The 141,721-nt window shown below is 44.8% G+C and overlaps 4 protein-coding genes and 1 long non-coding RNA gene across 9 annotated transcripts in view; 4 read left to right on the forward strand and 1 right to left on the reverse strand.

The window, feature by feature from the left end:
- Positions 1-10,705, forward strand: part of WDR44 (WD repeat domain 44) — a 21,085-nt gene extending 10,380 nt beyond the window's left edge. For both annotated transcript variants that reach the window (XM_042825216.1, XM_042825217.1), the window contains 13 exons: positions 290-373; positions 659-765; positions 1,720-1,871; positions 3,278-3,416; positions 3,512-3,576; positions 4,753-4,866; positions 6,100-6,222; positions 6,769-6,960; positions 7,134-7,235; positions 7,889-8,004; positions 8,277-8,404; positions 9,106-9,237; positions 9,629-10,705. In XM_042825216.1, coding sequence (XP_042681150.1) covers positions 290-373; positions 659-765; positions 1,720-1,871; positions 3,278-3,416; positions 3,512-3,576; positions 4,753-4,866; positions 6,100-6,222; positions 6,769-6,960; positions 7,134-7,235; positions 7,889-8,004; positions 8,277-8,404; positions 9,106-9,237; positions 9,629-9,723 — 1,549 coding nt within the window. In that variant the 3' untranslated portion in view covers positions 9,724-10,705. The remainder of the gene's footprint in view (positions 1-289; positions 374-658; positions 766-1,719; positions 1,872-3,277; positions 3,417-3,511; positions 3,577-4,752; positions 4,867-6,099; positions 6,223-6,768; positions 6,961-7,133; positions 7,236-7,888; positions 8,005-8,276; positions 8,405-9,105; positions 9,238-9,628) is intronic.
- Positions 10,706-15,471: 4,766 nt separating this feature from the next.
- Positions 15,472-85,835, forward strand: DOCK11 (dedicator of cytokinesis 11). Of its 4 annotated transcripts, none has more exons than XM_042825475.1 (53): positions 15,472-15,600; positions 30,013-30,129; positions 30,350-30,439; positions 31,105-31,187; positions 31,659-31,728; positions 33,695-33,790; positions 35,559-35,693; positions 36,578-36,755; positions 37,213-37,292; positions 37,569-37,652; positions 39,675-39,815; positions 41,463-41,672; positions 41,952-42,074; positions 42,415-42,497; positions 43,229-43,351; positions 43,515-43,591; positions 44,608-44,792; positions 44,871-44,936; positions 45,114-45,206; positions 45,609-45,732; positions 46,302-46,423; positions 46,747-46,869; positions 47,870-47,959; positions 49,366-49,484; positions 51,460-51,529; positions 51,608-51,733; positions 52,289-52,360; positions 52,450-52,596; positions 53,055-53,138; positions 53,352-53,463; positions 56,266-56,444; positions 58,870-58,986; positions 59,518-59,593; positions 59,725-59,819; positions 62,605-62,716; positions 62,854-62,920; positions 63,261-63,308; positions 64,284-64,426; positions 64,616-64,731; positions 66,130-66,267; positions 70,506-70,688; positions 71,400-71,513; positions 73,197-73,412; positions 73,494-73,551; positions 75,057-75,163; positions 76,115-76,237; positions 76,869-76,982; positions 78,373-78,519; positions 79,103-79,313; positions 79,629-79,819; positions 80,434-80,534; positions 81,933-82,071; positions 84,891-85,835. In XM_042825475.1, the coding sequence occupies exons 1-53, from the start codon at positions 15,499-15,501 to the stop codon at positions 85,011-85,013; spliced, it is 6,243 nt and encodes a 2,080-aa protein (XP_042681409.1). In that variant the 5' UTR covers positions 15,472-15,498; the 3' UTR covers positions 85,014-85,835. The 4 variants fall into 4 exon arrangements, with proteins under 4 accessions (XP_042681409.1, XP_042681410.1, XP_042681411.1 ...); XM_042825476.1 differs by having other exon boundaries at positions 59,728-59,819; XM_042825477.1 differs by having other exon boundaries at positions 46,783-46,869.
- Positions 85,836-86,296: 461 nt separating this feature from the next.
- Positions 86,297-91,265, reverse strand: LOC122163910. Its single transcript, XR_006170072.1, has 2 exons — positions 91,086-91,265; positions 86,297-88,683 (listed from the first exon to the last, which is right to left on the reverse strand). It is a non-coding gene; the product is annotated as an uncharacterized LOC122163910 (long non-coding RNA).
- On the forward strand, positions 91,266-103,546 carry IL13RA1 (interleukin 13 receptor subunit alpha 1; the record flags this gene model as incomplete). The annotated part of the gene is given in 11 exon segments (XM_042825369.1): positions 91,266-91,460; positions 91,462-91,588; positions 94,616-94,773; positions 96,108-96,243; positions 97,146-97,266; positions 98,711-98,895; positions 99,233-99,384; positions 100,750-100,882; positions 101,306-101,402; positions 101,909-101,993; positions 102,250-103,546. Coding segments are annotated over 11 exon segments (1,509 nt in total), but the record flags the coding sequence as incomplete, so codon positions are not given.
- A 22,164-nt stretch (positions 103,547-125,710) lies between these two features.
- Positions 125,711-141,721, forward strand: part of STK26 (serine/threonine kinase 26) — a 27,232-nt gene continuing 11,221 nt past the window's right edge. The window contains exons 1-2 of the mRNA XM_042825063.1: positions 125,711-125,814; positions 140,041-140,271. Coding sequence (XP_042680997.1) covers positions 125,773-125,814; positions 140,041-140,271 — 273 coding nt within the window. The 5' untranslated portion in view covers positions 125,711-125,772. The remainder of the gene's footprint in view (positions 125,815-140,040; positions 140,272-141,721) is intronic.

The following is a 141,721-nucleotide window of genomic DNA, read 5'->3' on the forward strand; positions in this document are numbered from 1 at the left end:
ATCAGGGAATTATGTCAACTTAGAAACTGGACTTATTTCTAAGGCCTAGATTGATGCATATACATAAAAAAATCAGGATTTTTTTTTTTTTTTTTTTGCATTGCTGTTTAAAATAAAATTTCTCTTTCATAGAACTGTTTCTTTGACATCTAGGACATATATGCAGTTTTACTATCGAGATTCCTAAGAAATGAAAGACCTGTTTTATCATTTGGTCCTACTTTACTGGTTTTTCACTGTCTACATACAGTAAGATTTCATACTGAACACCAACTCCTGTATTTCCTAGTAACGACGCAGCACAGTCTGATGATGAAGACAAAATGCAGACACAGCAGACAGATACTGATGGAGGGAGGTTAAAGCAGAAAACGTAAGATGCTGTTCCATGTCTCTACAAATAAACGTCAGGTTTCATTTTAAGCTGAAACTCCCCTTCTTAAATCCAAACAAGTTATTTAATTGGTATCTGAAATTACTTAAGCCTATTTTTCTGCAGTTCAACTGAAGATTACATGACTGCTGGCAAATTAAATGCTTATTTTTAGAAACAGTAGTGGAAAGCAATAATGCTGCATTTCAAATCGAAGCTAGTGATTCGTAATAACAAAAAATAAGAATTTGCCACTGTTGTTGAATAAATGCCTCCCTTCTTAAGCACGCAGCTGAAAAAGTTCCTTGGCAAATCTGTAAAGCGAGCAAAGCACCTTGCTGAAGAGTATGGGGAACGTGCTGTAAATAAAGTCAAGAGTGTTCGAGATGAAGGTCAGTGACATGATTTCTGTGCGTTACTCCCCCACCCACCAAATAAATCTGTTTATCCTTGGGCTTCTCAAATTCAAAGCTGGCTGAGGGGACACATACTGGTGTGTGCTACCTGAGTGCAGTTGGCTTCTTCAAGTCTGTAGCTTGGTAGGTATTCTGAGGTTACAAGGCTGGTTTCTTTTGCAGCAAATGTTGAGTTAACTTTTAGTAAAGCCAGTTGAATAGTATGATTTCTACTTTCATATCTAGACAGCTTTCTAACAGTATAACAATCTTTCTTAGAGTTATTCCAACACAGTTAGAAGTTGGGATTTTCTTAATTGCTTTAATAAAGTCACTTGGCCTTCTGACAATCAGTGCTCTATCCTCAGACAGCTGGAACTCCTGGTAGAAGTTTTTCTGAAAACAGCTGAGTTGTCCCTTTGTTTCAGCAGTTTTCCAGACAGGAATCTAGTACTTAACTAGGCCAGTTTAACCACAGGCAGAGACACAAGTGCCACTGAACTGCTGCGCTTCACGATCCTATATTGCCACTGGAATTTTGTGCCAGTTTTTCTGCAGTTCTCCTGCTTCCATGGGCAGCCCACCAGGCCCTTTCTGCATATTGTAAGAAGAAACCAATATGATTAAATCTGTAATTTTCAGCATGTGTTAAATTGGCAGAAATTGCGACGTGCAGGATGTGCTGAATGCAAAACCTGGTGCAAGATATGAAGCAGAGCAAAAATTCATGGCAATTACTTTGGGTGTTGAGTCTTTGGATGTACTGCAAACCAAAAATAGTATAGGTGTGTTCTTAGACCTTGATGCAACGTATTTATCTTTTGCTTTAAGGTCTTACAGCTGTTTATCAAAATTTGCAAATTCAAGACTGATCTGCTACTGAAATGTATTGGCACATATTCTTGTTAGTAGAAAGTGTGCTGCAACATTCTGAATTTGTGTTCCTTTTAGTCTTCCATACAGATCAAGATGATCCTTCTTCCAGTGATGATGAAGGGATGCCGTATACAAGACCAGTTAAGTTCAAAGCAGCACATGGCTTCAAGGGACCTTATGACTTTGAACAAATTAAAGTTGTTCAGGATCTCAGTGGAGAGCATATGGTACGTCTTAGATCTCCATTTTTGTTTTGTTGAATCTGTTCAGCCTAAAATTCAACTTTTAGCCTTTATCTACTTGATGACCTTCATACTTTTTCTTGAAGGGGCAGTTAGTTCCATTCTGTAAAATCAATATTCTGGCAAGAGATGAAAACTTGACTGGTTTGATCAAATTTTTCAGGGAAAAGAAAGGGGTAAACACATAATTGAGCATGAGAGATTCTCTGGAAGTTTTCCTCAAAAGGGTTTGTGTTGCATGGTACTTGTTTTCCTGATTTCTGTACCTAGAAATGTAAGCCACAAATAGGCTATGATCCACTAACAGAAGTGAGCACAGAACAGCAAGTTTGTCCAAGTCAGCAGAAACTGAACTTATGTGCCTGTAAGAAATATAAACATAATTAATGAACTGAAATACTGGATGAGTTCTGCTGGCAAAAGTGGGGAGAGGTTAGTGGGTTGTATGAACTGCGATGATAAGGAGGGAAGAGACTGGAATGTGATGTTTCCAAACAGGCAACTGTGGAGGGTGAGCAGCAAAACCTCCCATCCATCACTGTTTTAGTGCTGCATGTTCACCTGTGGGGTCTGAAACTCATTCATTCTAGTATTTGACTCCCCAGGTACTTTTACTGACAGCAGTTGTGACAACAATTGAAGCTGTCCCTCATCTTAAAGTGTTAGGCTGAGGATAAGGCATATAGCAGTCAGTTTCACTGTTTTGTCCTTCAAAACAAACATTTCCAAGACTGTGCATCTATATTAGTTTCTATCAAGCCAATAGTTGAGTTCTTAAAACCTAGGAAGTTCCCCAAAAGAATTTGAAAAGGGAGCTGGGTTGGTGTGGTCGAATACCTGGTATCTGTTCATTAAACAGAAGATGGAATACTGCTGGTGTGGTACCATGTTCTCATTGGTTGACTCTTTGGACTTTGCACTGGATAAAGAGTTGTCACAAGCTTTGCAAAATCCTCATTTAATGTATATATGTAGTACTTGTTTAGGGTGCTGGAATTGTTGTAAACAAGCATGATTTCTCCAAGGGGAAAAAGTGAAATGGTACCACAGCTTGAACTAACTTCAAGCACAGCTACAAATATTTGCTGCATCTGCATGTCACCTCTGCCTTGCTGTCCATTAATAATCATACCAATTTCATGTAGAACACTGTGGTGGCACTGAGCAATGTTAAATCCTTACTTCTACAGCATTCTACCCTGTATGCTTTCAAACTTTTTGCAAAATGTGTTACACTGTCCACCAGATGCAACCATTACTTTTCAGTGCCCCAATCTACAACTTTTTTTTGTGTATGTCCTGAATCACATCTGTTGACATTATATAAAAGCATTTTTTGTATGGGAAGGGTAGTTTATGTAACTTAAACCACAGTCTCTTTATTTGAACAGGGCGCTGTTTGGACGATGAAATTCTCTCACTGTGGTCGATTACTTGCATCTGCAGGACAGGACAATGTCGTGAGAATATGGGTTTTGAAAAATGCTTTTGACTACTTCAATAACATGCGAATGAAATACAACACAGAAGGTAACTTTCCATATACTGCTAGAGCTCTAAAACGTTAGAAATTCTACTGGTGTAGGAACTTGGTGCTGACTGTGGAGCTTCTGCTTCTGTTCTAGGCCGTGTCTCACCTTCCCCATCTCAAGAGAGTCTCAATTCTTCGAAGTCTGATACTGATGCAGGGGTATGTACACTAGATCTTGAGAAAGGAAGACGTGGTTGCACTGTTCTGTACTGCCAGGTCTTTATTGTTGCTTTATCCAAACACATTTTAAATAGTTCTTGGCCTGAGGCATAGACAAAATGTTTTGTCGATATTCTTCGGCCAAATACTGTTATCCCACATATCTGGGAAGCAAACAAGGAACCAAGTCACTATACTTCATACATTTTGTAGTCTGCCTTGCTTCACTGTGGCCTTCTGCAACTAACTTGTCTCCCAGAGTAGATTTCTGAAAGAGACATTAAAGGGGAAAAAAGTCTATTGAATTTCCTGGCATAGCATTTTGCCTTCATGCATTGCTTACGGTTAACATCTAACTTCATATGCTCTTTTCTGAGGAAGGCCAAGCTGAACAATAGCATACTTAGAAGGCTGGCAAAGGATAATGTTGTTTGCACATCTGGATAGAATAAAACGGGACATCACAGACCAGAAGTGTTAAGACATTGTTACTTGTAGAGCATTCAGATACTTTCCTAATCTTGCCATTGAAATCAATGTGATCAGGATTTTTCTGTTTTCAGTAGTGTAAGAAACAAATGATAAAACCAGGGTTTAACTGGAGCTTTTTAGCAGTAACATTATTTAATGCGTGCTTTTGGTGGGGAGGGGGAATCCGTCCTTACCCTTAAGTAACTGCATGCCATGTACACCAGAGGTGTTGTTTTAAGGCTATTTTTACATGAGCTTTTGTATGGGAAATTCTAGCTTTTGTTTTGCCACCTGTCAATGCTGAAAGGCCCTTTTGTTAGGAAGTTAGCATTCTTGATGTGCATTAGAACACCGAAGCTTTAACTCGCAGTTTATTTTCTGCATTGAAATACACTTCTCCAATTTGGTATACTTGATTCCAAAAGATTATCTTTGAACATTTGCTTAAATTGCTGTCAAGTTTATCCCATTGAATAAAAGCTGTATTGATGGACAGTGTGGAGCTGCTTGGTTTTGGTATTTCAAGAGGATGTTTTTCAGTGGGTTTGTGCTTTAAAGTTACTGTGTTTATTAGTACAATGTTATTTTGTATAATTTAAGAGTCCTTCAAATTGTTACAGGCCCTGTGCTTCATGTAAGCAGTAACTGCTTTCTTTAAGTTTTCCAGCTAACATTTTCTAACATTTCTGTACCTTTATCTGACAGATTTGCAGTGGAGTTGATGAAGACCCAGATGATAAAAATGCTCCATTTCGTCAGCGGCCGTTTTGCAAATACAAAGGGCATACAGCAGATCTCCTTGATCTTTCCTGGTCTAAAGTAAGGCATCTTAAGACAGGCTGCACAGTTCTCCTGTGTTTTCATTGTTATATCAAATACCATTAAAAATATTTCTGAACAATACAAAACAATTTAAGAGAAAGGGTTTGCAGAAACATCACTTCATCTCAAATAGCTGCAATAAAAAGAATTAACTTCTTGGGCTTCTCTAATTAAGGCTTTCTATAAAAACAAGCTAGTAATGCAGTTGTGGTTTTGTATCATTTTTTGATACTGAAGTAAGTTGAAATGTTTAGAGTTGGAGGGAAGGAATTTTCACTGAGCTGTTTTGTAATTTGAGTTATGGTGTTAATGGCTTTTCCTGTCTTCTGTACTCTTTGCTGTTTTTATGCAAAATGCACAGATTCTGAAAAACTACTGAAGAGAAGCATGTATTGAAACTAGAGAACTGCCTTGTGCTTAACTATCAACACTTTTCCCACAAAGCTCAGTTGGGTAATTCTCCTTATTGGAAGACTTGCTATTTTAAGAGTTCACTCTGGTTGAAGGATCTTAAGGGAAGCTCTTGCCCTGTCTCTGGAACTTGTGCTGATTTTTCTTGTAACTACTTTTCCAAGTACTCATTTCCACTGAGATTCTTCCAGAATGAGTTTAATAACTGAGCTTTGGTGTTCTGGGCTTAAGGAAAGCACCACTCAGTAATGGACATTTCTATCTGAAAGAATAAAATGTTGACATTCATGGAAAGGGAGGAATTGATGAGACCTGTTTCCATTAGCATTTAGGATACCACACCAAAAGAAACTTGATTTCTGAAGAGTTGCCTTTCCTGAAACATGCTGTGGATAGATGGGGCTTCTCTTGTATTTGCCCATGAGAGCAGGCAGTCCTGATGGCTTGCTGTGCTCTAAAGAAGCTTCAGAAATCTTCCCTGCAGTCCCACCCAAGTTTCTTCTGTAGCGGGGGCTGGGGAGCCTGTTAACATTTACAGTGTTATGGTGCGTTACAGTTGTAGTCAGTGTCCTGGAAATGTTGTGCTAAGGAAAATTGCAGCATCTCAGCAAGTTACACAATCTAGTGAAACAGTGTTAAATGGCAACTGGTAAAGACATTCATCAGTGATCAAGCACGAGAGCTTTGGGCTGATGCTTTTGCAGTTGCAAGAAAGCTGTAGAAAGCACTGTAATTCAAACAAAAATGCATGGTATCAGCTTCTGTATTTTCTGTTACTTCTGTGCCCATTGCTAACCATGGAATCTTCCTGTTCCACAGAACTACTTCTTGCTTTCTTCTTCTATGGACAAAACTGTCCGTCTGTGGCACATATCAAGAAGAGAATGTCTCTGTTGTTTCCAGCATATAGACTTTGTCACTGCTATAGCCTTCCATCCAAGGGTAAGTGTAATAATCTTGTTTCTTCCAGAGGCAGAATTTGAGACTCTTACCCCTTTATTTGTAACTTTAAAAACACACTGAATAATAGTTTGTGTGGTTTCAAAGTATCCCATTGGATACTATTCCAGAACAGTGTTTTCATTTTCATTAAGCATCACTAAGAGTGTCCATGCTTCACCATTTGTAGGAATAAGGTGGAAAGTCAACTGTCTGTAGGCTAACAACATCACAGCTGGCCTAACTTGGGATAACTCAGGGTTAGTACTTCTGCAGCTTGTGTTTGGAAGAAAAAATGTAGTTGTCCTAACAGTCCTAGATGGAGGTATTTTGTTGTGAAGGCTGCATATGTGTAATATTTTCAGGAATCTCAAGAAATTGAACTTGTCAGTAAGTTTAATACTGTCTTTTTAGTCATCATAAACTTCATAATGAACACATTTATGGGATTCCTCACAGAAGTTTGGAAATCAGTTGGGATGGTTTTAAGGAAATATTTCTGGGCATCCTTATAGCACAAGCAGAGACTAATGCAGTGTGTCCTCTCAGGATGACAGGTACTTCTTAAGTGGTTCATTGGATGGGAAGCTCCGACTCTGGAACATTCCTGACAAAAAAGTGGCATTATGGAATGAAGTGGATGGGCAGACAAAATTGATTACAGCTGCCAACTTCTGTCAGAATGGCAAATATGCAGTAATAGGCACGTATGATGGAAGATGCATCTTCTATGACACAGAGGTAAGAAAGTTTTCCAGATTGTTTTCTCACATTAAGCAATAAAGATTGAAAAGTGATGCTTCTTATTTAAGTATCAAGAGACAAAACCTGTTAGAACCTGAAGCAAAATAGGTTAAAAACTTCAGTTTAAATCAAATTATTTGAAATAAACATAATTTTTAATTTCTTTTCAGCACTTGAAGTACCATACACAAATACATGTACGTTCTACTAGAGGTCGAAATAGAGTTGGAAGGAAAATTACTGGCATTGAACCTTTGCCTGGGGAAAATAAGGTACTGCCTTTCAGTAAAAGCTGGACTTGATATTGGAGTCTTGCATTTATATCTAAAGCTCATTAAGTTTTTGCTTGCTCAGCTAACCTTTGTTTGCCATAATCAACTTAAATCAGGATTCTTTTTACTCTCCTTAGATGAAATTGCTTTTGCCTATTTTGCATCGCAGGATACTGACTAGTGGTAAAATTCAGTATACTCTGGTCTGATTCATGTGAAGCTGAAGAAATGTTAATAGATTAAATGGCTTTCAGTGAAAATTTCTTTGGCATAACTATTGTCTCCAAATTTAATATTCACTTGGAAACATTCTGCATTCTTCACCCTAGAGGTGTCCAAGGCCAGGTTGGATGGGGCCCTGGCCTTCCTGGTCCAGTATTAAATGTGGAAGATGGCCGGGGGGGTTGGAGCTTCGTGATCCTTGTGGATCCTTCCAACCCAAGGCATTTTATGGTTTGTACAGAAGCTGAAAAAATGCTGAAAGCTCAAGGCAGATATTCCAAAAAGTGTACTCTGTTCTTTGGAATCAGTCCTTTTGCTTGGCTTTGCTCTGAACTGAAGCCTTGAGTCGAAAGGTGGAGAATGAACTCTGTTGCTCCTTCTTGTACATGCTAACTGCTTCCACTTCTAATTTTTCTTTCATTTCTTTCTAGATACTAGTGACATCTAATGATTCCAGAATTAGATTGTATGACCTAAGAGATCTGTCTTTATCTATGAAATACAAAGGTTACGTCAACAGCAGCAGCCAAATCAAAGCCAGCTTTAGGTAAGACAGTGTTATGGCAAGGCAGTTGTTGAATTTTGAAGGTAGCATGGGAGAAGTACAGAGGCTTTTGTTTGAATAATCTGTATACATTGGTACAAATCTGAGCCTCTGAGATGGCTTAAAGCTCAGAATACAGAGGTAACTGAAGACTGTAATTCTATGAAAAGATCCTATAGGTTGTGAACTTGGTCTGACTGCAAGTCATCTAAAGAGCCACTGTAACACTTACTTGAGCATCCAATGAAAGTAATGTTTCTCCTTTCTGTCTTAAGCCATGACTTTACATACATTGTAAGCGGTTCAGAAGATAAATATGTTTATATTTGGAGTACCTACCATGACTTGAGCAAATTCACATCTGTAAGAAGAGACCGTAATGACTTCTGGGAAGGCATTAAAGGTAAGAAGTCAATTATTTTATCAAAGACTTGAAAATAAAATTAAAACCTGGAAGACAAATACTTTTCTGAGCACTACTGTTCATTTAGTTTGAACAAATTGTTAACATCATAAAGCAAGGTGCATTGTAATTTTGGGTTTCTTAATAAGTGGACTCAAAAACCTGATCCTCAGGAGACGTGCATGCGATTAGGATGCATGGTTGGGATGGCAAGAGATGATATGGCTTGGAGCTTTTCCAGCTTCAGTCAGATTCTGAATGAATGCCATGTTTCACTGGCAGAGCTGAGCTGTATAAGTATGTAATCAAAACACTTATCAGCCCTTAGATCCCATATGTGACTTCAAAAACGAATGCAAGCATTTATTTACTTTTTGTCATGTAATGAAAGAAAAAGAGCAACTCTTTTGTTTATCCAGCCTCTGAATCACCACTCAATGCACAGGGCTTTTTGGGAGATGCAGGGCAGTGTTTATATCAGATGTGCTCTGGAACTCTTGCTAGTTAGCTTTGGGTGCTTACAGGAGCTTCAGAGGTCCTCAGAGTTGTAAAACAATGATAATTGTTTCTTGAATGATGAATTTACTTAGTGCAGCTAACAGTGGTATTCTTGGATACTTACTAACATGTATGCCTGCTGTTCTTGTAAAATGAACAATCCCTTGGAACAAGGTAATCAAAATTGGTTTGTCTTTCTGAAGCACACAATGCTGTGGTCACCTCTGCGATTTTTGCTCCCAATCCTGGCTTGATGGTGTCACTGGAAACTTCTGATAAGCAAGAAGCTGAAAGTAAAGGAGAAGATTCTGAAACAGCTGATACCATTCCCTCTGGTAGGTGTTAAGATGGCCTCTGTTTGATACCACAATATGAGAAGAATACTTTGATGTGGGAGGGAGGCTTCTTTGGAAGAGAAGTCATTGCAAGGGGTGTGAATGTTCTGGACATCTTGACTGCTATTGCAATGTAAAACTCCCAGACCAGGAAGTGAGGGATGTAGTTGTTGCCCTGTGGATTTTGGCAGTATTCCTGTTAACTTGAGCCGTTAGGAGGTACAGCTTTGGATTGGATAGAATGCAAAAGTCCCTTTCTTAGAAATGCGGGTGTTTCTTGAAGAAATGGTCAGATAATAAGAATGTGCTGGAGGAAGAAAAGTGTCAGCGATTCTGTTAATGAGAGCTTGATTCATTTGTAAGAAATAACAGCTTGTTCTCTTTCCTTAAGGAGCACTGAAGACAGATCACACAGAAGTGCTTTTATCGGCTGACTTCACTGGAGCAATCAAAGTCTTCATTAACAAAAAGAAATGTGTATCTTAATTGTTCTGCAACTGACAGTATAAAACCATGGTACTGTGGGATTAAAATTCCATTAATAACGTGGGCAAAAGCAGAGTATCTAATATAATAATGTTACAGGCTGATTTATTTTTAAAATCTTTATTTTATGGCTACTCAAATACTGGATTCTTGGAAAGCAGTGTCTACCTAATTAACACTTTGGCTTGTAGAATAGAAGGGAACGTGTAAGAATAATGCTGCCAAACATTAGACTCTAAACTTTCTGAAAAGAGGTGTTTTGCAATGTCATTGTGAACCTGCACAGGTTTCTGCACGAGAACATCTTCACATCTGTGTGTGCCTTTTGGTTACATGCACCAAGTTGAAAATCTGTTGGAGGTTTTGGTGGCTCTTGTGGCCACTGGGTGTGGGTGGTGGGGAAGATGGAGGAATGGCTGAAAAAGTGGTGAATGATTCGGTCTGATCGTTGCACAAAATTCCATTTGAGAGAAATGCTGAATTTGTAGTAGCTGTTGTTCAGAGTTTTAAGTTATGCAAGTTTTTTGATGGGTCAGCAACAACGTGTAAATGTTTTTATAAATTTCTCAACTTCAGGACGTGAAACTTTTTGTTGTCTTTTAAGTGTTGTGGACTTTAGATTCCTTTCTTATATGTAATTTTTTGCACACTGGAGCACAATACTTGTGTAAAGAATTCTCTCATTCCTTGTTCATGGGCACCAGGATACATTCACCTTCCAGATAAAATCAAGCTGCATTAGAAAGTTCTTATATTTTACAACTCCGTAAAATAAACTGTTTACATTTTTTTAAGCATTGTAGCTTAAAGTTTTAAGTTCTTGTTTGTTTGTTTAGTGCCGCTGAATTTTGGAAGTCTTTGTAAATATTCATATAAAACACCTATGAAGTAACATTCTGGGCACCCTGACCCATGAAATGTTATTGATGGTCAAGTGTTTCAGAGGAAGAAATGTCATTAAACTTGGTCACACACTTGGAAAGTGTTGCTTCTTTCCCATTTTGATTCCTAAATTTGCCATTTGTCTAAATAGCGTTGGCTGCTTTGTGAGATCATTGGTCTTGTGTGCTCGTTTTTCTTTTCAGTTCTGTTTTGTCCCATCCTGTCACTTTCTTAACAGCTGTGTCATGGGGAATGGAGTACTGGGACTGACTGTGGAGCAGAATGGAGTGCAGTTGTAAAGTAATCTGATGTAAGGAGGAGGTTTCAGAAGCATGTAAAGATTCCTGTTGTTGCCATTAGTGGGAGAATGAAGATATGGGAAGTCAGGGAATTGGTCCCACCGTCTTAATTTTCTTCTCAGGTGTTGATGTATTGGCTTGAACGTGAAAGGGAATTGCAAGGGGTATATTGTCCAACAAAATAAATACAAAAAATGCTGTGTGCTTTAGAAAAGTCACAGTTGACACACTTGCAGTAAGTATGGCTCACGGATCTGAAAATTCCTGTATGCGTGAGGCAGAAGCAAGCTCTTGATTTTGGTTTTGTTCTTGGAGCTCTATTGACTGACAGAGGTGGGAAGATGGCACAAAAACATTTAATCTGTAATTCCAGAAGTGAGTTTTGGTAATAGGTTGTACGTGCAGAAGGCTGTAATTTCTTTTTCCAAGGGGCTGCTTATCCTTTTGTGCTTTAACAAAAGCTGTTGACATCCATGTAATCCAGAATCCACTTACAAAATGCAACTGAGAATTTTCAGGAGATAGAAGTGAGGATATGTATGAATTAACACAGGAATCCATGAACTGAGCTGTCTGTAGTGTCAAAGATGATACAAAGGCTTCCCTTCCAGACCTAATTCCTGGTCAGCTGGTTCCTGTCACAGTTTATTCTGGCAGCAAGCAGCTATGACTGGAAACAGTTGTTTCTCTACTAGCTTTGTCTCTGAATCCATGAGACAATTTGTCTCTGCAAGCTTGTGCATGTGCAGAGAACAGAAACAGCATATCTGAAGCAGCTCTGAGAAAGAAGGGAACAGACTGTAGCAGGTTCTGTTGGGACAGGACATGGGGAAATGGTCTCAAACTGAAACGGGCAAAACTTAGATTGGCTACAAGGGGAAAGTTTGTTACGCTGAGTGTAGTTATGCTCTGGACCAGGTTGCCCAGAGCTGGTGGTGGATGCCCTGTTGCTGGAGGCAGGGCTGGATGGGGCTCTGAGCAATCAGGTCAAGCTGTAGGTCCTGTTCATTGCAGGGGAGTTGGGATGGATTGCCTTTAAAGGTCCCTTCCAACTCAAATTAATTTGTATTTTGGCAATGTCCATCTTCTATATGTATCTTTTTTTCCCCCTCTAATTATAGATAATTATAGATTGTTTGAGATTTTCATACAGGCACGTTGGTTTTGATTCATTCTGTGAATGTGGGAACAAACTGGAAGGCTGTTGGCTGGTTCTTAGTAATGTGGTACTGGAGCTGTGCTTCAGGATTCCTTATGCTAATGGCTACAGCTATTAATTCTGCTTTCCTAGTGTTTTCCTAATAGCAGTGGCTTGCTACTGGAATGCTAAGGTAGCTTTTCAGTTCACATGATTAGAAAATGGTCCTTTTCCTGTGTGTGCTTCAATGGCAATTCTGGCTTCTATGTGGAAATCAGATCAGAATGTAATGCTACGTATATGGAGCACATAAAAGTAGTGAATTTTGCCTGCTTTCCCCTTCATTGTTTGGGGGGGTAGAGAAATCCTGAAGCAGCATATGGGATTTGTTTCTCCTGTCCTTGAGGAGCTGTGGCCGTGCAATCCTGAGTAAGTCAGCAGAGGGCAGCCCTTTAACAGCAAGGAGCTCTGAGCCCAAAGGTAGCATCGATGTGTTGCCATACAGCTGCAACGTGCTCCCAGAAATCGTGAAGTGAGGATGTAATGTTATTCATAACTGTTCCTCCCAGCAAAAAGTCCTGCCTGGGTCTGGGTTACCGAATCATGCTGGCTCAGTGCAGGAACGCAGGCCTCTGTGCAATGAAGTGAAGCAATGGGATTAATCACCTACTTACAGTTAATCACTTAGTTAAGTGTTTTTTCTGGGATAGGCCCGTTTGAAGGTGATAAATAGGCACACAGACAACCAGTGAAGGCAGTGCAAAATAAGATTATTTTCTAATGATATTACCTGTCTTTTACCTTGGATGGCTTGTGAGAAATGAAGCCCTGAGCCTGCCTCTAGCCCTACAGCTTGTCTGAGGGGTTCTCAGTGGTGGCCCAGGAGCCCCGTATGTTCCAGCTTTTATATCAGCGTCAGCTGCAAACTGGTGAGTTAGGCAAAAAATTGGTTGCTTTAGCTCATCCTCTATGTTACAGTGCTACCAATAAGTAGGTAAGGTTTTGCTGTTGGTCTCAATACAGTGTATGTGCAAAACTTGTTTTCCTGTAGTCTGTGCTGTCCTGAAGTCAGCCTGAGCTTGCAGCAGATTGTTCCTTCAGAGAAACATGTTCACTGTGGTTCCTGTACGTGCACAGACCTGGGAAAAGGGCAGCAGTCCATCAGCTGCAGCCCTTCAACTGGAGAGCCTGCAGAAGGCAAAGGGGAGGCTGCAGTTTCTTACATGGCAGAAGGCAGCAGTTTGGGTCTTCGCAAGAAATGCGCTGAAAAAAAACCTATTATTTTACTAAACCATGTTTTGAAAAATGAAAATAGAGGTGATTTCAGTGATGGCTGCTTTTTGTAAGAGAGCCTATGCTTTCTGTCCTTTCCTGGGAACAGAACATTTTCACCTCTTGAGGTCTCCAAGCTCTGTTGATGCTGTGAGTTTCTTATGGCTGAGATCAAGAAAGTTGTTCTCTCTGAGGTGATGCCTTGAGCAGTTCCACAGCACCTCCAGAAGCTTGCTGTGTTCTCACATGTCGTTGTAATGCTGGTAAACTATCCCTGACCTTTTTTCCCCATGCAAAAAGAGACTACAGCCACAAGCCTTGCAGCCTTCTGCATCCTCTTGTAGTAATGCTGTGGCTGCTGCTAGCTGCCTTAGTGCTTGTTGTGCCTGAGACTTTTATTCTGATGTTCAGCCTTCCTGAGATAGAGCTTTCTGCATGTTGTTTTCATGTCATGTGTCCTCACTGCTTCTATTTTCCTTTTGTTTCCGTGCTTAGCTCCACAAAACAGCCTCAGTTTGCTGGCTCTTCCTTGGCTCAGCTGAGTGGGATGGTGACTGGGCGCAGCCCCTTGCTGGCACTGCACTGAGCTCGTAACCTCACTGGGAACTTCTTGCTTCTGACTGCATAAACAAGGGGTGGGTACTCCAGGGATCATTTTATTTCCTGTCAAATGCTCCATCATGGTGCTGTTCTCAGAGCTTTCTCTGATCTAGCAGACCAAAGGCAGAAAATGATACTGCCATGAGTGTAAGTCTCCCATCACTGCTGTTGCACTGGCTCTTGCTCTTCTACAGGGCCCAGGCTGTCCAAGCTCCTTCCTGCAGGCAGGATGAGCAGGGCTGCCCTGTTCTGGGGCCAGCAGCCATGTAGAGACTGGTGAAATCTCTGCAAGAATTCCTATGGGTGTAGAGATAAGGAAGTGAACCTCAGTGCGCTGTAGCTGGAATTGTTTGTCACAAAGCTTTCTGCTTCCTTAGAACTAATTTAGACAGATTTTGAAAAGCCTTAAGGAAGGATATTAGTGAAAATGTTAATGCTCGAGTGATTAAACTTCCTCCTTTTCTCTCCCCCATCTAGATATTTCATAATCAAGTATAAACTTTTGGATTTGTTTTGCCTCCGTTGTAGAAGATAAGAGTGATGTTTAATATGAAATGGTGTCTGCTGCCCCTTCCATGAACTGGTAAAAAGCAGAACAATAACTGGCTTGCATGCTTTAGGAGTCACAAATAACAGTTTCCATGGTTTGGATCATAGTAGCTGTATTCATTACTCCCCTACATGTTGGCTCTTACAATCTAAACAATTCCTCTACATGTTGTGTGACCAGCAGTGTGCTGGCAATTCCAGTGCAGTGCTTGTAAATAAGCTTGCAGATTCCAGAGGGTGTGACTTTCATGGAATCATAGAATGGCCTGGGTTGAAAAGGACCATGATGACCATCCAGTTCCAACCCTCTGCTATGGCCCGGTTGCCCACAGCCACATTCAGTCTGGCCTTGAATGCCTCCAGCGCTGGGGGCATCCACAACCTCCTTGGGCAACCTGTTCCAGTGCTTCTCCACCCTCTGTATGACAATAGGGCAGCTCTATCCAATGCAGTATCTATGTGCGCTATAAAGTGAAGCAATTTAGAGGTAAGGCACTAAGGTATAAAATATCTGCCAAAATGTAGAATAAAATCAAAGGCTCTCTCTGCCTTCAAATCGCCATCCTCGGCACTGCGCACAAAGCTACTGGGCGCAGGAGCAGGCATTAACTCCTTTCCTTTCCTGACTTCTGGCCGAGCAACCAGGTAGCGAGCTGGGATCGTACGCGCTGTGATCAAAGCACTTTCCTACTGCAAATCCCATAGGCTGGAGATGCTCAGTAGCGGGATCTCGTCCTGCTGGATGCTTAGCCTAACAGGAAGGCAGCAGGAACCCGCTTTGGAGAGGGCTGCGTGTGGAGCATGAGCCCTAACGGTACGGAAGCGCCTGTAAGCTCGGCTCTCTGCGGCCGGGAAGCGCCTAACACCTGCTGAAGGGACAAAGCGGGGCCGGACCGGGGCGGGGGCTGAGCTCGGTCCCTCCTCGTCCCCGCCCGCCGCTCAGCGGCTCCGCCCGGCCCGGCCCCGCCCGGCGCTGGGAGGCAGCAGCCCGCGGCGCGGCCCCGCTCGGCTCGGATCCGCTCGGACCATGTCGCCATGTCGGAAGTGAGGAAGTTCACCAAGCGGCTCAGCAAGCCGGGCACGGCCGCCGAGCTGCGGCAGAGCGTTTCGGAGGCGGTGCGAAGCTCTTTCGTGTTGGTGAGTGGCAAGGAGGGGAGCTCCGGTTCGGTACGGCGCGGTGCGGCGGTACCTTGGGCAGCTCCCAGCCCGAGGGAACGGCGGCGAAAGGGGCGGAGATGGGCAGGGGATGCTCAGAGCGGGAGAGAAGGAGGAGGAAAGGGATGAGCAGGGGATGGGGAGCTCTGGGTGAGGCAGAAGGGCCGGGCAGGGCGCGGCTGAGCCGGGCAGGAGATGGGGGAGGGCGGGGCGGGAGCACAATGCCCTCTTCGGGTGCTCCTTCCCACGGGTTGTGCTGTGCCATCCTGCCTTCGGCCCCGCTTGCTGCCTGCCATCGCTGTGCCCATCTGAACGTGCTCCAGAGGTGTGGGGATCGCAGGAACCGATGCTTCTGTCACCTTGGGTTAGTTGGGTGGTACTTGTGTGGAGGGAGCACGGATCGATGAGGATTCATCAGTGCAGGGCAATGAGCAGACAGGTAACGGAGCTCATCCTGGTTGGCTGCAGGCATTGCGAAACTGGTAAACAAAGGGTGTGAGATTGAAGGGAGCTGGCATTGCTGTGAGCATCTCAGGAACTGTGCCCCAACATCTGGGATGGAAGCCACGTGTATTGGATGCGTTTCATCCCTCCATGTGGGATGCTGCAGCAGGTTGTCTTCGTTGTGTGCACAGCTGTGCAAATGTTGGCTGCAGTGCCCCGGGGGGATGCTGGGGTAGTTCAAAGCTTCCCTGAGCTCTGTTGGATGTGTTTCAGCATTGCTCATTGCTCACTCTAGCGTGCAATCACACTTGACCTTGACTTTGATGGAAGGTTAGGAAATGGGACATGCAGAAAGTGCAGCAGGAGTTGAGTGAATATTGAATTGTGCATGAGCTAAATAGATGGAGAGTTTTAAAATTTTCTTAAAAAAATAGAGTTTTCCTGTATATTTCCCAATTCCTAAGGCCAAAAAAAAGTCACATTGGCAATCCAGTCTGGTTTCCTTGTGCCAATGCAATTGTTTCCTATGTCTTTACAGGCTCCTGTGGGGTTTGCTTTCACTCTTTCATCAACAATACATTCAGATAAATGCTTCATAATAACTGGTGGAACCTCTTGTTTAGAACCTCAAGAGCTTTGGTGTCCTACAAGCAAATGGTGGCACAATGCCTGTGCCGTGTGCCCTCTGTCAGAGCCTAGAGGGATGGGTGGGATTGCAGATGAGAATAAATGAAACCCTGACAGCAGCCTATAGGAATGGCAGGGTTCAGCAGCCACTCTTTTTGAGCCTCTCCAGGGTTTCACTGCCTGCACCACCTCTGCCAATTCTCTCTCATTCTCTTTCAGAAAGGCAAATCCCCAGAGCTGCTGCTCTGCTCACTGCGTTTGTAGCCAAGCACTGGAGGAGGATAGGGCAGGTGGCTCTGATTCCTGCTCTTGGCAGAGTTTCCTGCTTTTGACACTTCAGCAGCAAAGGGATAAATCCCAGCACTTCCTCATTCCTGGAAGAGCCATAGGATACTGCAGCATTTGGAGAATGGGAACGGAGGTGGTGTGAGCTTAAAGGACTGTCTTGGTTAGCACTTCAGACACCCTTAGCAATGAGGGATGAGGAGCGTGCTCCTCAGGTTGCTCCAGGTGGTTCCTGGAGCAAGGTGGTTCCTCTCCCTTCACGGTTTATAAGTGGATGGGATTGGTGTCCAAGATCTGGTTGTAGCTGAGTCCATAGGAAACTGTGAGGATAAGCATGAATGAAAGCAAAGTGTGGGGTGCAAAACTAGCACTGTGTGCACCAGGGCACTCATCTTCCTTCCAGGAAAGAGTGGGTACCATGAAGCTTTATTGCTATGTGGTGGATTTCAGCACTTTGGGCATCCAGAGCACTCCCTCAGGAGGAGGAACTGTCTGGAATAAGAAGCCATTTGCAGTCTGTGGATGAAATACTGCTAAATGAAAACATCTCTGTGAGGAGAACCTTTAACGTCATGGAAAAGGTCAGCCTGCATGGAGCTGTAATTTGTGCATTAGAGGAGATGCATCTCCAGGCAGGAACACTGTGATGCTGCAAGGCAGAGAGGCAGCTCCCAAAGCGTGGTCCTGCAGGTGCAGTGCAGCTCATGTCGTGCTCTTTCTGTTCCTGGTTCCCTAGTTATACTGGTTTAGCAGAAGGAGAACATTTATTTCTCTCTTTGGTGTGCAAACCTGGAGTGATGTCAGTCGGGGGGTGGGTGTAACTTCTCTCCTTGCGTCTGTGAAAGGGATGGGATGGAAAGAGCAATGGGATCTGTCCCGTGCTTCACTCCAGTCTCCTCCAGGTGCCCTGGGGTACCTGTGTCCTTCCTTTGCACCAGCTGCTGGGGGGCAGTCAGTGCTGCTCTTGTTACAAGTGGGGCTGTAGTCCTGATCTGTAGCACCCAGCTGTGGCAGGGAGCCCAGGGACGCCTCAGTCCTTCAGTGGATGAAGAAGGATGAAGTACAGCTTTCAGTTGGTGCTTATCTATTCCCCTTCCTGTGCTCTGTTCCCAGTGTCATTCCTGGCTGGCATTCTGGCATTGCATTGTGTTCACAGATGCACTGGAACAGGTTGCCCAAGGGTTGTGGATGTCCAACCCTGGAAGCATTCAAGGCCAGGCTGGATGTGGCTCTGGGCAGCCTGGTCTGCTGGTTGGTGACCCTGCACATAGCAGTGGGTTGAAAATAGGTGATCATTGTGATCCTTTTTAACCCAGGCCATCCTAGGATTCTATGATGCGCTGTGTAGAGGAGCTTTTGGTGAGACAAAAGTCCTCAGTAGGAATCCCTTGAAAGCACACACAGCCCTACAGAGCAGCACCACAGGAACCCTGATTTTTTTTTATGCCCACTCTTCTTTGCAAAGCCGCAGAGCAGATTGTATCAGCTTCAGCTTTGAATGGGCCTTGATGTATGTTACTGGTTATAAATCAACGGGTGGAAGTTTGGCAAAATAACCAACAAAGTCACTGTTTTCAGTAGATGAATTTAGCAACAGCATTAAATTGGCTGGTGAGATAAATGGCGTGCAAAACAATGAAGGAAAGTTTTAAGATTTGGTTAGAGAGAGGATCAGGCCTAAGTGCAGTAATTTAAACCATTCCTAGTCATGAAATTACATGCAGTTTGAACCTTGGGGCAACAGTAGTAAAACACTGCGTTCAAACTACAAATTCATAGCTAAAGTGTTGAAACCCAAGAGAAGGATCCAGGTTGGAGCTCAAGGAGATCAGCCAGAGGACCTTTGGCAGTGAATGGATACTGGCGTTCTTGGCTAAGGCCTTCAGTGAAACCTCCTTCCTCCCATTCTCTCCACACTTGGGATGTTACTGACTATTATGGGATGGGATGAGGAGCCCACAGTGAGCTGCCAACGAACGCGTGACCTGCGCAACCACAGCAGTGCCATGGGATGGAGCTCAGCCCATGCCCTGGGGATGTGGATGTGCACTCTGTGGTCTGGTGGAGGTATCTCTGCACCTCTCCTTTGCCTCATTTTAGCTTTCCCCCAAAACTTATTGGGTGGTGTAGAGTTGAGCAGAATGCACATGAATGAGAGCCGTAATCTTGTGGTGCTGCAGCATAGCAAATGCTCTGCCTTCTGCGTGGGAAGCCGGACCGGCTGCCTGGAGTGGCTTATTTCTTTGGATGAATCATAGAAACATTCAGGTTGGAAAAGATCACTAAGATCTCCATGTCTAACCCCAACCTGCCCTCACCATGCCCATGACCACATCCCTCAGTGCCACATCCCCACGGTTCTGGAGTACCTCCAGCTACAGTCACCCCAACACTCCCTGGGCAGCTGTGCCACTGCAGCACTGCTCTTTTGGAGAAGAAATTCTATCTAATATCCAGCCTGACAACATAGAGTTGGGCCTCTCTTGGACCTCCTCTCCTCACAGGAGCCATGCAGTGAGCAGTGTACCAGTATGAGAGGGTTGTCTCAAGCATGTTGCAAGTTTTCCAAAGGTGTCATTCTCTGAGTTGTGACAGAGAAATAAAATGTGTGGGAGAGGATAAGATCAGAGGAGCAAACGTTTGACAAAACACAGACAGTCCATTTTCCCACCATGCTGCTAAAACAAGTCATCTGGTGGCAATTTTTGATCTCCCACGAGAGCTCTGCTTTTCTTTACATCATTTCTACGCAGATTAACTGAAGATACATTCACAGCTTTACCGAAGGACACGGCCTGGGAGCACCGTATCTGGGCAGCAGGCTTTCCCCACGCTGGGTGTTGGCCAGCTCAGTAGCACTGCTTGGTGATGTGCATGCTGTGCAGTGGGATGTGGCTGCAGGAGTGAGCCCCATGCACGTGGGCACGCTCCCAGCTTCAGCCATATGTCTGCCAGCACATCAGCTCCCAGCAACTGCAGCATGGGAGATCATCTGTGTGCAAACTGCACTGATTCTTGCCATCCAGATGTGAGAGCGCCTTCTCTCCTGTGTTACGCAGTGCTGCTGGCAGCTTTGACATGAGGCTGTGGGCTGCATGCCAGGAGGAGATGGGTTCTGTTTGATCCGGGCTGGGCTGGGCTGGTATGTACCACTAGGTTTCAGGCAGGAACCAAACAGGAGATAAAAAGCTTCCAAAGAGTGATGTTGAGAAGGTTTTGACTGGAAGCAAAAAGGCGCTTTGTTCTCTCAGTGTTTTTCTAACAGCTTAATCTATATTATATGCTACTGAATTTATACTCCTGCAGAGGAGATCAGCTTTCTGCATAGGATCCTCCTTTAATAAGCTAAGTTCGCTTTGATCAGTGTGAAGGCTGTTTATGTGCAGTGCTTGTAGTGATCTCAGTGCTCAAGAGAGACACGGAATATATGCATGTTCCCCTTTGGGTGCAGTCGATGTGCTGTGTTTGCATAACTTCAATAGCAAAAGAGTCGTAGTGGAGACTTGGGAGGAAATTCTGCCTCTGCTTCAGTGGGAGTTTTGCCTCCGGAGTGCCAGCACCGCAAGCTCGGGTGATTTCTGTAGAAGTGTTCACAGTGAGGTTATTACTCATAGAAAACACTTAAACGCGTTCTTAAAATTAATCACTTGTCTTCCTGAGTTGGTGTTCTTGCTGTCAAGGACCTCATTTAGCTCAGTGCTAAATGGCCTCGGGCTGTGTGTGCAGTGCAAGTGGTCAGGGCTGCTCCGTCTGAGTGCACAGCAGATGTGCTCTGGGTGAAGGGCATCACTTTACAGAGGGCAGCAAGGTCTGCACACCATGCAGCCACCTGGGGCTGCTTCCTACAAACCTCAGAGCGTCTGCCACTGACACCCAGTCTGGGACAGAGAACAATGCCTCCTCCTTATGCTGAGAAATGGGCACTGGAGGATGAACCACGCTCAGTGTGGCCACTTCCTGAGGTTTTTGGAGGCTCCAACAGCTTCACGTAGACAATAAGTCTTATCCTTCCCAAAGCATCCTTGAAGTAGGTTTCCATGAGCTCATTATAGGAAGGCTCTGAGGATGTGAGCTCTGTGCACGTACCTCTTGCCACATGTTACAAGCTCTGTGGCTGTGCTTTTTGTGCTTGTTGGGCAAAGCTGAGAGTAGTTGGTTGTGTGCTGGAGGCAATGCCATGGAGATGCAGGCGTCCCTGCATTGACAGCATCTGCCCTGACCTGCTGCCAGCAGTGCCTGGAACAGATGGTTGTCAGCAGTGCCGGCAGCCGACCACCAGCAATGCGGATGGGGATTTGGTGTGCCCAAAATTCAGAAAGGGAATTGCTGTGGGACTTTGTTTCAGCCCTTTCTGGTATATGAAGATATTTGCAGTGTACACCCCGAGGCCCAGGAGCATTTGAAGTTAGGCTGCTAGAGTGCCTATTACAGCATCCTTTTATTTAGGCAGTTTGGTGGCTCTTATGTGATTCCATTTAGCTCTTTGCACACTGATTTATCATCTCTAATGATGCAAAATTACACAAAGCTTTTGACATTTCTACAGCCTGAGAATGCAAATCACAGTCGCACACAGCAGCTGAAGAGCAACCAGTCTTAGGGCTGTGGTTTTAGGTTTCCCTGCTTAATTGGCCTCCTCGCTCCTGTTCTGGCTAAGGAAAAGAAGGATGGGTTTGTGTGCCTTTGTGGGCACTGCTGTCATCTTAGAAATACTGGAGTATGATTCCCTGTCACCATCTTTTCTCTATCTCTTTCATTCCCTTAAAAAGTGCAAATCAAAGCTCTCTCTTGCTGGCTCTTCCCTTCAGTACAGCCCTGTCTCATCTTTACAGCTTTTCTCTGCCTCCTGCTGCTTCTCTAATGGGGTCAGGTCTGCTTGTTCCTAACCTCTTTCTCACCCCTCTCTCCTTTCTTGCTGAAATGCAATTTCTTTCTCTCTCCTATTAATAACTCCTGTCACGGGGCTGTCCTTGGGGAGCGGCTGTGTGGAAGGAGACCACTGCTTGGGTCCAGAGTATCCTTGCTCCTTCCTCCTGCCCTAACTCCATACTGATTGACGTCCCTACTGCAGCACCCTGGCCTCTCCATCCCCTGAGTAGGGACATGGCAAAAGTGCAGCTAAGGGTAAGAATGGCTTCTTTCCTGGACAAAGTTAGGACTTAGTCATATCGTGGTGCAGCAGCTTTTTTTCTGTGACAGCCATACTTCGAGTTGTATTCTGGTGGTGGTCAGGAGACTGGGATGTAGGTTGGAGCTGTGCTGTGCTGGGAGAGCACAGATGGAGGAGGACAGGGCCACAACTTGCATGCTGAGGGCTTGGGGTGGGTGTACCTGAGGGGTAATGATGTCTGAAAGTAAAGCAAAAGCTAGGCTCACCCATTTCTCAGGTGTTTGGTGGAAGTGGTGAATCTGTGAGTGGAGAACTTTTTGTGCAGTTCAACCCCATGCAGCTGCAGAGCCACTGAGTCAGGAGAGGTGAAAGGAGCCTTCCACTCCTGGAGAAAGGTGGTGGAGAGGGCTGAATGCAGCACAAAGCTGGGTTTTAGGGAGGCAAACCCCAGTCCCCCAGGCAGCGGTTTGGAAAGTTGCATTCAACCTTTTCCCCTGCGCTCCCTTGTCCCTTTGCATAATGCTGACATTCGTATGGATGTCTTCATTCTGGGGAAGCTTGGAGGTGCCTCCACCAAGAGCATGATTTTGGCTGGGCTGAAGCACTGCAGATCCTGCCTGGCAGCTATGGAGCATACAGTCACACAGTGCTTACTGAGGAGAGAACCATTTCACTTAGCAGCTACCGCAGGCAAAGCTGAGATGGGGGCTATGCAGACAACTTCCTGAGCTGTTTCAATCACCACCAACATCTCTGGGGCTTGATTTCACTGTTGTGGGTGTTCACCTTATTGCTAAGGCAACCCAAAACCCATCTGTGACTTCCTGCTCCAGTTCTTCTGTAGTGCTGAAGAGACTGGGGTGAGCCTCCAGCCACGGTTTGCCTGCAGGAGTGGCTGCAGGGCTGGCTTGGCCCAGAGCACAAGGTTTCTTGAGTGAAAAACAAGGAGTTTTGGGAGCAGGCAGGAAAGGGAGGAGTTCTGCTTATGTGCAATTAATTGTTTTAAGATGTTCTGTAGTTGGATCTTCTGGAACTGGATGCTAAATATAAAACTCGTACTACATAAATAAATGATGAAATAGCAGTGACATCTGAAAATCACTTTGGGGTGCTCCAGTTAAGAGCTTATATAAATAAGTATTATTGTTGTTGTAATTACTATTTCCCCTTTTTTAGCATTCCTGCACTTACAGAATGTTTTGAGAATTCATGTCTGGCAGGAATTCAGCTGTCCCATGGAAACCCGGAGCTTTTTGCCAATTTCTATTAGCACTATTATTTTCAGAGGAGAAAATCAGAGCAGCCCTGCGTTTCCATCTCTCTCACTCTCTGCAGGAGACGCTCAGCTGGATGCAGGTGCAGCTCTGCTGATGCAGGGATGCACTGAGCCCTGTTCGGTGGGCAGCAGGGCTGGGTTTGAGCCAGGATATACCCTTGCATGCAGGAAGAAGTGGGATTTTGGATGTTTCTGGGGATTGGAGATGCTGTGGCATGTCCCAGCTACAATCTGGTGGTGTGTTTCCTTTTTGATTGGGATGCTGCTTTCAGAGGTGACATGTGCAGGTTGGCTGAAACCCACCACTCTGTTGAACAGCTTTTTCCTTTAGCTCAAATGATTGTGCAAGTTTCTCAGCTTTCAGGAAAAAAACAACAGCATCTCTGGCCCTTGTGGTTGCAGATCTAAGCTTCAAAATGCGATCTCCTAAAGACTGTCAAGCGTGGAGTCCACTGCTAAATAAGTGGAAGGAAATGAAGGTTATCCTGACTTCCTATCATCTCCAAGCCAGTCTGAAGCCAGACCTTGACTCACTTCAATTTGCCACGACTGAGCAGTAATAATGGGTCACCCCTGACATCAATATCTTGACCATTTTGTCAAATTTTCTCCAAGCTTTTATCTTGAATTGATGCTGTCGAAGACAATACTGATAACTACAAGCACTTCCTTTTTCGTTAGAGAATTGAGCATAACATTGAAAAAGGGGACATCCTAGTTCCAATCGATGCATGGTTCTGAGCTGGGTTCACCAGCTTGGATTCAATCCCAAATGAGTGCAAACTGGCAACATGCAGCAGCCCAGAACCCAGCATGTGCTGACCCCAGTGCACACGACAAAAGGGCCAGAGGTAGGGGGGAAAGGAAAGGTTGCAGTGACTTGATCTACCGTGGGTTTTTGTTGTTTTGTTTTTCTTTTTGCAGTAGTCAGTCATCAAAATCTTTCATTTGAATGCCAGGATCTGCCTTAGAGTGCTCAGCTGAGGCTTCTGCCCTGTGTGCCCTGTCCTGCGGGAGCAGGCAGGTGTAGGCAGCGAGACTGCTTTGTGCAGAACTTGAACTGTGTGCTTTAGGATGGAAAACATGAGTAATCTTCACTGCAGATGTTTCCTTGCAGGGTGCCAGAACCGTGCACCCATCCTCCCTTCCCCATCACTTGATTTTTTTATTCCACTGAGCACTCCAGGCAGAGCCAGCCATCTCTGTTCAGTGCAGAGAAGAGGAGAGAGGAATTACAGCAGCCTTGTGTGGGAATGCTTGCTGAGGGTGTGCCGGGGATTGGGGAAGGAAGAATCTGCTGTGCCTGCCTTGACCACAGCTGGCATATGGCTGTTTCCAGGGTATGAGATGAGCAGCGCTGGGCTGCCCTGCTGAAGGTGTCACCTAGCATCTCACCCACACTGCCAGAAGGAGGATCTGTTTGCTTCTGGGACAGGTGCAAACAGATGAGCTGAACCCCTTCCTTCCTTCCTCCCTGCCCAGTGTCTCCTCAGCCCTGCTTTTCTTCAACCCCTGTCTCCAGACTCAACTCAGCCTTCCTCACAACAACCGTTCCCTCTGCCTGTAACTCCTTCATGTCTTTCATACAAACAACTCCCAGGGTTTTGGGTCAGAACTGTGGCCAAGTCCTGTAGACTCTTCCTAGGTCGCAGGGTTTTGTGCCTCCAACACAGCTAGGATTCCTGCCTGGGCATTTGCCTTGTGTTTTTAAACCTCCTTCTCTCTAGACAGCTTAAAAATAGTCTTGGCCTCCTCATACCCAGCCGTATTGACTGTTTTTCCTCCCTGTGGTTTTACCATAGCCCATGTCTGCACAGCTCACCCTGGGCCCCGCACTTCCATCCAGCTGACAGCCGTGTTTGCAGCACTGTCCCATGGGAGCTGCATCTTTGCCTCCCTCCTGGCTTCTCCCTGAACGTGGCTGTGCTGAGAAGCCTGCAAACTACTTGGCAGCAGCAAGGCTGCGTTGTGTTGTGCCTGCTGCCATCTGTGCTGACTAACGCTGCTGCTCTGTTTGCCCTTCCTCCCCTGTTGCTCTGTTCTGACCTCTTTCCTTTCTCCTCTCCTTCTGAAGGCATTGTGCCAAAGACACTGTTTGGCTTTGTACTGGGTTACGATGGTTCCAGATGTTGGATAGGCAAGCAAAGCATTTCTCACTTTTTGCTGTTCTTCCTTCTGCCCAGGCTCCTGGGATGATGAATTATGTGTGAATCTAAGGTTTTTTAAATGAAGCACTCCAGCCTTCCTGCAAGCTGGAGCTAGAGCCTGCAAATGCGATCAGATGGCAGTGCTGGAGCTGGGGGCTGAGAAAGTGAAGAGCCACAGATGTGCTACTTAAATAAAAAAAACCTCTTTAGGACTACATGGTCTGAGAGTGACACGACTGGTGGTCTCTGAACCCCTGCCTTTGGAAAAGCTTTTCTATGGAGTGAAATCCCTCACTTCCATTTGCCCATGCAAGTTGCCAAGTGTGTTTCTTGGTTCCCAGATTTCATATAAACTTTCCCATGACCTTCAGGTTTCATGAGCAATGCCATAACTGGGGAGTTTTCTTCTCTGAGTGATCTCTCTGCATGTGCAGGTTATGTATTATGGTAGGACAGGGTCCCTCCCTGGGCTGATGTTGCTCTCGGAAGCGCTGTGTCTGTGGTTGGTACGGCCAAGGGGTGTGTGCTTCCTCTTTTTTGCCTCTTGAGCTTTGAATCAATTCCCCATTTTGAATTTGTCTCCTATTTTCTGTGTATTTCACCCACTTGGTCCTATGGGATTTGTTTTAATATCTATGCTTTGCTAGGTGTTGCAAGTGTAAGGACCTAAGTATGTTACGAGGTTGCAGGTGAAGTAGTAAATGGGCAGTAAAATGCTTGCTAGATTTTGGGTGCAGTCTAAGACAATACACTGATATGTACATATGGTCCATGCTGTTTCCTGTTCTTTCAGACACTTCAGAGAAGCATCACTTTCAATACACGGATCACTTATGTCTCTAGCTGCTTTGTGAGGGTGGGTTTGTGGCGCTGGGTCAAACTTCACTTCTGAGGATTGCAAAATCACTGTGTGCCAAGTGCTGCTGAGCCGTGGAGTGTTTTGGTGGAGGCAGGGATGGCCATGCATCATACCCACTGGGGACCGTAGGGAAGAAGTGAAAGCTGAGCATGGTGTGTTCGTTATGCTGGGGCTGTGGATTCTTCTGGGGCTGTGAGGAGCTGCCTTCTGCTGAGCAGGGGGAAAAGTGAGCTGTCAGCCCACATGGGGCGGGTGTCAAGGCAATGAGAAAACTGGGTAACGCAGAGCCAAACCAGCTGGGTTTGCCATAAGTTTGCTTTCTTCTCTGGATATTGTTTGTTTTAAATGACGGCCAGCCTGAAATCACTGAGAATACATACGTTTCTGATCATTTTCCCTAGGCTGCTGTTTTAAAATAACCTCAAATTAAACATTTTTCCTTCACTTTCTGTACAGTAGTGTCACTGCTGTTATACCCATAGTAATTCTGAGAGAACGAGAGCTCAGAAAAGCATTATTCACATAATAAAAAAAAATACCACATTTGTACTGTTTAAATGCAGGACAGTAGAAGACAGGTGGCCACTGTGTTCAGAGCTGTAGAAGTAGAAAATAGAAATGCCCTTTCCAGTTGAATGTGGGAACCCTTGTTCATAAAGCAAACGTAAGGATTTTCATGTGCTTTGCAAATGGCTACGGTCAGGAGATGGCTCAGGGCAGCGAGGCTGGAGACATTTCCATGGGGTTTTCCTGGGGCCCGGCTCTCTGTGCTGCCTTGCGCTGGCGTTCGTGGGCATGTTTCTGTTGAAGCAATTCAATTGAATTTCCTGTTAAAATGCCAGCCAGCTTGCTTCTTGGTGGAGAGTCAATAGTGCAATAGACGGGCTGTTGTTTTGCTCGTGCCATTGTCCAAGAGCAGCTTGTGACCTGGCCTCATGCAGGCCCATGCAGCACTGTGCATTTTTTTTCCTGCAGAAACGCGTTGGGTTTGTTGCTAGACTGGCAGCATTTCTTTGCACTTAAAATTGGCTTTCCCTGTGGAGGAATTTGTGGTTTTAAGACTCTAATTGCTTTAGCGTAATAGTTCTTCCTCCGCTTTCATAATGGCTTTGGTGGGTGCCATCTGCTGTTGTGACAGCGCTGGGCAGCAGGGCTGGGTCTGGTTTGGGAGGTGTGCTTGAACACTGCTCATTAGAAGAACTAAGACTTCAAAATCTGCTTTTCAGGGCTTAGCGTTTTATCTCCTGCCCTGCTGGGACCAGAGGGGGAGCGGGGGCTCCCTCCTGCTCTGCTGCTCTGTTTGCAGGGCTCCGACAGACTGACAGAGGTGTCCGTGTTTCCGTGGCAGCAGGCAGAGGCCACACCACATCCTTTTCTCAGCAGTTGCTCTGCTTGCATATGGCTTGACCTACATCCTTTGAGACGTTGCTGTGGTTCCCCTCATGGCTTGTGACAACTAAATCAGTTATGTCACGCAGGGTGCACTGCATGCAGCGTTGTCTTGCAGTCATGCTGCAAAGAGCCATCACACAGCTGAATTTGGAGTACCCAAAGCCACTACTTAACACCACAGCAACGCACAGGGCTCTTAGGAATCTAATTTAGCCTTACTCTAGGGCAGGGTGAGCTGGTGTGAGTTTAAGCAGCTCATGCTGGGGGTGCTGGTGGGATTGCTGCAGGGATGGCACCAGAGCTGTTGAGATTTAGGGACACCAGACCTTATGCCCACAAATGGGAGAACAGTCTGTGAGCATCCCGATGTGTTAATTCACATTAACGTGCCAGGCTTGGCAAATCCGCAGCAGTGTGTAGCACTGTAATGAAATCACACTGGTGCTCCGGATGATTAACCAAATTCAATTAAGCATTTAAGGAGTGTGAGGCTAACCAAGGAAAAACTGGATCCCTTCTCTCCATCTTCCTGCTGGGTTTTAGGGACTCCTGTTTTTTCTGGTAGTCCTTTTCTTTTACATGAGATCCCTGTGCAACTCAGATCCTGGAGCAGAAGCAGTGTTGGGGCTGGCAGCTCTCATACCACAGTGTGGGCTCTCTTCTGGGGCCACGCTGCCCTTCCCCAGCTGTGACCCACCGGGCTGCTCCCTGTTATGCTCCAGTGCTGCTCAATAAGCTCTGGAATTTTCTTTTAGGACTGCATTAGGAGTGAGGCAAAGTTTTCCAAAGCGCGATTAAGAGGGAAACGTTTCAACTGAGCAAATCCTTGCTGGATTCCTGCAAGCATGGAAAATAGGCATTTTGAATGCGAGAATGCCTGGGGCAGGAGGTGTACTTTCCCCAGACAAAAGTAAGACATTCTCTGCGGACAGACAGAAGCAGGGCAAAGCAGCTGCCCCTGAGACATCACTCATGTTGGTAATACAGGTTAGATTGCACACAGGCTCCATGCTGACCTGCCTCAGCATCTCATCCTGCTGCTGGGATGCAGTCCTGAGAAATGCAGTCTGAGAGGTACCCTCCTTGCATTTCTGAAGTGTTTTGGGGAAAATATTTCATCTTGTATTTCATTGCACATATCACAGGCTTGCCAGGTATGCGCCTGGAATGGAGGAACAGCCAAGAACAATTCATCCAAGGGAAAATATTCAGTTAAGTTTGGTGATGATTAAGGAGATTCTGACATTCCATTTCTAAGAGTGGACAGCCCCACCTGCAAGGGCATGCTCTCCCTTGGGTACCTGCCAGCCTGGCATCACGTTAGAACCATCTGTAGCATAGCCAGGCACGAGCAGACTTTTAGCTGGAATTCAGAGATAAAATTGGAAATTCCTTCCTCTTTTATTGTAACTATTCATGTGCATGTCATGTGTTTGCTTTCAGTGTACAGAGTAACCTTCTCAACTGCAGTGCCTGATTTGTACTTACAAATGCTGATGTCTAGGGTTGGAAAGCTGAGATGATGTTTTCCTGCTTTGGAAGTTGCCTCTGTAGGTTTTTTTTAAGCTCTGTTTTCTGGACTTGTAGCATGAACAGAAGTAATACAAGAGAAAACGTGCTGGCATTCTCCTGATAGTTTTTAATGATGACTCCAGGGATTTTGGAGAAGTTCCTCTTGCTGCCCAGAAATGTAAATAAGAGCAAAGCCAAGCTCTAGAGTTTTCCAGCCATAGGTGTGGCTTATGCAGAGGGCTTTCCTGCATTTCCAGAGGGATCTTCCTTCCACAGAGAGGATCCCTGTGCTGGAATTGCAGGCAGCTTGTTCCCATCCTGCCAGCAGCACCTTTCTAAAGGCTCTCATCAGCTCATTTAGTGAAACCAGCTTCATGCTGGTGCAGGAGCCTGTGTTGCTGCTGAGCTCTGCTCATACTGGAGGGAGCTGGAGCTTGCAGCCTGTGGAAGAGGATTTCTTCCTCCATTAAGAAATTAGAGACTATGCCTGGGCAAGAGCAGTGCAGTACTTGCTTTCTTCCTGTAGATTATAACCAAGCCTGAATAATTTAACCCTTTGTTTTCATCACTGCAAAGCATGCATGCCAGTGCTTCCTTGCATCGTGCATGCACCCAATTGTTAATGGGCAATCCACTGGTAACGTGGTTTGAAGACATCTGACTAAATTATGTACAAGACGTTAGTTATTGGTTATTTTATATATATGTATGTAATTGTTACTGTCTTCTATTTTTCCTGCAGGAAAAAACCAAAGTGGTTGAACCCTTGGACTATGAGAACGTGATCCTCCAACGCAAAGTTCAGATCTACAGCGATCCCCTCCGGGACCTGCTGATATTTCCGATTGAAGATGTGTCTGTGAGTTCATGCTGGCTGTTTTTTCTCTTTGAGACTCATTCATCTCCTGCTTACCTTGGAAAATTTCCACTCTTGGCCACATGTTGATTTTGGCTGTGTTACTGACACATAAAAGTGAAAAGACCCCCCGGTGATTTGGGCCCACTGCGTTTACTCAAAACAAGCTTCAAACCGTGGAGACCCAGTTTGCAATGAAACCATTTTTCCCTTTTCCCTGCAGCTCTCAGTCATCAGTCGGCAGAGAAGAACTGTCCAGTCTACAGTGCCAGAAGATGCTCTCAAGAAAGCTCAGAGCCTCTTTGTCAAAGAGGTAGGGGCAAAAGTCCACGCAGTTCCTGCCCACAGCACCTTAGGCAAGATGTTCTCCTGTAGCTGCTGTCTGCAAGTTGCAGATTGTCTTTTCCTGCATAGGAAGAGCTGCTTGCTGGCAGGGTGTTTGCACTAGCTAGTTCCCACCTGTGCATCTTGTGCTTTGCTCCTTCCCATCAGGTTTTGTACTCAGGCAATGTGTGTGGCTTGAGCTGCAAGGTGCAGATGAGCAGCAGGGCTGGGCTGCACAGCTTCCCTCCCTGCATCCTGAGTGCTGCAGGTTTGTTCTGCAAAATGCTGCTCTCTAGGACCATTCCCCTCCAAGGGCAGTGGAAATAAATGCCAAGTGATGGTCAGCATTGAATGAGAGGCACTGCAGTTCTGAGGGCAGGAAATCTTTCTTGGGAAGCAATCCCCTCCCAGATCACTGCTCGTTTTTTAAAGTCTTGGAGCTCTGTAGATTCAAAATCAGTAGCTGTGTCTAGCCAGATGCTGTGTGATTTTTGTCTCCATACTGAGAAGTTTCCTATGAAGTTCTGTGTGGCAGCACAAAATAAGTGAAGCAACCCTGCTTACCTCACCCAGCAGCCTGTAAACTTTTGGACTTGTGCATGGTTTTGTTCTGCTTGCTGTAAATCTCAAAGAGCTCTACTGTTTTCCTTCCAGTGCATTAAAACCTACAGCTCTGACTGGCACGTGGTGAACTACAAATATGAAGAATACTCAGGAGACTTTCGGATGTTGCCATGGTAAGTGTCACACTCCCTTGGAATACTAATGTGTGTTCACAGGGCCATGGTTTGATCAGGCTTAGGAGAAACAGTCAAAGTAGGTCTGTTCTGAAGAGCCTGCAGAGAAGTGAGGCAGCAATGGAGCAACAGCACTGATCAAATCATATTAAAATTTGCGGATAATCTTGCTGCCTGATCTGGCTTCTCTTTCAGTGAGATGGAAGGCAGATGGGCCTCCTGCATCCCTGTGCTGCGTAAATGCAAGTCAGCAAAAGCTCTGCAGAGACAAACAGATAAAACAGAAAGGTAGTTGAGTGGTCTCTGCACTTGGCTCCCACAAGGTGTGCTCAGAAGTTGGCTCTCCCTAGCTCTAAGGGGTGGAAGTCTCCTAGCATCTTCTGCAGAACTTGCTAGTGTAACTGGCATGGCAAAGCTGTAGAGGATCTGTGTTCCCCAGTCATTAACAATTCAAATGTGTTGTGATTTCAGCAAATCCTTCAGGCCAGACAAGATTCCAAGCCACGTGTTTGAAATCGATGAAGACTTTGAAAAAGATGAGGTAAGGAGAAAATGTTTTACATATTCCACTCTAAGATCTGTTAAAAGGTTGATTTCACCAGGCAAAGTCAGAATTCACTTCCCAGCAGTGGTTTTCTGGTGAGGTGCTTCATACTACAGACATGGGGCCAGAACTGAGACATTGATCTAATTGAACATGGGACAAGATAATCTGCCGGAGCCAAGAGTCTCCTAAATTAGATGGAAGATGAGCCATCCAGTTTTTCATGGCTTTTCTACTTGATTCAGTGCAGCAATGAAAGAGAGAAAGAAAAAAAAAAAGAAGCCAACTGACAAACTAAGTAAAATTCTTCATGGCCGTAATTTAAAGCAGTTTGGTTTCCAGCCACATGGTGCACATAGATACAACTACATCAGGGTCCTCTTCTTCAAAAGGTTTGTGCTCTGCCTCATAATCTGCAGTTCTTACTTACTGTGTATATCACATTTTCTGCAGAAGGAGGGTAGTGCTTTCCTATGGGAAGTTTAATTCACACACTTGGCATTAAGAATTCTTGGATTACAGTGTAAGGAGTTTAGTCCAGCTGTTAAAATCTGCATGGCACTGAGATGCTGCTGAGGAGCAGACAGGAACAGGGAAGTTTCTTTCTTGCAGTGCTGTAGTTCTGAAGAGTTACTTCAGCATGCTTTTAGTAATTGTTTTGTATGTCCCAGCACAGTTCTTGTCTGGACTGAGATAGCTTTTTCCTAGAAGGAAATGTATTGTCAAATCTAGCTTTGATTTTTTGGCTGTGTTGGTAGTATGTTGTTCACTTGCTCCGTTACCTCCTTAATAGTATTTGCTTTAGGCTGGAGACAGAGCTGAGTGGTATCTTATCAGCATGCCTCTGAACAAGTAAAGAGACAAGGATATGCTATCCAAACGTGGTGGAGGGCTTGCTTTCTTCTGATCAGTGTCCCAAATACACAAACAAATGCAGTTACCATTGTTGGTAATGGAAGAGTATTCTAAGTACCTTGGCAGATATTTTGGCATTTATGTCTTTTGGCTTGGCCGTATCTAAAGGCTTCTGTTATAGTTTCCTGACAGAACATTTACATGAGGATATGCAATGGAAATTCATGTGAAAGAATTCTCTTGATTCTCTGGATGAAAAAAAGTTGAAACTTTTTGAAGGAGAAACTGTGGGTTGTTTTACCCAGGGAAATAAAGCATTAGAAACTTTTTTGAATTGGAAGTCTGGCAAGAAAAGAGTTGAAAAGCTGCTGTTTTGGATGCAGGAGATGATAAAAAGCAGTGCCTTGATAGCTCATGGGCAAATAGTCCAGGTTCACCTCTGCTGCTGAGTCATTGGAAGGGACAGGGCAAGTTTTCTTCTGTCCCTAGTGGAGGTCATTGCCAGGTATGGGTGGAGGGCTGCTCTCCCTTTCTGGGAGCACAAGGCAGGACCAAAGGTAGAAATCCCAGCCAATGTGCCAAGAACAGTGCAGCTGGGTCACTTGAAACCTTCCGGTTTGATAAGCGTGAAACAAGTCAGTCACATTTCAGCTATTTGGGTTTGATGTTCTGTTGCCTCAATTTAAAATGGTAAGTTCATTTATGCAAAAAAGAAATGATGAAGTGAATCCGAAGTGCTGCATTTTGCAACTGTCCTAAGAGACCATCTAGAAAATGTCCTACTTCCCCAGCTTTTTGAAATACTGCCTAAGAGCCAACATGCATTTCCCCATTGCAAAACCCCTGTGCAGCTCTGTCAGCATAGATGTATTTTTTCCTTTGAAAGGTGACCCAAACCAGCTTGTTCCTTTGGAAAGAGATGACTCTGAATTTTCTTGGGATAACGCTTTACATGTTAAGTGTGCATTCTACACTATGGGGTTAACTATCCTGCTGTGGTTAACAGTATTGCTTTCCAGTGCAGACATACCCTTGTGTCCCAGGGGGATTTTACATGGGAGGCAGTTAAGCTGACCTGCTCTTTTTCTGATCTTTTGCTCTCTTTCAGGATTCCTCATCTCTGTGCTCCCAGAAGGGCGGTGTGATAAAGCAAGGCTGGTTGCACAAAGCAAATGTCAACAGCACAATCACTGTTACTATGAGGGTGAGCCTTATCCTGTGTTAGGTTAATTGTGAACAAGACACAACCTCTGTTCAGATCCTATCTCTAAAGGCAGTGGGAGTGCAGGGATGCTTTCAGGTTTGGGTGCATCCACCTCTCTTACAGGGCATCCCAAGATGGGTTGGAAAATGCAGTCTGGAAACAGCTTTTGGTTCTTCCCTTCCCAGAATTTAAGCCCAGTGCACTTCTAATCACAACAGGCAATCTGAGCAAGAAGGCAAAGTGTTCTCAAGTAAACCAAGATTGTTTTCAAAATGAGCAGCAGAGGCTAGGAAGAGGAAGGCAATTTAAATAACAAATAGCTGCCCTGCAAAGAAGACTCTCTAAATTGATAGTTTCCTTACTGGTGGGAAATATGTACAGAGAGCAGCTTTAAATTGAAATGACAAGCCTTTGCTCTAAAAGCAGGGATGATGTCACTGAGGAGACAGAGCATTACTGACCTCGAAGCAACAGCTGCCTTGTCTCTTGTTTTCCCTTGCACACAATCTGGCCTGACATTGCTTAGGTTTTGCAGTGGAAATTTTTAATAGTTCCACTACAGGTTTTTGCCATGGCAAGAAGCCTGCCCTATGTTCCACCATGCAGCTGCCTTCTTACAGCACAGAGAGAATACTGTGTATTTATCCTCAGCTGTGCAGCTGAGGGATGGCTGCAATGAGGTTCCTTGCTTTGTTGGTAATTACAGTTCCTGCAGCAAGCTACTTATCTAAATGATGCCAGAGGATATCATTGAGTGGGGTTGGGCACAGTTCTGTGCAAGCGAGCAAGTGGTTTTATTGAACATGTGATTGTGTCAGCAGTGATGGAGGCACAGAATTACTGGTAGTCTCCCATCTGGGGTGACAAATGTTTCTTTTGTAGCTATTCCATGTATTCAGAACAGTGGGAACACTTAGAGCTTTGCAATGCTGCTTCACCCTGGGGTGCTTCGTGGTTCTGCTAAGAGTGATATCCAGCCACTGTGAGATGCACCCCGTGCCTCACACACCTGCCAGCATATGGTGCTGTCTTAACTGCTGCCAGAATGCTCTCCTGAATTATAGTCCAATGCCTATGGGCTGACAAGTGTGAAGGAAGGTGTTCTGAGAGAAAGCTGGAGAGTGTGCTGGCTAATGAATTAATTCAGTCTTCATAACCATAACTCAAACATGCAGGTATCTCTCTCAAACTTACTGCATTTGAGGTGGGAACTGAACACACTAAGCCAAAGCCAGTTCATGAAAACAGACGTGTTAGAAAAAAATGGCCACACAAAACCACAGTAAATGAAACCACGAGCACTTGCATGGATTGCAGTATTCTTTGGCTTGCATTTGAGGGCTAGGAATTTCCACGTGTCTATTCTGAAGTCTTCTGGAGGCTTACTTTGTAATTCTGAGGTCTTTATTAAAAAAAACTCTAGAAATACGTGCTGGAGGGCAGGATGAATGTGCTGCACTGATCTAGATTTGCCATGTGCACAAACTGAGGCTTAAGCCAGCTGAGAGATGAGCTAGAAGCCCTGGGGCTTTGCTTTGGATGGACAAACTCATAATAACAACAAAGACATTAAAATTAAAGCAGATGACAAAGTCTCTCATTACAAAACCAAGTCATTCTCAGAGGGGTGCATCTACAACACTCAAGGGTCATCAGTGCTTCTTGTTAACAATATTTTCTCAATAGCAGGAGGGCAGAAACTGAGACTGTTGCTTGGGATATCCAGCAGAGTGAGTACTTCCACGAGTGAGATGTTATACTTTTGCAGGTATTCAAGAGGAGATATTTTTACCTGTCACAACTCACGGATGGCTCCTACATTCTAAATTCCTACAAAGATGAGAAAATTTCAAAAGAATCCAAAGGCTGTATTTTCCTGGATGCTTGTAATGATGTGGTCCAGGTAGGTGTGCCTGTACTTGGGCTGATGCTTTGCAAGCTCAGAGATGGAAATGTTCACTCTGTGACACTGAGAGGTGAAAGAAAGGGCTTACCAACTAACCCAAATGTGCAGCCCTACAGGTGTACCACTCCTAAAGTGCCTGTAAGGTTATAGAAGAAGGTATTTTTATTGGGCTTCAGCTTGGGTTGAGAGCCAAGTGTAGCAGTGCATCACTGCTGTGCCTTCTGCTGTTCCTGTCAGAGCTGAAGCTCCAAGCACCAAGTGTGGCAGAGCCGGCACACGGCAGCTTGAATTACTTTGGCTGTTTGCTTCAGCACAGATGAGTCAGAGCCGTTTCCATCTATCTTTCTGAACACAGCTAACGCAGAAGTGAAGATGTCTTGGTGGTGTACAGGATGTACTGCCCAAGTTGCATCAGATTTGCCTGGGTTTCTCATTGGGAAATGATGTTTAAAGACAGAGATCAGAAAATGATATTGAACCGCTTTCCTCTAAGATAGATTCCTCTAAATGTGCCACATTACTTATTGTGTTGGACAAATCCAACTCCTGGCTTCTCTGGGTAAATATTAAAGGTCTGATGACATAAGAGGGAGCCTGCTGCTGTTCCTCAGTGCAATGTCTGTGGTTCATTCTGGCTTAATTCCACTCTCAGAGTAACTGGCAGCAGTGGAGCTGTATTGCACATGATTGCAACCGTACAGCCCTCACTGATTACTGCAGCAGAGGTACTGAGGAGGGTCCTTGTGTGGTGAGGTGATTCTTCTTCCCTGTCATAGCATTTCAGTTCAGGTCGCTTTTTCAGAGAGGAGCTTTGCAGAAAATGCTGTGCTGATTTATTGAGGGAGGCGTAACACAAAACTTGCCCTTTCTTCTTTGTTCAGTGTCCCAAGATGCGCCGCTATGCATTTGAACTCAAGACGATAGATAAGTACAGCCACTACCTTGCAGCTGAAACAGAGCAGGAGATGGAAGAGTGGCTGGTGACTCTGAGAAAGATCATTCAGAGCAATAGTGAGAGTTCGGTGCAAGAGAAGAAAGATACTGTGGAAGCTGCACAAGGTCAGTTCATAAATCAGCCTTCAACCTTCTCTAGCAGGAAGCAAGCAGGGTGCCTGCAGAAGCATCCATTTTTCTTTCTGGATTAATTGCAAGTGTTGTGGCTGACAAAGGATGCTATGCCAAATGGCTTAGTGTAATGCAGACAATATTCTGAAGGATAAAAGTGGAGAGAAACATGACCCTTCCTCTGGATGGGAAATCCATGGCAGCGTTTCAAGACCCCTGGAAAGTTGGGCTGAAGTTCTGCTTTGGAAAAATCTAGCAGGCTGTTAATAGTACATTCTGCTATTAGTAACGTATGGAAAAATCTTACATCCAAGTGGAAAAGTCTCTATAAATTATCCATAAACTATTTTTGTGCTATTGTAAGCAAATATTGCAGGATGCTTTCTGGCAGAGGAAAATAGAATGGTGCTCCTGCAGTTGTTTTGAACATCTGCTTTTCGTGTCCTTGCAGATGATGAATCAAGCACGCAGGGAAAATCAGAAAACATCCTGGAAAGCCTGGAGAGAAGCATGCATCCAGAGCTGATGAAGGTATTGTGTTTGCAGGGATCGCTCTCTCAGCCCCATCTCTAGCTCTCTCCACCACTTCTATCTCCTGCATGATCCAGAGTGCAGCTGCCTGCTTCTGTCTACTTTCTCAGTTAGCAGAGCTGCATTGCCTTACTCTGAGTGGTGTTGGTGGATGCAGCTGGGAAGCCTTGCACCACCACAGAGGATACCTGAAAAATATTTATTTTATTTTCTCCCATTCTTTCATTGAATGGATGTGAGGCCAGGCAGTAATATCAATGCTTTTCTTTGTCCTAGTATGGAAGAGAAACAGATCAGCTGAACAAACTGAGCAGAAATGATGGAAGACAAAACCTCTTTTCTTTTGACCCAGAAGTCCAGGTAAACGTTCCCCTGTTGGCAAATGTGAGGTTTTGCTCCCTTGGTATCGTGCCTCCCCTATTTCCTTAAACAACCACAGCATTTGCCCGCAGATACAGCATGATTTTTGGCAGGTTGGAGACTAAGAGTTCAGCCTACCTCCCTATCAATGAGGTATGAACAAATCAATGCTCACCTGATAGCTCAAACAAAAGGAGCATTTGCAGTAGCCCCCCATGTGGCCTCCCTCCAGCTTTTCTGGCTTCTGTCATGCATTGTGTTGTTTCTGCATCTCAAACTCATCATTTGGGCCTCTGGGAGGGTCCCACAGTGGGGCAGAAGCAGCAGAAGTGGGATTGCAAAGAGAGCTGCAGTGCTGCATGGCCTCAGCACATCTGGAGGAACGAACAGTAACGCTAGAGGTGAACTGCAGAGTTTTCACATGTGGGGAGGTACAAGCAGAAGAAACTCCACACACTGTTCTAATGCCCAAAGTAGGGGATTGGACACTATTTGGTTTGTTTTCTGCTCAGCTTTAACCTCTCTGCTCAGCTCTCTGCCAAGACCCAGCTGTGGGATTTCAGTGGAATGAGCTGCAATTGTTAACACAATTGCAGAGAATTGTTCCAAGTCCTCTCTTAGTTTCTGGTTCCCTTTCTGGAACGTTTTTTTTTTTACTTGTTCACACCTGTGAAGAAAAACATCCTGGTTTAACAAGGAAGTGTAATTAGGCTTTAAAAAGTTTAATGGTACTAAATGAGCTTTTTTCCTGGCACCTCTTTAAAGTATTTGACAGATAGTCCTGAGGCATCCAGGAGAGATTTTGGTGTGGGTTTTTCTGTTTGTTTGTTTGTTTGTTTTTCTAGAGAAGCTTGAAGAAGTTTCCTATGACTTAATCAAATAATAAAAATGAAAATATCATTTAATGCAGCACACAGAACTTTTTTTTTTTTTTAATTTTGGCTAGATTTTCTGCCCTCCCTAAGCACACAGAGCTCCACATCGTGGTGTGGGTCAGTCAGATCTGCTCTTAGACTGGACATCCAAAATCACCTCCCCAGTCAGTGCAATGTGTACGTGCTTGTGTGCCTGCTGCTAAGGAAACTGGGAGAAGGAACGTGCACCTGCAGTGCATTTTCCTCATAGAATGGAAATGGAGAAAGCAGTCGGAAGAGTTTCTCAGAATCAGATGAACAGTTGCACCCTGTTTTGCACAAATTACTTGATTGTGAGATCTCAACTTTTGCAAGCAGGTTCTGCAGAATTTGAGGGAGAAAAAGCAAATAGAACCATGCCAGATCGTCACTGAGAGATGTGCTGATGTTTAGGGGGGGTTGGTAACTGTGGCCCTGGTGCCCAGGACAGTGGGAGTGGTGAAGGTTATGAGTCTTTCCGTGGCTGATGGTATTTTGGTCACATATGCGCCTGCTCTCTGAGAAGGGTAGGCACTGAGGAAATAACCGGCCATGTGTGTGCTGGGTTAGGAAGGATGTGATGATAACCAAAGCTGTTTGGATTTCCCAACCAGCTCTGCGGGCAGCCCTTGTTGTTGCTAACCATACCACTTACTGCCCTGCATCTAGAAATGCCTTCAGCTCAAGATGTTCATGATCCCAAAAGCACGTGCCTTCTCTCTATTTCAGGCACAGGGACCATGTCTTAAACTAGTCAAATCTTCAAAGTGGAAGATACTTTTCCGAGAGTAATGACAGCTTATACTCCACTTTCTTCCCCAAGCTCTAAATGGTGTTTTGGGAAGATCCCCAGGGTTACAGCAAAGCAGGAAGGAACTGAAATCATTCTGAGGTTTAGTTTTCTGTGCTCTACAAACCAGATAGCTAAAAATTGATACATCCCCATGAATTCATGTCTTGAACACATTTGTGTAACATCACAAAATGGCACTCATCTGTGGACATCTTGTCCTTTTTGCACCACTTAAAAATGGTCAAGGTCGTACTGGCTGTAATGTGACCCCTTAACATTTTTTGGGGGGTATGTTTTCTTTTTTAATGAGACCAGATTTGTTTGTTTGCTGTCTAGAGGCTCGACTTCTCGGGGATGGAGCCGGACGTGAAGCCATTCGAGGAGAAGAGCAGCAGGCGCTTTGTGGTCTGCTGCCAAGATTTGTCCCTCAACCTCCTCGCTCAGCTCAGCGACCAGTCAGAGGGAGGACCCACCAACGTAAGGAGAGCTCTGGCATTTCCTGCTTTGTCTACTGGCAACAAAAACCTATGGCAGGTTGATCTGGATGGATAAAGGAGTCCCATTCTGCCATGAGTTATGGTGGGGCCTGGGCAGGTGCTGTCTGCTGGCCCAGGGTCTTTGCAGGGTTTGCCTGCCTGGGTATTCTGGTGTTCCAGAATATGTCTTGGGATGGAGTTGCCCTAATATACCTTGGCCTGCCAGGAACTGGGAATACTAGGAAGCCAGAGGTTCAGGTGCACAGGGAACAGGGAGTGTGTTTGCAATATTCTGGATCCCTATGAAAGTCCTGTTGGTAAATGATTAAGCTCCATCTCCAAGGCACCCATCGCTGTGTTTTATTTCATTTCCTCTAATGGCAAGGGATTTCCCTGTTCTGAAATCTCCTGTCTCCCAGACCAACAGTATTCACACTCACTTTATTATATGCATTTGTTATTGTGCCAAAGCTGTGCCTTAGCCTAAAAAGCTTTTCCTTGTATCTTAGCCAGCAACTCAGAAAATTGTAGCTAGCAATTACATCTCTCCTCTGGCTTTGGTCTGCCAGACTTGAACAAACGACTCTCTCCCAGTGTTTTCTCCCAAGACATTCTCCCTGTTACCATGTCCTGCATCGGAGTCTGTCCTTGACCCAGGGGTGCCCAGAGCAGCAGATAGCATTGCAGGGCTGGGAGGCAGCAGCATGAGCTGACCAGTCTGTGCTGATGGTATCACAGTCCTGGTGGGATCAACCAGCACGCCAAACTTGTTCTTCAGTCCCTTCCAGCAGATGAATGCATCACTGATAACAGATTGATATTATTTGATTGATATTATCAGCCCAGTGCTGGACTTAATCAGCATGTTTTTAGTACTGAGGTAATTTTAGTACTGAGGCCTCCAACTTATGCTGTAACATCTCGGATGTGCTACAGCCTCTCTTCCAGCCTTCACTTTTATCTTTATGTGGACAACACCTTCTGTGATCATTGAACTAAAAACACATGATATTGTTGCCACTTGCATTGTGCTGTCAAGGTCAATAGCTACAAAACAAGCTGAGCTTGGTGCAAGACAGCTTTCAGCTGTAGAGCAGCTCCCCACATGCAGATTTTGCACATAGAATTCCCAGCCTTGTGCTAGCTCTCCTGGCTGGGAGGTGGTTTGCACCTACTTTGCTTCTGTGCCCCCTGTGTGTAGCAGCAAGGGAATGTTCTGTATCTACAGATGGGCCACCCAGAGCTGATGGGCTTCAGGCAATAAGAGGTATTCTTCAGCAAGTGAACATTAACATTCTTAAGCTGCTTTCTATCCCATTACCCGGGTTAAACAGCTCTAACTGAGTAATTTGGATCATTTTTTTCTCCAAACTTGTAGTTTATCATTTATAGAAAACTCCCTCCCTTTTTTTAATGAAAGCCTTTTTTAAAATTGATTAGATCAAAACAGAAGATAATGAATGGGGAAAAGTGAACTTATGAATTTATAAAGCAAATAAGCATGAATTGTAAGAATCCAGGAAAATTCTGATAGACAAAACTAATGGAACAAACAGATACAGGAGGCCTGGCTGGTGGGGAAGGCAATGCATGTGAATAACCTTGAGTTGGTACCATGCACTTTTTGACACATGGATTCCATTTGCAGGTTGAGCCCTTTTTCCTCAGCTTGGCATTGTTTGACCTGAAAAATAACTGCAAGATTTCTGCAGACTTCCACGTGGACCTGAACCCTCCGTCTGTCCGTGACATGCTGCTGGATACATCGGCTTCCAAGGTGGAGGATGTGAAGGGGCGTTCGCCAGGCGAGAGCCTCGTGCATGGGATCCCTGAGTCCTGCCTGCGCTACATAAAACGGGTGAAGAACTGACTTTGTCCTCTCATTCTGTGTCTCTGTAAGGCTGTGGCTGTTGAGTAGCTTCATTTGTCGGTCAGTCTCAGCCTGATTGCTACTGTGGGCTCACAGGCACCCTAGCTAGAATTCTTTAGGAGCTGACCATTCTCAAGCCTTGATAGCTCCCATGGCCCATCCATGGTAGCTGCCAGAGTAAGGTCTGTGTCCTCTCTGGGAGAGGACAATCAGTGCTACAAGTAGGGTATCCCACTTGCTGACAGTCCCCTGTCTTGTCTGTTGTAGGGTGTTTTCTCTGTGACCGACCCGCATGCGGAGATCTTCCTGGTGGCCCGTGTGGAAAAGGTGCTGCAGGGCAGCATTACACACTGTGCAGAACCATACATGAAAAACTCAGACCCGGGGAAGGTGAGGTGGGGCTGTGGGGGGGTCTGCTTGCTGATACTGCATGCTGCTGTGAGCAGTAGTGTGGTCTGTAATGTGGGATGCTCCTGCTGCTCTTTAGCTGCTTTCTGGCAAAGTCTGCTCTCCATACATTCTGCTGCCTGTGCTGTAATAAATGTGCATGGTGTGAAGTGACAGGGATTTTCTATCAGCTCCTCAGGCCATGCTATGCTGTGTGTATGCAGCACTGTGCATTGTGAAATACAGAGCATCTCCTCCCTGGAGAGTGCAGCCCTCTCTTTTCTTTTCCCAGTGCAGCATGGAAGCAGTGGCACATGCTCACCTTCTCTCTTGTGTTTTTCAGACAGCCCAGAAGGTCCACAAGGTGGCGAAGCAGGTGTGCAGCCGTCTGGGGCAGTACCGGATGCCCTTTGGCTGGGCTGCCAGGTTAGTGGCCTTGGACCGTGCTTTTTCTGGGTTGGGAGCTGCTGCTGTCAGTGATCTGGGACAGCATCAGGCTGATGTGGCTGAATGGGCTGAGGGCCAAGCTGCTGAAGTCAGTGAGGCTGCGTGGAAGCAACAGAGGGCAGGATCTGGCCCTGACTTCTCAGGCAGAACGTGGATTGGCCTGAAATACTCTCTCTAGAATTAGAAACAAAATATTAAATAGTAAACAGTGCTGGGAAGACTGTAACCTTCCTGCTGACCTGCAGCTACTGATTTTGAGGCAGAACATCCCTGTGGGTGGGTCACCCTGTCCTGTGTGAGAACTGGTGCAGAAATTACCCCCTGGCACCATGCATTACCAGGGAGGGGACAAAAGCAGAGGCAATCAGCAGAGTTACACCTCTGTCTCTGGCTCTGCTTTAACTAATGTTCTTGGGAACAACTGGAGATAGTGACTGTATTTCATTGCTGTTATTTCAGTGTTAACTCCCTTAAAACTCATGTCAAAAGAATGCCCTACAGGCAAGTTCAGTTCTCTGCCACTGCCTCCTGTTGCTAAATTGCCATTTGGTGCTGACACAAGGAACAGTAATGACATGGGAATACCAAATGACTGTCATAGTGGCCTGGGATTTGGTGGTGTGCAGCTTGCCATGTGTATTCTGAAGCTTGATTTTCCTATGCCTGCATCTTTACCATCATTTAGGGAACGTGTCTTTTCTTTTCTGCAGACCGGTGTTCAAAGACTCCCAGGGCACTCTTGATGCTGAAGGAAAATTCTCGCCCTTGTACAAGCAAGACAGTGGCAAACTCTCAAACGAAGACATGTTGAAGCTATTAGCAGAGTATAAGAAGTAAGCCTGGTGCAGAGGCCTTCTAACATACATTTTTAAGCACTGGGTGTAAGCATGAGATAGCAATTTCTGAAATAGTCAGGAGGTAACTAAAAGCCCTGCTGATGGGCTCAGCACTTGAATTTTCCAAATTCACCACCTCGCTCCTTTCTTCCTAATGCAGACCAGAGAAGACAAAGCTGCAGATCATTCCAGCCCAGTTAAATATTGTCATCAAGGACATCCCACTGGACTTCACAAGTAAGTAACTTGGATCTGAAAATAAATGCTGATGGTGCTAGCCTTGGGAGTTAGTGCGTGTTTGTGGAGCTTTTCTGTTTCATTAGCAAGAATATATTGGGGTTGAAATAAGAAATCAGTAATTCAACACAACCACTGACTTGTTTTTCTGATGGATTCTGTGGAGAGATGTGGTCTAAGTGCAGAGGTGTGACTTGAGGGTGTCACATTCTGCATGGCTGTCATATCCTAAATCTAAAGGAAGCCACCTGTCTGCTTTTGCCATTATTACATTGAGCTCAGATAACATTTTTGATCCATAACATTGTGTTCAGTTTAATTCTCCACACTTGTGGTGTGTTCAGTGTCACATCACAGGATCATCCCATATCCTGTCATGATTCTGTCATCCGCTTCCCTGTCTAAAAGACTTTTTAGCAGGGTTCCTTTCTTCTCCCTTTCCTCCAACACCATGACTTGAGTTAAAAACTCTCTTGATGGAAGCAGAGGGTGGAAAAGTTCTGACACTGTGGGACTTGTGCACTTTGAGAAGTCAGTCTCAAGCTGTTATTTCAGAAGTCCATCTTCTTTGGTCATGTGGTGTTTGCATGTTTTATAAAGCAGTAACAGGTCAGATTCCTGGAGTCTTAAGATGGAGGTACTGAGCAGGGCAGCCATCCCTGCCCAGACATGGGAAGTCCAAAAGGCCCTTTGACTTTCCCCAGAGCTTCAGCAAAGTGACACTTCTGCAATCCCCTCTGGCAAGAAGAGCAGAGCCCTGTGGTTGCTGGCACCCATCTTTTCTCAGTGTTGCTAGTGCAGCAACAGATGTTACATGATTGAGAGGAGAATTTCCCCCCACATTATTTTTATGGAGTGAGCCATACCTTGCTGCCTGCTCACTTGTGTGGCCCTCCGGTATGGAGAGAACTGAGTTCTGGGGAGCAATGGCAGTTTCAGACCTGCAAATTTCATGACACATGAGCTGTGCTACCCATGTTTGTGCACCACGTGCTCATCCTTTCCTTCTCTTTCAGATTGTGTGACAGCTTCTTATATTCCTATAAAGCCTTTTGAGAAGAGCTGTGAGAACATTGCAGTTGAAGTGGAGGAGCTTGTCCCAGAAGTTGCAAAATACTGTTATCCCTTCACTGTCTACAAAAACCACCTGTATGTGTATCCCTTGCATCTGAAGTATGAGAACCAGAAGGTGTTTGCAAAGGTGAGTGACTTGGTGGGCTCTGCAGTGATGCTGCTGACCTGTGGATGTGGCTCATCCTCCTCTTTTCTTCTAATTCAGGCGAGGAACATTGCTGTCTGCATTGAGTTCAGGGATTCAGATGAAGCTGATGCCAGGCCATTAAAGGTGGGTACCTTTTATTTCTAGTGACCTGGGGCTGACGTTTGTTTGCAGCTTTGTACCATATGCCAGCCAGGCTGAGCAGAACAGTAGGAAAACATTTTCCATGCTCACTGTTTCCATTCGGTCATCTAATTTAGGGTGACAGCAACCCTGAATCAAGCTTCTCATTTGTATTTCCAGTGTATCTATGGCAAACCTGGAGGCCAGCTCCTGACATCCAACGCGTATGCAGCTGTGCTGCATCACAACCAGAGCCCAGAGTTCTATGATGAGGTAAAGCAAAATGGTGGGAAATAAACTTTCCTGGGTGCTACAAAGCCAAGCAGCTTTTCAGGATATGCCTTTTTCCAGGGCTGGGGGAAATACAGGTTAAAAAACAAACATCATCTCTTTGCACCTCAGTAGAAGAACCCAGCAGAGCCAGAGATTTTATCAATTTTTAATGCCAGTTTGTTCTGTGCTGTTTTTACTGTCACGCTTTGTGCACTCCAGTCACACATCACCATTAATAAGTAATGTGCAAATGTGCTGAAAATGGTAGTTGGGAGTTATTTAAGATGGCAGGAGTCTGTCTTGTGTAACTGCATAAAATGTAACATTTGTGAAATGAAATAGAACATAAAGTATTGTTCCGTGATTAAAAACACAGCCTTACCTATCATGATATCATTTTAGATTAAAATTGAGCTTCCAATTCACCTCCATCAAAAGCATCATTTGCTTTTCACCTTCTATCATGTCAGCTGTGAAATTAATACAAAGGCAACATCGAAAAAACAGGACACCATTGAAACTCAAGGTATGTTCACCCCTTACATTACTTCTGCTGGAGCATAATATTTGACTACAACAATTTTCTATCTATGTTTTCTTTTATGGGAGCATCCTAAGAGAAACTGTGGGTTTAAGCTGTGTATAGGAAAGCTCAAATTTTGCTGCTGATACCCAACATTCATGTATGAATGGGGAAATTGTCAGTCAAGTCACTATCAAGCACTTGGCACAAGATCAGGGCCTCAGGGGCCACTCCTGCCAACTCTGGGCATGTGTCAAAGACTGAAGTCCCTCTGGTTGGGATGCTTCTCCTTCCAACTGGTCTTTGGGCAACTAAAGGACCTTTGCCACTTTGCTCAAGGCTTGCACATCATTTCTGCTCCTCAAACCCATTCCTGATCTCCGTTGTGCTGAATTTTGTTCACTGAGTCAGCAGGTAAAATATGTTTTAGCAAGGCTGACATGATTGATCCCTGTCTGGTAGGAGCCACTTGCACAACTGTGAGTTGGATTTTTGTAGGGTGAGATACATTTCTTTTTGGAGCTTGAAGTAACTGTGTGTCTGCTAACTTTGTCCATTGGTTGCCTCTGCAGTGGGATACGCTTGGGTCCCGTTGCTGAAGGATGGACGGATTGTCACCCTGGAACGGCATTTGCCTGTTTCATCCAACCTTCCACCTGGCTACCTGGGTCTTGGGGACACAGAGTCACGAAGGGTACGGAAGACATTAAAAATGGGCTTAAACATTAAGGGAAAAAGAAAGCTGAGCTTTTGCTGCCCCCGCAGGTTCTGGGTTTCTGCTTGTGCGTGGCTGGAAAGATCGTCACACAAGTGTAGCCCTCCCAGCTGGTGCAGTTTGTGATAGGTTGGACTGGGCTGTTGCACGTGGTGCACAGCAGGAGAGTGTTTTGTGAGCATGTTCTCATGTGGTCAACTCTGCCCATGGCTGAGTCGTGTCACTGGGGGTCCCCATTGCTCCACCTCAAACTTACCTTCTGACCCCTTGTCTGCCTGCACACAACCACCTTCTTCCCACAGTCTGAAGCCAAGCGCATGAATGTTGTCTGTTCACAGCAGTCCAGCGTGGATGCAAAGTGGGTGGATGGAGCAAAGCCACTCTTTAAAGTCAGAATCCACTTGGACTCAACCATTTACACCCAGGTAGGTTGAGCATGTTACCTGTGTAGACTTTTAACACGAAAGCAGAGGAAGGATTTGCTGTATCTCTGCTGCTTCTCTGCTGTTTGCAGAGCAGTGCTGTGATACTTCCCTAGCAGCAGGTCTGGGATTCATTGCTGGGGTTTTCTGCTTTGCCTGGGTGTGATGAGACAGCTGTGTGAGTGAATGAGCACTGGGAGGTGCTGGTGTTATCTTGGCCAGTGGCTCTGTAACTGGTAGGACAAGGGAAACATTTGAATAAATGAACTGCTTCACTGCCATGGAAAGGAAAGTAACTGGTGGAGATGGAAGATTTCCCCCAAACATTAGACTGTTCATTGCCATATGAAAAAGAAGTTTTCTGACTATAGCAGACACTTTTCACAAGAAAACCGGATTCCTCATTTCCCTTTGAAACCAGTTTAGGCTGTTTAACCTACTCCTTAAGTGTTCTGCTGACTTTCAGTGGTGATGGACTTCCCTAAGCTTCATGTGATGTGCAGCAAAGATTCCTAGCAGATGCTCCAGGGCACTGCCTGTCTGCACTGCCCATAGGGAAATGCCCTTAGCAGGGCTTGTTGTCCTGTGCTGGATGTGATCAGCTGCATTTACATTCACTGCAACTTGTTGTCAGCATAATCTAAACCTGTTTTACAGTCTTGCTGAGTTTTACAGTCTTGCTGATTTTTACAGCACGTTATCTTCACTTCTCTTCAAAATACATTCCCAGATCCTTTTTGGGATTAAGTAATTAACTTTAGCCTGGGAGGAGGAGGGAGAAGAATGGGGAAGCAATGGCAATCATTAAGAGTTGAAGCAGTGCTGTAGTCCTGATGGGAGTGGCAGCTGGGGAACAAAAAGTACCAGTGATAATGACAGGGAGCTTGCTATGGACGTGATCCTAGCTTGCTGTTGTGGGTCTGGAGTTTCAGGTGTAAGCTAGAAAGCAGGGACTGACAAAGACTGAAGCTACTGCACTGAACTTGCTTTTCATCTCTTCCAGGACATGCACTTGCACAAATTCTTCCAGTACTGCCAGCTGGTTCAGGCAGGTGTGAAGGAAGTCCCTGGAGAGCTTGTTAAATACCTGAAGGTGAACAGTGCCTGTCAGTGAGCTTTATGTTTTTCTGCATCATCAGTAAATGCCTGGAGCCCTATTCTGCAGGAACACACACTTGGGCAGTGCTGGGATCGGTTGTGCAAGATCCTTACCTTTTCTTACTGACATGACCTTCTGCTGTCTGTGTGCTGCTTCCTGCTACCTTTCCCAGGAGATGAAACAAGTCAGCATCACCCAGCTGTGCTCATGGCACAGCCTCCTCCCAGCAAACCTGTATGCTCCCCCCCTGCTGCCCTACATCCAATTGAAACTTCTAATGCTGTAGCACGATTCCTCTCTTTCAGGAATAAATCCATTCAAATCAGGATTTTTTTCAGGCAGAAAAAGATCAGTGAGATTGTAGCTTGGTGAATTTTCACCATAGATGGGCTGTGACCCCAGACTCAGCTTTTCAGCACTCACTGCAGCATGAGTAAGGGCACTGGAGAGGCCCAGCAAGGCTTCTGAAGGGGTTGTGTTCCTTGGCTCTTCAGCATCCTTGCTTCCTTCCAAGCTGCCTGTGTTTGAGATTGCTGTTGTAGCAACAGCTCCACTTCCAGTGGTGGGGATTTATCATCACAGAGTTACTGGGTGTGTTTCACATAGTGTACAAATACCCTAAGCAAAAATATGGCAGGTTTGGGAGCCAAGTACTAGAAAAGCAGTTGCTTTGACCTCACTGCAGTCTGCAGACAGGGAGACATTTTCATACTGACCACAAGTGGGAGCTTCTTACTTCTGTGACATCAGTAATTTCAGTAATCTAAATATTTATGTACAGATTTAAGATTTAGATTCGCAATTTAAAAACTGAAAATGAAACACAACATCTTTTCTGGACTCACATCATGATACTCAGGAAAAAGAGGTCTATGTGACGGGTGAATGTTGCATGCACCAGATGATCCTGACCTTCACCAGATCTTAAATCCCACTTCCCATAGTAAGCTATGACCTCTAGAGAAAAGTCTCACTGCAAGCTATTGGGCATCAGATCTTTGCAAAGGCATTTGGGAAAATGGGACTTCATCCCATCAAACGGCACGAAGAGTTGGCAGCAAAACATCAGCCTTAAGTTCTGGGTTATTGGGGTCAGCTTGTAGCATGTGACCTCTAATTAAGTCACAGCTGCTTTGGCACATCTGAGAGCAAGATTAATACCTGCCAGGAGTGATTCACGCTGCTCCCTGAGGGCATGCAGCTGGGATCCATCAATTGGAAGCAGGCAGTGAGCACTGCTTGGAGTCCAAGTCCCCCTGTCCTCTGGCAGTCTGACATCCACACCCCAAAGCATTTTCTAATGCCTGTTGTATTGCCCCAGAAATGTCTGTGGACTATAAATATTTGACATCTGCAAATTGTTGAACTAAAAGTGTCTGTGTTTTGAACATTTGTTTTAGTGTTTGCACGCCATGGAGATCCAAGTAATGATTCAGTTTCTACCTGTAATTCTTATGCAACTATTTAGAGTCCTTACAAATGTGACCCAGGAAGATGAAGTAGCTGTCAACTGCACCATGTGAGTATCTGGTAAACCATCTGTCTTTGGTTGCAAATGCAAAGCCACAAATTACAGTGCAAGGCAAGGTGGTTTCCCAGTACAGGGTGCTAAGTGGCAGTGCTGGCTGTCCACTGCTGCCTGTTGGTGTGGTTGTGCATAAAGCACTCGGATGGCACATCCAGGTGGCACAGGGCAGCGTGGGGTCTGGGAGCTGCCTGAAGGAAATGTGTGAACTTAAAGATAACTGCTGAGAAGGAGTGGTGGGGACAGCGAGGAGGTGAGGGGACAAACCCGGGAGCAGGGATTGGACGAACTGATTGATTTATGTGTGGCTCAGAGGCTTCATTGCAGAAGTTTCAGGCCAGTGGGGTTTGCTGCTGTTGTGCAGCGCTGCTCGGCAGTGCCTTCAGCCCCCAGAGGGCAGTGCTGCCTTGTGCCCTGCTGCTGCTCCCAGTGGAGCTCGAGCTGCCAGAGCCCTTTTCTGTCCTACCTGAGATCCCCGTGCAGGTAAACTGATGGGTGCATTAAACACATACACTTCCACCGTACGGCAGTGCAGAGGGGGATGCTGCATACCACCCCATGGAGGTCTTGCTTCAACTCCAGGTCACGTGCAGCCAAAAGCATTTCCCTCCAGTGAAACTAAAGGTCAGAGACTGAGCCCTGGGTCCCCAAGGATGAAGGACCCATTGTAGGCACAGTCCTGTGACATGGGCTGCGGGGACTCCTCCTGTGAGGAACACACTCCCACTCTGCTAAGGACAGAGGAGGACTCCTGGCTGATCAGTTCCCTTGTGTCCCTTCACTCATTTTTTCAAAGCTTGGCTTGATCCTTTCCAGTTTGTCAGTAGCTCTCCATTAACGACAACTGTTTCCCTATCCAGGATTTCAGAGTGGAATTTGAAAAGCCACCGTATCTGATAAACTGCTTGTAAATTCTGTGGTTTGGCTCGTGGGGTCTGTGACAGTGTGCAACAGTTTGTTGTTCTCTGTGACCTGGACTGGAATGTAAATCTCTGATATTGGCTTGGGAAACCAGGCTGCCTTCATCAGCTGCCTGGAGTGCTTCAGAAGGCTGGCATGTTCTCCAGGGGCTGTGTGTCCCCAGTGAACTGCCAGACTACAGCTTGAAAATAATCCAAAGTGTGTAACTGCGAGCAAGAGAGGATACATATCCTAGTTCAGTAAACAAGAGCTTTCAGAATTAGTAAATCTGGGGGTTCAGGAAGAGTATAGGGTTTGGGGGTTCAGAGTATAACAACCATAGAGCATTTTTCCCCACTTCTCTGAGCAGATTTTGAGTTATTTGATTTTTTTGTTTGTTTTGTTTATTTGCATAGTTTTTTAAATTATTATTTATTTGATGTAGTGCTGCAGCTGAAATAGTCACTCATACCATTATTAGGACAGGGCTCATGATGAGGAAAAACTCCATATGCCATGAAGTATAGAGTGTGGATGAATCTGCAGCATGTGCACTAGGCAAAAATGAGTTTGTTCTCCATGTAGCTGCTCTGAAGATGCATCTACTGTTAGGCAACACCAGCCAAAGAGAACTGGCTGAGAGCAGATGAACTGCATATTTTTGTTTTTGACTTACCTAATCCCTGAGTGTTGTTCAGGTGCCCAGTGCTCACTGCAATATGGGTGTAAGTAGCTGCAGGCTTTTATGCTGGCATGCATAAAGAGTAGGATGTGTCCCCTGCAGGGAGTCCTCCACCTCCTTGTGCAAGGAGCACTGAGCACTGCAGGCAGCGGGGCTGGGCGACACCAAGAGAAGAGGCTTTGGATGCTCAGCACTGAGTGCTCAGTGGGGAGGCTGAGCAAGAATGGTGCAGCCACAGGAGCTGTGAGGGACCTTGGTCTGCAAATACTGGCTGAAAAACCAATGATGAGGCTTTTGGGTTGAGCTGGATAGGGCACACACAATGTCTACTTTTGCGTGTGGGAGGAACTTGCCCTCACGTTGTGTGCTGAACACATTTCTCCCCAGGGTCCTTCTGCACATCGTGTCCAAGTGCCACGAGGAAGGCTTAGACCACTACTTGCGCTCCTTCATAAAGGTCAGTCATGGCTCGCTGCTCCATGCAGCTCCGTGCTGGAGCAGGCACACTGCTGATACTGTCCTTCTTGCCTCCCAGTACGTCTTCCGAGCTGAGAAACCCAGTGTGACACAGGCAAAGATGACCCATGAAATCCTGGTCCTTTCCATGGCCACCATCTTGAAGCAATCAGCAGATTTTCTCGCCATCAATAAACTGCTCAAGGTGAAGTACAGGCAGTGCTTTGTTGCTTGAGGTGGAAGGGAAGAAAAGGGGATCTGATACAAAGCCCAGTATTTCTACCCATCCAACCCCACCACAGGAGCACAGCTACCAGGACAGCTCCTTGTATTTGTGCTCCTGTGCTCCTTGTATCATGAAGTTCTCCCCTTACAACAAAGACAAATTCTTGCAGGGAGCCCACTGTGTTAAGCCTCACGGCCAGCCATAAGCAAGGGCTTTCCATTTTGCCAATTTTACCTCTTTTCTTCAAGCCAGATAGGGGAGGAAAACTGAGCTGCTGCTCCTCTGGGCATGGCTGGCCCCCCCGACTCTGCTGGCTCCTTGCAGGGTGCTGTGGGGTGCAAGGGGTTGGAGCTGTTCCTACCCCAGACAGCAAAGTGTGCTTCCAGGTGCCTTCCCACGCTGAGCTGGCTGCTGAGCACAGCCATGCTTTCAAAACGCCATCTGAATGCAAACTCTCCCTCCCACACTGCTTTTTCCCCTCACAGCGTGTTCGTTCCTGTTGAGAAAAGTAATAGTATTTTTTGTTTGTTCCAGTACTCGTGGTTTTTCTTTGAAGCACTGGCGAAGTCCATGGCAATATACTTACTGGAGGAAAACAAAATCAAGGTAAAAACGAATCTGTTCAATGCTGCGTTACAGAACCACCGCAAACAAACTCTCCTGTGAATTTTTTCACCCAACACTTTTGCTTTCAGCTGCCCAGGGCCCAGCGGTTCCCAGCCTCCTACCAGCACGCCCTTCACTCACTGTTGCTTGCCATCATCCCTCATGTGACCATACGCTACAATGAAATCCCTGAAGAATCCCGAAATGCCAATTTTAGCTTGGCCAACTTCCTGAAGGTCAGCAGTTTCTTTCATTCTCCCAGGCTTTAATCAGAATTATATCTATATAGAAATAAGTAGCAAACAAACATATGTGTCTGTACCATCTCATCCCTTACGTCTCTTTGGTGATAAAAACTTCAGGGAGTTTCCTTCTTTCCTAGGAAAGACTCTTTATCTTTCTGATAGACTGTGGCACTCTACATGCTATCTAGGCTTTTCAGTCCTGCCCAGCAACTGTTCAAAACCTGAGATGAAATACACATGTTCTCATTTTACACATTTCTGTTGTCTGCTGGAGATTTAAGAGAGGTCGTCTAAATAATGTTGGAAAAATGGGAGCAAGCGAATTTTGGAAAGTCAGCAGCAGTCTGGAAGATCAAATCTGGCTGCTGGTGGGGTGGTGGCATGGAGATGATTTAGGGGGATTGCTTTCTCTTTTAATGATTGGTGACGTTCCACTATGTCTTCTGCAGCGCTGTTTGACCTTTATGGACAGAGGGTTTATTTTTAACCTGATCAATGATTACATTTCTGGATTCAGCCCTAAAGACCCTAAGGTAAGCAGTACATTTCTTGGAAGTTTGTATGTGTCTGCACCAATCAAAGCTCTGTATTGATAATTTCATACCATGAAATTTTTGCCATTAGTTACAGAGATGCACTGAATGCTGTTTAGATTCCCCAGTCTTTGTGCAAGAAACACAACTAGAAGCAAATAAGCCAAGCTGAAAACATATTTTGTGTTTGTTCGGTTTTATTTGTTTTCTCAGCTGCTGGTTGAATACAAGTTTGAATTTCTTCAAACCATTTGCAATCATGAGCACTACATTCCTTTGAACTTACCGATGACCTTTTCCAAACCCAAGCTGCAGAGAGCTCAAGGTATGTCTTTTCTCAAGGGACTGGGCTAGAAAGCTATGGTTTGTCTTTCTCGATGGCTTCAGAGCAGACATAACTCTCTTTAGTGTCAAGGAAAGTATGCCCAGTTTAGTCTGTCTGATGTTAACCTCAAGATAAGATGTTGGTCTGGCAGTGTTACCTTAGTCAGCTCCAGAATGGTCAGCAATCAGTCCGTACAGTATTTCCTACATTTAAGTTTGCAAAGGATTAACAATATCCAAAAGAAATTGCCCCTATTTCAGTAAGTGCTGATTGTGCAAGTCTAATCCTTCGTACTGTCAGCATCAGAAGGGTGTCCCATCAGCCAGAGTCACAGCAAACGGCGGTACAGGAGAACAGACTGCATTCACTGCTCTGCTGTCCGCTCTCTCTGTGGCTTTCTGCTTTCAGTTTGAACAAGTTTAGGGCTGTGCTCAAGCCTGGGCTGAACACAGCCAGCAAAAGTCTTGAGTCTGTGCCAGTCCTCAATGCATACCGTGCTTATACAGTGGCATCATGCACACCCAGCCTGTTCTCACTGTCACACCACACCTCCTCTCCTGGTGTTGTTCTCTGCATGGCAAACAAGGTTTGCAAGTGCCTAAACTGAGGTGTCGTGCAAATCTGGATGGCTGCAGCCATGCAACCACTGTGTTGAGTGCAGGGCACACCTCAACAGTCTCCTGAGGTTTCTACAGACAGAACTTTATGCTCTCTGGGTCATAGTTTCTCACCTGTGCTTGATAAATACAGTACAGATTGCCAGCTCTGGGTGCAAGTAGCCTGGCCAAGTACCACAGAGGAAAGTGAGGTTTGGAATTCCCCACGTGAAAGCTCTGTGGATTTATTTTGGTGGAGGTGAGGGAATGTCTGGGTGTGCCCCCAAGTGCAGCCATGCAAACCGTAGAGGGGTTATCTTTGCTTCCAGGTAACAGAAGCAGCAATAACTCTCAGTTTTCCTTTACTCTGGTATGTCTCTCTGAGACATTGCTCTGAGCTTCCTCTGGGCCAGCTGCTGACTTCTTACATCACTTTGGCTACTTGACTGGCATAGTTTAACAAAGTGCACTGCTAGAAATGGCTGAGATAGAGAAAAGCACACAACTATGGTGCCTCTCCTCTGCTTGTTAGCAGCGTGTTAACACAAGAGTGCTCTTCCTTGGTTAACATTCACCTTTGTGTTTGCAGTGGTGAAACTGAAAAGCTGTAGGAGCAGCTCATCTTTCCTCCTCTGTGTTACTGTGACTAGGACCTGCCAGTTGAGGTTTTGTTTTTAAAATATCCTCAGGTGTTTGTGCTCGAGCAAAGAACCCACGAGATTGCCAGGAGTTGCAAGTTAAGCAAGTGCCTAGTGGAAAACATTAAAACATGACACACTGTCCAATTTCTCCAAGCCTGGAGAAATTTTACTTACTCCTGCTTGCTTTTGCTGTCTTTATATTTGTTCCTTTTCCTTTTACATGCAAGTTAGATATTTGCATGTGCTGTGGAGCAGTACAGGGGTCCAACTTGGATGACTGAGTCCTCTAATGTCAAATTAGATAAAACATTCAGTCTCCAGTCAATTAGCTTGTATCCAACTAATGAAGTAACCATGATGTGACACTTGGGCATTTGCTAACATGACTAACAGTGAAAGCTAGATAATACTCCAGATTGCTTTCTCTTTCCTCTGAATCAGATTTTCACAAGCTGGTAAGGGCAACTTATGAATCAGCCAACAATCTGAAAGTATTTTTTGCATGAAACAGTGCTGTTGGAGCCCTTTGGCTGGGACTTCCAAAGCTGTGTGTGTGCACCACAGAAAAGCTTTCACACCTGTGGGCTTTTCAAAAACATATCAGAGCTGAGCACCCGGGGTTTGAACCATCTGGGGGAGGAGCGCACAGCTTTGAGGTTATCCCTCTGGGAGGCTCAGAGCTGTAATGCAACAGTCAAACAGTGCCTGCTGAGGCTCTGATTAGACATATGGGCTGCCTGAAAGAGATAATGGTGGGTGTCAGGGCAAGGTCATCTGTAGCAGCCTGAGTTCACATGCAAACCGCACTGAAATCTGTGTCTCTGTCGCTTTTCCGCTGCATTATCTGGGCAAGTCAGTGACAATGATGTACCCACATTGCAGCCATCCCTTTGATCACAGCATAGGTAGAGCCCGAATCTGTGTGAGATGCAGAGTGCAAGTCAGTTCACCAGGATGGTTAGGTACTGAGCTGCCCTCCTCCATGGAGCTGTGCTTGGTGTCTGCTGGCAGAGCGCTAACGGAGCCTCACAGCTCCTGGCACACAGCTCCTTGGAACCCTGCCCTGCTTCCTGAGTCCTACAGCGGGGCTGTGTAAACTGCTGGAGGTCACTTGGCACCTCGTTCTTGTTTGCATCCCTCACTCCAGCAGTGTTGGCCTCTGCTCTGCACTCTTGCCCTGATGATAGCACGGGGCTCTTGGAGCTGTGCTGCCTTTCCCTGTGTCATCCATCTCTGACTTTACAACTGGTCCTCAGAGCACTGAGATTTGCAAAGCGTTGCGCTGCATAAATCCTTCACTGAGCTGCTGCTGAGGTGCTGAGGGCTTGAGTTAATGCCTCGTCTGAACTGGGAGATGACAAATTCTTTCGTATTACTTTGTGGTTGAGAAAGCTGTCATTGATTCAGGCTTCATTAAAAGATCACTGCACTGTGATCTTTTATCACAAGAAGAGTGATGATGAGACCGTACCCATGAACTGTTGTGGCTTACTTGACAGTTCTGTCTCAGTCTGAATAGACCTTTGGAACAGTTCCCTTAACCATTGCTTTGCTGTTTCTTTCAGATGTAAATCTTGAATACAGTTTAACTGATGAGTATTGCAGGCATCATTTCCTGGTGGGGATGCTTCTCAGAGAAACCTCTGTTGCCTTGCAGGACAACTATGATATCAGATATACGGCCATCACAGTCTTAAAAAATCTCTTGATAAAGCATGCCTTCGACAACAGATACCAGCACAAGGTCAGGCTCATTTTCTTGGCTTTTAAACGTAAAGGTCTTGAATTTTATGGAAAAACATCAGCTTTAGATTTTGCACGGTGCACTGAGGGTGTTCTCATTACTGTTCAGGGAACCGTTTTAAGTTACAGTTATGGCATTACAGGAATAGCTCTGAGAAATGATCTAGGAATACAAATAATGTGCCCGCGATAACTGCAGAGCTCTTATCCATGCTGAGTATTTACATAATAAAGCCTCGAGCCATTAAAGGACTTGAAAGTGTTCCTAGCCAAGAGGCTGTTCAAAGTTAAGCAACGTCAGTGGTCTTCTTGACTTGGACTTAAATTAATATCCTGCGTTAATGTACTATAATTAGGAAGCAGGACTGATCTCTGTTAAAGTCAGCTGCATGTTTTGCCAATTAGTGAGCCAGAAGAGAGGATCTGTGGATTCTCACGAGATGCTGGATTTCCGCTGGGGAGTTTTCAGCTTCCTTTGGTCAGTGGCTCAGCATGTGGTATTGCTGAGAGCTTGGAGATGGGCTTGTTTTTTTTTTTTGATGCTGATCCCTGCTGAAACCTATGTCCTTGAAAGCGCTGAGCTACCAGCACAGACACTACATGTCCGTGATGTAGGCTGTAAACATGCCTCTGTTAAGAGTTTAGCTCTTAAAATTGCTCCTAGTTTGCTACATTCAGGGTTTTACTTTGGAATATGGATAGCATCCTGGACACAAAGGGTGGGGACGTGACCAAAATGCACGAGGGACTCCTGCCCCTCTGCATGGACTGGAGCCAGCTCCTCTCCTCTCCCTTCTCTGGACCTTTAGCAGCATAACTGGAAGGGCTGAGTGGGAGGTGGTCTTGTTTCTCTCTGCACCGTGGATCCCCAGTGACTCGCACAGCCTGGAACAAAGCACAACACGTGGTTGCTGCCCAGACTTGGTGAAACAGGAGAGGTTTGCCAACTCTCTGTCACAGCTGGGTCAGAGGCAGCCTGTGTCAGCTCTTCTGGGGTGCCTGAAAGCTCTCATGCTAATTCAGAAACTGTTTGCTTCATCAGCATGCAGCAGCTCCCTGCCTTCTCAAAAACGCCACGTGTCTTAAAACTGCCCTGCTGTATTCTGGTGTGTGTCCTGTTCTGGGCAGCATGGCCAGAAGGCTGCATGGAGCCAGGGCAGGATGCTCAGCTGGTGTCCTGGAAACCAGTCCCATAGCAGGCAGCAGACGCTGCTGCTGCAGTCTCATTCCAGCTAAGGAAATCTCATCCTCATCAATGGTTGAGAGAGGGTTTGCTGAGCCCATGGGCATTATCAAAGTTTCTCATATCTTTTGTCATACAGAATCAGAAGAAAATGTTGGGTGCTTATATCAAAACAACACAGCCCTTAGATGTCTTTTTCTGTCAGCTCCAGGATAATCATTTTTTTTACAAGAAAAGAACTGATGTCAGAGAACCTTGCATTTAGAAACAGCCAAACAGACTCTCTTGATTATTTCAAAACTTTATAAACAATCTGTATCAGTTAATTCAAGTTTTCAAGTTAATCCCTTCCTCCAAACTGTTTTAAATAGAAGTGTTGGCTATGGAGAATTCCCAACTGGAAGCAATAGTCAGCACCTCTGAAGAAGCAAATGTTTTTATTTCATTACTGTGGGGTGTTGCACTTCAAAATGGAGCTGTGAAGTGCCAGTTAAAGAGTTAGGAAATCCGGGATTGTCCAGAACTGGGGCCCCCAGTGCAAGGAAGGCATGGAGCTTTTGGAGTGGGTCCAGAGGAAGCCTGATGATGCTCAGAGGACTGGAGCAACTCTCCTCTGGAGAAAGAGGGAGGATCCTGAAGGATCTGGACTTGCTCAGCCGGGAGAAGAATCCACAGAGACCTCACTGCAGCCTTCCAGCACTGAAAGAAGTTTCTGAACAGAGAGGAACTGACTTTTTACACGGTCTGACAGTGACAGGACAAAGGGGAATGATTTTAAACTAAAAGAGGGAAAATTTAGCTGAGATGTCAGGAGGAAAATTTAGCTGAGATGTCGGGAGGAAATTTTTCACTCAGAGGATGGTGAGGCCCTGGCACTGCCCACAGCTGTGGGTGCTCCATCCCTGGAGGTGCCTGAGGCCATGCATGGGGCTCTGGGCATCCTGAGCTGGTGCCTGGCTCAGTGGGTGGCAACCAACCCATGCCAGGAGGGTTGAAACTAGATGATCTTTAAGGTCCCATCCAACCTAAGCCATTCTATGATTCGTTCTATGATTCTATGGTTTGTTTGTCATGCTTCCTGTACAACTGGGAATGCCATTCAGCCCCCGAAATCCCTCATTTCCCAGAGCTCGTTGCTGGTAATACCCACTGGTGGCATATACACATTTTTGGCTGAAGAATTTCCTTTTTTCACTTTGTGGAAACCCTGAGCTCTTAGCTCTGTTCCTCTCCCCTTTTGCAGAACCAGCAGGCCAAAATCGTCCAGCTCTACCTGCCGCTGCTGGGGCTGCTGCTGGAAAACATCCAGCGCGTGGCCGGCCGTGACGTGCTCATCTCCTGCACGGCTGCCTCCAGCCCTGTGAGTACAGCCCAGTGGCCCAAGTGGGCTTCTTTTTCTTCCTTCCATCCAGTAATGTGTTTATTTTGTTTGACCTTTCTCCTGTGATGGTTCTCTATTTGCTGCGTTGCTGTTTTCTTTGCTGTTGTATTCCTCTACGGCACGCATCGTGCTGTGCAGAGAGGTAAGTCCCTCCAGGTGCAATGAGAACAGGACTCAGCTCCCATCTGCCTCCCATCAGGGCTCAGGCTTGCAGATGAGGCTTCCTTGTTTGTTTAGGGCAAAGCAGTAACAAAAAATTTTAAAAAGTCTGAATAAAAACAACATCAAATCAAGTGATGATAAATGAACAAGCTGCCATCACTTCCTTTAACTTGCCTTGCTGTTCTCTGTACTGCACCCCAGGGCGTTTGTTTCCTTATTAAGGATGTAAGGAATTTTCACCTGCGTTTTAAAAGCTGCTCTAATCTTCTTTTTTATTCCATTATTCTCTTTTATAAAAGAATAGCTATTATCTTCTGTTGGTCACAAAAACCTCATATTGCTTTACAGGCATCCAGGGATGAATTCATCTGCAATTTTGCATCCCCCTCAAATAGATCCAGCCTGATTGTGGACAAGGATTCAGGTAAATTAACTGTTCTAAAATTCTACTTTTGCTTTTATGTTCAATGCAGCTACCACCAGTCCTCAGCAGTGTGATATGTTGAGGAGTGTGGGTGCAAACTGCATCATTTGGAGTCTGTGTTTTTCTTCCAGCAGCACTTCCAAATGGCCATGGGATGAAGCGAGAGGACTCAAAAGGATCCCTGAACTCAGAAGGGGCAACTGGTTCCCCGGATCAGAGTGAAAATGTAATGTATCTGGGGTTAGAAAGGACAGTGCTCACTGCTGTGCATAGGCTGTTAGCTAAGGGGGACAAAAAATAATTGGTAACAATGAAAAAACAGCTTGTAAATACCAGGGAGACCTCATTGTGGCCTTCCAATATTGGAAAGGAGCATATAAACAGGAGAGGGTACATCTGTTTACTAGGGTGGATAGTGATAGGATAAGGGGGAATGGTTTTAAACTGAGACAGGGGAGGTTTAGGTTGGATATGAGGAGGAAATTTTTCACACCCAGGGTGGTGATACACTGGAACAGGTTGCCCAGGGAGGCTGTGGATGCCCCATCCCTGGAGGCATTCAAGCTGGATGTGGCTCTGGGCAGCCTGGTCTGGTGGTTGGTGACCCTGCACATAGCAGGGAGTTGGAACTGGATGAGCATTGTGGTCCTTTGCAACCCAGGCCATTCTGTGATTCATTCTATGATTCTATGAAATACCTCTGTTTGGGAACAAACAGATTCATCTTAGCAGAAGCTGGGCTTGCTGGTCTGGTATGCTTTCCCTCTTTAAAATTCTCTGAGACAAAAATATAAGTGTTGGCAAATTATTTATGAATGGCAAAATGCATGAGGAAATTCTCTGCTCCCGCGGTGCGTGTATCCACACACAGATGTGTTCTCTGTGCTGGGACAGGGCTGAGCCCAGTCAGCATACACTGAGTGGTGCTGGGAACTGGTTTTCACACACAGCTGGGAGTCAAAGCACAACGATGTGAGAGTTGGTGACTGCTGACGTGGGAGATTAGATAGGAGTAGGAAAATCAGCACAGGGTAATACCCACAGTCATAAACTTGCAGAAGGTGACAGCACAAAGAGGTCTGACTGCAGCATCCAGATGGTGTGTGCTCTCCTTGTTGGCAGATCGCATGCATGGAAATTGGTATTTGTGCAGACCAGCTCCTGGTTTGCCTTCAGGTGCTTTCCAGATGTGTTGTGTTAGCACGAATCCTTGATACAGCTTTAAAAACATTGGCCCTTCCAACGAGCAAAGCAAAGCAATGCTTATCCGGACTCCTGCTGATTGTGTCCTGACATGCTCAGGAGAGGTGGGGGTTCCCCACAAGAATCACAAGGCTACAAAACCAAGCACAACCAATTGCCTGAGCATCACACTGCAGAGCTCAGGGCACGTGCTTCCACCCTGCTGGCAGAAACACCTGGCTGGGTTTGCAGAAAACATTTGGCTTTCAGCTCACCTCATCTCCACAGCCAGGCACATTCATCCGTGTCCTTGAAGGTATATTTTTCATAGTAGTAGAAAATAGCTTCTCTGTCAGTGCATATCACTTCCTCAAAGCCTTGTGAGAGCAATGCATTGTGAAGGAGCACAGCTTTAATGCTCTGTATGGGAGCAGACATTGTTTATTGCAGTTCTGTTGGAGTGTGTGCTGTCTGGATAATTTGGCACGGTTGGCAGCACAGTTCTGGCCATAGCACTGTATCTCGAGCCCTAATCTGAATGTTTAATTCTGTGTTCTTATGACTCACGTCCATAGCCTGCCCCAGAATAAACAACACATATGATCTGCGGGTCAGTTTCCAAACATATGAGGCACAGCTTTAAGAGAAGCATCCTCGTTAGAGCTTAATTGTATCCGTTTGTCAGAGGATATGACTAGGGCAAGCACAGAGAATGCCAAACAATGTGGTGCATCTTTAAAAGTCCCCTCTTTCCCACCACAGAATGCACAAGCCTTCCTTTCCCTCAAACACTGACAGCAGAAGACTTTCTCTCGTGTTCGCCTAACTCACGAAAGAGGAGGGGGAAAAAAACAAAAGGCACTCCCAAAACTCAGGAGGATAAAACAAAATGGTTCTTTTTTTAAGTGGAAAGTTCCTATTTCTTTAGTTACTGACATTTTGGTTTGGTGCATACACATTTAACAAAAAGATTCTTGCTTTAAACCATGAAAGTGAATGAATTTTGTTTGGCAAAAACTTCAAAATCGTCGCAGAGCTCAGATGCTGTAGCGAGAAGGAGCGATAGCAAGGCTGCCATGCATTTTGCTAGATAAGGCATCCTTCTCTGCCCAGACATGTGTTTGCTGGGCAAAGAAAGCTTTGGCTGGATTTCCAGACTGCTTATCCCTAGATGGGACGTGTCCAAGGCATGTCCTACAAGGTGCTGTTGGGGACAGGAGGAGAGCTGGTGCATCGGGCCCCTCACTGCAAGAAAGATATTGAGGCCCTGGAACGTGTTCAAAGGAGGGCAACAAAGCTGGTGAGGGGTCTGGAACACAGGCCATATGAGGAGAGGCTGAAGGAGCTGGGAATATTCAGCCTGGAGAAGAGGAGGCTCAGGGGAGACCTCATTGGTCTCTATAACTGCCTGAAGGGAGGTTGTAGTGAGCTGGGGGTTGACCTCTTCTCTCGTGTCATTAGTGATAGGACCAGGGGGAATGGCTTCAAGCTACGGCAGGGGAGATTCAGGCTGGACATGAGGAAGTATTACTTTTCAGAAAGGGTGGTCAGGCACTGGAATGGATGCCCAGGGAGGTGGTGGAGTCACCGAGCCTGGGGGTGTTCAAGGAAAGGCTGGATGTTGTGTTGAGGGACATGGTTTAGTGGGAGCTATTGGGAATAGGTGAACGGTTGGACTGGGTGATCTTTTAGGTCTTTTCCAACCTTGGTGATTCTGTGATTCTATGATTCTGTGATCTGGCACATGCCAGATCTGTCGTGTCTGTGCTCAAGCACAGCCCAGATACCCGTGGCCACGGGGCCTCCACGTGACATTCCTGTCCCATTAGATCCGCAGGAGCTCCACGAGGAGCAGCGTGTCTCACTGCAGCCGCCTGGACCAGTTTGAGATCCGCACGCTCCTGATGTGCTACCTCTACATTGTGAAGATGATCTCTGAAGGTTGGTGGCTCTTGCTCCTTATGGGGTGTACCAGAAGGCAGCCAGAAAGACAAGAGCCGTTGTGGGCTGCTTGGATCTGTAAGATCCCTTTTCTATTAAAAGAAAAGAATCTCAATGTATGTCTTTCTCTTTCTCAGATACACTTTTAGCCTACTGGAACAAATTCTCACCTCAAGAGCTGATCAACGTCCTTGTGCTTCTGGAGTGAGTATCACGAGGCTGCAGTTCAAACCCTGCACCTCTGTGCTGGCACCAAGGAGGAAGAAGTGAGTGCAGCTGCCTCTCAGGACACACAGGGCCCTGCAGAGCCCTAGAGGTGTCTGGCCAGGGTGTGATGAGGTGGCACAGCAGCAGATAGCTGGGGAGTCAGCAGAGCACCAGAGAGTTCAGAAGCAAGGGTCTTAGGTCTTGCAGCGCATGAATATAGACCCCAAACTCTCATGTGTGGAGGAGTGTGTCCACAGACAAGGACTGGGAAGACTAAAAATGTTCTGGTTGTTCCTGATCTGCAGAATCTGTAACGTTTTTCTTTCTTTCTTTCTAGAGTGTGTTTATTTCACTTCAGATACGTGGGGAAGAGAAATATCGCCAGGTATTGTGCTTTTCCGTCTGGGCTTGGGGGCCGTCCCCTCTCTCCCTGCTGCAGCTCGGGCAGGAAGGGAGCACTCGCACCCACAATGGGCAAACCTAGCAGGCAGGGAGTCTATGGGGCCATGCTGGGACTCAGCTCAGTGCCATGCAATGAGTAGAATCCTCTCCTTGTAGCACCCTTCCCCTTCCTTCCCCTCAATCTCTTGCAGGAGACCCCCAGCCCCAGGCACTTTTGGCTGCCTGTGCAGGTTTGCAGTGTACCCTGCAGCTGGCTGCAGGTGAGACATGAGGCATGGCTCTATCCCAGCCCTATGAGCAGCAGCTCTGGTGTTCTTAGCTTTAAGGCAATCTGAAGCAGGAGAGAGTAGTTCAGTCAGTATTGGGATGGGCCACATTAGTGCATGAGAGGGAGGCCAGGTCTCCAGGCAGGTGCCTCAAGTGTCATAGAATCACAGAATGTCTGAGGTTGGAAGAGACCTGAAAAGTCATTGAGCTCCAAACCCCTGCTATGGGCTGGGTGCCCCCCCACCAGGTCAGGCTGCCCAGAGCCCCTTCTGTGGCCTTGGGCACCTCCAGGGATGGGGCACCCACAGCATCTTAGCCATTAGTGTCAGTGCCTGGTGAGTGTCAGTGCCCTCTGAGTAAAGAATTTCTTCCTAATATCTATCCTAAGTTTCCCCTCTTTTGGTTTAAAGCCATTTCCCCTTATCTTATCACTGTTAGACCATGTAAAAAGTGCTTATAAGCTCTCCTCAAGTACTGAAAGGCCACAATGAGGTCTCCCTGGAGTCTCCTCTTCTCCAAGCCAAACAAACCTTGTTCCCTCAACCTTTCATAAGAGAGGTGCTCTGGCTTACGGAGCACTTTTGCAGCTCTCCTCCAGACCTGCTGCAGCAGCTCCACATTCTTCTTGTGCTGGAGCCCCCAGGCCTGGAGCAACCTTTATCCCATCCTACAGCTTTCCTTCCCCTTGCAGGGTGCACGATGTCTGGGTGTCCAAGCATGTGGCAGCCGATAGGAAATCGCAGACAATGCCAGCACTTCGCAGCAGAGCTGGAGGGATGCAGGCACGGCTCCAACACCTGGGCAGCTTGGACACATCTTTCACGCTCAACCACAGTACGTACAGCAGAGCAAGGTGTGCCCATGCCATAATAGCCTGTTGAAAACGTGCATGCGTCCATTGGTCACTTGCTCCTCATTGCCTGGGGATGTGGAAAGGGAGAACCTTATTTGTATCAGCATTTAGATTTGGTGGGAACCAGAGTGTTGAGCACCATTTCCTCCCGATTTGCTTTCCATTCACAGATGCAGGCACCACAGAAGCAGATATTGTGCACCAGGCATTGCTGGAGGGCAACATAGCAACTGAAGTGTGCCTGACGGTCCTGGACACCATCTCTTTTTTCACTCAGAGTTTCAAGGTCAGCTTTGAAATCAAAAGTGCCATAGAACAGCGTGCTGTGTTTCTGCGTGCCTGTTGCTTTCAGTGATCCATTCTTTCAGACTGACAGATTGTGGAAGTGTTTACAGAAGTAAATCATTTGCAGCTCGTTGCATGGAGTGTTTCATAGTCTTGCCGAGCAATTATGCAATATCTCCTAATTCCTTCAAAAATGCAAGACCAGAGAAAATTATGTGGGCGTTGTGTTGTTTGTTATGATTGTACACATTAGCAAAATGGAAAAAAGGGAAACCACCATATAGTAAGGAGGCAGTGGAAAGGGAAATGAAGGTCTGGCACGCTTTGAACAGTCACTGGCTTCTATCATTAATTGCTTATATTTAGATTTCTGTATGTTGCTGAATGTGGATGTCTCTAGGACTGAGGCATTCCAGCTGTACTTGACAGTCTAAATAGCACCAGTCCCCTCCATGTAGTGATTCACTTTTGTGACAGTCACTGACATTTGCAAGACTCAGAGCCTTCGTGATGGAGAGAGGCCCAGGCAGGCAACCAAGTACTGACATAGTGGTCCAGAAAAGCTCTTCCTCGAAGTTGGAGGAACTCATGAGCACAGTTCCTCCAAAGAGCATTGTGTTCTGCATGGTGTTGCAAGAACAGCTCTGTATCTCAGCATAAGCACCACCAAGATTTCATTTTCAGATGTGCCGAGCAACACGAAACAAGTCATATCCTGTGCTTCTGTTACAGAGCAAAAAGTCCATCCTGGTGCTTCCATCTGCTCCATAGCAGCTTGGCAGCAGCAGAAGGATTTAGATGCAAGAGTTGAAGCTTGTTTTATTTTCACAGTTGCTTCTTTTTTAATATAGCCGGACCACAAGACAACGTGATTTTCAAACCACAGGATAGGCTGCATTCCCTTCTGCTTTAATGGGCTTCTGCTTTGCTTTTACGGACATCCAGTGTTACCACACAGAAGTGTGCTGCAGTAAAAGTGCTGATGCTGTTCTTATTGACAGCATAAATAATTTCAAATAAAACATGTGGATCGTAAATAAAACTCTTCTTGAGACTCACAAAGCAAAATGGAGAAAGCAGTGTCATGTTGGTAAATGCCTGTTTTATTTAAGGCATACCTGGACCATTGGTGAACGTTTTACAGAGCATTGTCCAAAACCTAACTTTGTTTTGGAATTAGTGATGCAATAGCGTCAATGTGGTTTTGTTCTGTTCTCTTAAAATAGCCTCTGGCCAAATACTGTAAGTTAGTACTGATTGTCATGGTTTCTGGTTATAGTTTTACTGAAGGCTCTGCTCCACATCTGGCTTAAGAATTGATATGGTGCAAAATTATCTCTGTCATTTTCACCTTCAGGCACAACACTGCTGCGAAGTAAATTCTCTCCTTGCTTTCCAGACCCAGCTCTTAAGCAACGATGGCCACAATCCCCTCATGAAGAAGGTTTTTGATATTCATCTTGCTTTTCTGAAAAATGGGCAGTCAGAAGCAGCTCTTAAGCATGTGTTTGCCTCCCTGAGAGCTTTCATCAGCAAGGTACGTAACACAAACCTGTGGGATTTCTGTAGGCATGACAGAGGAGACCAATATCTCCTGGCCTTGGCTGCATGTGGGAGAGGGTCGATGGCTGAACTAATCCCTGCGCATTGCTGAGCTCAGAGCCCTGGAACACAGTGAGGCTGCCCAACCCCCCGAGCTCAAAGCCACAGCTAACCACACCAGAGCAGTGTGATGCTATTGCTGGCATTTCCTTCCATGTTTGTCACAACATACCACTTCTCATAAGCACATTTTCGATACCAGAGGTACACGCAAGCTCCATTGCTTCCAAGCTGCACAGTTATAATCAAACGAATGAAAAGCTCTGGAGTCACTGGAATGCAACACTTTGTTAAAGAGATAAATTTGTGTGGCTTGAGATTGCAGCCCAGCAGCCGAGCGTGTGATGGACATGCAGCAATTATTTCCAAAGGAGGTCTTGCACAACTCACTGAACAAAGTTTGTTATAAGACAGAGACATCTAAAACTTGTTTTTCAAAGATGAAGAAAGCCTGTGCTATGAATATTTTACTGTAACCACACAGCAAAGCTAAGAGCTAATATGAATATGCCTAGGATTGATGTTTGGTTTGTCCTGAGCAGATAGAGGAAAAGCAGAAAATGCAGAAGTCTCACTAGCTAGCTGGCTCCAGACAGCACAGTTTCCTACTGGAGGTTTTCCACAGGGCTTCTTACATCCTCCCACACTGGCAGCTGGAACCAGAAGGAATCACTCCATTTTTCTGCAGGGCATAATTGATGATTATTGCTCTGCCTTTCCCTGTGTCTGTCAAGTTTTCTGCTTGACCATGGTCTGCGTAGCCTTGAAATACATCCTGCTGCAGATCTACACACAGCCCACATGGACACAGTCCACCTGCTCCTCTCTCCCTTTAATTAGCCGAAATTTTATTTAGCCGTAAAAAAGAATTCTGCCTACAGCAAATAAGAGATCTTCCTTGCCTCCCTGGCAAATTTTCTGTGGTTGTTTAAGCATGCAGCCAAACCTACACACCTGTTTCATCTGATCTCACCATCAGCCTTCACAGCTGGAGCCCTGCGAGGGTTATATGCTCACTTTCCAAAACACCGATTGCAGCAGTGCAGGCTGCACTCTGGGCTGCTGTGAGGATGGGGGTCCAGGTGATTTCCTTGCGTTTCTGCCAGCTCAAACCCACAAAGGATTTGGCATTTAGGGTGGTGAGTCACTGGCACGGGTTGTGCAGAGCTGGGGATGCCCCATCACTGGAGGTGCTGAAGGCCAGGTGGGGTTGGATGGTCTTTATGGAACCTTCCAGCCCAAACCAGTCTGTGACTCTGCCATTCTATGATTTACTGCTCCTGAGATCTGAAAGATTTCTTTCAGTTAATTTTTCACGTTTCCCCAATGGCAGGACACAGTGTTGCTTCTGTAAAAGCAAGATATGAGCCCAGCAGATGGTATCTATAAGGAAGTGATTTCTTTGCCAACTCCGTAACCACATGGTCCCAAACTTCCTTTTGAGTCCTCTGAAGGGCTTTTCTAAGACACAAAGTGAGGATTAAATAACTGGGGGTGAGGGTTACAGCATTTCACAGCAAGTGCAAGGATGTTTTGTTTTCCTGCCAGCTTGTTTTGAAATACAGAAATCGTGCTGTTTTGTTTTGAGTTGCATATCATGGCTAGCTATAAATTGGTGTTAACTTTGAGAAAGCCAAAAGTGCATTATATCTTTGATACAGCTGGAATAGACAATTTCCCATTTTTTTATGGCCTTCTGCAGCCATAATTACAATGAAAAGAATCCCCCTTTTATCTCGTGTCACAGCAAATGATTGTTGGAGGGAAAAACTGAGAGCTATTTCGCTTCCTAAAATCTGTCTTAAAAATACCCTTCTTCCTTCACTAAACCTGGTCATTTGCTAGGAAGGAGACTTTAAAAAGATATGTCGTAAGAAAGCAAAGAACAAACAAGGTCTATAATTGTTTGCATGTTTGGTTCTGGATCTAAAATGAATGCTGCTTGCATGCATGTGTGCTGGGAATATGTTTGGAGGCATCACCAATCCCAGGTCCTGAAGGAAGCAGAGCCTTGCTCTTTTTCTGCAACAGCTGATTGTATCCAACCACATCAAGTCTTGCTTTGCCTCCCTGTTAGCGCAATCTCACAGCAGCAGGCTAGAAACTTCACTACCTTGTAGGCTGGAAAAGGCAAGAGGGAGCATAAAGCTGTCTGCCCTGCTTTACTGGGGTTTATAATGGCCCCTGGCAGCTGTAACTCAGCAGCTGGCCAAAGATATGGCAAGCACAAACCCTTTGGGTGCTGCTTAGGTGCCAGGAGTGATAGCATCTGCTCAGGATCAGTCTCCAGCAGGGAGTTGCCTGGGGATGCAGGCTTACTGTGAACAGGGCATGGGTTCTCCTCTTGGAGCAACACAAGGAGAAAGGCACAGAGAGAAGACTGGAGCTTGTTCTCCAGCAGGTTCCCAAGAAAAAATTTTCTCCCTAGCATTGGGTTGGAAGTGTCTGATAAGTCTCTGCAGGCAGTCAGTGATTCATGCTGAGTCAATGCCAGCCATATTCTCTTGGGTATCCCTGTGCTGCCCGTGCACTCCCAATTTCGTATCACTGCAGCCAGTTCTGGGCTAATCCCAATTCTGAGCATGACTCCATCTCACAATGGGGGAAGGACTGAATTACAACAGGCAATAATTACTTAATAGCTCCTTGCTCAAGTGCACACTCGATCCTCTTGGCCCCATTTTATTCATTTCTTTTCTCCCATTTTTTTCCCCTGTGACTATTTTCAGCAAGAGGCAGAGATCACCAAGTGCTGGAGCAGTGTCTACACACTCTTTTAACCTGTATGGCTCTGTGTAATGGTGGACTACACCCAATGGAGTAGTCTTGCTAGACACAACTCTTAGTTCCTGTTTTAAAACCCGTTTACCAGCATGCCACAGTGATGGCCCCAGCAGTTTGGCTTAGTTTGGAAGGGATCTTAATATTGAGTACATACAAGTTTTTCTGAATCACATATATTTAGCATAAAAGATAGAGGGCCAGGGTGACAGCTCCAGTCTCTGACTTGGAGGATGTGAGTGAATTAATGGGCAGCATTTACTGTCATCTCCTATGGGGAGAAGGTGATAGAACAGAGAATTGGCTCATGGACCATGCTCAGGAAGACGTGAACTGAGTAAACCTCTCCCCTGCATGGATAAAGCCTGTGGTTATGGCTGTGCCAAGAAATCCGTAGGGCTCAGAGTGCCATCCCACAGTGTCCTAGCAGCCTTCACTACCCCAGCAGGCTCTGGTGTCACCCCCTGCAGCCACATCCCTGCGGTGGCTGCGGAGGCGGCTGCATGCCAGCACCAAACCCTTCCTTCTTCTGCTTCCCTGTGCCCAGCCCAATTTAGTGGGGGTGGAAGGAAGCAGCATGCAGTGTCCCCTCCCCACCAACCACCACTCTGACCGCAGGTGGATTGGTGCTCCAGCAAGTCCTGCATAGAGGTCTGCCGCTCTGAAATAGGAGTTTGCTCAGGGGACAGATGTGCTCCAGCAGTGTGGGCCATTCCATTGCAAATCCCCAAGCCCTGTTCCTAACTGAGGTGACTCACACTGCAGTTTGGCTTTGTTCCACTGCTTCCTGGCGCCAGCTCAATATGGGGGGCAAGGGCATGAGTCACAGTGTGTGTTGGGGGCTTTGGGACAAGCGTGTGCCTTTTTTGCATACTGGAATTCCTGAGGGAAGTCATTCTTTTAGGTGTTTGTTTTTTTTTTTTCTGGGGCATGTGGAAGTAGTGGTGCAGGCATCCAAGGACATGTTTGCCAGCAGGCCTTGTTGGAGGGCTCTGGCAGATATCTCCCACAGCAGACACTGGTGCAACCTCTCTTTCCTACGTTTAGGGCTTTTGTAAGGGCATGAGACAGAATTCTGTCTGTCTGATGTGCTGAGAATCTGCCCCTGAACCCAACTGTTGTTTGGGCTAGGGACAGATGGACATGCACAAGCACATCTCCAAAAAGCATGTCAGCTAAGGACAGCAAGGAAATGTGGTCAAAAGTAGGCTCTGAATGTATTCCCACAAATTACTTTTGAGCACAACGCTCTGGCAGAAGTTTTATTTAGGCTTTCCAAGGTTGAGCCCAATGTACTGCCCATGCTCTTGCCCCTCTAAGCCCTAGGTGTAGGTGTAGGTGTAAGTGTAATTCTGTGGTGTATATTCTAATGTTTGCCTGTCTCTTGTGAAGTTTCCCTCAGCCTTTTTCAAGGGAAGGGTGAACATGTGTGCTGCCCTCTGCTACGAGATCCTCAAGTGCTGCACTTCGAAGGTGACCTCCACAAGGAACGAAGCCTCTGCTCTGCTGTATCTGCTGATGAGAAACAACTTTGAGTTCACCAAAAGGAGGACATTTCTGAGAACACACCTTCAGGTGAGCAGCTGGGGAAAGGAGGGCAGAAGGATGCCTGGATGCCTCAGATGTAGTGAATGGGTGTCTCAACGTAGCTATGTCTTACCTCATGTCTACAGAGGAGCTCATCATTTATTTTTAAAAGGAGAGATCTTATAGATAGACAAAAAGCTTCTGGATTTCCTGGCTTTGCCTAATGCCTGTTTTCAGTGATTGGCTCCGGGCTTTTTGGGTGCAATACAATTCCATCAAGCACTCCACGTTGTTGTGTTTTTGGAATTGCAGCTCCAAGACACACCTCTGCTTGGGATGCTGGCTGGGGTGGGGTGGAAGGATGGCATGAGACACCTTCAGGGCAGGAGGAGGGATTTTGCTGGAGCTGCTTTTGCAGTGTTACTTTTTTGAAGCAAATGTAGATACCTGGAGTGCAGATGAACGCTGTCTGGATTGTGCTAAAACAGGGAAGATGACAATAATCGAGGTACTTACTTCCACATCAGCATTCGTGTTAAGACTGTTATCTCGTTAGTTCTGTGAACTTGCTGTTCAGCAAAGAAGTTTGGCCCTCTGAGGAGTGTTTGCCCACGGGAGGTCAGACAGTGAAGCCACAACAAGGCCCTTGCTTACACTGTGGGAAAGACACGATGTTTTTTATGAGCTTTTTATGTAACTGTGCCAATAAAGCTCTTCTATTGGGCTCGTTTAAATAATGCTCCTTTGCTGTCCCAACAGATAATAATTGCAGTGAGCCAGTTAATAGCAGATGTGGCGCTCAGCGGTGGGACGAGGTTTCAGGACTCCTTGCTCATCATTAACAACTTTGCAAACAGTGACAGGCCTATGAAGGTAGGTTGGAGGAGAGAGATCACATTGTGTGCTATCAGCCATTAATGCGAGATGGGGGATGCACTCAAGAAAATCATGTTTAGATAAGCCTAATTAGTTCTAACTGTAAAACTTATAAGCCTGCACTGGGCTGTTTGCTCAGAAAAAAGGGATTATGCCAACAGCAGGTGCACTATGCCATGTTCCACTGTGATGCCTAATGCCAAGAGGAGGGAGCACTGTAATTCAGGTTACACTTTGCATGGGGTGCTCCTTTCAAGAGTATGCAAAGAGCTTTCTAAGAATTTCCAGCTTTGACAGGAATGCCAGGGGAGGGCCTGTTGCCTAAAGGCCGTAATTAGCAGGAATTAAAATTATTTTTTTTATTGTAACTAATATTAATAATGTCTTCTTTTGTAAACACTGATGGTTGTATTTCTTTGGAAAATAATTGTCTGCCCTTGTGCTGGAATGAACAGTTTCTATCCAATCCACTGAATAATAAATTATCACTACAATTTGCTCTATTGCTCCCAGTATAGCTGCCAATGCTGGATTGAGAAAAACAGGAAAAGTTTTACAGCTCTGTGATCATTCCATGAGCTAAAGGAACGGGATGCTGGCTGGGGTGGGGTGGAAGGATGGCATGAGGCACCTTCAGGGCAGGAGGAGGGATTTTGACACTTCAGTTAGGTGTTAAATTGTGTTATAACAAAATTATATTTCGGATATACATGACAGAACCTCTGTTCCCTCCTGCACACAGATGTTGATAGGGGTTTTGCTAATCCCCGTTTTGCTGATCTTATTTTACATCATGCAACCATTGTTATATCCAGATTATGTACCTGCATAGGAGCAAGAGTACAGGAGAGATCTTCCAGTTACAGGAGAGATTCCAGGACACTGGAGATGGTGCTGTGCACAGACACAGACATAGCTGAGGAGTTGGCATGTGGGCGAAGCGAGGCTCAGCACAGGGAAGAGAAAGATGAGGGGGCATCTGGTGAGGTTTTAGAGAAGAGGAAGTCAGACTTGTCCCAGAGGTGCAGAGGGACAGGACAAGAGGCAACAGGCACGAGATGCTACAAGGGAAATTCCAACTTTACATAAAGAAAAATGACTTCCCAGAAATGTTCCCGTTTTGGAACAAAAAGGATATTAGATATTTTTCCTTGGAGATTATCAAAACTTAGCTGGACAAGCCTCAATCTAACCGCTTGTAGCAGAGGATCAGCTGGAGCCTGTGTTTCTTTAACGCATTCCTGTGGTGAGAATGCCCATGGGACTTTTGGAATTAGAGTGACCACATCAGACACTAACAGTCCACATGGTGAACTCAGTGGAAAATGCTTCAGGAATGGTTTATGATTCCATTCTGTGGCGTTTGCATGCAAGAAGCACTTCTGTCCAACCCTCACCCAGTTCCTCAGCTCGCAGAAGTACCTGCTGCAGTTCAGCACTGGAATGGTCAACATCTTGTGCATGCCCAGGTGGAAACACTTCTGATTGCACATTAAATACTGTATGCTGTATGCACCGTGTGTGCAGTAGGTAAAACTGCAGTCGGTGTTATTTCCTATGCTTTGCTTTTTAGATTGGCAGCAAGTGGAGTTTTGGCTTATGGGTAGCAAAAGTCTTTGAAAAAGCCTGCCACACCTTTTGTCTCTGTGTTTGCTTCTAATTAGATTTGTTTTGTATCAGGCAACTGCTTTTCCTTCGGAAGTCAAAGATTTGACGAAGAGGATCCGTACGGTGCTTATGGCCACTGCCCAAATGAAAGAACATGAAAAGGATCCAGAAATGCTGATAGATCTACAGTACAGCTTAGCTAAATCTTACGCAAGCACCCCAGAGCTGCGGAAAACATGGCTGGACAGTATGGCAAAAATACATGTGAAAAATGGAGATTTCTCAGAGGTAATTCGCGTAATTCAAAACATGGTGCTTAACAAGGCAGATGTGGAGATGATATTTTAATTTTCACTTTGTGCTTTGCAGGCAGCCATGTGTTACGTTCACGTAGCAGCCCTCGTTGCAGAGTTTCTGCACAGGAAAAGTAAGTGTTTGCTGTTTGAGGAGCGTGAGGCAATGCAGCAATGAGTGACAGTTTGGTAAATGGTTATTTGTGGATCTCTTCTAAACAAGCTCAAAAAGAAAAACAAAAACCAAAAAAACGAATGCATTGTGGCATGATGAAGGTATCAGATGATGAATAGTTTTAAAGAAGGTAATCCAAGTGTTACTGGGCTGGTCAGGTCTTCTTAGGTAGTCATGTTGGCACTTCACTGAGTAAAATAAGAACAGAAACATCACATCTTGGTTGAAGAGTTTGGATGTATTTCACATTAGGAAGTGTGCTCACGGGGGAAGCCCATGTTAAAAACTGTCTGCCAGTATGTTCATCAGAAGTATCACTATAGTCAATATGGGAAACTATAGGAGAAAGCAGTCAAAATTTAGTCAAAAAATGAGGCTATAGCCTAACTATACAAATATGTAACCTAACTATACAAATGAGCAAAGAGCAACCAGGAAAAAAAGGGAATGTTGTGGTTTAATGCAAAACAGGAAGCAAGGACAGACTCACGTGTACTCAAGTAACAATACAACATTTTGCAAGTTTACTTGTGAATATCAATTCTCCAGTCGATACACTGACCACATTTCACATCTCTATGTGAGCAAGTAGTGCTGAAAAGGACTTAGCTTCCCATGCTTTTAATGTTAGGCTGCACAGAAGATGACTGCAGGTACTGTGTTGGCAGGAAAGGTCTCTAAGGACCTTGCTCAGGGAGCTGGAAGTCCCTCCACATTCTGTACTCTGTGTTGGCTAAGTGGGAAGAAACAGGGCATGCTTATTTGATACGTATACAAACTTTACATAGCTGCAGAGGGGAAAGCATTGAAAGTGGTCATTCTTTATGTGTACCCTAGAGGCTGCTGACCACAACCCCCATGTGGTTGCCACCCCTTTGTGACCACAGTCACAGGGGAGAACTTGTGAAAAAGAAAAGGAACAAGTCAAAAGGAATATCAAGTGAATGCCTTGAGTTATTTCTGTCACTGACATTCTACATACATGTATATGTAAGGCTGGAAATGGTTCAGTACATGCTGAACTACTCAAAGCTTTGGGGTGCATCAAGAAGTGTGCCTTCTGCTAGTGGTGCACAATCCCAGTCACTTCCTACCCAGCTTTCCAGCTCCTCATGATAGCTTTCTTTTTGCATCTTCTGTGCAAAAATACATCCTTGTTCTTCTCTCCTGACTATCAGTCAGTTGCAGGCCATCAAGTTAGTCAAAGGTAACTTCGGATAGCACACTGGAAGATCTGTTTTGCTTGGTGTTAGTCACACATCAGGAAAGACTCCTGTGGCAAATGGTTGGGGAGAATCTGATGTGTTCAGTCCTAGTGTAGCAAATGAGCAGCAAAAATGAGCAGAGTCAAGTCCTCTGCTGCTTGTAGGACTGCATTATCAATAGACTGCTTCCTTGACCATTGAAGCAAGATATATTTGAAATAAATTATTCCATGAAACCATTTGCTTTCGCCTACTACAGAACTCTTCCCCAGTGGATGCACTGCCTTCAGGAAAATCACTCCCAACATTGACGAAGAAGGTGCAATGAAAGAAGATGGCGGGATGATGGACGTACATTACAGTGAGGTGAGGTCACGTAGCACAGACTACAAGAGTTTTGATAACCAATTAAGACTTTTAGTTTTAGACTCATGTGAGCTGTAACAAATTACAGTTGTACACCGGCATCTGCATAAAAGACTGTTCCATGGCAATTTCCCAAGAGAAATCTGCACTGATGGATTTTTTGTGTGCAATTCAGATACGTAAATCTGGTATAGCTTTTTGTTTCCTTTGAAAGGCTTTTCTAGCACTGAGACTGAAAAAGCTACACCGCAAACTTTGCTTGCCATGCTATGCAAATGCTAACTCTCGCCAGCACAGGACAGCACAGCATAGTATTTTCAAGAAGGTGCAGAAGGTTAGAAGTCAAGGTCTGCTGAGCAAGAAGTCAACTCAGGCTCCCCTTGAGTTAGGGCTGTGCTGCCATGGCAGCAGAACAGTCCAGAAACCAAAGCATTGCCCAGGGGAAGTGAGAAGATCCTCCTGTAAATTATAAAGACTCACAATTACTTCTGCATCACCCTGTGCAACCCCTGAGCCATGTGGCTGAGCAAGGTGGCTCTTGAATGTGCATTCTGCTTGAATGTCCATTCATCAGTGCTAGGCCTGGGGATCCCCAGCAGCACATCTTACTGCTTGTACACATGTTCTCAGATGTGCTTCTTAGACGTGTGCCCTCTTTCTTCCAACCGTATCCTTCCAAAGCTTTGGCATTTTCTTCGGAGGTACCTAAATAACCAAAGCATACTTGCTTGCTATTGTGCAAATGAGTTATTAAGAATTAAACTTTTTAAAAATTTGTTGGTTTTTTTTTTTTCATTCCAAACTTACAGAATACCTTTGGAAAGACCAAGGCCACACAGTGTTTAAAATTCTGTAGCTCTGGCCACAACAGTGGAACTTATTAAATTATCTGAAGCTCAAATGATTTCTCTTCTTTTTGACTTAACCACACCCATTCGATTTCTCTTGTAGGAAGTCCTGGTGGAGTTGCTGGAGCAATGTGTGGATGGTCTCTGGAAAGCAGAGCGTTACGAAACCATTTCTGAAGTTTCCAAACTGATCATTCCTATCTATGAAAAGCGGCGTGAATTTGAAGTATGCATTTTGAACTCGTCTGTGTGTGTCTTCTTTCTCAGACTGCTAGGAAAAAGCAAAGTGCTTGTATTTCTGATGCTGAATTAATGGGTTGGCGTCAGTGTAGCACATGCTGTGCTTCAGTGCTGGTCATTAAACAAATTAGTGAAAGATAATGCAGTGAAAGGAGTTAAAGCTTTGCTCCTTTCCAGCACCTGCTGTGATCTGTGCTCTGGTAAGGTTCTGCTGCTGAACAGTGCTTCCCTTTCCCTCCCTCTCCCATGACCCCTCCACATCAGGACAGCATGCAACTCTGCAACTGAAGTTTGGAGAAATCATGATCTATTTTTTTCATCATAAAGCTGTTTTTAATTTAAAAAAAAAAAAAATAATAATCACTGAGGAAAATACTGCAAGTTTCTCTACCCTTAAAGGCTTAGTGCTTAAAGGGAACGTGCTGAGACTGTAGGTCCAGCCTTCTCTCTAGGGACAGTGGTTTTATTGCAGCCTGTTGTATCTTTCAGGCTTGAAGCCTGAAATTCTGGTTTGAATCCTCCAGAGAATTGTGTTCAGATATTTCAGTAGCTTCCAGCGTTAGCTAGAATTTCCTACTTGAAGTTCAGCTTTCAAGATATCAAATTTTGCTTTCCAGAAACTTACTCAGCTATACAGAACGCTTCATGGGGCATACGCTAAGATACTGGAGGTGATGCACACAAGGAAGAGGCTTCTTGGAACCTTTTTCAGAGTGGCATTTTATGGACAAGTAAGTATAGGCAGAGGCTCACCAGCTACTGCTCACCTGGCATCCTTCCCCATTCAGCTGCTGCTCAGGCAGCTCTTAAGCTTAAAAGCCTGATAGCTCCTCAGCAGGGTCTGGTGCCTTTAAGGTACCTTCCAACCCAAGCCATTCTATGATTCTGTGATTCTAAGTAGCTGGAAAAATTGAGAAGATCTAGGGCTCAAAGTCACAAGGAAGAGTGTGATCTTACCATATCTTCTGAGCCTGAAGGCAGTTACACAGCGTTGCTATTTTTCCAGCTAATCTAATGGTGTGTGTTACATCTCACCTCCCATGTGTCTTTAAATGGCCCTCTTCTACTTGCAGACCCGTAGCTCTGGGGGAAATGCAGGTCACCTCTCTAGAAAATGCTATGTAAATGACACTAGCCCTGCCTTTCCTGGTTCCTTCTTTTACAGCAATTGATGTGTACCCCTGAAACCATCCTGAGTTTTTACCTTTGAACACCACTGTCATTTCCCACACAACAAATCTGATCACTGACTTCTGCTGCAGCAAATGTTTGGTTCCAGACTTTGTACTTTCAATATGTGAAAAGCAAATAAGTTAGCAACAAATTAAACAACTGCTAATTTGGTTTTCTAAAATTTACACAAATAACTGGGTCAAATTACGCAAGCTAACATCATCCTGACAGCCAATGCTTGATCTAGTTTTGCACTTCAGAGCTTTGCCAGCTTTATACTGTCAGCTGCACAGAGATCCTTCTAACAGTCTGTCACGATTCCTGACAAGAGCAGCTTGCCAAAGCACGAGGCTTTCACAGTTTCCGTTACAGGAAGGACTGGTGATGCAGGCACAATCTTTGCTGCAAGTTTTTCTCTACTTACCACAAATATTCGGAGTTCCACTTCCCTGAGTACAGGAGAAATCAAAGCAGCGGAAACACGTTTCTCCATTTATTACTTGAGGTCCCCGTTGGCTTACACAAAACCCTCTTATTTCCAAATTTCACATGGCCCTGCTTTCAGGGCTTAGAAAATTTGTTTTTCTACTCATTTTCTGTGCTTTGTTTTTGTGCTTTTTGTCCTGGTTGCCTCTTTCCAACCTTCCTCAAAGACAACCTTTGGCCAAACCCTTCTGCCACACTGTTTGGATTTCTGGTTAGTCATACTCAGGCCTTTGTGCTTTATGATGATGTGTTTGTATTGGTCAAGGATAAAATTTCTTTACACAGTATTTGAAGGAATCTGTTAGACCACACAGAGTCTCTGTGCAAACCATAGCCTTCTAAGCCTTACTGACATTCTGAATTGTTAGTAGAAAGTTGCTTTCAAACCAGCAAATCTGAAAGAACGTTTTCCAAGCAAAGAAACTCGTCTATTCCTTGTGACTTGTTTGTGATTAATGCTAGACATTCTTTGAAGAAGAAGATGGGAAGGAATATATCTACAAAGAGCCGAAGCTGACGGGCCTTTCCGAGATCTCTTTCAGACTTCTTAAACTTTATGGAGAAAAATTTGGCTCAGAAACCGTAAAAATTATCCAGGATTCTAATAAGGTAAAATTAAACCGTGTGAACAAGCTGGTGAAATGCAGTGAACATCGGGGCTACATAGCAGATGAGTGTGACATAAATATTGCTCTCTACGGCCTGGGACTACACTGGGCATAGAATATCTCTTTATGCTCCTTGGGTTGCAGCTATGGATTCATCTGGGTTACTAACAGCAATACTGGAGACCTCAAAGGTTTTGTGCAAGCCTGCAGATTTGCATGCTACAGCACAGTGCAGCACGAGTGGTAACTCATGGCCCAACATGGTTGAATTAGAAGGTGTGAGTAACGTGTGAATGTGCTGTATTGATGGAGAGCATGATATGACTGCTCCTTCCAGGTACACCTTTTTTGACACCAGATGAGGTATTTCTTGTGCTGCAACCTCATTGTCTTGTGTGTCTGCTAGCTCACAGTCTAGCCATCCCTGCTGAGGTCAAAGAGAGTGCCTGATATGTTATTCACATGCATGCAATGGGGCTGGGACAGCGGGAAATGAGAGTGTTCATCAGGTCCCAGGAGATAAATTAAACAATTGTAAGTCACTAACCTTTGTTTTTCTAGAGTGTAACTCTCTTGTTTCACAGGTCAACATTAAAGACCTTGACCCCAAGTACGCTCATATTCAAGTGACTTATGTGAAACCCTATTTTGAAGACAAAGAACTTTCTGAAAGAAAGACTGAATTTGAAAGGAATCATAATATCAATAGATTTGTATTTGAGACTCCTTACACTTTATCTGGAAAAAAGCATGGCAGTGTGGAAGAACAGTGTAAAAAAAGGACCATTCTTACCAGTAAGTTAAAGCACCTGAACACGAGGCAATAGGTCAGCAACTAATTATAGACTTATTTTAGCTCATAATAATATCCCAAAAGAATCAGAAATTTTCTCCGATTCTTAATCAGAATTGTGGTACAATAATCTGGTTGGGAGGGGGAATTCATCTTACATTTCTATGGGCAAATTTTCATAAATGAATGAATGATGCTGTTAAATTAGAACTTTGTTCAGGATTTCACCCACACTGAGTAAAACTGATCTATCTACACATACTTCTGTTTACTGAACAGCCTTTCAATCTACAAACTTTCTTTGCTGTTTCTGCCAGCTTTGAACTCCTTCCCATATGTAAAGAAGAGAATTCCAGTCAATTATGAGCATCAGGTTAATTTAAAACCAATCGATGTTGCAACCGATGAAATAAAAGACAAGACAGCAGAGCTGCAAAAGCTCTGCTCTGCAGGTGATGTTGACATGATCCAGCTGCAGCTCAAATTGCAAGGCTGTGTTTCCGTGCAGGTAAGTCTTGACAGCTCTTCAGAATCACATTGACAGACATATCTCAGTGAGTCAGCTTTTCGTAGCATGGCGCATTTGCCTTCCATAAATGATTAACTACCAAGTTTGCAGCACTGCAGCCAGCAGCCTGCTACTTACACCAATGGCTCGAGACAATGAGCATTTTGTCCAGTGGTGTTTGCAGTGCTAAGTGTTACCATACCTTAGTGGCCGTGAAAGAGTGTTGAAATATACTTAATTCTTTACAATTGCACTGGTAAATATCAGGCAGAAATAACCTCTCTGTGAACCTGACTTTTCCAGCCGGATATATGACTTTAAGATTAAGATCGTACTGCTTGCCAAGCAGAAGTGTGAGGAAAGTATGAGGAAACAGACTCCCTTCCTCTTCTTTATCTCTATTTATCTTCTGGGCTTTCAAAACCTAGATAGAAAAACTAATACTCAAGTTTAAAGACTTGGGCTTGCTCTGGTGATATTAGTAGCACAGAGTTGGTGGCATTCAAATAACATGATAATGGTTTTCAAGCCTTAAGAAATCGTTCTAACCTTCTGAAATGCCCTTAGTGACTCAAAGCTGTGGCGTAAATGACTTTTTATTTCTTTGGTTCCAGGTTAATGCTGGTCCCTTGGCCTATGCCAGGGCTTTCCTAAGTGACAGCCAGTCCAGCAAATATCCTGCTAAGAAGGTGAACGAGTTGAAAGAAATGTTCAGGTAGGATTTCTAATGTAATAAAAAATAGCAGCCTGGGTTTTTTAGCTGTGTTTTCGCATGTCCCCCAAATCAGCAGATGCTGCATGCTCAGATGTATTTACAAAGATCCCCGTGTCACAAGCCAGTGTAAGAATGTATGTCAGGTCTTAGGGTTGTGATTTCCATGCTTGAATGCCTTATCCAGTTATGTGCATGGGTATTTGAGGTGATAGTGTGAAGAAAGAATGTTTGAAAACCAGAGGCCTGATAGTCACGTTCAGGGCCCTTTCGTATCGTGCGTTGTTTTCCCATCTTTCCAAAGGGATTTTTAACTACATAATGATGAACTGTTTTGAAACAAATCCCTTTTCAGTTTGTGGGGGACCATCATTCTTGATTCTGTCTCTAATTCTGGACACTACATGACTTGCACAGGCATTTTTCTATCTATCTCCAGCCCTTCACAGTAGGTGCTTTGACCATGGCCTTTTATCTCCCGCTTGAAACTGCCTCCAAGACCCAGTCAGGTGAAGCTCTCACTTTACCTCAGCTCTATGTGTGTCCCCACACTTTGCCACCCTACTTTCTGGACCTCCCAGCAGCAAGCAGTTGCCCACCAGCTCCTATATTTATTGCTTGGTGCTCATTTCACCCACTGGTAACTTATGGATAGAGCAGCATTTGGGTCAATCCTGTTTACCTTCATCAAGTAACCAAGCAAACCATGGAAAGAATAAGTAAATAATCTCTGCAAATCTGCCATGCATGGCTGCAGGGCAGAGATAATGTTTTTCTTTCACTCCAGCCCTGCTGTGCAGCCAAAAAGAAAAACCAAACATAATCTGTTTCATGCACACACACACACACAGGGAAGAAAAAAAAAAATCCTGGAAAATCCCAGAAATGCTTGTGTTTTTGTTATAGTCTCAGATAAATTAATTAAATAGTTAAAAGGAGAACTATGCATGTGAAAGGAAGAGAAGAAAATGAGAAACCACGAAATGAATAGCTGTAAAAATAGTATTGGAGCTCCACATGATGCAGGGTGTGCCTGCTGCTAGAAATTTGACCTCAGATGGACCAAACCCTGTGCACCTGACCACGGCCTGCTTGTGACCCCAATGGCAGCTGGTTGGGCTGCCCAGGGAGCTGTGTGTGGTGCACAAGCTCTGGAGAAGGTCAGAGAGCACTGTGTTGGACTGCTGGTGTGTGCCACATTTAGTGCCATTTCGTGCCTATGGAGCCTCCATGGAGCTCCTTTGGAAAGCACTGTTCTGTGTTGCAGTCCTTCCCCGTTCCCTGATCCACTGTGCTCAGGATGGCCCTAGAATGTGACTTGGAGAAACAGGAAGACATGGTTGTCTGCTTCAGTAGAAGATCAGGAAACAGTCGTGCCTAAAGTTCTTTTTTTCCTCCCAGGAAGTTTATACAAGCCTGTGGAATTGCTCTGGAGCTCAACGAGAGACTCATTAAAGAGGATCAAGTGGAGTACCATGAGGGACTGAAATCAAACTTTCGGGATATGGTGAAAGAGCTTTCGGACATCATCCATGAGCAGGCATGTACTGCATGTCAGGAGCCCACAGAAATGGTTCTCTGTGCTTGAAAAGTAGCTAAAGATGAAAACTCACTGACAACTAATAGAAAACACCTCATGTTATGTCAATGACATGGTTGGTTTCCCATTCCATCTTAGCTGCACGAACAGCAATGAGCGAGAGTAGCAGAGACTGGAACAGGGGGTTGTGGTGTCTCCTTCTCTGGAGATATCCAGGACCCACCTGGATGCTTTCCCACACAGCCTGCTCTGGGGAACCTGCTGTAGCAGGGGTTTGGAGCTGATGATGCCCCTTCCAACCCCCACAGTCCTCTCATTCAGTGCCAGAAAGTCTCATCCTGGTGTTGGTATGCAGGATGGAGTCTTCAGTGATTGGTGTCGTTGGTTTCCCAGATGTTGTGGTCATCAGAATTCTTGTGCCATGTTTGGCTTTGTGTTTTCTATATTGCATGAAAGCTGTGATAAGTCACAGGCTGAAATTCTCTGCCTAAATTTCCAAATTTCTATTTCCTCAATTAAATCCTGCTTGACTTCCTTTTTTTTTTTTTTTTTTTTCCCTTTAAAGGATATTTTCTTTGAACATTGACCTAATACCAACCACTTGCAAGCACTGTGAAACTATTTGTGCTGCCTTCCATCATCTGTTTTAATGTTCTCTTGGATCTTTCTAGGAAAACACATTTGAATTGTAGCACTGGTGAGGTGCACACCTACCTAGTATTGTGCTGTGAAATACAATGAGAACTTTCTGAAGTAGCATCTGCTTTCCTATTTTGCCTTCATTATGGCCAAAAAAAAGCTGATTGTAGGCGTATAGCAGCAACCCTGTGAGACGAGCAGTGCTGACTGTTGTGATTCATAGGTCTTGAAAGTTAGGAGAGTTCCCAAAATCTCCTGCTGACGCAATGTCTTTTGTCTTCTTATGGCTTAGATAATATACGGCTTAAACTTCGTTTATTTGCCTTCAATGCAACGATCCCAGGTGTGACAGTTAATTGAAACTGCAGCAGTCCCTGAAAATAGGTAAATCCCACAGTAATTGGAGCAGTTGTTCAAAGGAACACAGAAATACACAAGTGGCAAAATAAGCAAAGTGCACCGGGCTGCTTTTACTAAGTCAGACTAATACACAATAAAACAATGCTCAAAGGTTTTTTATTTTATTTTGTTTTGTTTTGTTGTGTTTTAAAAATAGCACTATAGCATTTCAGGGGAACAGGATGTGGAGTGTCATGATGGGGTTGGATTTTATTGCAGAGATATAAAAGAGGATGTGTTTGTGGATAGGCGACTGCCACGTCCCCTCTGTGTTAGGTTTCCCTGCTATTCCACTCAGGACCACCTTTCTCTTACTGGTCTTTTCCTTTAGCACGCTCATTTTTTTTTCATACATTGCCTACTTTATTTACTTCACTGCTGAATTTGTTAGAGAGTTGTTTGTTACAGGAGTTGCCACCTGCTTACTCCGCGCTGTTTGCAAATGCTTTCCTCCAGGACATCTGATTTGCATGCAGCTGCTGGAACTTCTGTGGTTTCTGAATTCTGCAATAGTCAAATTGGAAACAAATCACTCAGTTCTGCACTGTGGGAGCACTACGGTTAAAATTATCCTGGAACAAAGAAGTACCATTATAGCATGCCCTATGATTTTTACATATTTACAAATGCATTGCCCTGTTCTTCGATTAATGTGCAGAGTAGTACAGCAACCGAAATACAGAAGTGAATTGCTCACTGGGAAGGATATATTTTCACTTTCTTCTGTGGGGCTTTAGTATTCTGTATTAAAATATGGTGTTTAGGAGCACTGTTGTTAGTTGTTGTAGATAACCGCTGACCTGAACTTTGTACTGCCATCAAACGGGCTCAGTATCTGACAATCTAAACAGTGAAACGTGTTTTCCTCTCCTGCAAAATCAGTCGGTTAAACATGAAGGTACATTATATTCATTAAGGGTTCTCATTACAAACAGCAGGTCCTTTCCTAAGTGTGTTCAGTGCCATGAAGCACAGGCAGCACACTTAGTGAAGGAGATGGGACAGATGGGTCAGCCTGTAACCTTCCTACTGATGTTTTAATTAAGGGAAATGTGAGAACAACTGGTAAGCTGCAAGCAGATGGGCACAAGAAGCCTCCGAGTGGCTGAACACTGGGTGTCCAGAATGTGTTGATGATGGCCCAAGGATAGTGAGAACTATTGGTGATAGGTGGGTGGTTGGTCTTGGATAGGTGGATTGGATGGTCTTGTAGGTCTTTTCCAACCTTGGTGTTTCTGTGACTCTGTGATTCATCTCAGTTTGCCAACTGTAAATTCAGACAAACTCTGATGAGTCACAGGGTAAAAACGTGCTCAGCTCTAGGACAGCTCTACTGGTGCATGTAGATTCAGTGCTGTAAGGCATCCTTCAGGTTAGAGAGTGCAAAGTCTTGGCACGTGGCACAGATGTAGTGGTGTTTGCTTAGCTGCATATATGGTACTTAGCTGCATATATCCCCCATGCTTATATATATAAATATTTAGATCTGATTTTTATTGATGCTAAGATACAATTTAAAAGTTCTATACAGAGAAAATTGTTTCTTTCCTAGACTGGATAGTCATAACTGAAGGCTATCTGGTGATGTACAGAAGGGCAGATATATCTGAATGCTACAGAAATCGCTAAATCGCTGTTCTTTCTCATTTTTGTTATGCTGCCTTTGTGAAACAGCTCTGAAGACAAGGTTGGATATCTCTTTCCCATACCTTTTTAAACAACTTTTTTTATAGGCAACAAACTGAAACTTACTGAGCTTGTGGCTGTTCTGTTCTGCCTAGATGTACCACGAAGACCCAATGCACTCGCCGTGGATGCACGACTCCTTGCACGTCTTCTGCGCCATCAGCGGCACATCCAGCAATGGAAGTTACTGCTCTCTCAGACCCACTGCTGAAATCTAAACGTATCGGCGGCACTTCACAGAGCTTTCTCAGGAATATTTGGCACTGTGTAAAGGATTTTTAAAAATCCGCCATGAGCAGAGATTTTGGTTTTTTCCTCCCCCATTGAGTTTACCGTGCTTTCAGACAGGGTGCTTGCTTCTTCTGCTGAGCAACATGGAAAGTGCCTGGACATTGCACCACTGTGCTTCTTTTCTACCTTTTTTTTTTTTTAAAGCTAAACCTATGACTGGACACGGAAAGGCAGTTAACCAAGTATGCCTTGAATTGCAGAACAAGGAATTGAAATGATAATGGTACTATGTAAAGTTGTACAATGGGATATAATAAAATGTAAAACTACTCTGTAAATAGAAGGAGCATAGAGTATATAGACATTAGCACTGTATCATATTTGCTGCTAAAAGCTTTCTTGGGCAGGGGATGTGAAGGAGAAATTGTAGTCACTGTAGGAGACCTTCCCCTTCTAGAAAGAGACCTGGAGCCCAGATGTCCCCAATTGCACTCGCATGATGAGAGTAAAGTCACCCTGGCCTGGATAAGTAAAACTTAATTCAGAAATGATAATTATTGTACATCCTCTGGGCAGGTGGTTGTAACCTCCACAAGAGCTGGGTTTACTTTAGCTGGTTTGAATTCTGGGTAACCTTTCACATCTGCAAAAGGATGGATTGTAGCCACTAAGGACAACCCAAGAGATCTGTCATTTGATAGCAGTTTATCCTCTTTACCGTTCACGGTCTCACACAGATATAAACTCTGAGGACACCTGAAAGTGGGCTGGGAATTACAACGTTCCAATAAAGTTCTTATTATCCATGAGATGTGTTTTTTACCAAAGTGCAGCGCATTGAAATGAAATAGCTCCGACCTGACTGGTGTTAACATCACGTGACATAAATGGTCCCTGCCATGAAGCAAATCTGTTTTCTGAAAACGTATTATTTTTGTCCAACAGGTGTTGGAGAAAATGTATTTGCCATCATTCTTCTTCTCCTTTTTCCCCTCCCTATAGCTTTGATACATTGGCTCTGTCTCCTTACGGAAGGAGAAAACATATCAGGAATTCTTTTATCCGACAACATTTTTAAAGTCTGTGTTTTTCAAAATCCCATCAGTTGTAAATATGATTCCAGTAGTTCATATGGAAAGGCTTGGGGTTTCTAATGAGATGTAATAAAATGCCATTATAAGAAGACTCCAGCCTAGGTATTTAGCTTGGCTATAGGGCTGATAGAATGTTAGACTTCTCATTTCTGTAAGAAAAATTATCTTCAGGTAGTAAACGTACCACATTCCAAATGTTTATTGAGTGTGATTCTAAATATCTGAAATTGTCTTTTGAGAAACAAACGCTGCGATCCAGAAATCCACCCGTGAGCTGTTGCAAGCAACACACAGATCTGGAAACGTCACCACCAGCCCGCATTCCTGCTTGTGTGTGCTCTCATGCCAAACAGGCTCTGCATTTAGCTTGCAAGAAAGAGGAAGAGAGATTAGGACATGTAAGTATGGTTTCCTACCTTATTGATTTGAATCTTTCAGCAAAGGACATACAAGGGCAGAGAGCGAGAGTTTTCCTTTCTAAAAGGTGATGAAGCAGTTTTAATAGTGAATACGTTAAAAGGGGTTTTTTTTTTGGAGCTAGTAGCATTCCAAATACTGGTACTGAAGGCCTATTTTGAACATGCCAAGCAATGATGGGATGTGGACATACTAAAACTCTTGAGCTATGCCTCTTAAATATGACAGAAAATCAAATTGTGCTCCTGGAATTGCAGTGAAATCCTTGTTCATGTCTCTGGATGTCTTGGATGTTCCACAATAACGTGTATGGATGAATTTTCCCTTGATATTCCTTATTTCTGCTGGAAATCCAGCAAAATTCTTGTTCATGTCTCTGGATGTCTCTAATGTTCCAAGTTGAATTTTTGTCTTCACTTCTAATTCTGTTGTTGGTCTTGGAGTTGTCATTTCAATTTAATGTCAATATAGAAAGAAAGTCGTCGCAGTAAATCAGCTAAAAAAATGTATTTAATTCAATTAGCATATATAAATGAATAAGAAAAACGCTCATACCTTAAGGATTTGTCCCCTGTTCTTGCAGCTAAATAATCCAACTGGATGCAGAACAGAAGAATCTCAATGGAAAAGGTGCCTTTTTGACACAGGATATAATGACACTGATGACAAACCAGCTTGGCCTTGCTTTGTGTTTGTACCAATCTGAGAACAATAGGGAATGATCAGTAGACTGCAGAGTGCTGCATCCGTCATTACTCCTATCTTCGGGCAACTCTGCCCGGAATGTGCTCCCATTTTCCCTTCCTATCCTTTTCATAGGTAATTGTTACCAGTGAAATCAGCCCTGCATTGTTTTTCCTTATTTCTGGTCACGATAGCTTAATTCACAGACATTCCTTCTAACATCCTTATAGCTGCACGTACGTATTTTACAAGTAGGCCTCTAATTACTGTTGCTGCACAATTGCTGTCTAACCTGTCAAGTCTCCACAACAGACGCGTCGGTCATTTTGCAAACGCTCTGCTGGTTGCACAAAGGGAGAAGCAGTGGGTAAGGTGCCTGGCGGCGAGGATTAGGAGCACCATTCTCAGCATCGGGACTTTTTTGGATCGTTGTGTGTTAGAGCCAAACAGATCAGGGCATGTAGAGCCACCCAGGGTCTGCCAGCACTCTGTACACAAGAACATGCTTTAGAGATTTGTTCACCTGCGTGATACGGAGCTGGCAAAGCCTCAGTATTTACTGCTGCCTCTGGCATGCGGCTTTTCTCCTGCACACAGATCAGAAAGTGGTATTTGAAGACATCATTCCAATGTTTCTTTCAAAATAAAAAAGCCTGGGACCTGGAATTTCCTGCAGCTGAGGATGTATTTCTGCACACTTGTTAATGTTCTGATTTTCTTCCAAAAGCAGAACTTTCCATGAGATGGGGTAATAAATGGGAAATCGTGGCTGTCAGAATTTCAGTTATTCTGGATGTAATTTACTCTCTTTGTACGTGGTTGACACCTGCTACTAGCAAGTCATAGCAGAAGTGCTTCTATGGTGTGTGCTGGGTGGATGTGCGTTGTACAGCCCTGCTTAACTTCTGGGATCACAGAGCAGCACCTCCCATTCACCTCTGCTGTGTCCACTGTAACTTTGGCACTGAGTAATACACAAAGCAACTCCAGAGAATCCTGAGGTGTTCCTACACTGCTCTTTGTATCCTTGTCTTGTTCTTGGAGAATCAGTAATTCCATTCAGCCCAAAGAAGGGAGAGTTTCTTCCAGTGCATACTCAGAGACTACAAAATGGAAAAATAGGTGTTGCAAACAATGTACTTTGCTTAGGTTTCTTTTTTTTTTTTTTTTTTTTCCTTCTCTGAATAACAGAATGAAGAGCTGAAGCCAACACCACAGTAAGATGCTGGGGACCAAAATCACTCAGATGTGCCATTGCATGCACTGTCTCCAGGTTTAAAAAAAGAACCTTCAGATGCGTAAGCACACCAAATCTTAGGATTAGCACTGAATTATTCATTGGGAAGTGGAAGAGGTTGACTCAGAAGTAGCACAGGAGCACAAATGTCACGTGCCTTTCTCTGAAGATCCCAGAAGTGTGATTCTTCAGTGAGGAAATCTGGAGGCAAATCTGCCTGTTTTCCTAAAAAAGAAAAATGTTCAGTAAGTTCATGATCAGGGTTTTGCTGTGCTGTGTAGTTCCAGTTCTCAAACCCAGACTTTTGCTCTTTGGGAACATCTCCAGTCACTCTGCTCCCATTAACTCAGCTGATGGGGAGATTGAGTTGCCAGTACATAATAAATATTCCAACCCAGGCATTTGTAGCAGCTATAGTGTGATGCAACGGAAGTCAGTAATAGCACTGCTATCACCTCATTTCTACTGCTGCTTCTGCTCTCCTGCACAGGATTCTTGCAAGTCGTGCTGCAGAATCAGATTTGTTCCCACCTGTCTGGGAGCAATGGGAGGTGAAGGAGTCGCTCCCTTGCCAAATACATGGGTGAATTAAACAGACCTTGAACTGATGCATGCATTCATAGTACCATGTTTTGGGGAGGGATACCATTTTTTTACACAAGCACGCTTGGTTCCACATCTACCCAAAAGGGCTCTCAGAACGATTTAAATTTTATGCCACATCATTTCTGGATTTCAGAGGTGCTGGTAGCAGCTCGCAGGCAGCGTGCTGAGTTATGAGGCTGTTAGGAGCACATATACTCTAAAACTCTTTGCCTGGCCTGAAGAACACCGAGGTCAAAAAGGGAGAGGCTCGCTGAGTCAGAGAGGGTTTTTTCAGCAATGTTTTTGGATGTTTGTGTTTCTGATCCAACTGTACTGTAATCAAGCTGACTCTTCTTTGAATTGACCCCATCTGTCTTTTGAAGAGCCTGTAATGATGTCAGCTGAGATCTGAAGTACCCACAAAAGCTGCTGCAAGATCATAAACGACGAGGAAAGAACTTTGTGATTGATGTGGGGCAACTGAAGATCTCTGCTCTCAGAAAGGACAGTCTCCCCCTGCCCCACACTGCACATCACTGCTGCCTCTTCTTGCACCCAGTCACCATGCAGCCACACCACGCCATGCATCTCATCCATCTTTTAACCTGATTTGGAGGAGGGAAAACAAAGCATTACTGTTGTTTTTTGGAACGTGTCACCAACGTCACAGCGCAGCCCTACGACTGCATGGCTGGACATGGCAGGAGCACGCAGCCAAGGGCAGCTCAGCAGTGTGATCTTATTCCGATGTAACCAGACGTGATGCCATGTGCCAGGTATTTAACAGAGCCTTTCAGAAACACATCAGGTGTGTGAGCATGAGATCCAGGCACTGCAGTGCAGATTCATTAGCTCAGAACATCAGGAAGCACAGGGCTTGCAACAGCAAGATGCAGGACAGGACTCACTGGGATTGGGAAACGGGGGAGGTGGTGAGGATCAAAGCATTCGGCAGGAGCTCCATTTGCATTGAGATGTGGACAGGAAAACTGATAGCATGAGAGCAGGGGCAGGGAGAAACATTGCTTCTGCCTCCGACTACAGGCAGGCAGCCAACAGGCTGAGCTGAGCCCCGGCTGTGCGCCTGGTGCCACGTCCCAGGAGATAGAGTGGACAAAATAGAAAGGGGGAAGGAAAGAAAACATTGAGAAGGAAACTGAAAGCAAGATAGAGGTCACTGGGTCTGCCTGGTCATGCCGTGCAAAGATCATCTGCAGCAACCATAGTCCACATCAGCTACATGCAGTTCTACAGCCTGAGAGTATCGTCGTGTCCTGCAATGTGAAGTAGTGATTTTCATTTGTTTATAACTGGAGTCCATGGATGTTTTCTAGCAGCAGCTAGGAAACTTGCTAAACCCTCCTGTTTTTCCAGGAATATCCAAACAAACAGGCAGAAAAGAAAAATTACAGCACTGGCCCAGGACATTCCTCTCCCTATCGTAAAAAGATCCTCTTTCCTTTTTCTAAGTCGAGCTCTGAAAAGCAGATGAACTCTTGCAAAACTCCTTGAATTGCTGAGGAAATACTGAACAGTTCAGATGAGTGGGAACAAGCAATCCTCACTAATCAGTTTCGGTTTGCCTTGAAATTTAGCCAACATTTCCTCTCTGTTCCGTGCAGTTTTCTATCTGTTCTCTGTTGATAACCAGTAGCAGGAATGCTAACCAGAACAGCAGGGGTCAGAGGAAAATGCCTTGTCCAGAATGTTCTCTTATCCTGGGATGTATTAAAAGATCACTCGTGGGGTATTTCCACTAATGTGGAAATCTGGGAAAACTGCAGCCACGTCACACCAATAAAAGAGAGCAAAAAGCAACCTTAATCTTGATTGCGAAACTGCTGAAGCGGAGGAAGTTTGGGAAAGTTTGCATAAGGAAGAGCTGGCATGGTGGGTAGGAAAAGGAACAAGGCACGTTTTTAGTTCAGATGGCAGCTACAGCGATGGCACAAAATTGCAGGAGGGATTTGGAAGCGACGAGTTCTGCTGTAGGGGGAACTGATGAACTGAGCGTAACATCACGAGAGCTACCGGGGACTCACTTAACACGTTCAATTTCTTCGCGAGAAGACGTTAGCATCTCGGACACGTTTCAATAGCGGTCGGAGCCGAGGTGTGAAAAATCACTTTTACTCCCCCAGACGCGATCTTTCCGAGCTTACGGCCGCGCTGGTGCCTGGGGGAGGAGCCCCTGGGGGGCACCACAGACGCGCTGGGCGCCCATTCGGCTCCGCGACGCGGGCGCTGCACGAAGCGGCACCGACGGGCAGCGGGCACGGCGAGGGGCCGCCCAGGTGGGCGCGGGTTGGCCGAAGCCGCCCTCCGAGGCCGCTCCCCCTCGGCTCGGGTTACCTGGGCGGGCCGCGGCGCGGCTCTTCCCGTCTGGCCCGGCCCCCGCGACGGGAAGTGCGAGCGTGCGGTCGGTCGCTGTCGGACGGGGGGAGCGGTGGAGCGATGGAGAGCCGGGGTTCGTTCGGAGCTCCGCTGCGGTGTCGGTTGCTGTTCCTCGCCGCGTGTTTTGCGGTGGCGGCGGCGGTGGTTGCAGGTGAGCTGGGCCGGGCCGGGGGGAGGAGGGCAGAAAGAGCCGGGTTCGGTGCCGGCGGGGAGCGGTCATCGGCGAGAGACTGCGGGCGGACGGACCGACGGGGGGCTAGGGGGCTGGTTGACATCGTCTACCGAAATCAAAAGCTTTCGTTTCGTGGCTGCATCGCCGAAGCGTGAGCTTCAGAGGGATCGGCACCCGCACTGCGCTGCGCCTCTTACTTAGGGAGATGCTCGGAGTTCTGCATCTCTTTCCCTGCAGGGCAGATCGCAGGTATCTTTTAAGCTCGGCGGTTCCTGGGGCTGTCGCTGCTTTAAGAAACCCGAGCCGAAGCTGTGCGGGCATTGCGGTGTGCGCTGGGCAGCAGCGGTGCTCCGAGCCGCCCCTCCGCACCCCGAATTCCTTCGGAAGGGCGAGCAGGAAAGCGGAGCGGGTGCGTGGGGGGCTGATGAGAAGCGGGGGGTGTCCAGATGCAGGGGATGAAGCCCTATGGCTCGCTTTGATGCGTCCGTACGGCCTCAAGCGTTTGGGAATTGCTGCTTTATAACCACGAAGTGCGTCTTAAGAAAATAAAGGACAAGGAGAAAGGGCTTTGTTTGTTTGTTTTGTTCTTTTTTTACGACATTTTTACAGTAATTCATACAGAACGTTCGTTGATGTTTCCACCTGATGGTTTTTAAAAGGTTTCGTGGGGTTTTGGTGCTGTTTATGTGCAGTATTGTTTCAGCTCTGCTGTTTGCATTACTGCTGTGCTTTCTTGGAAGCTATCACTGCGCTGTTTGGTTTTGGTTTTCCTTTTCTTTTCTTTTCAAGAGCAATATTAAAGCTTTGGAATGGTTTGTGTTGGAAGGGACCTTAAGAATCACCCACTTCCAACCTTCCAAACTGTCGTATCTTTCATGTTTTGTATTTGGCTGTTGAGGTGTCCTGCCAAATTGCTGTGCCAGTGAGATTTGAATAACGAAGTATTAGATTGTGTCTATATTGTATGTAAATATACGTGTGCATGTTGGACTGGATGCACAAATAAAAGCAAATTTTCAGCTGGATGAACCCACACAATTCTTAAGCTTCGGCTTCAGCTCGAGGCTTTTTGGATTTAAGTTTCTTACACGAATGCAATTCATGTATTTACAAACCTTGAGTGTTCCCAGTTCTCACTGTGGGCAGGCAGAAAATTCTTGCCAGACCTTTTAAATGGTGACCACTGAGAAAACTCACTTTTTTAATGATTTGTGGCTTTTGTGGGTGATTTCAAAGAAAGATCAGGAGAAGACATCGCTCAGAGCGCTGAATAAATATTTGGTGGCACATTTTGTTTCCTTTGTGCTATCTGAAGGACCTCCATGAAGCAGCACTTGGAGCTGACAGGCTCAGGCCCTGCTGCTGTTATGAGGGGCTTTGCTGTGGAAGAGGCAATAGGGAAATGTGTTCTGCAGTGGGACAGGTGATGGGGATGGTGTTCTGGCTTGGTGTTCTAGAAGGAGACAATTTTGTAAGCTTGGTGATTCAGAATTACTGCGTGTTCTTTGCTTCCGAGACCAGCTGTTAAAAATAACAATAATAATTCCGCAAGCTTTGTCTGCTCAGAAAAGCCAGGAGTGTTTGGGCTAAGGCAGCAAATCCTGGTGACGCTTCTCATTTTTGTTATGAATGTAAATTGTGACACAGATGGTAACATCTGAGCTCTGCTGCTGCCTGTTCCTTGGCTGTGCAAATTCAGAGAGCCCCGCAGCTGCTGGATGAATTTTCTTGGAGCTTCAGTAGAAATGGCTCTCAGGACATTTAAGATAATGGTATGAGAGACGCTTGCAGCAGAATTCTTGCTGAAGGAACCTTTTTTTGCCTTTTCTTCCATCCCCTTCCTTCTGCTCGCAGAAGCAAGTGCGGTTGCATGCTGAACTGGATGGGAGATCTCCTATCTATGTCACTGTTTTCCCTTGTCACACACGTTGCCCCAGATGTTGGAGGGGGTTCTGGGACACGTAGCGCCGGTTGGTATCAGTTTCAAGTGTTTGTGGAGCTGCTGCACAGCAGGGATACCCCTTCCACAGCCAGCAGGTAGCAGTGAGACCTAAATGCAGTTGAGAAGCCATCTCGTTTGGCCTCTTATTAAATATCTTTTAGTAGCACGCTGAGGGTTTCTTAGGGAGTTACCAGTGGCTGACTTTTTCTAGAGTGCACCACGCTTTAGTTTTTCCTGACAGTTTTTTACTTTCTGTCTTGTTTCCTTCTCCATCTGACCTTCGAGCCGTGATGAGCTGTTAGAAGGCAGTGACTCAGTGCCCAGGTCTGGAAGGTTGGAGGCACACATGGGTTTATCCCAGCACCTCTGAGTCACTTTCCTCTGCTTTCCTCTGCTCCGTCATGCTTTGGAGGAGGCAAAAACATTTACCACTGAAGCACAGCCGTGGTGAATTACTGTTTTTCTGTGCTAAGTTGGCTCACCGTGTGAGAGCATGGTGTTAAATGTGAGTAATTGAAGAAGCCTTGTGGGCTTGTTTGTCTGTTTGTTTGAGTAACACTCTTGGTTTTGATTAGATTGGGCTGAACTGTGGCTCTAGCCTACTGCTGTCACTTACGAGTGGTGATGGCTTTTCTCTTTTTGAAGTGTTCTTTTTGAACCTGTACTGATGGCTGAATTGTGGGTAGGGTAAAATATCAACGGCTTCATAGGCTCTACATACATTTGCAGAAGATTTGGCATTCGTGATGCGAACTCACAACAAGAAATGGGAAACTCGGGCACTGAGATTCATCTTTCCCTATAAACATTGGTTTCTTTGCCACAGATGCTCTATGCTGTGATTTCCTTGAAATCACTTTAAAATATATTCCGTGTTTCTTATAGTGATAATCAGTGGACCTTGTTAATGGGAATGGTGGAGGCGTTGTGGTGGACAGTAGCTTTTCTGATAGCAAACATGAAAGAATGCTCTTTATGTTCTGATGAAGAGCTAAAAATCTGTCATTATCAATGGTGAAATGTGGAGCAATGGAGTTGCTATAGCAATAACTTCTTCCTTTTAGGAGAAAAAGTTCTTCCCCCTCCATCCAACCTCAACTATTCATTTATCCAAATCTGCACCTTGAACTGGACGTGGAATCCCCCGGAGAACATCAGCAGTAGCTGTGACCTGGAATATTCCAGTGACATCCTGATCGATGAGGTGTCTCAGCACAAAAACGTGAGTTCCTCTTGTCCTGCTGCTCAGCAGTATATTCTGGTGAATATATTATTGTGATAAAGCTAGATCTGTGTGTGTTATATTATTATATCTGTAGACATATTAAGAAGTGCAGTTGTATTACAACTTCTGATTCTTGTCGTGGGATCAAAACCTCAAAAACGAGTCACTCCAACACGTGGAATATGGAGAAAAAAACCTGTCACTCTCTGATAATGGAACTACTCCCGATAACACAGGAGTATTGCAGTAATAATGTGGGAGTGTGCGTGCCTGCCCTGCCCCAGCACTGTGCTTCCAATTGCTCGTGGGCTTTGTGTTATGAAGACAGCATGGAAGAAATCTTTTTCTTTCGAAAATGGGTTCATTTGGCTCTCCTGCTTTTCTTTCTGTGTTGGGTGTTCTGCATCCCAGGTGTGATTCTCGGTGTGTCTCACTATAGATTGAGAACTCTTTGATCACAATGACAAGAAGCGTTTCTGTGACACTGAGGGGGCTGTAGGAGAGTTAGCGAGATAATTTTCCATCCGTCAGTAGTTTCAAACGGTCTGAGTTTGAAGCTTGAAGTACACACTGACCATGGGGCCAGCAGTGCTGGGCATGGTTAAAATCAATGGAACGCCCCTAAGGATGCCTGCTGAAGTAATCCTTTGTTGTTGAGCTGTTGTTTGTGTTCCTAATGGCCTTTGCACTGTGACTGCTGTGTTCTGTCTGAGAGCCCCAGGATGTGCTGGGATTTGTGGTTTCACAAACAGATGAGCTGATAGGATGACTGGACACTGCTAAAAGGGTTGTATGTCATTTTTGACAGCCTCTCCTCTAATGATCGCTGTCAGACCTTTCTGTGAGTCAGTTGAACTTGCTAACTCAGCAGAAGGATATTTACTTCCTTAATAGTTTCAGTAACTAACTGGAAGCCTGCTTGGATTGCAAGTGGAATGGTTTGTGGGAGGGTCTAACAAATAAGGTCAGCAGCAGTGAAATAGCTGTTAGATCCATGCGGACTTATTGCAGGATCATTCTCCTCCACACTGTGCGAAATCTTTGATCCCTTACCCCCATTGTGGTGGGTTTCCTTGCTCCCATTACAATAGACATGAACGAGCGCACAGAATTCTCTTGCTGAGTTGGGAGCGTGTCTGATAAGGAAAACAAACATCTAAGTGACATCAATTCTTCCATGTGCGGTCAGATATTCGTGTCACTGGGCTTTTCATTGGGCTTTCAGCTTTTTTTTTTTTTTAATGGACTCAAATGTGTGTCTGTAGTAATTTCTGTGTATTGGATGCAATATTCCAAATGTTCTGGTTTTCTTTTCCCCCATCTAAACCTAGGAGTGGAGAAAGAGTCTCTTTCGTGTGACTGACACAGTCTTGAATAAGGAGATGCGTTTCAAAGTGAGAAGTGAGTGCAAGAACAGTAATGCCACCAATCACAGCCAATGGGTGGAGACCTCTGTTCCACCAAAAGGTAACGCAGAACAGCAAGGCTTGAGGCTGGCGTGCATCTCTTGGGTGAGGAGATGGAGCAAAATACCATAGAAATACATCAGAGCAAAATATGTCTGAGAGATACGTGGGTAAAGGGAAGGTCAGTTGGCAGAGCTTAACAGAATGGCACACAATGGCATCTTCTGACACTTGAAGTCTCACGGGCAAGCTCTTCACATTTAAATGCACTTCCAAGGTGTTGTGATCACCATCATTCATCTTCTACCTGCCATCTTGTGGTTGTGAGATAAGAGGGAACTTATGTTGATTTATACCTACTGGTCAGTCACTAGCATGTAAGTTTATTTCTATGATTGGATGTCTAGGAGTATCAGTGGAAATTCCAACTTACCCCAGTGTTTGTCCGTAGTTAGGAACTAAAGGTATGTCTATAATCATAGAATAACTAAGGTTGGAAAAGATCACTAAGATTATCTATTCCAACCATTCAGAATACTGAGAAAGTAATATTTTTGTCCGGAGAAGATAAATATAATTGACTGTTTTTAAGGAAGGTGTCCATAATAATGATGATAAACTGTGCCTACGACGGTTGTGTACTTTAATTCCTTTCTGAAGTATCTGTAGTTCAGTAGGAACAAAATATTTTCCTGGCTCATCACCTCAGGTAACTGAGTAGTAATTCACGTGGGGTGGAAACTTTGAGTATGGCTGTTACAGTCACTGCTGTTCAGGAGCTGTCCTGGCGAGATGTCAGTGAACAGCTGGAACTGATGATTTGCTGTGCTGCAGCAACACGAGTTGGGACATTACTCTTCTTTTGCCTTTTGCACGTTTTCAGTTACATAAAAAGGGATGCTTGACTTTCGGAAAGCAGCGAGAAGACTTTGGTAAAATCAAACTTTCAAACTTGCCTTGCAGGTGTTCCAGGCACTGCTGCTGTTGGCTTGAGCTGTGTCTGGCACAACCTGGAGTACATGCTTTGTATGTGGCATCCCGGAGAGAATGCAAGTAGGGATACCAATTACAGTTTATTCTACTGGTTTGTATTAACACTTTATTACCAACCCTAAACTGCTTTAGTGCTAATCTGTAGTTGTAGATTACTTAATGCATTTTATTTCCTGTTGTCCTGAAAGCTCTGTGTACAAGGGTGTCCTGTCCAACAGAAAGCTCAGCTGCTGGAGGCTGCAGAAGTTGCTACTGCAGAGTCCAGGAAATTGTTATGTTTATTATGTGAAGGATTTGCTGCTTCTAAAGCCCTTTTTTTTTTTTTCTAATTGTGGATTCAAACAAGGAAAAAGAACAGCTGCACTGGAGCTGTATGTTGGTTCCTCTCCTTGCAGCCCCATAGGCATGGGCAATTTAAGTCAGCATTGCTCACTAGTGCACGTCAGCTCTTAAATCATTGGAAAATGGTATGGAAGCATTAACATTTAGTAGTTCTGTTTGTATCTTCTATGTCATAAATAACTGATTCACGCTGCATGTAATGAAGAGCATCTTTTTATCATCATCCACGTTTGCCAGCTGACTGCCATAAACAGACTCTTGTTTCAAAGTCAGAGGGTTGCAGTGCGGTCAGAAACTTGGCTGATGGGGCTTGTGGGATGCCATGGGTATAATGTTAGCTGAGAATAAACAAATTGGGTCAGTGCACTGCAATCATTGCTGAAATGGAGGCTTACCAGAGCAGGTTGATGTACCTACACAGCACTTTCTGCTCTGAATGCTTCTCTTCTTTCCTAGACTAAAATTAGAGATAAGAAGAACAGAATCAAGAGGGAACCTGAAAATAGGATGGTCAGTTGTGCCTTTGGCAGCCCTTCAGTAGGGCAGTGTGAAACAGGGAAGCATCATTCCTATTGTGCTCCTAAACAGAGCCCAGGTTGCTGGTTTGAGAACAATCCCCTCATTTTCTGTGGAGGAAAAGTTACTGGAATGTTTTCAGTGGAACCCGGGGAGGCAAGGAAGAAGGCAGTCATTGCCTCACTGGTACTGGGTATGTTTCGGAAAGCAGACGCGTGCTGTAGGTGAAATGCATCCATCTTTAGCAAGAACAGCCATACCTCAGGCATTGTGGAAGGAGATTAGTCACCTCATCCTAGCGCAGGCACAGCTGTTGACAGCAAGTGATCCTGGTTTGTTTGCTTTCTAAACTCTTCACTGTTTTTTTTCCCTTGAAATTGTTTCCCCGTGGAGAAAACAAGGACTCAGTCTGAAAGCAGTCATCAATCTGATGCCTGGCAGTAAAAACACTGTGACCTGTCTCTCTTTCAGCTGCTGGACACACTTTATGAAAATAATATTCTTCCTAAAGCTTGATAGGAGTGAGAAGGTTTTTACGTAAAATTAATTCTAAACAAAAATATGCTATAGCACAACTTCAGATCTGCCTTCAGGATTTATAGGAGCTTTATAAATAAGTTTGCCCCTTGCTTCCTTCTCTTCTGAAGTTAATTTTATTTTTTTTATTTTTCCTATAGGTTTGATGGTTTGGAAAGACATAAAGAGTGCAAAAATTATTCTGTGAGCCAAGGAAGCTTTGAATGTGCCTTCAGTTTTGCCTTCCCTCAGGCTGCCAATAGGTACCCACTGATCAGTATATTGATCAGAGATGACTCCGAAAATATTATGCCTGTATGCGTGACTGAAAATCCTACCACCCTTGGTGAGTTGAATGCCATGTAGAGGGGATGGGAAAAAATGGTGGAGGAAAAGAAACTTGCTGGTATGTCAGTGTGTTTGAGAAACAGAGTGATTAGCTGTTCCATTCTTCCACTGATCTTTGATTTAGAAATTATATAGATAAGGTTTGGTTCTCAGGGAGAGTTTTCACTCATTTCTATTCTTTGTCTTGATTCTTTATTTTTTTTGGTGCTTTTTCCTCTTTCTGTTGCTAAGCTGGTATGTGTGTAACATTATGCAATGTAGGACTTCTGTTCGCCTCTGTAACCAATGCAATATCGTCTTTAATTATTTCCATTTATTTCTGTTTTGTATGTCAGTAAAACCTGCCACACCAATGATAGCTAAACTATCATATGTTAACAATGGAATTCAACTGCAGTGGAGTGAATCGGGCACCATTCCAGCAAATTGTCTCAGTTATGAAGTGAGATATCACAAGGGTGACTTGACCACTGCTCAGACAATTCAAGTGAGTTTTCACTGCTTACATCTAATAGTCGTTTTTTGTTTTGTTTTCCCTGTGCATAGAATCACAGAATGGCTTAGGTTGGAAAGGACCTTAAAGATTATCCAGTTCCAACCCACTGCTGTAGGCAGGAGTGCCTTCTGTAACTTGTGTTGATGATCATAGTAACTCATCCTTTGTTTAGAAATGAATGTTATGCGCTGTGTGTGCATGGGCTGGTTGCACTAGCTGAAAGCATTGTGTGGATTTGATAGATTTTTCTCCCACATGGTAGTTTTCCAGTAGTAATATATATATATACAACATAATCCACGGTAGTCTTCCAAATCCATGCTGTTGTCTATTACAAAGCAATAAATTGTAACAACTCTCTGGTAAAGAGCTATTTGTTCAACTGAGTAACGACACTCACCAGGAAATATATCATAGTGCCTAAGCATTCCTCTTTGATCTGGAACTTTGGTCTGGTGGCATTGTGCTTGCCTGCTATTGGTCTGCTCTCTGCCACGTCACTTGTTTGTCCGTAGACGACATGGCTCAAGTACTGTGAAGCAAAATTAATTGCCCACAAGATGACAGAACCTTGTACAGGAAGTTGTGGGAGATTAAAAGTGACAACAGAGAGTGGGTGTGGAAAAAAAAAGTTGTGTGGATTTGAATTTATCTGTTAGGAATCTCATACCTTGCCTGATGAGTTAAGTATACTGATCATACGTACGTATAAAAAGCGTTGACTTTGGTGTCTGGATGTACTCATGCCTGAATCTGTGTAGTTGAACTGACTGTGCTGGCTGATCAGAATGGTAAACAACAAGATAAATTTAAAAGCAAGGTGCCAGTCTTGTCCAGCAGAGCATCTTTAGCAAACTCAAATTACGTTAACAGTTCTCAGGGAACTGGCGTCTTCTATCAGAAATATGTGAAGTTTGAGCCCAGCTCTCTGTGGAGACATCGCAGAAGAGTTTTTCATGGTTAAATTAAATCAGTATTGTTGGCCTGTCTGAGAGTGGGGCAGGCAGTGCAAGTCATAGATGTTATATTGAAAAAAAAAATAGAACAAAAGGCACCTTGTCAGACACTGAGTCTTAGTTGAATCATTTCTGCCAAATGCTGTATGATAGGTACAGCAGTGAGTCAGTTTAAATCTTAGCTTTGGGATCTCTGTTTAGGCACTCTTTGCTGGTTAGATGCTATCATGTCCTTTTCTGCGAAGCTCAATATTCATGAGAAGATCTTCCATCAAAACATCAGTATTACAATAACTGCAAGAGGGAAGGGGGCTCATTGTTGTTTTTTTGTTGTTTGTTTTTAACCAAAAAACTATATTGGTAATCATACAAAGCAAATTACCTTTTCCTTTTATGCTAGGTTAAATTTAATTCTACATCGATTCCTAGTGTTGACCCTAATAGCAAGTATACCTTCCAAGTGAGAGCACAGCCCAAGGTTGAATGCTACAGCAGCAAATTCTACAGTGATTGGAGCGAAGAAAGGAGCATCGGTGAGAGCAATTCTTCCCTGAGTTTGAATTTATCTGTTAGGAATCTCATACCTTGCTTGATGAGTTAATGGGTGTCCTGGATCATCTTCCTATGTAGGTATTTGATGTTGCATGAAGAGAGATCAAGGGAATTCTATTATTGCTTACACTTCTGTGTTTTGGGTTGCCGTCCATTTAGCTGTGCAGTCTCCTCTTTCAAGTGCTGTCTCTTCTTCAGCCCTGAGTCTGTTTTTCATTTTCTTGCCAACTGTATCTACATTACAGTATCACATTCTGAAAAACAAGTCCTTGCCTACGAAAGCATTAGCGTGTTTGAAAAACATTGTCTGTGAGTTAATTAGACTTAATTTGTTCATTGTCATTTTTTTTTTCCTGAAAAGCCTCCCAAAACATCCCTAAGTTTGAACAATTTTTGTTTTCCAGGTGAGAACCCAAACTCTGCGTTCCATTTTCTTTTAATTATCACCATTCCATTAATAGTGACAGTGTCCACAATAATCCTACTTGTTTACCTTAAAAGGTAAATTATTATATTGCTTTATTTACAGTCCATTACTTCTTACTGGCCTTCGATTTATGTTGTAACACATCTGTCTTCCAGTTAATTGCTCACAATGTGATATGTTTCAAAAGTAGTTGCTTTTTCAGTAGCATGCAGCAAATAGCAAGAATGGCAACGCCATTGTGCCTCATCCATTGGAATTAGAGTAGTAGGCCAGATAGGTGCTCTGTTTTCCTGCTGGTAACATTGCTTATGTCTGCTTACAGTTAGATTCTTGTTGTACGGGTGTCACATCCTCTCTTTTTAAGCAGTGAAGTCTGAATTCAAAATTAATATACGTGAAGTGCACATACAAGTGTGGAATTAAAGAATTCCAACTGCAGTTGCGCAGAAGCTAAAAACAAACTGGTGGTGTCAGAGCTGACTCCACACATTTTCTTGTCTGCACCCAATTGTGACTTGGAAATGATGATTTTTCTTCTGTAATGAATTCATTTGAAGTTTTTCTTCTTCATTTTCTGAAGGCTTAAGATATTAATTCTTCCCCCAATCCCGGACCCTCGGGAAATCCTGAAGCGCATGTTTGGGGAGCAGAACGAGGATCCCCAGGTTGGTACAAAGCTGTTTGGTGAGCTTATCTATGGAGCCGGAATCTGTAAGCTTCCACTTTTCTTTTTGATACCATTTATCTCAAAACCAACATGATATACATAAGACCAAGTAATTGCAATGGTAAGAGCTGTATGGAAGCAGTTACCTAAAGCTTTATGTTGTGAAACTGGTCTGTCTTCTGGGGGGGCTGAAAAAACAATTCTCACAATGAAAAAAAAAAAGGCTGCTCAAAAACATTGCTCTTCTCTTCCAGAGCTATGCAAAGGAGGACTGTATGAGTGGTTACGACAGGTTAATCAAGGAAGAAGAAATCCATTCTTTAATTTTAATAGAAACTCCTGAATCCTCTAATTCTGAAAAAGAGCACCGATAAACTGCTTTCAGAATAGAAGATAAGTGAAGATTTCCAGAGTTGCTCCTTTAACTCAGGTGACAAGGTGGATGTGAAAAGGCCTGTGGACCATTCACCAACTCCTACTTCCAGAGTCCTTTCTGAGCCTTATTTCTTTGATGCTCAGAAGATGCATCACCATTGTTGGCCATTCTTCCATCTCTGCTAGCAAAACTCATCTTGGGTCCTTTGAGATGAGCATGTACATAAATTTCATCTGACTGCATTGCAGTGTTTTTTGTTCAGCCTCTGACCTGCTCTGCCCTGTTACTTGTCACCTGCACCTGTGTTTGTGCTGCACAGTTTGTAAGCGTTGGCTGCTTTTTGTCAGGTTTTGTTTGTTTTGGAGCATGTGCTCCAAAGTGTTTGGCTTTGTTCCTCAGCAGGTGAGGCAGGGTTTGATTGCAGCACGTGAGTCACTGTTGAGCTGCACACGGAGCTGCCAATAGATGGGATGCAGAGCAGCGGCCCGTTGGGTGCCCTGGGCAGGGGGTTTGCAGGAAACATCCATGGACTGACCTTCCCAAGCTGTGCTTCAGCCGTGGGCTGAATAAACCCAGTATGAGAGTTGCTTTTTCTTGAGATATGTGTGAGACACCTCCTCACCTTCCAGCTGGTATCCAGACTGTTCACAGAAGACTTGCTTTGGCTTTTTTTATCCTTTCAAGTGCCTTAGCTACAAGGCCTTCATGAACTTTGAGTGTTAACGAAACTTCTTAAGTGATAACCATTATCTTTACCTCTGTTGTGCAGTGGCTGGTGACTGTCACCAGTCTGTCATCTTGTTCTGGCCATATTGGCCAAGTGACTACAGGAGCTGAATCATAGGGAGTTTATCCAGCAGAATTACCAGGGAGGATGCTTGAGTCCTAGACCACAGAAACTGAGTGAATGCGAAGACTTCAAGATTTGCCTGTACTGCTGTGCTGAGGGATTTGGGGAAGGAGATGATGACAACCTTGGCCTGCTTTCTTGGGGACAAACTTTGTTGTTTCAGTAATGATATAGAATTGTTAAGGTTAGAAAAGACCACGAAGATCATCTGCTGATGACATTTGGATTCCAGTTTCCTCTCTTGGGACTTTGCAGTTTTTTTGAAAGGTGCTAATTTGACTTCAAGGAAAAATTTTTTTTTACTTTTTTTTTTTTTTTTTTTTTTTTTTAATTAATGAATTATTTTGTTAATTTTTTTCTTGCATGGTTTTATTTTGAGGTTACTTTACCCAGCAGAGCCCAGCAGAAGTTTTCTGGCACAACTGTGACGTTTCTCTGCACTGAGTTGCGAGCGTTTGGTTTGTGAGCTGTGCTGCAAGGCTGCTGACAGCAGTGCATGGTTTGTGCTGGAGGCAGAAAGCTGTGGGGAGAAAGGGGCTGTGCTGAGGGGCTTCTTGCCTCTTCTTCCTCAGCATCACAGTGTGGGTGTGTGGGTTGTTGAAGCCCTCATAGCAGAGTGGGAAGAGATCTCCAGAGGTTGGTTAGGAGCGTGTTCTGAAACCACTGGAGCTTTAAAATTCAGCACTACCCTCAAACTCAGTTCTATCAAAATCCTGAGATGAAATACTGTTGTGTTTGGTTTTTTGTTTGTTTGTTTTTTAAGAACACACACTTCTACAAGTAGTAGAACTAACACAGCTATAAATGTACATCCTTCACCCTCCCACTGACTTCCTCCCTCTCAATATTTCCCAGTCCCCACTGAACCACTCAGATATGCAGTTCCTTCCACATCTCCTGCCTACTTCCAGCTGCTGATGGTGGAAAGGGAAGGAGAAGTGCAGCAGAACTAACAGTTCACATACTACCTTAAATCTTCTACTTGCAAACATGCTAAAAATATATAAACTGGTTGATGAGACAAAACAAGAAGTCTCAGGGATTTCAGTGCGATAGAATGACGCTCAGGTTATACAGAGTCAGCTAGCAGCACTGTTTGGTATTCCAGAGGTAAAAGAATAGCATGGAGGAAAAGGTATTAATTTCATTCATGGACTTCACTCCCGCTGCCATGCAATGCTCATGTCATTATAGAGAGATAATGATTTCTCACATCTACCTCATCTCAAATGTTGCTCGTTGTAGACCGCTAGACAAACAAATGTATGATTTCAGTATCAGTAATCATAACATACCGAAAGCCACAAACCTTTATGTTATATCAATCTAGGAAGATAATCCTTGGTGCTTTACCTTGAGTTCTTTTGGCTTTGTTCTGGTGTTTATGGTAAAACCAAAGTGTGTTTGTTTGGAAAACAAACAGAAATCCCATAAGGAAAAGGAGGGGGTAAAAGCAGACTTGAAGTTCTAGGCTGAAAGAGCTTAAATACAGAGGATGGTTTATATCAATAGAGAAATGTTTGGGGTAATCCTTTGTTTTTGTGTAATAGCAATTGACACACTTCCCGATGGACGGGTGCTCTTCCTGAGCTTGTGTTTCAGCATGCAAAGTGTCTGTGTGTATTGTGGTCTCCACATCTTGTTTACGGTGAGGGTTTTCTCCCCAGTTTTGCTGTTGTTTGTGTGCTGCTTGTTGCAGTTACTTGAGCTGTACGTTTGTTTAAAAAACAAATAAATACATTGGAATATTTTTCGATAGAGGTGTGTGGCATTTTGTTCTTGGCTTGAGAAAAGACGGCGGTGGTTTGAGAAGGAGGCGTGCTTGAGGCAGCAAAACACAGAAGAAAAGCGAAGTGTAGCTTTGCTACCTCTCCTCTCAGTGAGCCCAACCCATGTCATCGATGGGCAACAGGAGGATTGCTGGTTTGGGGCTGAAATAATGAGGTGGAGATGGAGCTGTGCACACGATGCGCGCTCTTGCCCTGTGCATTCTCACTCCAATGCTATTTTCTTCCATTGGTGTGTTTTTCTGTAATAGAGAAATAATAAACAATACCTTCTCAGGCAGAAATTTGACTCGGTTTGCTGTAACCATAGGAGTATTTCATGTGCCTGTTAGTTGCTGAAGTAATTATAAAATGTCAAGTTGCTAACCTGATGATAGCCATGGCCTGGCTTGTTTGAAAGATTCTGTGAAATGTACACGCTGTTCACTTCAGTGAGCAAATCATTCAAAGTTAAAGAACAAACTGTGAGGATAAATAGCAAGGCTATTTGGATTTTTGGTTTCCAGTTCCAAAATGTGGCAGTAATGAGCAATAATGATTTTAAACACTCCTCAAAAATTGTTCTCTGTTTTTAATACACTGTGCTCGATACAGAATGAAGTTTTCTGTATCTGACTTGTCCAGAAAAATCCAACACCTGATTTACTTGTAAATGTTCTTAGCTCTCAGTTAAGGTATGACATGACATAGTTAGGTAGCTTAAAAGGAATCAGTAGGTGGATACCTTAGTTGTAAGTTAAAGTATTTCAGTGCTTAACAGGTACAACTATTCACAGATGGAAGACTTTCCAGTGAATGGAAATACCCAATAAATTTAGTTCTGATTTAGCACTTGAAATATTCAGAATTTCCACTGGAAGGAAAAGGTTGATTTTTCTTTTTTTTGTTATAAGGCTTTCAGTTTTGGAGGGATTTTCCCCTTGCCCCAAGAAAGAGGTGGGTGAAAGGGAGCCAGGGACGGCCATGGCACTGTCAAAACCCCCCAGCACTGTGCTCAGCAGCTGCTGCTGCTCTGGGAGTGGGCACAGCGGGGCTGGGGAAAGCAGGAGGTCAGCCAGCTCTGTGAGGTCAGCTCATCAAGATGATGACCATTTTGGTTTTGCTCACTTGGTTTTTGCTGCAAGCATTCAGTCAGAACAACCCCTAGTGAGCGAGTTGCCAGCTGTAGAAATGTGGCTTCTAGATGAAAGCTAAAATCCAAACACAAAATCAGATTGAGGTTATTTCGATTTGGGCGAGTTTCCTACGAGCTCTGTTGAATCATGGTGAAAGTAGATGGCTGAAGATCAAGGTGATGTAACTGAATCCAGGCTGTCACCACAGCAAAGCGATGTGGGTTTGGGTGGGAGGCACAGGAGAGAGAAAAACTTTCTTTCAGGTCCGGAAATGGTGCGCTCAGGTTTGCAGCACGAAGATCTTGAAAGCTTGTTGATGGCTTCTAGGTCTCTTCTATTTTTTAATTTTTTTTCCCCCAGTTATGTTGGTTTAGGTTAATGAAATATTTTCTCTTTGCTGCAAACCTAGCGTGTTTATCACTAAGGTATCCTCTCTGCGGCTGTGCTGTAATTATTTCCAAGTGGTGCTCTTAAGGTAATAACTCAGCAGGGAAAGCTAATGACTGCTGTCACAGCAGAGCTGTAACCCTGCCAGTGTATTCTAGTAATTTCTGCTCCTTGCTTTGCTTTTGCCAAAGCACTAAAATTATTTTGACTCTTGCGCAAAGCGTCTATGAAGAGATGTTTTCCAGCTAAGCCGTGTTTCGAGTAATCATCCTCTTAGCCTGATGCACTGAAGTTTTTGTCGTATTCAACTGACCCTAAATGGCTAAAATAGTCTTGACGAAAAGCATGGGATTAAAAATAGAGATGAAGGGGTTTGTTATGCTCAGGCAGTGTCACTTTTTGGAACTTGGACAGATTGAAAAGCTCAATCTGCTGAACCAAAGTTGAATTACTGTGGAGCTTTTAAAAAAATAATAAAATTGAATGTGTGCTTCATCCTGGAAAACGTACTGATTTTTTTTATTTTTATTTTTTGGGATGTGCACTGGGTGTCTTTTCCTACTGATTCAATCAAAGATTAATTAGATCACTTATTATCAGCTTTTTCTCACTGGTGCTTTCTGTAAAGTCCAAAATGCGAAACTCCAGTGCTTTCCTACAGCACTCAGCATGTCCCTGCCTCTTCTCCTGGGGGCTCTCTGTGCTTGAACAGAGCAAGTCATAGGAAAATAGTTGTTTTTTTGACAATGGCAGTGGGAGCACTGAAATTAGCTCCTAGTCACCATGTTTTGCCTCTTGGAACCTTTCTCCCTCCTACACATCAAAGCCTCTGAGCATCACCTATTTCCTTCCTTTACACAAAATGTCAGTGTAGAAACTTAAAAAATACCGAGGAGGTACTTCTAAAAGCCATGAAACTGCTCAGCTCTTCAAATATCAACCTGTCCATCTGCTACAAGGAACATTACTCACAGCGTGGCTACTTAATTTTTAATTTACATTCTATCATAGAATCACCAAGGTTGGAAAAGACCTACAAGATCATAGAGTCCAATCATTCACCTGTCACTAATAGTTCTCACTAAGCCGTGTCCCTCAATACAGTGTCTGAATGTTCTCTGAACTCCATGCTGGTGACTCCACCATCTCCCTGGCAGCCCGTTCCAGCACCTGATGCTCTTTTGGAGAAGTAGTATTTCTTAATGTCCAGCCTGAATCTCCCCTGGTGCAACGTGAGGCCATTCCCTGTAGTCCTATCACATGAGAGAAGAAGCCGACCCCCAGCTCGCTACAACCTCCCTTCAGGTAGTTATATCCTCTTCCACAAGAACATTCAAATGTAGGTAACCTAGTCTGGATGGGCAAATAATAGAGCAGTATCACTAGCTGGTGTTTTTCCAGAGCTGATTTTCACATCACTTTTATTGCATGTGCAAGGCTTTGTGGCTTGTGTTCCATCACCTATTGGTTAAGGCTTTGTGGAGCTGGAGGGGCTCTCAGGACACCATCGTGGTTGTTTGCCTGCAAAAGAAATCTCCAGTGAAGGAGGGTCTCCCAGGCTCCTATTCTGCTGTGTTTGCCTTAATTAGAAAGCTCCCCTAGTAACTGACCTAAATTGAATTTGCTGCAAATTGAGTTGATTCGTTGTCCTTCCTGCCATTGCTGCAGTCTGTGGCTGTTCAGCAGCTGTTCTGCACTCCTGAATGTTGCCCTGACTTCAGTCTGCTTTCACTTTCCTGCTTTGAAAAGAGCCTGGATCTTTCAAACTCATTGTCTCAATCGTATTTTCTAAGCAATCTGTCATTCTTTTTGTCTTCCTTGTAGTGCCTCTGCTGTATTCTAAGCAAAACTGCGTCATCCCTCAAACAGAATTTGCCTGGTTGGTTTGCCAGTCCTCATTTCCCAATATGTCCAGAATTAGGAGCATTTCCTTCTTGCTGCAGTGGACTGTTGCACAGTCATTTTCTGGCTTCTGACAATTTGTGATTATTTTTTAGCAATGCTTCTACTCTGTCTGCGACTTTTCACTGAGTAATTGATTTCTCTTGCCTAAGAGGAATGCTTTTAATAACTTTTGTCACATTTCTATGCCAGTTGAAAACCGTTGCAACTTCTTTTAATACTCTAATTGTGTCCCTGGACATCTTTCTAACCATTCTTCATTCAATATAATCAGTGCAGTGCATTCTTTCACATGGTTCGGTTGTTCAAAATGCTAAATGGAGCTATTAACCTGACAGATTCCTGTGAAATAGCGTTTGCTGTACTACTGGATGGCCAAGAGCTCTTTAGGAACTGTCCCTGCAGACACCTAAGTTCAGGCTGGAGGGCTCTGAGCAGTGATGGAGCTGTGGGTGTCCCTGCTCAGTACAGGGGAGCTGGACCAGATGGCCTTTAAGGCTCCCTTCCACCTCAACTGTTCTACAGTTTAGCAAGCTGTGTGATAAGCTGTTGTAGTTCCTTGAGTTGATTGGAAGGTTGCCTGTGTTTGTGGCCTGCCAAGAAAAAAAAAGGGGGGGTTGGTAGAAGCAGTTGTTAAGGGTTTGTAAGCAACGTGAACAGATACAGAACTGCTTACTTTTTCCCTATAGAAATCTTAGAAGAAGAGTTGGATAACTGGATGAATAACTTCTCGGAGATTTCCTTTCTGCAGACAGTCATGATGTTTGTCATTCAGTTTTTAGGGAGAATTCCCATCTGTTTCAAAGGGACATGCAGCGTTTCAGGCGGCTGCAGTATTGAGGTGGTTCTGTGCTGGGGGATTAGCATGGCCCTGCCCACCCGAAGACGCACACTTTGAATGCGCTCTCCAGCCAGTTCATCTGGATGTGTCTTCATTTGCCTGCTGAGGAGCTCTGATTACAGATAATGATTTTTTGCAAGGACTGAAACAAAAGGAAAATGGAATGCACGAAGATTCACTGCCTGTTCCAATCCCTTTGGGTCTACATCCCTATTTCACTTTCTTTTCTCCTGCAGGGTACACACAGGCTCTTTCCTTGCCTGCTTCACCCTCTGTTACAGGATGCCCTTAGCCTTAGTACAGAGCAGAGGCAGGGCATGCTCAGAAGGAACGAAAAACATCAGATCTTCCTGAGATAGAGACCACAAATGACAGCATACACAAAGCAGGCTTCATTGCCAGTGCCCTGCCAAGGCAGGCTGCTGCTTCTTGCCTCTCATCCTCGTTGTTCTACCAAATATGGCAGGAGGATGAGGTCTGGTGCCACCTATTGCTGCACGTTTGTCAGTCTTCGCTCTAAGAAGATGTGAAAGTGGATGCAATGTGAATTTTTGTTCTGTTGCTGTGTTCTCAAAGTAGAATTAGAATGGGACATGCACTATAAAAAACAGAGAGTTGAGGCTCTGGTGGTTGCCTATAAAATAAGCCATAATTAACAGGAGGTTTTCTGCTTGCCAGTGCCCAACTTTGTGCTGCTGGCCTTTATATCTTCTTATTTATACCTGCAAGCTTTTATTTTATCTGTATGTTGAGAAGCTGTATAGCATCTTCATAATGCATGTGGAATTTGTTGTGGTTTTGTTCCCTTTATTTAAACAAAGCCTTCTAGAGTTCCTAATTTCCAGCATGTGTGGCCCCTGTGGATTTGTAGATGGCTGTAACAGTGGGATTAGAGTGCATGTCTCTCCTGGGGTGATTGAGGTGTATCTTTCACAATCTGGAACTGACTCAGCACTCTTTACACTCAGTACAGCTTTTCTTCCTCATAAGAAAATGTAACATCTTATCTGGGTTGGGAAATGTGATTTTTCTTTTTTTTTCTTTTTTTTTTTTTTTAGCAACTAGGGAGAGGAAGCAGCTGAGAGCTCAGTCCCCTGTGCAAAGCAGACCTTTGGGCTAATGTCCATCCCACAGCCCAAGGGGGGATGTGATGCTGGGAGCTCCCCTAGTGTTCACACACAGCTACATACAGTCCTATTCCAGATGGTCTCCATGTGTAGCACTTATTTAATTTTCTTCATCACAGACACGCATAAAGGTGTTTTATGGATGATTCTGTGAATGTGCTGCTGCTTAAACTGTGCTCCTGTTATCTACCTCCTGATTTGCCAGTGGGTTTTCCACTTTTCTTCCCCTTGAGCCCAACACTATGGTTTGACCCCACAGCAGCTCAGCATTGCTTGCTCTCTCCTCTCACAGTGGGACGGGGAGACAATCAGAAAGGTACAAGTGTGGGAACCTGTGGCTTGACATAAAGGCAAAGAAAAGCCACAGTAAGAACAAAGGAGAGCAAAGCAAGCAGTTTGTTCACGGCTTCCCCATCAGCAAGCAGCTCAGTCCCTTCCGAGAAAGCAGTGCTCATTGTGCATAAGCTTCTTGGAAAGATGAACGCTGTCACAACGTGTGTCCCCTCCCTTCCTCCTTCCTTCTCCCAACCCCCAATGCAGAGTGTGCTGTCACATAGGATGGGGCAGCCCTTTGGCCAGCTGGCTTCTGGCTGTGCCCCCCAGCCCCTCACTGGCAGCACGGCACATGCAGCAGAAAAGTCCTTCAGTGTGAGCGCTGCTCAGCAACAACGAAACACTGCTGTGTTATCACTGCTGTTTCCATCAAAAATCCAGAACATGCTACTTCTAAGGAGGGAATTAACTCCATCCAAGCCAACACCACGGCATCAGAGAAGTAGAGTAAGCAATGCAAAGCAGCATTGCCTTCGGCGCACACAGCTCGTGATAGCAAGCAGTGCTGTAAGCAGGTTCTCATCTGAAGGCACCTGCCTGGGATAAGTGAGTTATGTGCGGCCTCTACAGGAGCTGGCACAAAATCAGTGCTTTCATTGTACAGCTGAGGTGTCGTGAAGTGCTTCTGAGTGCTAACAAAGTGAAAGTGGAAAGTTGTTGCTGTGTTTAAGCTAAAGCCATGTACTTTCTTCAGTATGACTCCTGAATATTAGGAGTAAAACTTCTCATTTCACCAGGGAAAAAAAAAGAAGAAAAAAAAAAAAAGCCTGTATTTTTAATGGTAAATCCAGATAAAATGGAGTAGCTCAGCATGTTGTATCTCCAAAAGCACAGAACCTAAGCTGGCTTACTCCGATTGATACAACACAGATACAGATGGGTCACATCACACCTGTTTTTTTTCCTCCCTTGGATTCTTTGCCTTTTTGGTGCAATTGAGTCAGCCCCTGGCTCTCCCTTGATTATAAGGTAAAAGCTTCCTAATGGAAGCTGATGCCATTTGTCTCCAGGACTCTGAGCTGCGGAGGAAATGTCAAACACTGAGAGATCCATGGCAGGCTTTGGTGTTACTTGCACCTCATTTACAAATGGAGGCATTGCTCCTGCCAGCTGCAGCTTGGACTCATCTGGAATTATTAATGCTGGAGGATAATTTGTTCCTAGGGAGAGCCCGAGCTCCTGCTACATGTGCTTTTCTTAACTTGGAGGGGGCACATGGAGACAGGTACCATACTTTCCTCACCAACAGAAAGGCTGTGCTGAATGAGGTGTTGATATCTGCAGCTCTGTGCCTTGTGCTCCCCAGTAGACAGCCACTTGGCAGGTGGGGGGTTGGCAGGTGTTTTTTCTCACCTGGTATTCATTCACAGGTCTCAACGATCTCCTGTTTTACAAGCTGGAAGGAGACCTCCCCTGTGAGGACTGGCTGAGAGCTGGGGCTGTGCAGCCTGGGGAAGAGAAGGCTCCAGGGGGACCTGATAGCAGCTTGTCAGTATCTAATGGGGTTTATAGGAAAGAAGGGTCTGTTGTGACAGAAGAAAGGAAAGTGATTTCAAATTTAAAGAGGAGAGATATAAAGGATATAAAGGAAAGGTTTTTACTGTTGGGGCATTGAGGCACTGGCACAGGTTGCCCAGAGAGATGGTGGTGGTGATCCATCTCTGGAGACACCAAGGTCAGGTTGGATGGGCTTTGAGCAGCTGATGGAGCTGTGGGTGTCCCTGTTCAGTGTGGGCAGTTGGACCAGATGGCCTTTAATGGTCTTTTCCAACTCCAACAGGAAAGCTAAAAGTGCCCGAAAGTCCAACAGTGAAAATGGAGGGGGTGGGAAGCGATGGCCCCCCTCTGAGCCTCAGAGAAGTCACGTTTGCAAAAGAAACGGAAGTGTAAAATTGGAGCGTAATCCAACATATCGCTACAAGGCGACCGATGACCAAAAAGCAGGAGGATGTCACAGCAGTTGCGTGCGTTCGTTCATTGGTCGAACCGATGTCAAACTCTCTGCAGAACAGCGCAGGCGGAGCGGCGGGGCTGACCGTGTAGCTGGCACTGCCCGGGGCCGACACTGGGGGGCAGGAGTCTCCTACGAACGGGTCCGCGCTGCTCTGCTCCGTCCGTTCCCAGCGCGGCATCTCCGGGCACTTCGCACTCCCACCCCCAGGAATGCATGCCTTGCCACCCGCTGTGCGTGCCCAGCCCCCACCCCGAGCACGCCCTGGCACCTTGCACGCCTTGCAGCTGCCAAGGCTGGGTGTGCAGGTGTGCTCTCAGACGTGCTGCAGGGCACGGACTGCAGAGGGGCTGGAGCTGAGCTTTGGAGGTGAATGGAGGCTGTACATCTTTGGGGATAAAACGTTAGGGTGTGCATCTTTCCTGTCTGAGAGCAACTAACAGCTCCTCGGAGCGCAGAGACATTCTGTATGGAGATGTCGTCGTTCCATGGCGTATTTGCGAGTTCCTCGTGCTCTTTCCCCTTCTGGGCTTCACATCCCCCATCCGAACGACTCGGTGGGGTGTGAAAGGGCTTTGTCAAGGTGCAGAACACAGCCCGGTGGTGAGAGGGGGCAGAACTGGTCCCTCACAGAGTGCAGCTGCTGGGCACTGCCTACAGTGCCCAGCATTGATTTCTATTTTGATTTCTAGCATTGATTCCATTTGATTTCTATTTCAAGTGAGCAAAGTGGCTGCGTTAGCCTGCAGTTATCCAGTGTGGGCTGCACGTCTCGCGTTCCCTTCAGCAGAGAGGGCTCCTGCAGTTGCCTCTCCTGATACTTTAACAGTCTGAAAGCCTGAATTAGTAGAGGTAAAGCACACCTGGGAAACACCTTAGAGGTACAGCAGGGTGCCCAGGCCCTGTTCAAAAGCCTAAGATGACAGGAAACTATTACATTTTATTAATAAGCCACTAATGACAGTTTCTTTGGTGTTTCCTGAAAATGTAATGTGTTGGCTTTGCCTTGCCTTCTGCTCAGGGAGAGCTCTGATGTCAGCAGCCAAAAATCCTGCTGAACCGGCCTAACCTGCAAATGAATGAAAGTCAGTGTAATCTTCTCTTATCTCTCCTCCGCCCCCAAATCCATCCACTTCAGGCATCACAGGAGGGCTAATTGACTGTTGAGCTTCCTTTTGGTGCAGACACCTTGGGTGACTTGGCTATTTTCTCTCAGTTTTGTTTCCTAAACAAGTCAGCTTCAAAGGCAGTGCTGGTGCAGGTGGCAGTGCTTTGTGATAAGTATCTCTGACATAACTAGGGGAGAAGTCTCCTAAATCAAGTGCTCACTGTTGGTAGTTGTGCTGCCTCTCCCAGGTAACAACAGTGAGAATTAGCACTGGGAGGGATGCTGGCTGTTGCTTTTCTTCCCTATTCCTTTAGCCCTCAAAGCAGAGACAGGTAGGGACTTTTGGGTGGAAAGGACTGGTGTGGAGTGGCTTGTCAGAACATGAGACCTTTGCAGGGACATGGCACTGTTCCTCAGAGCAGCTTTTGTAATGAGAAGGGCAGACATCTGTGGGAATGGTCTCATAGCTGGGGGCTCTGATAGCCACCTTACTCATCCTCCTCCACCCTGCAGAGCATGAGGCCAGATATGCTATATTTTCCATTCCTGGGCTGAAAACACGGTGGAAGCTTGGAGGTGAGGGAGACTGAGCTCTTTGCCTTGGCATCGGTTGGGGCAAACTGCTCCCTGCCATCCTGCAGGAGTGAGCAAATGGGAAGGCTGCACCAGGTCTGTGCCAGGGGGGGACAGGTCTCAAAAGCCAGCTCGTGGCAAAAAGGACCTACATCAAGGTCTGGGGAACCACACAGGGCACCCCTGTGCCATGGCCTATGCTTCAGCACAAAGCATGGGCTGAGAGGCAAAGCTGTAGGGCTGAAGATGTTTACTGAAGGGATGGGATGCAGGGCCTGGGCCATTCACCTAATTATTTGCATATGTGCATGTGAGCCTTGGTTTTTCTTTTGGTAATGCCCTAGCAGCAGTATCCAGCTATCACTAACTGCTCCAAATCATGGCTACAATGGGTGTACCAGCATGGGCACACAGGGACAGAGGGAAGTGAGCTGCTAATAGCTGAGAGAGGAGCACATTAATCAGAGTGGGTTAAACTTATTTACTTATACAGGCAGCTCTGGAACACACCTAAGGGGTATGGGTAGGAAGCAACCAGGAACAGGAATGAGGACTCCCAGCACCCAAGTGGGTGCATATCTCCTTGGTGCCATTTGCTGCTGCTGGCCAAGTCCCAGCTTCCTCTGCAGCCCTACATCACAGAGGAGATTTCGACTCCCTTTGTTCATCACTGTAAGGAGAAGTGAAAGAAAAGCACTGCAGATTAAGATGTAGCCCTAGAGTTCTTCCTTCCCAGCACACTGTTGTTTAAGTTGGTGTTTTCCAAGGGACAAGCCAGCCAGCAGCCACATGCATCCATCAGGGCAGCCATAAACCACCACACCGCAGCAGGAGGAAACGTGCTGGAGAAGACATATGGGCATGTTGGACCTACATCACCCAAGTGTGTCCTTGCAGACCTCGATGCTGTCACCAAACGGTTCACAGCTACAGTAGGGTTGCGGCCAGCAGTTGAAGCACAAACCTCCAGGCACTGGGTAAGGCTAGATATGAGACTTGTCCTTTCTGACCTTACACTGCAGATTGGTGACCTGTCTCCTCCTGGGGAGCTGGCAGGGGAGGAAATCACCCTGCAGGGTTTCCCCTTTTGTGGCAGCAGGATGTGGAGGACATGTGAGGGCACCTGCTTGCCCTGCCTGCCAGCATCCACACCCATCCCTTGTCCCCAGGCATCCCAAGCCAGAGGCACAGGAGCACACAAGATGGGCAGCCAGCAGTGTCAGAGATGACAATATTTCCAAAGGCTGGCACTATGTTTCATCCTCCTGGCTTGTGCACAACCTTTCAGGAGACTGGCTTGTTCCTTTTATCTGTAAGCTGATGTTTAACCAAGTTAAGCATATTTAGCTTTCATCTTTCTTCATTGGCACTGTTGACTTCAAGCCTTCTTCTCCTCCCCTGAATTTCACAGTCTGTAAGCATCATGCTTGATTTGCCTTTCTGTGAACACAGGCTTGTCAATGTGATGCTGTATTTCATGTTCATTCTGTTTGGTTTGCACAAACTCCTGGATTATTTCTGGTTGTCTGTCCACACCATGGTAATGATGGTTGGACCATGGCTTGATGGTTGGACTAGATGATCCTGGCAATCTTTCCAACCTTAGTGAACCTGTGATGCTACGAATGAACAGAAAGTGGAAAGCTCTGTAGAGAAGTTTCCTAAGCAACTCTATTCTTCATGTAATTCAGCAACTGTCATTGCAACTGCAGGATGGCATAGTTTCCTTTGAGTTCAGAGAGTAGAGGAAAGATGCAGATAAGGGAAAATGAAAAAAGAAGATGCTGCCTGGGAACAGTCGGACTGGTACAATGCAAAACTATGGTGTTCCATATTTTCTTGTTTGAAATTGCAAAACCAGAAGGGTTCTGCAAGATACAGCTCTACTGTGTTTCCTCCCCAGGGTTACAAAATCTGCTTGCAGGTCACCATGCGACAGCCAGAGCTGAAAAGGCAGAGCTGTGCCCTAGTGGGCACTCTCCAGGCAGAAGAGCTCCCAGGGAGCTGGCAATAACCTTGCCAAGGGTAGGTGAGTCCATCTTTTCACTGCTTTGTTGTGCACTTCTTCCTATGTGCAATAAATACAATTTTGATACATAAAATTGGTGAGTGAAATAGGGTTAGTCACAGGACTTCCTGACAAAGCTCGAAAACAAGCTTTCCTCACTTCCTTCTTATGAAAGTTCATCTCCTCTGCTGCACTGACTTCTTTGTTTCCCTCTTCTCCCACTTATCTCCTGATTCTGATTGGTATCTGAGTCAGTCTAGTAACCATTTTGCCTTGCAGCAGCCTTTCCAAACACAGCAGGAGGATGAGGCTCTGGAGTGCTCTCTCAACACATCTCCTGGGGATCCTTTTGCACTCTGGCAGATTATTCTGCCACCTTCCTCATTCACACATTGAGAAAGAGAGAACCAATGTCCCATGTATTCAGCAACTCGTTAGCAATGAATGCTAATGGGGTCTGCAGTGTTTCCTCTTCCCTATCTCACTCACATCCTCTGTGTACTTGAACCTTTGTAGTGGCAGTTTCCTGGACTGAACACACTGCTGTAGGAGAGGGTACTTACCTAAGTCTCACCATTATTTACATTTCATTTAGAAGCATGCCTACTTTTTTGGATGCAAGACCAGCATGCATGGAGGATGCACCAACTGCTGTGAGTTCTATAGATGCAGCTGTCTGTCACCCTCATGCCATTTAGTCTCCCCAGTAACATTGCTGGCCTTGATCCACATATTTATGCCTGACTTCCTCATCAGCACAACAGGTAAATGTACGTAGTAGTTGGATCAGATTAAGCAGAGCTCCCAAAGCAGCTGGGAGAGAAGTAACTTATGATTAACCTGCTCTTGGTCAGTCCTAGTTGGAAGAAAAATTACTCCCTATGCACAGTGCTGTACTTGAAATTTCCCTTCCCTCCTTCAGTCTCTACCACTGAACCCACTTAGACCAGCTCCCAGTGTTGGTGTCTAGGCTTTATCCATTCACACAGAGAGGCCCTTGCATGGAGTTCTTTGTGTTTTACCTATGAGGCTCTGCCCATACAAGAGTGATTGCAGAACTTAGACAAAACTGTCAGCTCTTCTGTCACCTTGTTTGCTCCTCAGCCCAGTTCTGGGCTGGTTTCAGCATTGCTTGAGACTTCATTTCCTGGTAACAAGAACTGCGAAGGCAGGAAAATTTCCAGATCACCTTACTTACATGCTGAAATGGCAATGAGAAGCCAGCAAGCTTTTTTGGAAGCTCCATTTTTCCTCTCTATTCCTGTTATATTTTATGCTAAAATTAGCAAAACTCTGAACTGTCCTCACCCTCTCAGCTTCTCAGTGGCCTCTCTTTCCCCCTTACTGACCTTAATAATGTCATGAGCATCTCCTGGCTTTCTCTACATAAGCCACCACCTCTGATGTTTAGCAGCATGCCCAAAGCTGGGCACTTCTGTTCTCATCAATTGACAGCCCAAGCAAAACATAGATGTTGAGCCTCATTTCCCACAACCCAGTGGATTTTGAACATTTTTCCAAAAGATTTGTTCCATACTCTCTTCTTATTGAAGTCCTCCTTTGACAACCAGCTCAACTTCACGTGTCTTTCATGCAAACAAGAAGTTTCTTCTGAGGTTCCCAGTGAAGGCCATGTTTGTCTCTTTGTTCTCTGGGAGAAATTTGGGTAAGATGGACCAGAGACAAAAATCTCTCTGTTCCCTCTCCTAGGAAGGTATCAGCTTCCTGCATACAATGTGCATCTCTGCTCTGGAAAGGAGTTCAGGAACCACAATATTATCAGGCTGTCTCTTCACATCAGTTCCTGGCTCAAACACATTCAATTCATTCATTAAAAAGACTTGTTGCCATTGTTACCAAGTTCCAGCTGGAGGCTCAGGTGGGTCTGCATCAGCCAAGCTACGGTCCTGTCTCTATTAGGGCATTGTCATTAATAGTAAAGGTACACAAGGCAAATACAGCACTGGGGTCTAATAGCTGTGGCAGTAATACAGTCCCAACTATTCAAGCTCACTGTTCCTTTTGGGCTCAGCTTGCAGGTGGGTAACACTTTCCGCTGCTGGGAAACGGGAATGCAAAGGCAGACATGGAGAGCAGAGGGCTCTGCAATTGGTGCTCTGCTCTGGCCTTGCAGAATCTGTAGGCAGAGACAAGGGCAGGGGGTCTCTCCCATTTCTGACAGCTCATTGAGGAGTTGCGTGATTCTTTTAACTGAGTGCCACTAAATCCTTGCTGCTCCTCACACAGATGCCAGGGACAAGTGCTCTTCTACAGCCACATCCCAATGCCTTCTCTCCCTCACTGATTTGGGGCAACAAGAAACTGGCTGTATTTTGGGGTGATCCCAGCCCCATGCAAGAACTTACAGTGCTGCAGTCTCTTCCTATCTGCCAACATCACTGCAGGGGCAGTGAATTTCTAAGCTGTATTCCTCCAAGGAAACCATGAAGTTATTTCTAGCTTTGACCGAAGTTTTCTCTTCTGAGCATCCCCGTCTGTGCTCCCCACCAGGCTGTTTTCAGCAGGTACCAATAGCTGTGATGTGCCAGGAGCACTTGGAGGGCTGCCCGTGCATTTTGCGAGCCCTGTTGCCACGACACTGAACGCAGAGCAGATGTTTATTTCAACAGAGATGGCTTTGATTCCTCTTCAACTTTTCTCTTTAGCTGCCACCGTGTGTGAATGCTTCTTCCCAGGAGCCAAGCGCTGTCGGGCCCAACAGGCAGCCCTTGTCACTTCAAACAGCGTGAAGGGAAGCGGGCTTGCAAGGCATGTGGCAGGGCAGCACCAAGCAAACCGATGGCCCTGGCAGGTTTTAAGCCTCCCAGGAGGGATGAGATGGGCTGAAAATGGGTGTGCTTAAGTGTGCATGTGTCTGTATGTGGGCACAGCTGTGTGTGTACATACAAGTGCTCGCTTGGCTCTGGCTGGATGATAACAGCTTGGTAAGGCGAGGGAAAAGCAGTCTCCTGCTCTCAGCTGGTGCTCCTAGCAAATTCATTGTTCTGGTCCTTTCTTCTCAGTTTCCTTCACCATAAAATTGCTGCCTTGCTGCAGGCCTGGACCAGTGTGCATGGGGTGCATATCTTCTGGATAGTGAGAGGAGCCAGACACCAAAAAGATCAAAGATGCAATAAAAAGGTGAGTAGATCCCTTTTAAAATGAAACAAAACAAAAACCAAAACAGTAATTCCAAGTGAGAATTACTGAGACAAGCTGCTATTTCTCTCTGAAGCTGTCTTTCCTATTCTTTTTTCATTCCTCTTCCTAATCCCTTCCTATTTCTTTCCTATTCCTATTCCTTCTTAAAAAGTTCCTCTCTTTCTACTGTCTCTCTCCCATAACCCATCCCACCTCTCTCTCTCTTTCCACCCTTGGCTGGGTGATGGCAGAAGGCTGCTTTGGGGTATCAACCCATGTGAAGCAATTGCTTTTTCATAAAGAAATCTGGATTTACCAGATCCAGTTTCCTGTTGCTATTTCCTTACATAAAAATGTTTTTAATTCTATAAATACCTTATGTATTTTACTTATATATATGTCTGAACCAGCTATGCAAACAAGCTGTGCTGATGGGGCTGGCATTCTGCTTGCCCACTGGCAGGGCCTCTCACTCACTTCCTTTACCCCCTCCATTGCTGTGGCCAAAGTATTTTTGGTATTCCAAGTGCGCGAGCTTTGCTGAAATTTTGGTTTCCTGCTATGGGGGGAAATTAGAGCAGAGAAGATTTATTTAAAAGAATAAAGTATATTTGCAAGCAGGGAGGAGAGTATGTGAGAACATTCCTTCAAGAAGATCTATGTTCTGTGATGTTAAACTACTGAACTGTATATAATTACATACGTGTGTGTATAAACACACTGTTTATTTTCCAAATGAAAGCATAGGTAAAGCGTATATGTAATGACAATGCAGAAACACAACATTTAGCACTATCTCACTTCTGCACAGGACTACCCTACCGAGGACTGGCTTCTTTAAGCCAAATACTACACTGAAACATGAAGTTCACTAGGACAAGGATCTTTTTATGACAGAGGTGGAAAATTTGCCCTTGAACCTATGAACAGACCAATCTTTAGTCACATAGTGACTCACAGCTCACCACACGGGCACAACACGCATTCAGTTAGCTCAGCACCTGCGTAAAGACGACTTACTGATATTTTGATTATATCCAGGAATAACTCCCAGGAAAAAGATGGTGAAACTGAGCTGCAGGATTATTTAGGACCATGGATATGGTGTCTCCCTGTTCTGGCAGAGCAAGCAGCTCTGCCTACAATGGCAGGAGAGGTCTTTCATTCCAGCTGCGTGCCGTTTGGCCAAATGTTAACCCTCCAGGTGAGACTTCAACACAGAAACGGGCAGATTATGCCAGACTGAATTCCTGTCTGCCATGGCAGCTTGTCTGACTGGAGCCAGTGGCAGCGACTTTGGGAAAGAGTGTGAGAATGGAGTTAAGCCTGGCAGTGCTTGCACACGCCTGCAGGGTTTTGCAGCTCGCATACTTCCTCAACCAGAGGTGCTGGTTTTATAAATAGTATTTCCCTATGTTTTTTTCTTTCTTCCATTACATTGTCCAGTCACTTCTGGCCTGTAGCAAAGAGTTCCCCAGTGTAACTATACCCTCTATGAAGAAGTACCTACTTGTGTTTGTTTTGAATTTGGCACCTGCTTGTTTGATTTAATGATTGTTAGCCTTTGCATGGAAAGAGATGGTGAACGAGCATCCCTCACCCACCCTTTCCATTCTAGGTGTTTATCTCAGCCTGATTATTTTCCTTAAAACTGCTGGAAGTGACAATTAAAAAAATAGTTCAGCTATTTCTAAGACTGCAGGAAGGTGTGTCATTCTGCCCCTCTAAGGAGAAGAAATGTGTCCCCTTGCTTTTGAGGGAGGATGCAGAATGTGGTAAAGCAATCATCGCTGTGGATGTGCCATTGTTGTCTTCAGCATGAAGTGCACGGTTCAGATACATCATGTGAGAACTGGAATATCTAAACACTTTGCTGACACTGGCAGATGTGGGTAGCTGAATTCTCTCAATAATCCATTTGTGCTGTAGGAGCTCCAAGCACCTGCTGGCCAGGGAAACCCAGAACTGGAGGAGGCTTTTTGCAGCCAGTTCTTCTGGTGGCATCATCATCTGCTGTCACTGTGCTTGGAACGAGGGGAACCTCTACTTTGTGTCCTGGCACTCACCTATGTACACGTAGACAGTGGGAGGCTGGAAACAATTACACAGATCACAGAGGAAACAGAGAAGGGTGGATGCTGCAGGAGCTGGAGAATGAGGGGAGGCAAGGAGTTTGGATGCAGGATGTCAGCAGGGAAGGCATGGGAAGAAGTGGATGTTTCTAGACCAATGGCAAGGTTTTACAATTTTAACATATTGACTGGATGTAGAAATATCAAAATTGGGATTGATGAGATCTACATCTATCTTCCACGTGAGAGACTACCAGCGATTCCCAGCAGCAGTACTGGAAATTCTGCAGCTGCTGAATAACTTGCCTCTAAGTCAAAGTGACTCCTAGTGCCCGTGAATCAGAGACTGATTTATGTCAAGGAATGGAGAAATTATATCTTTCCAAAAACTTTTTCATTCTTCCCTTTACATCTCTGGTGATCTCATTAATAAAATAAATATATAAATATGCAGCTTTTTTTTTTTTTTTTTTTTCTCACTCAACTTTCAGCATCCAAAGTGTCTTCAGTGGAGGTTTCCAAATATAAAGACAGGGAAGGCATTGTATTTTACCAGTTTGGGGATGCAGTTTTCTGCTTTTATGGAAGGACCCTTCAGCTATGCTGCTTTTATTGTGAGGAAGGTATGAGGAGTCCCTTAAGCCCACAGCTATAAAATAAGATATTCTTCTGCTCACCAGTGTAATGGCATTCATTTAAGTTTGGAAGTGTGAGAGAAATCTCTGCTGTGTTTATGATAGGTCTAAAGCAGCGAATGCGGTACAGGTAATCCCAAAGAGCCTTGTACTTTTGCCAGCTCCCTGCAGCCTTCTGGTGAAGAAACAATTGTGCTTTCACACCAGCAACACCAATACAGCAGTTGAATTCACGATACAACAGAAGGTCTGATTTGGGTCGCACTGCTACTGTGAGGCCCAGGAGTTGTCTTGTGTGGATTATAGACACAATTTAAGTCTTGGAAAACAGCAGCAACAGGCATTCACATGGCGGGCTGTGACGGGGCACAAGCCTTTCGTACAGCAGTATCAGCAACTGACCATCTGGCTTTCTTAATGAACGAATGAGATTTTGCTAATTACAGAGTGGCACACAGTATTACAACCCTTTTCTTAGATGTTATGGTGCCAGCCTACCTCACTCCTCTGCCTGGCTTGGTGATTCAGTCCTTACGTGCCTGTCTGATTTCTCAAGATTCCCTAGCAGACTTTCCTTCCTGGCTGTGCTCCCTGTATCATCCCGTGGTTTTCCTGGTGTGTGTAGCATAAACACATTGTACCGTGCATCCCAATAGTCCTGTTCTTATCTTATTAAATACATTTGTTACAGAGCCTTTGTTGTATGTGGTTTTATGCAAGTCTGAAATGTATAAAAGGCTGAAAGTCTCAGTATATGGCCCTAAAACAGAAAGCATGAATTGGCAATTCATACTCTGATTAAAAGTAAAGAAGTGCCTTCAAGATGGAGAAGACAATCCAGGCAAGGCTGAGATAACTGGTTAGCAGATTTTAGGAACAAAAATCAAGGTAACTAAAAGAAAAGCAGAGCTTCAGAGCCAGAAGAGGAACAGAGGGAAGCAGAATGGTGATGCATTAGCAGTTGGAACAAAACTGCTCTATTTCCTTTCCAGGATTTTTTCAGGGATCATCTTCTAAAGATCAGTACGAGGTAAGATGAGAAGTGACTTGGGTATGTTAAAGCAGAATGAATCAGGCACAATTTGGAATTGTTGAGTGGATATTTATTCATTTATTTACTGAGCTGCTGTACACAATTAAGAAAGCTATTCATCACTAGAAATCCTCTTTCTGTCCCAAACATTTATTAATTAAAATATTTTAAAATTTAAGTGCACAGTACAAACTTTCAGAAAATGAAATATTCCACTCGTTAAGCTGATCTCCTTATGGGCTCCTGATTAACCTAGATGTATAACTGTGCTTAGAAGCCTTTTACAGCTATGTATTTTTTAAATAGTGCAGAAGAGTTGAAATATTTTAATAACGGCAAAGGCTGAACAAAGTGGCAAGTCAGAAAATAAAGTAATTCCAGCATGAGCCACAAGTCTGTCCTTAGCTAACTTCACTGTGAGTTGTTTTCTGGTTCAAACCACAGGGAGTTAAGGTTGGAAAAACTGCCGAACTCTGAAATTCTTGGCACTAGCATAACCTTACCTTACACAGAGGTGTTTTGTGCTCCTTGGCACGGTGCAGCATTTCTCCGTGTTGTAATGGAGAGAGACCTCCTTTGATCACACCCTTTTTGAAGGGAACCACCCTCTAAATGAGGTACGGACAACAGTCCAATATCTCACCTGACCTTTCAGTCGCATGGCTTTCAGGTCCATGGATTTGTGAATTTGAGCAAAGTCCTCAAAAGTGGTGAGGTGCTGAAACAGGCTGCCCGGGGAGTCTGTGGATGCCCCATCCCTGGAGGTGTTCAAGGCCAGATTGGATGGGGCCCTAGGCAGCCTGGGTTGGTATTAAATGGGGAAGTTGGTGGCCCTGTATGTGGCAGGGGGCTGGAGATTCATGATCCTTGGGGTCCCTTCCAACCCTGTCCATTCTGTGATTCTGTGATACTGTGGTATTTGTAGCTGAATATGAATGTGACCACCTCTTGTGCTCTTGCTCAAAAGGGTGAGGGGAAGGTCATAGGTCATAAAAGATGTCATTTTTAGCTTGAATTACCGGCAAAATTTTAAGGTATAGGAACATGAATCATGCAACACGGAGAGGTGACTCACATATGAATGAGAAAAATGTCGCCCTAAAACAATGCAATTTTCTCCTCCCCAGGCAAATCATTTGCACAGGGGACACCGGGGTAGGGGCACTGTGGCTGTGTCTGATGTTTTTGATGGATGAAAAGCTTACTTAACATGAGCCAGCAGTGTGCTCTTGCAGCTCGAAAAGCAAATGGGATCCTGGGCTCCATCAGAAGAGGGATAGCCAGCAGGGACAGGGAGGTGATCGTCACTATCTGCTCTTGTGAGGCCCCATCTGGAGTACTGCGTCCAGATCTGGAGCCCCCAGTACAACAAAGACAGACAGCTGTTGCAGAGAGTCCAAAGGAGAGCCACGAAGATGAGCAGGGGACTGGAGCACCTCCCCTACAAAGAAGACAGGCTGAGGAAGCTGGGCTTGTTCAGCCTGGAGAAAAGAAGGCAGCTGGGTGACTTGATTGCACCCTACAGTACCTAAAGGGAGCCTACAAACAGGAGGGAATTAAGTCTTACAAAAGGTAGATAACAGCAGGACAAGGGGAAATGGTTTTAAGTTGAGGGAGGGAAGATTTAGGTTGGATGTCAAGGGGAAGTTCTTTACAGAGAGAGTGGTGAGGTGCTGGAACAGCTGCCCAGAGAGGCTGTGGATGCCCTGTCCACCCCTGGAGGTGTTCAAGGCCAGGTCGGATGGGGCCCTGGGCAGCCTGGGCTGGTGTTAAATGTGGAGGTTGGTGGCCCTGCCTGTGGCAGGGGCTTGGAGATTCGTGATCCTTGAGGCTCCTTCCAACGCTGGCCACTCTGTGATTCTGTGTTTGTGAGCACTGCGCTGGGTAGGACAGGGCCTGCAGGGGACAGGGCCCTGCCACAACGCGCCTGGGGGGGGGCAGAGCGCCGTGACAGCTCCGCAGGGCCCCACAACACCGCGAGCAGCCCCGCCCGTCTCACACCGCGCTCCCGGCCCCGCCACCGCCCGGTCGCTCCTCCCCGCCCGGCCCGGAGGCGGAGGCAGTGACGCCGAAGCCCGTGCGGCGGCGGCTCCGCCCCACAGGGCCGGAGCTGAGACGGAAGAAGCCGCCGCCGCACAGCAGCCTCCTCCTCCTCCTGCCGCCCGGGGCCCGACATGGCGCTCTGAGCCCGGCCGCGCAGAGAGCCGCCACCCGGGGAGCACCGAACAGCCGCCGTCCCCGCTTCGGGAGCGGGAAGGGGGGGGCATGGGCAGGGCCGCCGTGAGGAGCCCGGCGGGCATGGCAGAGCGGCGCTAGGAGAGAGCGTTCCCCGCCCGCGTCGCGCAGCTCGGCCCCGCGGCCCCAGCGAGGTGAGTCGGCGGCGGGCGGGGCCGCGCGGGGAGGGAAGGAGGGAGCGCGGCCCGCGCTGAAGCCGCTCCCCGCCGCTTTGTCCTTCCAGGCCCCGCCGCCGCCGCCGCCCAGCAGCAGGGAGGCCGACCGGAGAGAGCAGCGGGCGGCGCCCGGCCGCCGCAGCCCGCCATGGCCCACTCGCCCGTGGCGGTGCAAGTGCCCGGCATGCAGGTGAGCTCCGAGCGGCGCCGGTCCCAAAATGGAGGCGGCGGGTTCGGCTCCGGCTCCGGAAGCGGCGCCGCGCGGAGGCCGACGTTGGGGCGCTGGGTCCGGGGGAGCGCGGACGGAGCGGAGCGGGGCGGCCCGGGAACGGGGAGGCCTCGCAGGGCTTGGGGCTGGGAGCGGGCCGGAGCCCCGGCGGTGCGGGAGGGGTCGGTCGGGCCCGGGGAGGAGCCGCGGTGCCTCGAACCTGCGGGCCGAGCGCCCTGCCCGCTTTGTTCGGGATGAGCCGCATCCCGGAGCGCGGAGGGGCGTCTGGTGAAAGGCAAAACGAAGCGAATCGCGGGGTGCGCTGGAAGTGGCGATATCGACCCGGGCCTGCAGAGCGGAGCCCTGCCTGCGGCATAGGCCTGGTGCTCCGGGAAAGGTGCGAGCCGATGTTTGTGCTGTGTGCCTTTGGGAGCCGTCATCTGTCAGAAAATGCCTCCTCTCCTTGGCTGGGAGTGGGGCCCGGTGCCCTTCGTGTGCTTGTGGAGCTTGTTCAAACAAACAGACGTGCAATATGTGATTTTTTCAGAGGAAGGCTCTGATACCTCTGACTCTTCATTCTTATTCTGCTGGAGAGCCTCGTGTGAGTTCGGGCAGAGATCTTTATCGCACAACAAGGAGCTGAGCTCATTTCGGTGCTGTTTTCTGCCTGTCAGAGGCTGGCAGCTCCGTCAGCATTTTTGGCTTTCTCTCAGCTTTTAGGTTAGCCATACCTGCCCCATAGCTGAAGGATTCTGGGGTTTCCTTAGTTCCAGTAACAGAGAAGCCTTTATGATACATCTGTGTGAGATACAAGGAGTTCAGGAGATTTCAGAACAGAAGATTAAAATTTCTCCAGGTCGGCTATCTTCCATGTTGTTTTGAGCGTAGAAATGATGTATAAAGACCACTTCTATACTGATTTGCATTGGTTGCAATGCTGAGGTTTGGTTTACCTTTTTCACTTCTAGTAACTTGAAGGCCTTCTGAAATCAGTTAAATTTTGGTCCTCCACTGACTTTCTGTTGATATAAGATGACATAAGCCACACTTTCTATCCTCTGTCTCCTGTTTTTGTATTTGGAGAACTTCTATTTCAAAATCCAAATTTATCAACTCCTTATTGTCATATCTACTTGATCTATTGCTGACCTATTTTCCATGGCTGCCTTGTCACCACCAAAGGACCTTGAGAATTATTTGAGATCCTGTTTTCTGTTGTTAAACCATTAACGTTTATGTAATAGTTTCTCTAGTGCTGTTAGCTTAACCCAAATCTCCTAACGTATATTATGTGTAAAATCCTTTTTCTCTATTTTTTTTTTAACTGTTAGATACGTGCAGCTGTATAGAATTAAGAAATAGCTCCTTTTGATGACTTTTGATGAATGCTATTACCCAAGTCCCAACAATCTTACAATGCGAAGGAATTAGATTTGGTGAAAAATTACTCACCTTGCTCTTCCTTAAGAGGGACTGTAATATAGTATAAGAAAGCAAACAAAAAATCTTCTGGCTGAGGGTGGCAGTCTAAAGAATGAAGTTTACTTTTTTTTTTCTTTCCTCCTTTTAATACCTGTTTGAACTGTTCATTCAAGATCATCCAAGTGATTACGAAAGCATCCCTGCATCTGCTCAGCGTTAAAATGAATGTGTGGTGACTGAAGAAGGAATAAACAGATTTGCCTGTGAAGGAGGAAGATCTAATAGTTGTATTAAAACTAGCACTGTGCAAAAGTGCATGTAATGTCAAGCTCCTTGTTTGTAGTCTGTGTTGAGGGAAGTGTTTGCACTGAGTGTAACAGTTGAAACAGAATTTGCCAGAGAATGTGTTACAGGTATGAATCCTTCAGTTCTACTGTAATCCTATGATTTCCATCCCAAACAAACAAATCAGACTCCAAAAAGACTTTGCCAGTTTATCAGTGAAGCATTACCAAAGCTCTTCTGATTGTTTTAAGATCTCTTAAATGTTTTATATCTGAAAATACTGGAGGCCCCATAGAGTTGTTTTGGTCAACTTGAACTCTGCCTGTGAGTAGTATGACAACAACGGAAGACCCAGAGGTAGTATTATCTGCTGCCCTTATGAATAGTTACAGAATTATGTGTTTATGCAGTGGTTGCGTTCTGTTTAACCTGTCTTGTGTCCTTGACAAAACCAGATGTTATACCCAACAATTCATGCCTGTGCAAACAACTTCCTAAAGATGTTTTTTTTTTCTCCTCATCACTTACTTGGATAGGCCCAGTTTGCAGCAGTTGTATGATGTGAGCTTGAATGATATTCAACACTGAAACTTCTAAGCCTGTTTAGTATGGGCGAAGAACTCAGTGAATGTATAAAATGAGTCAGGTGGAAGCTCTTATTCAGTTTTTGTGGTACAGAGGGTTGTGTTTGTTTAAATTATCAGGAAATGTAAAGTATGTCAGTTCAGATTGATCTCATGGGCTCCTCATGTTATTGACAGCATCTTACACAGTACTCCAAAATTCATTAGTACAAATGAGTGACAGCTTTCCTAAGGTTGGGCCGTGAGGGAACTTTGCTATCAGCATCCTGAAATTTCAGGCTGGTCTAGATTTCAGCAATGAAACTTCATAAATAATGAGTTCTTTATTTAAACTGGTACACTTTTTGACGTGTAAAGTTTTCCTGTTCCAATTTGTTGTGCAAAATCCAAGTCTGAAATATTAATTAACTCATGTTTGTGTTGATTCTGTTCTCATTTGTCTGTATGTGTTTCTGAAACCTGGTTTGTGGCTTTGTATTTCTGTGCCTCTGCTATTTACTCATCTAAATATTTTTTAACTTTTTGTTTTTCTTATGGCTTTGTTGGTGTATCCAGTAGCCTTGACTGTAGCCACAAAGGTTAGTTAGACCTGATCTGCTCTTACTGGCATCCAGACTGTCCTGCAGTAAAAAGCGTAACTTCCTCTAAAAGCAGAGCAGCCAGGGGCACGTGACCTGTCAGCCACTGTACTCTGATTCACAACTGAAGGACTGCTTGATTAAATACTAACTTGAACGTGAAGATGAGCTTTGCTCTCAGTGAACAGAACCAGCTGTAAAGCGCTGCTCAGCGCGCAGCCTGAGCCTGGCAGTTGGAGAGCCTCTCTCTGCGGGATGCTGTGAGGGAGATCAGTTAACATCTAGTTATTAGGTGGGTGTAGGGAGATGAAAAGAGAAATCGCTTTTAGGTTTGGAAGCGATGGGCTGAGATTTAATAAATAAATAAATGGGTGCCTTTGTAGAAATGCGCTCCCTGTGTGGTGCCCAAAGATAGTCTGGAGGTGTGTCAGGTTCCTAGCAAGCTTTCATCGCAGTTTTAGGAGTGTCTCTCAGTTAAGAGCAGACAGTTCGTTACTGTCAGGTACCTAAATGTTTAGAGGGTGTGCATTGGAGGAACTTCTTTGAGGGAAGATCTGTTCAAGGATCTGTGGATGCACCGCTGTCCTCAGAGCTGAGTTGCCTCAGTTCTGCAGTGGGTTTGTAAAGGCTTTACACTTCTGTTATTTAGAAACATGACTTAACTAGAGAAAAGTGGGATGTCCAGCTCTTGCAGGATACTGTGGGACTTCCACAGTGCATACAAAAGAGAGGTTCCTTGTCATTGAGCTAGGGTGGGCTCTAGGGATTTGGTGATTAAGTCAAGGAACTGAAACTGGACGAAGGTATTTGAGCTTTGAGCCACAGTACAGTTAGGCTACAGGAAGACAGCATTTTAAAACGTAGGGAGAGCATGCCTGTTTGCTGCCTCAAGTAGATCACATGAAAACATTTGTGGAATGTAACGCTGCAGTTGTTTGCCTTGTTGTGCTTGCTGTACAAGCTGTATCATACCTAGTAGCAGTCTGCTAACTCAGCTCAGGCTTCATTAGCTGAGCTTGGTTCTTCTGTCTCGTGCACTTTGATAAGTTATTCTGATGACAAAGAAAAGCAGAGCTCAGTCATACTTAGATTGGCTTAGTATCATCAAGGGAGGATAGAGCAAGCTTTGGAAAGTGTTTGCTACGTGGAAGCTGTGTAGGTATAACCAGCTGGAATCCAGCAGATGCTTTTATCAGTCTGAGAAGAAAAAATCTACAGCAGTCCTTTACTAGTAATTTTTGGATGCAGATTTTACAGTTCTATACACTTGTTAAATGCACTGACCTGAAATTCAGCAAATCTGCTGAAGCTGCAGGGAATACAGAAGCCAGACTCGACTCTTCTCACCTTAATTGCTTTGCTCTTCTGCACCATCTGATACTATCACTTTTGAGCAGAGAATAATTTCCCTCAAAAGGTTTTTTAAAAAAAATGCCTAAAACCAGATGTTTAGCTTTCAAAAATCCACTTAATTATTAATTTATTCTGTAGAGGTCATTTTATTGAATTCAGTATTGAAAAGGTTCACCTGAAAATGAAGACCTGTGCCCCATACCCCGCAGGGCTTGCGGCAGTGCTCACTGCTCTCAGAGGTCTGTGATAACTGTGGCACACCATTAAGAGTCGTGACTAAACGTGCCTCTGCAGCAGTATTTGTAGTGTGAGACCTATGGAACAGCTTAGTAAAGGTTGGCACCTTATCTTCATTTACATTGTTTTAAGTGACCTGAAAATAGGGTTTTCAGTCTTCCCCAAAAGTGAAAGGATGAACTTAAAACCTGTTAGTGATCGTGTCACTTGTTTGGTGATTAGTTTCAGGTTTAAGAGTGGGTCCAAAACTGTGAGAAGTGCTAAGAGGTGGTTTGTAAGGCTGAAAAACAGAGTTTAATAACTGACAGTCACTTGGGGAGTTCATGGATGTTTTTTGGGGGTTTGAGTAGGGGGATAAATGGTACCAGGTTAGCTCTGAAACTGTTCTGTAACATAATTTTCTGGCATGCTGTAACTAGTGACTGTGTATGCTCTCTGCAGGAATAAACTGTTGGTGAAGTATTTATCAAGTCAGGGCCCACTGATGCAAGTCCTGCTATTTCTTTCCAACTTATAACAATCACTGGCAATCAAATTCCTTCTCACCTGTCTCACCAGGTTTCTTGGTGTTCTGAAACTCTATTTAAAGAGCTGTCATTTGTGCTTTAGATTCATTAGTTCAGCAGTTCTTCTAGAAATCTGTTCTGCTGATTAGATGAGGATCGCTGAACACGATCCTTAGTTTCTGAAGGAGAAATGTAAATCTCGTGAGAAAGGTGCCCATCTGGAGGTACTAAAAACCATTCTGCCGGAGGGACTGCTACCCAAATAAATAGGACAGAAAGAACTCAGTGAAGTTGTTAATAAAGGGTCTGACAAGGTAACAATATCTTGCTGGTCTTGTTCTTCTTTTCATCTTGTGCATGTGTGTCTGCAGAGATACACTGTGTATACTGAGTGTTGTTTAGGTCTGTAGCTGGGGAAAGATTTCAGCTTAGATCTTGCTTGATTACAGTTCTTCAAAGCTTCCCTTCGTAGCTGAGTGTTAGAAGTGTGAAGCGAAGTTTGTCTTGCCAAAAAATGTGGATTTGAATGGTCTTGGTGGAGGCAGTGTATCTGGAAAAGCCTTGTGCAATTACGTTATCTTGGGTCTGCATGAATTCTGGATGTGCTGATGAATGAGAACTGTTGGTTAACTGCAGGTTTCACACCTGAGCTGTGGGAATGTTGGGAGCCCAAGGTGACAGCTCTGGTTTCATGCACCAGGAGTCAAGAACCATCTGTTCCCTCAGTGTTTGTATTTCCTCACCTTGTCTGCCTTTTGCAGGCTTTTCTTTCAACTGGGTCTATGTCCTGAATATTAGAATAATGTTGACTTGGAGGGGATGGAGGATTATCAGAGGGTATTTACTATCTGTGCTTTGCTAGATGTCGAGCTATATTTCAGTGCAGGCTTCTGCATTGGGAGCTGAATGTAGAATGAGAAAAAAACCCATTCACCTTGGAATGACTAATAGTGTTGTAAAGCGCAGAGCAAAAAAGGCTGAATTTCCACTGATGCAAATCGACCTGAAAGCTTGTAGAGAAATGTGGAGGGGCAAGGTGATCCCACAGCTCCAGTGCCAGCATTGGCAGAGCTGCTGCTGGGCAGAGGCTGGGTGTGGTGGTGCAGGCTGGCAGAGATCACTGCTGTTGATCTCTCACCTAGGAAGGCGTTATCTGGCAACCACTCACAGCAAGAACACTTTCACATTCCTGCTCAGCTTTATTCCAGCCTAGTTGGCAAGAAGAATCTGATTTTCTTTTTTTAAGGTGTTTTTCTTCCTTCCCTACCTCTTCCCTCTGCATTTTATGTAACGAGTTGCTTTGCTGTGCTATGAGTATGCTGCAGAATTGTTAAAAAAGAGTTCCCTGAAATGGCCAGGTTGGTTCTTGGTGGGGAAGGTTTCTTCCTTCCTTTGTAGCTCATTTGGGAGTTTTATTTCTGTCCTTTTCCCTGTGTGCTTCTTGTAGCTTCAGATCCACTGTGACTGCTATGATCAAGGGCCTGTAATCAAGAGGAGGCCTGGAAGAGAGGGGTGGGAATGCAGGATTCTAGAAGACTGCCGTGTTTCTCCAGAGGGTCCCTTCCAGAACTGAAGGAATGGCGTCATATCCCCTAACCTTGGGTTCCCATTTGGGGTTTATTGCAGCAGTGGATATTCCTGGAGAGCTATCCGTGTGAAATAAAGTTATTGGCTTGCTCCTTACTCCCATGCAGTGTTCTGGAGCTATCCTTTTCCAGCCAGTGTTTTTTTCTGTCACATTTTGACTTTGTTTAGCCTGAAAAGAAGCAATGATTTTAGTAGAGAGATTGAACAAGGATACTTGTCTGTGTTTAACTTTAGGTTTTGTTGCTGCTTTCTGGTCTATGAACCAGCAAGTTTAAAAAGCTGGATTTTGTTGTTTGTTTTGTCCTATCTGGATTATAGCGTGAGTTTGATCTTATTTACAGGAGGAAAATCTGCATATCATGTTCTAACTTGCACAGAATGAATGCTGAAATGGCTTCTATGATAGAACAGCGAGGAGGCCTTTGAAGTTTGGGTAGCAGTTGCAATTTAGTTGCAGATGCTAAACCTCTAAGCATTATAAAAATAGTACAGATGCCCAAATTATATAATTCATTGCTGGTAGAGCTGTGACGTGGTTGTTCTTAAAATGGGTGTGGCAAAAATGGGAAAAAAAATTGTTTGTGTACTGATAAGCAGGCTGCTGGCTGCAAGGAAGGGCATACGCTGCAAGGAGGCTGCAGCCCGTAAATGGTGCTGCTTCCGTGTTCCTACTAGACATGGCTTTTGTAATCTCTCTGCAGATTAGGTTTTTCGTAGCAGTTCATAGAATAGGAAGAGTGCAAATATTCTTTTCCAGTGAGAAACTGGAGTAGTCTTCTGTCTTCTAACTCTGATGTACAGGCAGTTCATTGAGGTGGCTTAATTATCCATTCAGCAGTCATTTGTCCTGCTCTGTTCAAAGCAGATTACGTTTGTTTGGAAAGAGCAGCTTGGTGAATTCCATAATAAAATACAGAATGGCATTTGAACACTTGGCGATCCAGGAATCTGTTGAATTCTGACTTGTGTCAGCATCAAAGCACACCAGTCATCCTAGCTATAGAGTGTTGTCATTTGGGCCTTTTTATTGCAAATTACAGTGCAGATCTGGTCACGTAATTTGTGGCCCTCCTACCCTTGCCAGGCCGTGCTCCTCACTGATGGAAGCAAATGAAGGACAGGCATCGGTGTGCAGTGGTTTGAGGATTTTTGTTTTTAAATGATACTGTGTGCTTAAAAGGTGTTTGTATGTAGAATGAAAGTTAATTGGGACTCCGTTAACTGTAAGTTACACAAAACTTCTGTGGCACAAAGACTTCCTTTTTATGTCTTTCTTCTGTGCAGAATACGTAAACAATTGGGGTCAATTTATAATTGCCAGCATCAAAGGGCTCATCTATAGTAGATGTACTGCTCCTCTTGCTTTTTGCTTATTTACCCTGTTCCCTAAGCTGCTTCATGCTGTGCTACTGAAGTGGGAGAATAGCTAAGAATATAGGAAGTTGGGTTGTTTCCTTTTTCAGCACAATATGCAACTGACAACACGGATCTGTCACAGGTCAGAGGGAGCTGGGGAATGAAGATGATTCTTCCCTTAAAAATCTGAGACTGGGCAAGAAGGAAAGCTGGTATTTAAAACTGGTAGTCATAAGAATTGTCAGGCAGCTGGCCTTACAGCCAGTCTGATGAGAACATGGTCCTGTGGGTTTCTGTTCGTTTTGCTTTTGTTTTACACTAATGTTTTCAGGCTCCAACTGAACACAGCAGTGAGTCTTGGCCCTGAGTTAAAGGAGGTGCATCATTAAGGGTGTAACAGAGCTTAGGTCCCCTTTAAGGACAGGAGAGCTCAAGTCTGGTTTTTGTTCCCTGTAGTGTAGAAAAGTTAGGTAATGTAAAGATTTGATGCTTTGACAATAAAACAACTTGATTTTAAAGTCACTTTCTACTTCAGTGCTTACCATACGGTTCTGGTAAGTGTAATGAGGTGTCTGATATCTTGATGTTGGAGTCTTGGAAAGGGCTGCAGGGAGACATCAGAGTTGAATTCCCTGCAGAAATCACCGAGAAGCCAGAGTGCATACAAGATGGAGGAAAAAATGTTTGCAGGCTCCACCCTTACAGTGAATGTCTACAGGTTTTTCTTCCTGATTCTTTGTAAGTGATAATGGATTTGCACCTCTGCTTTCATTGCCTTCAAACTATTTTAGTATTATGTATATATATATACAAGCCTGTGGCACTGTGTGCATAACTTACGTTGTAATATGCATTTAAGAGAAAATACGTGGGTGAAGAAGAGATCTAGAAATTAAAGTCTTTCTCTACCTGTTGTGGTTTTATTTTGTAAAGAAGTAAAATATTCCCGATGCAGGTGAAATATGGAAGTAAAATGTGGATAGAGAGATATATAATAGAATGTGTGTGGCCTATAATTTAGGTAATCTCTGAAGCTGCATGCAGATAATGCGTGGAAAGAAATTCAATTAAGGTGTTTTGGCACATCTGCTGAGTGAGACATTACTTCAAAATCCCATAACCTGTTGGTTTCACCAATCCTATTCCCACATATTTTCAATTTTCTTTTGCATCTAAATAGAACAGAAACTCACAGGTAACATTCCCTGAGAAGAGATAATATCTGTGAATAAATTGGTTACCTATGACTTCCATGTGCTCTACCCAGTGTTTTGTTAGTCAGGTAGATGCTGAGAATAGGTGAAGTGACTGGAAAGTCAGTAACATGATATTAAAAACTACGTGTCTTTATTCATTGCATTCTTAAGACAATAGGATAACTTAGAGATTTAGCAGTGAATAGTGAAGTAGCAGATATGATGCCTAGCTTATTTTATTGTCAGCTGTAATTCTGGAACTTAAGGGAAATGGTCCAGTGCACACTGGCTTCAGCAGCAAAGCTTGCATGTGTTCTTCATCTGGCATGTAATGCTAATATGATTCCAGGGCTGCACAACAGATAAGACTCATTTTTTGTTTAAAGCTTTGCCCCAACAATCTTCTCCAGAAGCTTTCTCTGAGATGGCTCTTCTCCTTAAATTTCACCCTTGACTTCTAGCAGACTTAGAAAGGTCAGACTTTACTTTAGAGGTATTTGAAATTATGCAGGTAATTCTGATGACAGTGCCAAAGATACCACTACATGTTAGGGCCACAGTGGAGGGGATACTTGGCAAATATGGTGGTAGGCACTCTAGTCTTCTCTCTTATTGAATCTTCTGAGCTAATTACTTTATCTTTTACATAATGTACACATAACTGTGTTTGAGCAATGTTTCCCAGTCTAGTCGAGATATTCTGTAACACTCCTACAATTTTAAGGGAACTTCTACTCCAAATAAACAGTGTGAAATGCTTCAGCATCCACATAACGTTACAGATCTTCTGATTCAGGTTTTAGAAATACTTCTGAGCTCATCAGTGTGAAAACACACACTATTACTGCTTAGAAGGAATCTAATGTGACTGCTGAATTACTTGCTCTGGGAAACCTTGAGGATCCTGGGTCTGAATTAGTTGGACTGAAACTGAGCTAATGGCTTGCATCTAAGATACTTTACAACTAATGTTTTTCATCCATTTGTAAGAAGATTCATTAATGAATTTTGTTAAGAGCTACTGAGTACAAGAAGGTTCAGTTCTGTGAATTGTAGGCCTTGAATAAGATGTCATGTGGAGATTATCCTTTTCTGCCTGTTCATTTGTATTTCAGTGTTGTAATGCAGCTTAATTACTAAAAAACTTACCATAATTTGATGCATATCATTAGAAGCCTGTATAATCTTGGAAGTCAGATCTGCAGCATGCTTTACCTTTGTTTTAAAGGAGGAATGCAGACTTTGGAGAACAGGTATATGAAAGGGTCAGAGCGAGATAGGAAGGTGAGTCAGGCAGTCAGTCCTGTAGCTGAATCTAGCCAGGACGTTGCCTTGCTGTGTTTATTAAAAAGAAAATGCTTATGTAAGCCATATTGGCAGAGTGCTTGATGGCAGCTATTGTGGGTATGCTGGCAGAAGTTGTTGGGCTGTAGAGGTTTTTAGCTGGGGACTGTGAGCAGCAGGCTGGACAGTGGGGCCTCTTGAGATCCCCTGCTAGCCAAATTACAGTATGATTCTGGGACTATGTATGTACACACACTAGCCTGTGAACCCAGACAGTAAGGGCATAGAGTTGGAAAGAAGGATAGGAGAGTTTTTGGTAAGCAGCAGTGTAGGTTGTGTAGTTGTGCTGCGCTGTTAAAATGGTGGACTTCCTGAGCTGGGCAGCGGGCTTGTGTTGTCATGCTGATAGCCGTGCTGTTACTCATGCTGGCTAGATTGAAGCTGGCATTTGTATATGCCTGAGCTTGTCATATTTGGTGCTGCTTCTGCCTGTGGGGGCAGGCTTAGGGCTGAAAGGAGCCAAGTCCTACAGATCTGTCCGCTTACAGGTGTTACCTTATCAGAGGTGATGGAGTCCATACGCTATTATACTGATACCATCTGTTGCCCAACAGACTTGACTCTCCATAGAAACCAATTAAAATAATAATGCACACAGTTACTCATGGGCAACTTTCAAAGCTTCTAAACCTCTTTCCTGTTCAGTGAAAGCACACAGAGTAACAGTTTTGCTCTGTTAGGAGTGTTAGTAGTATTAGATTTCTAATTTTTGGCACATGAGGGGCTTAACTGAGTTGTCAGTTGCAAAATCTCATTGGTATATGTTGCTGATATATGTACATACATTTTTTATTCACATAATATATATCTCCATCTTTCTCTGTACTGAGAGGGAGAGAACAGGCATTGCTACATCTTTTTGTCTTCAATTAAAAAGTAGTTTTCTGTAGTTTTTGGTTTTTATGAGACAGAGGAATACTTTAGAACAGTAGCCAGAAAGACAAGGCAATTAAGAAAGGTAAAGGTAAGTCTGTTTCACAGTGCAGCTTTGTTCTAAGCCTGTGTTTTAAGTAATGTGAGCATTCTTAGTTTGAAGCCTTTCCAAGGGAAATTACCTCAATATTAGCCATGATTGTTCAGAAATTCTTGCCTTCATCCTGGAGTGTCCTACAGATACTTGTCAGCTTGGGTGAATAACAAGCTGTAAAGCTGACTTTGCTGGCAGTAAAAGGATTTGCTCAGAATAAAGACCTGCCTTTTTCCTTCAGTAATTCCACACCATTTGTTCACCTCTGGTGCGCCTTTGTTCCGCTCTCCCATGGGTGTGCATGGAGTTCTGTGTGCCAGGATATCCAGCCGCGCTTCATCTCTCCCTGTAGTGCAGCATTCCCTCCCACATGATGGCATTAGGAATCGCTGGAAGTTAAAATAGCCTTAAAAGCTCTGATTCACCTGAAGTAGCTCAGGGGTGAGAGTTGAGGCCTGCCTTGTTGTTGGCTGTTAAGTGGGTGGGTAGGGTGGAATGGCGCCTGTTTCTGCTGAGGAGTCCAGAGGAATTTTCTTCTTGCATTTTGCTTGGGGAGAAACCGTAAGAGCTGCTCTTTGAATTCATCCTGTGGCTCCTGTGAAGGCTGGATCAGTGACTGTGTCTGGGAGCACATTGCTTTTCTTTTATCTATGTGGAAGTGTTCAACAGGTTTTCTGTCAAATCCAGCAATAGGTACCAGGTAACTTGAATGGGAGTCGCAGGCTCTGAGATGTCTCAAAATAAAGCCGGTATTTCTGCAGCTGACTGCTTTAGGGTTAATAAAAAGTTTTGCCAGTCTTCTCTTTACACTTTCATGTCATCTTTTTCTGTAAATGAAGAACTACCCTTAATGCAACTGACACTGTAGTTCAGGAGTACATTAGTTTGCTAACTAAGTAATAGTTTTGAGGCCTACAGTTGCTTTCTTTATGTTTATTGTCATGTAATTATCCCAGATTTCAGGTCAAAATAGTTCTCATCATTCACCTTGATTGTGTATTTGCTTATCTTTCAAGTCCTTCAGTAGATCTAGCAATATATTTTGGGGGGGAAGGGGAGGAGGGAGGAACAATTTGATCATAGTTATTTTTCTGAAGGTGTATTCTTGTGTGTTTTTTTTGGTTTTTAGTGCATCAGAGCTCTTTGTGGGCAAAGGAGAAATTCCTAATTCCTCTTGCTTCAGTGGCTCTTCAACCCAGGCACAGTAGCGTTTCATATATTTGCAAGATCTAAAAACTCAGTTACACAGATCAGCACAAATCTGCCATACTACTTAATATTCCCTCCTCTTTTGAGAGCACAAATGACAGCTTGGTGTATATGAGCAGTGAATTGATTCCACTGAAAGTCAACTTGACAGATGATGACAGGGAACAGGAAGGGGCCAATTAGGCCACGAGGTTGCTGCTTTACTCCAGTCAAAAAAGGAGCAATATTTTTGTTTTCCCAGTGAAGATTTTTGCACCCATTTTCAAGACGATGATGTTAAGATGTTTTGTGGACTTCCATGTTGGTACTGGAGTATTCTGCTGTGCAGGGTAATCCATGCAGCAGATGCACAGTGGCTGCTTTTGCCAAAACTATTGCTTCTGTCATGACAGTTCAGTTGGTCTGCATGACGTGTAGGGATGTAGGAGAGACATCAGGCATCAGAATCAGAGGGCCTTTGGGCAGAGGTTTCTTGTTCATGGCAAGTTAACAACAGCAAAGCTGCTGCAAGTGTTAGACATCATCCTTCTCAAAATCCTGTTGTGTTTTTTTGTAATTGGTAATGTATTTAACTTCTGCAAAGCATGGGCTGTTCTGTTAACACATCTCCTTTGCCTCTTAAATTCCACAAATTTCCTATGCTCTAAAGCTCAGTGTTCTTAAATTATAGTTCAAGTCATCCATATCCATCAGAAATTGCTTCTGTGGGTTTTGGATATACATCAGCCATATGCTTTATCTTGAAAGAGAAATGAGACTTTGCTTCCTTTTTTCTTTTTCTTTTTTCTCCTTCCTCTCTCTTCCCCCTCTTTGAATGAAGCTGAGAAGTGTTAAGATCTTGGTGTGGTGTCAGTGCTGATCATAGAGCAGTTAACCTTCAGAGTAAACCAGGTGTCCTCAGGAGTGCTGTACGGTCTGGTGCTGTGCTCCCCCACCCGATGCATGTCTGGGTGATGTCAGCTGGTTCTAATCAGTGCTTCAGTTTCATTTCTGCATCCATACGCCTTTGAACGTCTCTCAATCCCTTTTGCTGCCTTATGTGTGCACCATCTTAGCAGATCTCAGAAGCTCAGTGTGCTTGGGTGGAGGATTCTGCTAGTTGGCTGCAGGTGCTGCAGTCCTCTGGCAGCTCCCTCTGTGCTGCATTACCTGCAGTGCAGCTTTGTCTGCTCAAGGCTGTTGGCCTTGTAGGACAGCCCAGCCTCATTCACATGGGTAACGATGATGGTGCTTCCGTGCCAGTAATTGCATTCTGCAGACTTCTGAATTACCACACAGACAGGATTAATATTAACAGCTCTATTCTTTCCTTTAAAAGCATTATGTGGGAAATGAGATTTGTACCTGATGCTTTCCTTGGTGAGACTCATTTGCCTTTGACATAATTGCATAATATACGTTCTGTAACTAATAGCTGGATTAGAAGTTAGTGTATGGGAAATAAATTCATCTGATATGAGCCCTCTAATGATGATAAATCTGGATGATGTGTTTCTTGGGAAGTAATGAGGGCTAATAACTTGGAAGTAAATTAAGATAGCTCATATCTTTTTTCAATTTTTTTTTTTTTAACTCTTTCTCTAGAATCACAGAGCAGACCCAGAAGAATTATTCACAAAACTGGAACGCATTGGGAAAGGCTCCTTTGGTGAAGTCTTCAAAGGAATTGATAATCGGACACAGCAAGTGGTTGCTATAAAAATCATAGACCTCGAGGAAGCAGAAGATGAAATAGAAGATATACAGCAAGAGATAACTGTTTTAAGTCAGTGTGACAGTCCTTATGTAACGAAATACTATGGATCATATTTAAAGGTAATGTATGGCACTGCACAAACATTGACTAGCAATGTGTCAGCCCGTTTTGAATGATGCAAAGGAAAAATTCTAAAACTGAGGGGATGTTACCATATCAACTTGACTTTTAGTTTTTTCCTTTGAACGGTGTTGACTTGGTTCTGCTTCTTTTGCTGTGTGTTCCTTAAGGCTCTGATTTTCACAAAATGGCTACAAAAGGAGCGGAGCCGACAGAAGATTCCTATTGCTTTTATAAAATTACATGGAGAAAGAGGTTTTCTCTTCTTTCTTTCCTCGCAACTTCTAGTGAAACTTTGTGCCTTTTTGGAGAAGGAAAAATATGTTTCCATAGCTAGGCTAACAAAAAAGAGAAACCTTTCTTTGATATGGAAGGAAACCCTGTGAGCTGTGGAGATGTTTGTAATTATGCATTATAGTAGGCCTGAAACAAAGTGGAACTGACAAGAGTACAAAGTGGTTATATAACTCTGAAGTGTTATCTAAGGCATAATTTAAGAAACAAGCTTAACAAAAAAGCAAACATCAACACACACAGCAATGCACAACCCCACAGAAATAAAAATTGAAAGTATATAAATGTATAGCACTGACAGAATGGCTGGATATAACTTTCAGCTCCTGGTTAGGGTTTTCTTTAAAAATTCCTGGCAAATGCAAGAGTGTGTTAATTCTGCATTACTTTCCTTACTGCTGTTTGGGTACTTCTCATTTTTGTTGTATTCTGAAAGATTAATGCTGGTCTCCTGATTTTTCTTACCTCTCCTATTTTGGGGAAAGCTGCTGTGGGTGAAGAGATGTTTGTGAAATTTTGTTTATTTTCCCTTTAGAAACTTTCCTTAAAAAAATCACAGGAATGTTTTTCATCCCAGACAACCGTGGCAGTTAATTGTATTGCTTGCTCTTCCCTGCCTAATTAGTATCTTAGGCTGGATTTATCCTTGATTGCTAGGTCTTTCAGCTTGAGGTTCCTCAGGGGGAACAGTGTATTGGCTTCGTTAGAAGTATCCAAAGAATCTTTTATGCTGGCTCTAATTTGGTAATAACAGGCATTTTGACAGTACTGTCTGTCTATTCTTAAAAGTAGAAACTAAGGTTGCTATAGCTTCTGACTTTTTATTAGCTGTAATTCTGAGAATGTCTGTCGGCCTTAGTATTCAGCTGTTCAGTATTTCGTTCTGCATATTCTTTAGACTTCTTCTGGAAACAGTTAAATATGTATGGTTTTGTACAAAATGACTTTATAATTAAAGGTTAAAGAACGTTGAGGCTAGATCCTGAAAATTAAGACACATTATTTCATAGAAAGCAGAGTCCTGGGCTGATGAGGGTAATAGCAGTTCCCAGTGGATCTCACTGGTGCCAAGATCATGTCAAAAGTGATCAAATGGGCTTATGGTTTTATACATAAAGATTATTGAAAATAGCTCCTATAAGCTGTTCAAAGATA

The sequence above is a fragment of the Centrocercus urophasianus genome, unplaced genomic scaffold, assembly GCF_019232065.1.
Source record: "Centrocercus urophasianus isolate 14NV4802_14NV808 unplaced genomic scaffold, USGS_Curo_1.0 seq_24, whole genome shotgun sequence".
NCBI classification, from domain to species: Eukaryota; Metazoa; Chordata; class Aves; order Galliformes; family Phasianidae; genus Centrocercus; species Centrocercus urophasianus.

Bases quoted from the DNA above. Each gene is read 5' to 3' on its own strand.
- DOCK11 (XM_042825475.1), top strand. From the start codon at position 15,499: ATGTCGGAAGTGAGGAAGTTCACCAAGCGGCTCAGCAAGCCGGGCACG. The intron at 31,729-33,694 runs GTAAGGAGAAAA...GCTCTCTTTCAG, and splicing joins AAGACTTTGAAAAAGATGAG to GATTCCTCATCTCTGTGCTC. The intron at 51,530-51,607 runs GTCAGTCATGGC...CTTGCCTCCCAG, and splicing joins ACTTGCGCTCCTTCATAAAG to TACGTCTTCCGAGCTGAGAA.